Source organism: Stylophora pistillata, chromosome 12, assembly GCF_964205215.1.
Source record: "Stylophora pistillata chromosome 12, jaStyPist1.2, whole genome shotgun sequence".
Classification (NCBI taxonomy): Eukaryota; Metazoa; Cnidaria; class Anthozoa; order Scleractinia; family Pocilloporidae; genus Stylophora; species Stylophora pistillata.
The window spans coordinates 6,402,501-6,527,500 of NC_142530.1; the positions used below are offsets into that span (position 1 = coordinate 6,402,501).

At 38.3% G+C, this 125,000-nt stretch overlaps 5 protein-coding genes, 4 long non-coding RNA genes and 1 pseudogene across 22 annotated transcripts in view; 6 read left to right on the plus strand and 4 right to left on the minus strand.

Moving 5' to 3' along the window:
- Positions 1 to 1,230: 1,230 nt before the first annotated feature.
- On the plus strand, positions 1,231 to 8,453 carry LOC148718565 (uncharacterized; annotated as a pseudogene). Its single transcript, XR_015994033.1, has 2 exons — positions 1,231 to 4,189; positions 4,854 to 8,453. The product of XR_015994033.1 is annotated as an uncharacterized LOC148718565 (transcript).
- A 14,861-nt stretch (positions 8,454 to 23,314) lies between these two features.
- Positions 23,315 to 30,680, plus strand: LOC148718566 (uncharacterized). Its single transcript, XM_088741179.1, has 4 exons — positions 23,315 to 25,864; positions 26,057 to 26,294; positions 26,752 to 26,828; positions 28,582 to 30,680. Exon 1 carries the CDS (start codon positions 23,453 to 23,455, stop codon positions 24,740 to 24,742), a length of 1,290 nt encoding a protein of 429 aa, XP_088597305.1. The 5' UTR covers positions 23,315 to 23,452; the 3' UTR covers positions 24,743 to 25,864; positions 26,057 to 26,294; positions 26,752 to 26,828; positions 28,582 to 30,680.
- A 9,987-nt stretch (positions 30,681 to 40,667) lies between these two features.
- LOC111332618 (uncharacterized) lies at positions 40,668 to 66,277 on the minus strand. 4 transcript variants are annotated; one of them, XM_022937997.2, is made up of 19 exons: positions 66,092 to 66,277; positions 64,040 to 64,205; positions 55,551 to 55,645; positions 54,443 to 54,634; positions 53,409 to 53,495; positions 52,385 to 52,502; positions 51,005 to 51,080; positions 50,607 to 50,666; positions 49,817 to 49,957; positions 48,740 to 48,860; positions 48,531 to 48,638; positions 47,513 to 47,583; positions 46,716 to 46,846; positions 46,301 to 46,612; positions 45,707 to 45,775; positions 45,050 to 45,351; positions 42,306 to 43,246; positions 41,523 to 41,718; positions 40,668 to 40,717 (listed from the first exon to the last, which is right to left on the minus strand). In XM_022937997.2, exons 3-18 carry the CDS (start codon positions 55,626 to 55,628, stop codon positions 41,559 to 41,561), a joined length of 2,967 nt encoding a protein of 988 aa, XP_022793732.2. In that variant the 5' UTR covers positions 55,629 to 55,645; positions 64,040 to 64,205; positions 66,092 to 66,277; the 3' UTR covers positions 40,668 to 40,717; positions 41,523 to 41,558. The 4 variants fall into 4 exon arrangements, with proteins under 4 accessions (XP_022793732.2, XP_022793727.2, XP_088598035.1 ...); XM_022937992.2 differs by lacking the exon at positions 66,092 to 66,277 and adding an exon at positions 64,916 to 65,231; XM_088741909.1 differs by lacking the exon at positions 66,092 to 66,277 and adding an exon at positions 64,916 to 65,230 and having other exon boundaries at positions 53,402 to 53,495.
- Positions 66,278 to 66,427: 150 nt separating this feature from the next.
- On the plus strand, positions 66,428 to 81,368 carry LOC148718567 (uncharacterized). Its single transcript, XR_015994280.1, has 5 exons — positions 66,428 to 66,958; positions 71,583 to 71,662; positions 74,790 to 75,001; positions 76,229 to 76,381; positions 77,157 to 81,368. It is a non-coding gene; the product is annotated as an uncharacterized LOC148718567 (long non-coding RNA).
- A 4,450-nt stretch (positions 81,369 to 85,818) lies between these two features.
- LOC111332639 (cyclin-dependent kinase 6) lies at positions 85,819 to 109,331 on the plus strand. Of its 7 annotated transcripts, XM_088741914.1 has the most exons (8): positions 85,842 to 85,977; positions 98,237 to 98,540; positions 98,780 to 99,204; positions 102,018 to 102,156; positions 104,867 to 105,034; positions 107,294 to 107,454; positions 108,077 to 108,212; positions 108,932 to 109,331. In XM_088741914.1, exons 3-8 carry the CDS (start codon positions 98,993 to 98,995, stop codon positions 109,082 to 109,084), a joined length of 969 nt encoding a protein of 322 aa, XP_088598040.1. In that variant the 5' UTR covers positions 85,842 to 85,977; positions 98,237 to 98,540; positions 98,780 to 98,992; the 3' UTR covers positions 109,085 to 109,331. The 7 variants fall into 7 exon arrangements, with proteins under 7 accessions (XP_022793762.2, XP_022793787.2, XP_088598040.1 ...); XM_022938027.2 differs by lacking the exon at positions 98,237 to 98,540 and having other exon boundaries at positions 85,819 to 85,977; XM_022938052.2 differs by lacking the exon at positions 98,237 to 98,540 and having other exon boundaries at positions 85,831 to 85,977; positions 98,756 to 99,204.
- On the minus strand, positions 100,658 to 104,868 carry LOC111332668 (uncharacterized). 2 transcript variants are annotated; one of them, XR_015994282.1, is made up of 3 exons: positions 104,725 to 104,868; positions 102,739 to 104,357; positions 100,658 to 101,737 (listed from the first exon to the last, which is right to left on the minus strand). It is a non-coding gene; the product is annotated as an uncharacterized LOC111332668 (long non-coding RNA). The 2 variants fall into 2 exon arrangements; XR_015994281.1 differs by having other exon boundaries at positions 102,739 to 104,868.
- Positions 109,332 to 113,937: 4,606 nt separating the features above from the next.
- Positions 113,938 to 120,262, minus strand: LOC111333689 (THUMP domain-containing protein 1). 2 transcript variants are annotated; one of them, XM_088741912.1, is made up of 6 exons: positions 120,141 to 120,262; positions 119,493 to 119,597; positions 117,675 to 117,940; positions 117,079 to 117,199; positions 116,567 to 116,716; positions 113,938 to 115,098 (listed from the first exon to the last, which is right to left on the minus strand). In XM_088741912.1, the coding sequence occupies exons 1-6, from the start codon at positions 120,141 to 120,143 to the stop codon at positions 114,589 to 114,591; spliced, it is 1,155 nt and encodes a 384-aa protein (XP_088598038.1). In that variant the 5' UTR covers positions 120,144 to 120,262; the 3' UTR covers positions 113,938 to 114,588. The 2 variants fall into 2 exon arrangements, with proteins under 2 accessions (XP_088598038.1, XP_022795060.2); XM_022939325.2 differs by lacking the exon at positions 120,141 to 120,262 and adding an exon at positions 119,692 to 119,816.
- On the plus strand, positions 116,144 to 117,535 carry LOC148718568 (uncharacterized). The gene is made up of 2 exons (XR_015994284.1): positions 116,144 to 116,273; positions 116,753 to 117,535. It is a non-coding gene; the product is annotated as an uncharacterized LOC148718568 (long non-coding RNA).
- LOC111333643 (uncharacterized) overlaps positions 119,856 to 125,000 on the plus strand; it is a 5,314-nt gene continuing 169 nt past the window's right edge. The window contains exons 1-3 of one of the 2 annotated variants that reach the window (XM_088741916.1): positions 119,856 to 119,995; positions 120,363 to 120,452; positions 124,538 to 125,000. The exon at positions 124,538 to 125,000 is cut by the window's right edge and continues 169 nt beyond it. In XM_088741916.1, coding sequence (XP_088598042.1) covers positions 119,936 to 119,995; positions 120,363 to 120,452; positions 124,538 to 124,912 — 525 coding nt within the window. In that variant the 5' untranslated portion in view covers positions 119,856 to 119,935 and the 3' untranslated portion in view covers positions 124,913 to 125,000. Of the gene's footprint in view, positions 119,996 to 120,085; positions 120,453 to 124,537 lie in introns of those variants that run through there. The other variant, XM_022939269.2, reaches the window with a different exon arrangement.
- The window catches only part of LOC148718569 (uncharacterized), a 6,863-nt gene continuing 6,581 nt past the window's right edge, over positions 124,719 to 125,000 (minus strand). The window contains exon 3 of the long non-coding RNA XR_015994283.1: positions 124,719 to 124,853. This is a non-coding gene — a long non-coding RNA (uncharacterized LOC148718569). The remainder of the gene's footprint in view (positions 124,854 to 125,000) is intronic.

Here is a 125,000-nt window from a genome sequence, read left to right on the forward strand (position 1 = left end):
CTAACATTCCAGTTTTCGATTACGTTACTAAAAAATGCTGAAAAATTTAAATATCTATAAATCCCCTGGGCCAGACGGCATATCGCCACGGATTCTGAAAGAATGTAGTCAGGTGTGATCTTCTCCGTCAGCGTTTCTTTGGAATACATCTTTTTTGTTGGGTCAGCCACCACTGACAATGTGGAAAATTGCCAATATTACACCGGTCTACAAGAAAGGGAATAGGAATCTTAGAGAGAACTATCGTCAGATTTCACTAAAGAGTATTCTATGCAAAATTGCAGAGAAGGTGGTGAGGAAACGAGTCATTGATTTTTGGTCTGATCAAAATCTCTCTGGGAAATTTAGGTCGGTAGAGAACACTAAGGATCTCGGAGTAACCATCTCTTCTGACCTGTCCTGGGGCATGCATGCATCTGCAACGGTAAATAAGGCAAATATGGTACTATGTATCATCAAGCGGTCCATCGGAACTAATAGCCAGTACGTGTTTTCGCAGCTCTATAAGTCACTAGTCAGGCCCATACAGGTATACGGCTCCTGTTAAGAGTCCGTATTTCATTAGAGATATTACTGCTCTAGAAAAGGTTCAACGAAGAGCTTCGCGACTAGCCTTAAGGAAGCAACGTGGCGAAATGAGTTACGAACACCGTTATAGCTTACTAAAATGGCAAACACTAGAAAAGCGGAGAGAATTTCTATCCCTTGTTCAATGTTATAATATAGTTTTTGGTATTGATCACATCTCTTTCCCAGATTTCTTTGTATTTGCCAATAAGCGTACAAGAGCTAGCCAGTGACTATAAACTTTACCTGAAAAGAGCGGTTTGTAATTGTTACAAATATTCTTTCTTCATTCGCATAGTGGGGAAATGGAATGGCTTGCCAGGATACATTGTACACGCAGAATCATTGTCTGTTTTTAAGAGCAGACTTAAAATTCATATGAATATTTATTGAAACTTTATTGAATTTGTAGCCATTAAATTTTATCTTTTGTATTTTTTTGGATAGAGAAACTGTTTTTGCGATAAGTGGTTTACACATAAAGGAATCTTCGATGGAGTCCATGAAAGATCCCGTACTGGAGAGAAACCATACCAGTGCAAGTATTGTGACAAGTGGTTTACTGAAAAAGGAAATCTACAAAGACATGAAAGATCGAAGAGACATCTTCGAGTGGTTAAAAAGGTCCCCCACTGCAGAGAAGCCGTGCCAGAGCAAAACGTGTGAGAAGTGTTTTACTCGAAAGGGAACACTGCGAAAACATGAAAGATTACACTTTGAACAGCAACCATATTCTTCAGAATACGATGAAATATTTTCTTGCTGGATTTGCCAGGAGGAACTAAGCAGTGCTTCCCGGTTCCTTAGCCACTATGATGAACACATGAAGTTGTCTTCAGTTGATATTCTTGTTGACCAGTCCATCTGATTTGCTTTTGCATGATTCCAGCATATGTGTAAGTAGCTTTTGGTCGCTCTTGAGCACTGACAATTGTTTTACAGCGGAATCACGCGAGAGAGAAAGGATTTTGGCTTACATCTGTTACACTTCTGATCAGGGAATACCTTTTTTAGTTCCTTGTGTCTCCTGGTGACGGGTTACCCGGCAGTGTGGGGCCAAAGTATAAGAAACAAACGAGAAACACAAAACACACTTACGATAACTTAGACATAAGTTAGGTGAATCTTTTGATATCTCCATATGGATCCCTTTGAGTTTGAAAAAAGGCCCAAAGACAACTGTAAGGAATGTTTTTAACTCAAGAACGACTTCACACTTAGCCTCGTTCTCGCGCCTTAATTTTGTCACAGATCACTAAACCGCGAGAACTCGAAATTGGCCGATTGGAACCCTCAATCGCTGACTCAGAATCAATCGCGTCTTAAGCGCTGTAAAAACTCGGCTCAGCGCATATGATCAGAGGAAAAGCTACAATTTTATCACGTGTTTATCATATGATATTCTGTACACTAATACTATTATAGATTTATTATATGTCAGCCTGCTACGCCAACTTTTACTTCGTACCCAATGTCCTCTTTTCATCGAGAGGAGCCTTGAAACTAGGTTGTATCTGTACGGTGGTGGAAAAAGTGTCGGTAACGGTGCATGCCATGAATAGGAGCAAATCACTGTAGAACACATGAAAATCTAGCTAAGGTAAGAGAAGAAATTTTAAATTAAGCATGTTTCTTCAAGATGGCAGTAATGGTTCAGGAAATTGTTTTCTTTTTTAACTGTAGTTATTGCTCCAGGACTCGGGCTATTTTGCGCGATTGCAGCGCAAATCGAGGTGACACAGCTAGTATATATGTCATTTCAGATACAATTTAAACAGAAAAACTTGTTATCCTGTGACGTTTGATCGTTGATCATGAGGTAAACAGGACTCAAGGCCTATTCCACGTCTGAAGTTTGAGTCTTGGTGGAGGGAGAGTCGAAGTTTTAGGTGTTCATAAACAATAGCCCCAATTTGGCGCGAAAAATAAAAAGTCCAACTATTAACTCGAACCCTTGAGGGAAATCGAGAAAAGCTCGAGGTATCAAGAGTTGTAGTTAATTATATAGAAGTCGAGTGAAAATAGAAACCTAAATTACCGCAGAAACCAGAACGTAACGTAAATGTTATGGACTGCTTGACAGTCCCCTTGGTTTAATTTGTCACGTATTTGGTTCAATTTATGTAGTAGGGTAAAAATACCTCAATAAAGGAAATTAACAGTGCACCTTATTGGCGCGATTCAATGCAGCTTAATTATCCTTATGTCAATTAAAATCGCTCTGTAGTTTTACAGCACCTTTATTTTAATATATTACTTAAGATGCATCAAATTTTTGTTGGGGCTGCTCTTAGCCAAATTTTGGTTATGTTTTCAATATCATGCAGAGCAACAAGATTTTATAATGAATTTAATATTACTAGGGTAAAGTTTGAACTTGCACTGGAAGAACTTCCCTTCAACATAGAGGCCCAAATGTCTGGAACTTTATAAATACAAAAGTTAAACTATGTGATGTTAGCGAAGAAGGGTTTAAAGTAATACTTAGAAAACACTTGAAAGACATTTTAAATTTTTCATTCAATAAGGAAGCTGTTGTAATTTCAAACAAGAATGACGACTTTATTCATTATTAATTTTATTTATTCATCAAGTCCATTTTTAAGTTTATTTATTATTATTAGCTATTATCTATTTTAATCCATGCCTACCTACAGTAGTACTGTTATGAGGTATCTAATCCCTATGGCAGCTTTCTTGAAATTAGGCATATGGAGTAATTGTAATTGTGATTGTCTTAGTCTATATTTTATTTCATCTATTTTAAATACTCTTACATAGCAGGTCCACACCAGCTGATACCTGCCAATGCAACTATTACTTTAGTGATTTTTGTAATTTTAACCTGCTTTATCAAATAAACAATTCATTGATTGATGGATTGAATATTAAAAACCTCATCTGCTTAGAGCTCCGCCATCAATGCCTTGGTGTCACTATCTACCAATTTTTCTTTAAGAATTGAGTTTAAAGTATCTTTTGACTGTTCTTCATATTTAAAGTTTAGTGTCTCTTGTTGATTCATATATATATATACCCTATGAAGAGAATATCTAGCTCAAAAATAGATTGGAGAAGTGGTTTTCCACTTTTTGTTACCAGATGGTTGAATGGTGTTGCTATCTAATATGATTTTATACTAATGCTTGCAGTGCATCCCAGTGGAACTATTAGGTACAGAGGACCTTTGTTATATTCAGGGGCTAAGTTTTGGGAATTTTATCCATCTGGGTTTTCTTTTTTAATTTGATGGAGTTATCACCATCAATTTAAAATACTGTAGAAGTTTCTTTTGAATTTAAATTTACTTTGGAATTCCTTAATTTTTTAAGATAGGTATCGTCATCAATTAACAACTATTCAACAAAGAGGACTTTTCAATGAAAGCAGTGTCTCCAAAATCACATGTTGTTTTCAATAGTTGTTAAGTAAAGCAATAATGCAGGGATTTCAACCCATGCCTGCCAGATACTACTTGGGCACTGCTACCAACTGAACTACAAACTGTATGCAAACTTTTTGGGTGAAGGGACTTGCCAAAGTTTGGAGTAACCTTAAGGTGGCAAATCTTAGTTCCTTTGAGATGGCTCTCCCTTTTATCATCCAGTGCCGTATTAAATATGTAAGACGGCCAAAACGGTCGACGTAAGAACAAAAGATCCGAGGGAAGATTTACAAGTTTATTACACAGGAATCATAGCAACAATGAATTGGAAGCAGGTAAGCAAAATATTACAGCTGCTAAACGAAAACAATTGAAGTTCATATAGCAGAGAAAATAAATAAGATACAGTAGTAAGATAAAAAGAGTATGTGGCTAAACTAAGCAAATTCTAACCCGAAAATCACTACAAAAATACAATGGAAACAACTACATGCTAAGCTTTAAGGGCTCAAACAAACATAAAATACTGAAACATACCAAAAGCTAGTATAGCTTAGAATCCGCTTTAAAGACACTCTCAGGAAGGCAACAAATCAACTGAACTCACCGAGCAAACAGTTGTAACTTATAGTAAAATACAGGAAAAGGTAAAAATAACTTAAAACCAAATTTGGGCTAGGAGCGATTAATTAAACAGGAATTACCTAAGGGAAATCGGCAATTAAACAGGAATTACATAAGGGAAATCGGCAATTAAAGGAATAATACAGTTAACACATTACTAACACAATTAATACATTACTAACATTACTGACAAATCGCTAAAATTCCATAAAATAAAATAAACAGAACAAACATGTTTTAAGTAGGAAATAAGCCTAAGTGACTCTGTCACAAATAGTTTCCTTGCAACAGAAATGTAGCTAAATATAAGTTATTTGACCTATGTTATCAGTTTTTGTGATTATTATGTTGTGGAAAAAAACATCTAAAGGTGTTTTGAGAAAATAAGGATTTGTTTTCTTAATAAATGAAAGACAAAAAACTAACACAGAACAAGCTGGAAAAATTATACAATACATACCCCACTGATGGGATTTGATGTGTGAGTGTAGGTGAACTCTTTAACTCTCATCAGTGACCAAGACAGAAGTTTTCCTTGCAATATCAATACAATATCAAGTAGACAAGTGATGAGTATAAAGAAAAATATCAATTAGGGGATTATTAGATGATCTGACACCAAATTCTCCAAACCAGCATTCTACGAATCATGTAGCAGACAGTAAGGAGATTCTAAGTGAAATCTTGGGAGTGAGAGAGTAAAGGGTCTGCCTGCACTAGTAATAGAGCTGTTTATGTAGACATGAAACTTTCTGTCATAACAACACTTTGAAAGTAAGGATGGTTTGCTGCACCACCGACAATATTTTCGATATGAAAACTGGACTAAATTAATCAAATGAACAGAATTGTGTCAAACTTGTAGATCAGTCATCATGTCACCCTGATACTGAACTCAGTTGAGTTTACCGGGAAGGCATTAATTGTCTTAATTAAGTTGATGGATTTTAAAGCTGATGGATTTTAAAACTTTAAAACAACTTGAGATGAATCATGGCAATTGGAGTTTAGATCCATTGGCAAACTGTGCTGGCCAGTTTATGAGCACATCTGGTAGTTGATGGTATTACAACAGACGAGACGAAAATTTCTCAGGACAAAATCTGTCCGTTAATCATGTGGATACAATTATAGCTTTGTCTGCTTGTAGGGAGAAGCCCTTAGTTAATACTAAGCATTTATATTTTAGATTTTTATTGAAATTTTCATCATGATTCCTTTTTACCGCGTAGGCAGGTTCTTTTTAGTATGGTCTATTGGAAATCTCTTTAGTCCATTGTTTATAATTTTTGTTGCTACACTTGGTGGTTAAATTTGGAGTGACTTATCCTTGCCACAGGTCTTTTGACCAAACCTTTTCACAGTCACAACTAAAGCTTAAAATAAAAAATCTTAGGAACTAAAACTTTGTCTTTGTTTGTGCTGACTAAATGTAAAGTGTTTTGCTGGCTAGTAATTTGCACCTTCTTGTGAATCCCTTTGTAAGTGGCAATTGTTATGATAATACTTCCTTTCTATAAAAGTACTGCAGCTGTTTTAAGTACATTTCAACTCAAAATGCTATCCTATTGATCTGCCCATTCAAGCTTAATCTAAGGCTACCAAAATTGAAAAGTAAATTGCTGTCAAATAATTTTATGCCCCACTGAATGTATTTCTTTTCTTCAGGCATTCTAGATTACTTTGAAGGAGTGTCTCCCAATTGATGCTTACATGACAAAAACAGAAATATCCAGTGCTAACAAGGTACACAGCAACTGCAAAATCAAATCAAGGGTTAAAGAATCTGATAAACCTGAAGGCAACTGGTGTGTGGAAAAGGTATTTAAATGCAAAACTTGTGACAATTGTTTTACACAAAAAGGACACCTTCAAATACATGAAAGATCCCACACAGGAGAGGGTCATACCAGTGCAAATTTTGTGACAAGTGGTTTGCTTCAACAGGAAATCTAAAATCACATGAACAATCTCACACAGGAGAGAAACCATACCAGAGCAAATCTTGTGAGAAGTGTTTTGAACATAAAAAAGATCTTAAGAGTACATGAAAGATCCCATACTGGAGAGATGCCGTATCAGTGCAAAACTTGTGATAAGTGCTTTACTGCAAAGGGAAGTCTTAGAATACATGAAAGATCCCATACTGGAGAGAAGCCATACCAGTGCATATCTTGTGATAAGTGTTTTAAACATAAAAAAAGTCTTAGAGTACATGAAAGATCCCACACTGGAGAGAAGCCATATCAGTGCAAAACTTATGATAAGTGTTTTAAACATAAAAACGATCTTAGAGTACATGAAACATCTCACACTGGAGAGAAACCATACCAGTGCAAATCTTGTGATAAGTGTTTTAAACATAAAAAAGATCTTAAAAGACATGAAAGATCCCACACTGGAGAGAGGCCATATCAATGCAAAACTTGTGATAAGTGTTTTACTCGAAAGGACTGTCTACAAGTACATGAAAGATCCCACACTGGAGAGAAACCATACCAGTGCAAATCTTGTGATAAGTGGTTTAAACAGAAAAAAAATCTTAGAGTACATGAGAGATCCCACACTGGAGAGAGGCCATATCAGTGCAAAACTTGTAATAAGTGTTTTACTACAAAGGGAATTCTTAGAATACATGAAAGATCCCACACCGGAGAAAAGCCATATCAGTGCAAAACTTGTGAAAAGTGTTTTACTCGAAAGGGACATCTACAAGTGCATGAAAGATCCCATACTGTAGAGAAGCCATACCGGTGCAAAACTTGTGAAAAGTGTTTTACTCGAAAGGGATATCTACAAATACACGAAAGATCCCACACCGGAGAAAAGTCATATCAGTGCAAAACTTGTGAAAAGTGTTTTACTCGAAAGGGACATCTACAAGTGCATGAAAGATCCCATACTGGAGAGAAGCCATACCAGTGCAAAACTTGTGAAAAGTGTTTTACTCGAAAGGGATATCTACAAATACACGAAAGATCCCACACCGGAGAAAAGTCATATCAGTGCAAAACTTGTGAAAAGTGTTTTACTCGAAAGGACTGTCTACAAGTATATGAAAGATCCCACACTGGAGAGAAACCATACCAGTGCAAATCTTGCGATAAGTGGTTTAAACATAAAAAAGATCTTAGAGTACATGAAAGATCCCACACTGGAGAGAGGCCATATCAGTGCAAAACTTGTAATAAGTGTTTTACTACAAAGGGAATTCTTAGAATACATGAAAGATCCCACACCGGAGAAAAGCCATACCAGTGCAAAACTTGTGAAAAGTGTTTTGCTCGAAAGGGACATCTACAAGTGCATGAAAGATCCCACACCGGAGAGAAGCCATACCAGTGCAAACCTTGTGACAAGTGGTTTACTGAAAAAGGAAGTCTACAAAAACATGAAAGATCGAAGATACATTTTCGAGTGGTTGGAAGATCCCACACTGAAGAGAAGCTGTACCAGTACAAAACGTGTGAGAAGTGTTTTACTCGAAAGGGAACACTGCGAAAACATGAAAGATTGCACTTTGAACTGCAGCCATATTCTTCAGACCACGATGAAACATTTACTTGCTGGATTTGCCAGGAGGAACTGAGCAGTGCTTCCCAACTTCTTAGCCACTACGATGAACACATGAAGTTGCCTTCAGTCGATATTCTTGTTGACCAGTCTATCTGATTTGCTTTCGGCTGATTCGCACATATCAATATAGACTGAAATCTAATATTTCGGAATTAAGAAAAGTTGTTAGTGAACAAAAAATTAATACGCATAGCTGTTACAGTTTTTTGTTGCGTTTTTGCGACATTTAATTAAGAAATTAAAGTTGTTCCATTTGTTCTAATATTATTGTTTTACAATAAAATCTCTTCAATTTTTTAAACTGTTTGAACGAGACACGTTTTGCAACTACATATAACACAATACCAAAGAAAAGTCATAGCGTTTTGGACGTATTTTGATAGTGTATGACCTGTTTTGACTGTAGTACTCGTACCTGATGTCTCGGGCCATCTTTTGGAATGTCACTGATCGGTTCCAGCTGGAAAAGCTTCTTGCCGGGAGAAGGTGGGGTGGGGGCACATTGCGTGGCATTGCTAGGAACGATAGGCTACGTAATGAAGAATCTTGTATTTCTGCGATAGTGCTATTTCACTCTCGCGTGAAAGTGTTAGGCGTTGTGGAAGTCTGAAAGTTACGACCTTGTACTTTGGGAGCTTACCGTCAGACTTTTCTCATTACTCCCACTTGTAGCAGTAATGAGAGCCGGCGAGCAGCGTCTGGTGGACGAGGTAATTTACGATAGTTTCTCTAACACCCCATTGTCGCATTTATTGTGGACATCAGTAGAGGAGATAATAAAAATGAAGAGTTGTTGCGTCTTGACTTTCTTCCTTTGTAGTTTCGTTATGTTTTGTAATGTTTCTTTTTTATGTAGGTTTTTTTTTGTTTGTGGGTTTTTTCGTTTTTTCTTCTTTTTTTTTTTGGTTTATTCTCTTGTTTTGTTGTTTTTTTCTCCCTCTTGTCAACGTTAAATTTTTTTTTGTTTTGTTCTTGTTTTGTTTTCTGATTTGGTTTTTGGATTATTGTATATTTGTCTTAGAGTATTTTCTTCCGTGATCGTCGTCTTTTTACACTAACACCGTGTAGATTGAAGTAATGTGGAACACCGCAAACACTGAATTTGTTGGGTTCACAGGTGGAGATCATGGATCATGGGTTAATGGAGAATGACTGAGAAACGCTTTTGAAAGGAAATCTGTAAGTTTTTTACATGTACCTCATTTGCGGTGAGTTTCAGTTCATCACATCGCTATTTCAGCCCCCTTACGAATTTACTTTACTAAGTCTGAAAACAGTCTATGGCTAATTTTGCATTTATTCTCATCTCACAACTGAACGAAACTGACTGAAGAGCTTGCTGGTTCACCAAAGGTGTCAGGTAACTAATTTGAATTACAAATTATATTTGAATTTTTTATTCATATTATTTGTGGCCAGTCTTGCAGGTGGAAATATTTCAGTTGTGGACACTGGGAACACTGCGAAAACCGATGAAGGATTACACTTTGAACAGCAACCATATTCTTCAGAATACGATGAAACATTTACTTGCTGGATTTCCTAGGAGGAACTAAGCAGTGCTTCCCGGCTCCTTAGCCACTATGATGAACACATGAAGTTGCCTTCAGTTGATATTCTTGTGAAGGTGTAGTCTGATCGTCCGGGTGAGTGTAGTCCTGAGAAGGACTGTTGTCGGTGGCAGTGACTGACGTTTCGACAACCTGTGCGGAAGTCATCATCAGAGTCAAGTGAATGATTGTTGTCAGTAGAATGTTCTTATTCCAGTTCGTGTGAAATGATCGGTTGGTTTTGCCGTGATGTTATTGGCTGTAAGACTCAAGTGACGTAAGTCGGTCGTGATTGGTCTGTTTCGGTCTGTCGGTAAAGCTAGGTTGTTCTTTTTCGGTCGTTTGTGATGTTTATGTCGTGAATGAGTCGTTTGTATGGGGCGGGTAGTTGTTGACATCTGTTTAGGGGAGTCTGTTCTAAGTTAGTAAACCAGCTTTCCAGAGTCAGTCGTTGAAAATAGTCAGTGCTGTAGGTTAGGCATTGCGCAGAGTCCCAGTCAATGTTGTGGTTGGTAAGTCGATGGTGTTCAGCAATGTGATTGCTGACATCACCTTTCCTCGTCGCCCGTCTGTGTTCAGTCAGTCTTGTTGTGAGGTTTCTGCCAGTCTCACCGATGTAGGAGGCTTGGCAGTCGGAACAATTGATCTTATAAATCGTTCTCTGTCTGTTCCTCGGTTCGTCTTTGTCTTTAACGTTGGTTAGTAACTGACGTAGTGTGGTGATGGGTTTGTGGGCGACGCGGATATTGAAGGGTAGTAAGATCTCCATGATGTCGTCTTTCGGTAGCGGTAGTGGGTCGGTAGATTTTCGGATTGCAGTCTCAGTGCATTGTAATGCTAATTGAAGTGGAATACTTGTGAACAGTAATTTCACATCAAATGACACTAGTTTGTAGTCGTCAGGTATCTGAACAGTCTTGGTAGCAACAACAAACATATGAAACATATGTGTGAACTGCGGTTATGAGACGTATATGAAGGATCGTTCTCATATAAGTCTTGGTAGCGTTAATGAAGTCTTCAGTGGATTGTAGTTTATGTCTGGATTTGTCGGTTAGAGGTTGTAGTATTGTCGTCAAGTACTTGGATAGTTGGTATGTACTTGCTAAACATTTGCCTAACGTCTACTTACTTTCATTACAACGGTAAACACTACAAACAGTTACACGGCACTGCCATGGGGTCTCCAGTTTCTGTTGTTATAGCAGAAATTGTGATGCAGAACATCGAGGAACGCGCCCTTTCGACTTGCCGACAAACGACCGCTTTGGTTACGTTACGTTGACGACACATTCACGGCCGTTCGACACGACGAAATTGACGCATTCCACAACCACCTACAGTTTACCAGAGAAGTCGAAGAAAATGGCAAACTTCCTTTTCTAGACTGCCTGGTAAGTCACAACGACAACTCATTACGAACGACAGTTTACAGGAAACCGACACACACCGACAGATTACTAGACGAGTCATCCTACAACCCTACATCACACAAAGCCACAACTATCAGAACTCTAACACGACGCGCACAACTAGTATGTGACTCGACAGACAGCTTATCCGACGAGAACAAATACCTTCACCGTGTTTTTACGAAGAACAACTACAACAACGACTTCATCCGACGAAACACTCACCGACCCACTACCACTACCGAAACAAACGACACCGCAACCCCTACGACTACAGCAACCATACCGTACATAAAAGGCATGTCTGAAAACATCTCGCGCATCTTAGTACCCTTCAATATCCGCGTCGCCCACAAACCCATCACCACACTACGTCAGTTACTAACCAACGTTAAAGACAAAGACGAACCGAGGAACAGACAGAGAACGATTTATAAGATCAATTGTTCCGACTGCCAAGCCTCCTACATCGGTGAGACTGGCAGAAACCTCACAACAAGACTGACTGAACACAGACGGGCGACGAGGAAAGGTGATGTCAGCAATCACATTGCTGAACACCATCGACTTACCAACCACAACATTGACTGGGACTCTGCGCAATGCCTAACCTACAGCACTGACTATTTTCAACGACTGACTCTGGAAAGCTGGTTTACTAACTTAGAACAGACTCCCCTAAACAGATGTCAACAACTACCCGCCCCATACAAACGACTCATTCACGACATAAACATCACAAACGACCGAAAAAGAACAACCTAGCTTTACCGACAGACCGAAACAGACCAATCACGACCGACTTACGTCACTTGAGTCTTACAGCCAATAACATCACGGCAAAACCAACCGATCATTTCACACGAACTGGAATAAGAACATTCTATTGACAACAATCATTCACTTGACTCTGATGATGACTTCCGCACAGGTTTTCGAAACGTCAGTCACTGCCACCGACAACAGTCCTTCTCAGGACTACACTCACCCGGACGATCAGACTACACCTTCACATGTTACCCCCGGGTTCAAACCATTTACTGCAGTTGATATTCTTGTTGATCAGTCTATCTGATTTCCTTTTGGATGATTCGAGCATATGTGTATGTACCTTTTGGTCGCTTATGAGCACTGACAATTGTTTTATGGCGGAAACAAGTGAGAAAAAAAAAACTTTGCCTTACATCTGTTACACTTCTGATCAGGTAGTGAACACTTTTTGTAGTTCGTCATGTCTCCTGGTGACGGGTTACCCTGCAGTGTGAGGCCAAAGTATAGGAAACAAACTAAAAACACAAAACACACTTACGATAAATTAGACCATAGTTAGTATGGTCTAATTTAAGTTAGGTGAATCTTTTGTAATAACCCACCCATTAATTTTGGCGCGATTTTACTGGTAGCTTTACGCCACGTGGTGCAAAATCACAGCACAGTTATCACGCACTAAACCCCGTCCGCGTCAATATTTGTCCTCCGATTTTTTCCGTGAAAAAGAAACATAGTCAACGCAAGAGTTTCAAAGGAAACCAAACTCGTTTTTTTTTTTTTTCTTGCTTGCGTCAATCACGCGCATTCACCATCAGACCATCACTGGCTTTTTTACTGTGTTTCCGCGCAGTTTAATTGCGATGTGAGAATTAATGGGAGGGTTATAAAATAAATAAACCCCGCTCTGGCTTGCTGGTATGTCGGCTGATAATGTCCTTGGCTGAGAGATTGTCCTCAAAATTTCATATTTGCCCTCGAAGCTTCGCTTCTCGGCCAAATATTCATTTTTCGGACGATCTCTCAGCCGCGGACATTATCAGCCGACATACCAGCCGACCGAAGGGGTTTATTTACTAAATATCTCCATATGGACTCCTTTGAGTTTGAAAAAAGGCCCAAAGACAACCGTAAGGAATGTTTTTCAATTAAGGTGGCTCTAATAGTTTCCTCGCGCGGGGAACAGAGAACTCTTGCGTCACGCGCGAGAGAAACGTGCGAAAGAAGCGCGAGATCAAAAGATGAAAATTCAAAACAAAGATGGCGGCGCGTGGAGTTTTTTCTACTTTTGTGAGAAGTTCATCTAAGAACGTGTATTTGATGTGTTAAGCGGCCACTGTGAATACAGGAGATAGAGACTAAGATAAAGAAGACGATTTTCGGAGAAGTAAAGGTTTCTTTTTTTCACATCTAAATGAAATATTCAACCGTTATGAAACCTTGCGATGGCGAAAAACGAAGACCTCAAGTGAAGGATAATCTACCTGAAGTGGAGAAAGACTTTGAAACTTAAAGGAAAATAATATGATATGGCCAGACGTCGTGTGTAGGATTTTTAAGATAAGCCCGGGAGGCTGTCTTTGACAGCTGTTTAAAGATTTTGGTTCTGTCCTGGTGTACCGGTTCACAAGGGAATTACCATTGTTCTTTCTTTGTTTAGGAGTTATCGGTTAGCTATTGTGTATTGTTTGGTCTTTTGTATTGGCTCTTGTGAACCGGTACACGAGGACAGAACCAAGATTTTCTTAGCAGTAAACGATTGTAAACATCAGATTGTAGGCGCTCGCGTGAGCACACGCAATTGTCAGCGGTAGCTATAACAGATCATGAGCAAATGTCGATCTAAAAGAATCCAGATTTTTAAATGTGCGAGAACGCGCGTGGAAATTGCTAAACTCACGAAAGCTATTGCATCAAAACAAGTCCGATGACACCCTTTTTTTATTGTTCCAATATGATAATAACGTCGAAAGGAATCATCAGAAAAAAAAAATAGAAAATTCTACGGAAGGAAATTTGCGATGTGTGAGAATTGCCTTTTTTCTAGATTATCTAAAATTCCGCTCCGTATAATTTTTTTTAAAATCTTTGCGCATTTTCCTTTTCGAGTGCCAAAAGCAATCATTGAAAAAATCACAGGGTCACCCGGTTAGTTTTCGAATTATTTAAGCCACAAGCTAAAAAATGCGTCTGAATAAGCCTCTAAAACCGTTGCCATGGAAACTGCTAGTGACGAAATGACGCCTATTTTTAGATAACCAATAATTATATAATTCAACCCCGTAAAAGGGTTCAACTGGCCTTGGTCAGTGTTTCTGTTGTATTCTTTCAAAGTTACAAACCATCAAAAAGATGAAAAGCGGAACCAGCCACCTTAACTCAAGAACGACTTCACACGTACCCTCGTTCTCGCGCCTTAATTTTGTCATAAGATCACTAAATCGTGAGAACTCGAAAGTGGCCTATTGGAAACCTTAACCGCTGACTCAGAATCAATCGCGTCTTTAGCGCTGTAAAAACTCGGCTCAGTTCATATGATCGGAGGAAAAGCTAAAATTTTATCACAATACTGCACACTACTACAATAATAGATTAATCATGTCAGCCTGATATGCCAATTTCGTACCCAGTGTACTCTTTCCATCTTTCACGTGAGATCGAGAGGGGCCCTGCATCTGCAAAGCGGCGGTAACTGTGCGCATACCATGAATCGGGTGATGCTATATCGAAGGCGTTCGTCGAGGGTAAGAGTAAACGGTAAGTTTGGTCAGCGGGGAAATTATGAAACCCGCGAATATTTGCGAAAGCCCGCGAAAGGATGTCATTTAAAACTGAAAACAGTTTTTAATTTAATTTAATTATTCCATTTCACTGCAATTACATGGGAAAATAAAACAAAAGAACACACAATAATAACAAATTAGGTTACATAACAAGGCAGTGGGGAAGACTAGAAGGGAACTGACGAACCATACGTGCTAGTCAACCCATTATGAAGAAAATATACGGATATATAAAAAACTTAATCAAGGTATGTAACTGGCTAGCTGCTAACTACCTGAGTAATCTAACTAACTTACTAACTAACAACCTTACTAACTAAGTGCTGGTTTAGCCCAGGTGGTACATGGGTGCTCAGGTCGAAAACCCTATCGTTATAAAAATTAGTGCATAGTCTCTTAAAAGAAGAAACACTACAGCTAGCCGTCCTCAACGCATCAGGCAGATTGTTCCATAGATACGGAATCCTATTAAAAAATGTTCCCTTAAAAAGTTCCGTCTTGAATCTATTAATTCTTAGTTTATTACTTGCATGCGATCTTAATCTCTCATCTGAACAAAATTGAAAATACGACTTAAGTGAAGAGTTAAAATGCCCGCACTTCAGTTTATAAAAAGTTGAAAGATCCTTGACTTCTCTGCGGTAAACCAGTGGTAGCAGGTTGAGACGTTTTAGGCGTTCATTATAGCTAAAATCGGGTAACATAAGCCGAGTCGCACGTCGTTGCACCCCTTCTATTCTTTTTATCATAGTAATTGATTTTGGGCTCCAGATTTCAGAGGCGTACTCAAGGTGAGAACGTACGAGAGCCACATAAAGGGATCTCAGAGTTGGTAATAAAATTTTGCTTCCGCTTATAGTGCGACGAATAAAACCCAGCATTTTGTTAGCCTTGTTTACCTGGGCTTGGATGTGATCATTGAAGCTAGCTGTATCTGACATAAGTACCCCGAGATCGCGCTGGGCTCTCACCCTGCTAAGAGCCTTCTCTCCCATTCTGTAGTTGCAAATTATGGGGCTGCGTTTCCGTGTTACTGTGCAAAGTGAGCATTTGTCAACATTGAAGGCCAGCGTCCAGTTGTTACTCCAGTCAACCAGCTTGTCAATTTCGTCTTGTAGCAAAGCACAGTCAGCATAAGATCTTATGGTGCGGAAGCACTTAGCGTCATCAGCAAACAGAGCCAATGTGCTTGAGTGAGATAACGCACTCGGCATATCATTAACAAACAACACAAATAAAGCAGGTCCAAGTAGAGAACCCTGTGGGACTCCTGAGGTGACAGGTAACCAATTTGAGCTTTTACCATCAATTACTACTCGCTGTAGCCTATTGCCAAGGTAGCTTATGAACCAGTGCAACAATGGTCCCTTAATTCCAGACTGATCCAGCTTACTGATTAGATGTGCATGAGATACTGAATCAAATGCCTTGGAGAAATCCAAGAAGGCGACATCCGTTTGTTCGCCATGGTCGATTGTTCTGACCATCCGGTGTACTGTGTCGAGGAGCTGAGTGATAGTAGAGCGTCCTTTGACGAAACCATGTTGCATGGGATAGATTTTATCGGCAATAAAGTTGGAGAAACGATCAAGAACAATGCGCTCAGTAATCTTGGAAATAAGGCTTAACAGTGAGATTGCTCTATAGCTACAGACATCTTCGTTGTCACCTTTTTTATAAACAGGAACAACGTTTGCACGCTTCCAATCCTGTGGGACACAGCCAACTCTTAAAGAAATATTAATTAAACGTGTTAGAGAAGGTGCAATTTCAGATGAACATTCCCGTAATATTCTGCTCGGTATTTGATCAGGGCCACACGCCTTGGATGGGTCAATGTTTTTCAGCGCTTTCAACACTTCCTGGATTGTTGCTTGAATAGAATACAATTCATTATCTTGTGCAGTAAAAGTGGTTGTTGTTTCTACTGTATGCAAATCGGGCTTCAAAAACACGGAGGCAAAAAAGTGATTAAATAGATTTTTGAGTGAGACACTAAAATGCGTAATGATGGCGGCGACTATTCAATCGTCTTTAAACAAATCGGAGATTGAGTTCCTTGAGGAAAACCTTGAAAATAGTTAGAGACCTGAGTCAATAAAGAAGAAGCGATCATTTAAATGAATGATAATGAAATATACGTTCCATCCGCTGTAGGAGAAATATCAACGTTTGCAAAGTGTGCCATGACGACGATGGAGAGGATTGGCTGGGATGCGACAGTCGTGGCCAGTACTTCCACGCAAGTTGCGTCAAAGTAGATTTCTCAGAGACTCTCTCTAACTTCTTTGTCTGCCCTTGTTAGGAGTAATTTTATTTAGCAATAATTTCCATAAAATCCTCTACAATACAAAATAGTAACAGCGTAAAAAACGATCCAAAATAACTCACTTTCGGCTCACATCTACTTTTTTTTTTGTCAAAGCGTCTGGAAAACTATAAATAACCGAGTCCAATCTGAACAGATTCAAAGTCTAATAATCTGATAAGTAAAAGCATATCTAAAACTATACAGAAAAGAGAAAGGTGAATGGAAAATCTAGAACCCTAATTCTACATTTTAGTTAATTTTACAAAATCGTTGCAGATTAGTGACGTAAATTGATATTGGAGAAGATTCTTCCTAGTGTGGGACTGACTTAAGACTAGGCTAGGCTGTGTACAATTCCTGAAGCTCTTGTTCGTTATTTTACAAATCATTTGATGTTTCAGTGTTGACAAGTTTTTCGTATTACATTACTAAAAAAATTGACTTAACGCTCCAAGGAGAATCTCTCTCAAACTTTACTTTTTAAGAGATGAAGCTACCGTCTAAAATTCAAACGTTTCTGTTAGGTTTATTAGCGCATTGATAACGCTGTAAATTAGCTCAAACACACTGAAAACATTTGTATTAGTTTTTGTATATCTTTATACTTTGTTCAGTGCGATCTTACACATTTCGAGTTTGAACTTTTCGTTGGGAATAAGTGGTACAGCTTACATGACATATTTTAGATTTAACCGCTGTACTATAAATTTGTATGTTCGACCCTCGACGAGCGCCTTCTCGGCAAGTAATTCATGGCATTCACCCTGTGTACCCTGTGCACCCTGTGTACCCTGTGTACCCTGTGTACCCTGTGTACCCGTGTGTACCCTGTGTACCCGTGTGTAACCGTGTGTACCCGGTGTACCCTGTCTACCCTGTGTACCCATCTGTACCCTGTGTACCCTGTGTATCCTGTGCAACCTGTGTACCCGTATGTGCCCGTGTATACCCTGTGTACCCTGTATACACTGTGAACCCTCTGTACCCTCTGTACCCGTGTGTACCCGTGTGTACCCTTTGTACCCTGTGTACCCTGTGTACCCTGTGTACCATGTGTACCCTGTATACCCTGTGTACCCTTGTGTACCCTGTGTACCCATGTGTAACCGTGTGTAACCGTGTGTACCCTATGTACCCTGTCTACCCTGTGTACCCGTGTGTACCCGTGTGTACCCTGTGTACCCTCTGTACCCGTGTGTACCCGTGTGTACCCTGTGTACCCTCTGTACCCTGTGTACCCTGTGTACCCTGTGTATCCTGTGCACCCTGTGTACCCGTATGTACCCGTGTATACCCTGTGTACCCTGTGTACACTGTGTACCCTCTGTACCCTCTGTACCCGTGTGTACCCGTGTGTACCCTTTGCACCCTGTGTACCATGTGTACCATGTGTACCCTGTGTACCCTGTGTACCCTATGTACCCTGTATACCCTGTGTACCCGTGTGTACCCTGTGTACCCTGTGTACACTGTGTACCCTGTGTACCCGTGTCTACCCTGTGTACCCGGTGTACCCGTGTCTACCCTGTGTACCCTCTGTACCCGTGTGTACCCGTGTGTACCCGTGTGTACCTTGTGTACCCTGTGTTCCCTGTGTACCCTGTGTACCCTATGTACCCTATGTACCATGTGTACCCGTGTGTACCCTGTGTACCCTGTGTACCCATGTGTACCCTGTGTACCCGTGTGTACCCTGTGTACCCTGTGTACCCTGTGTACCCTGTGTACCCTGTGTACCCTGTGTACCCGTGTGTACCCGTGTGTACCCATGTGTACCCTGTGTACCCGTGTGCACCCTGTGTGCCCTGTGTACACGTGTGTACCCTGTGTACTCTGTGTATCCTGTGTACCTTGTGTACCCGTGTGTACCCGTGTGTACCCTGTGTACCCTGTGTACCCTGTGTACCCGTGTGTACCCGTGTGTACCCTGTATACCCTGTGTACCCTGTGTACCCTGTGTACCCTGTGTACCGTGTGTACCCTGTGTACCCGTGTGTACCCGTGTGTACCCTGTATACCCTGTGTACCCTGTGTAGCCTGTGTACCCTGTGTACCCGTGTGTACCCTTTGCACCCTGTGTACCATGTGTACCATGTGTACCCTGTGTACCCTGTGTACCCTGTGTACCCTGTATACCCTGTGTACCCGTGTGTACCCTGTGTACCCTGTGTACACTGTGTACCCTGTGTACCCGTGTCTACCCTGTGTACCCGGTGTACCCGTGTGTACCCGTGTGTACCCGTGTGTACCCTTTGCACCCTGTGTACCATGTGTACCATGTGTACCCTGTGTACCCTGTGTACCCTGTGTACCCTGTATACCCTGTGTACCCGTGTGTACCCTGTGTACCCTGTGTACACTGTGTACCCTGTGTACCCGTGTCTACCCTGTGTACCCTCTGTACCCGTGTGTACCCGTGTGTACCCGTGTGTACCTTGTGTACCCTGTGTTCCCTGTGTACCCTGTGTACCCTGTGTACCCTATGTACCATGTGTACCCGTGTGTACCCTGTGTACCCTGTGTACCCATGTGTACCCTGTGTACCCGTGTGTACCCTGTGTACCCTGTGTACCCTGTGTACCCTGTGTACCCTGTGTACCCTGTGTACCCTGTGTACCCGTGTGTACCCGTGTGTACCCATGTGTACCCTGTGTACCCGTGTGCACCCTGTGTGCCCTGTGTACACGTGTGTACCCTGTGTACTCTGTGTATCCTGTGTACCTTGTGTACCCGTGTGTACCCGTGTGTACCCTGTGTACCCTGTGTACCCTGTGTACCCGTGTGTACCCGTGTGTACCCTGTATACCCTGTGTACCCTGTGTACCCTGTGTACCCTGTGTACCGTGTGTACCCTGTGTACCCGTGTGTACCCGTGTGTACCCTGTATACCCTGTGTACCCTGTGTAGCCTGTGTACCCTGTGTACCGTGTGTACCCTGTGTACCCGTGTGTACCCGTGTGTACCCTGTATACCCTGTGTACCCTGTGTACCCTGTGTACCCTGTGTACCGTGTGTACCCTGTGTACCCGTGTGTACCCGTGTGTACCCATGTGCACCCTGTCTACCCTGTCTACCCTGTGCAGCCTGTGTACCCTGTGCAAAAGAATGGGTAACAGGGAGTCTATATGGAGACTGCCATGAATTACTTGCCGCCTTCGATATGGCGTCATCCCCATGAATCGAAGCAAATCACATGAAGATCTAGCTAAGGTAAGAGAACAAATTTTAAATTAAGCATAATACTTCAAGATGGCAGTAATGGTTCAGGAGATTGTTTGTTTTTTCAACTGTAGTTATTGCTTCAGGACTCGGGCTATTTTGCGCGATTGCAGCGCAAATCGAGGTGACTCAGCTAGTATGAGTGTCATTTCAGGTACAATTTAAACAGAAAAACTTGTTATCCTGTGACGTTTGATCGTTGATCATGAGGTAAACAGGACTCAAGGCCTATTCCACGTCTGAAGTTTGAGTCTTCGTGGAGGGAGAGTCGAAGTTTTAGGTGTTCATAAACAATAGCCCCATTTTGGCGCTAAAAATTAAAAGTCCAACCATTAACTCGAGCCTTTGTGGGAAATCGAGAAAGGCTCGAGGTATTAGGAGTTGTAGTTAATTATATAGAAGTCGAGTGAAAACAGAAGCCTAAATTACCGCAGAAACCAGAACGTAACGTAAATATTTTGAGATGCAGTACACTGCTTGGTTTGATTTGTCACGTATTTGGTTCAATTTATCAAGGGTAAAAATACCTCAATACAGGAAATTAATGATGCACCTTATTGGCGCGATTTAATGCATCTTAATTATTCTTTTGTCAATTAAAATCACTCTAATTTTTGTATGTAGTTTTACAGCACCTTTATTCCAATATTAAAAACCTCATCTGCTTAGAGCTCCACTATGAATGCCTTGGGGTCACTATCTGCCAATTTTTCTTTAACAACTGAGTTCAAAGTATCTTTTGACTGGACTTCTTATCTAAAGTTTAATGTCTCTTGTTGATTCATATATATACCCAATGCAGAGAATTAATAATTTTCGCTCCGATGAAGGGCTAACGCTTGAAACATCAGCTTTTGTAACCGTTACGGTGGCCAATTTACCATTTCGGCTAAAAAATAGATTGGAGAAGTGGTTTTCCACTTTTTGTTACCAGATGGCTGAATGGTGTTGCTATCTAATATGATTTTATACTAATGCTTGCAGTGCATCCCAGTCGAACCATTGGGTACAGAGGACCTTTGTTATATTCAGCAGTTAAGGTTTGGGAGTTTTATCCATCTGGATTTTCTTTTTTAATTTGATGGAGTTATCACCATCAATTTAAACTACTGTAGAAGTTTGTTTTGATTTTAAATTTACTTTGAAATTCCTCCATTTATAAGGTAGGCATTTCCATTGTCATCAACAACTCTTGAATAAAGAGGACTTTTCAATGAAAGCAGTGTTTCCAAAATCACATGTCATTTTCAATAGTTGTTAAGTAAAGCAATAATGCAGGGATTTCAACCCATGCCTGCCAGATACTACTTGGGCATCGTACCAACTGAACTACAAACTGTAGGCAAACTTTTTGGGTGAAGGGACCTGCTAAGGTTTGGAGTAACCTTAAGGTGGCAAATCTTAGTTCCTTTGAGATGGCTCTCCCTTTTATCATCCAGTGCCGTATAAAATAGTTTTTTTGAAAAAGAAATGTTGCTAGATATAAGTTATTTGACCTGTGATATCAGTTTCTATGGTTATGTTGTGGAAAAAAACATCTAAAGGTGTTTTGAGAAAATTAAGGATTTGTTTTCTTAAATTAAAGACAAAAAACTTGCAGAGAACAAGCTGGAAAAATTATACAATCCATACCCCATTGATGGGATTTGATGTGTGAGTGCAGGCAAACTCTTTAACTCTTGTCAGTGACCAAGACAGACATTGTCCTCGCAATATCAATACATTATCAAGCAGACAAGTGATAAGCATAATTAACAATTATTCGCTGAAGGAAAAGTGAATATTGGTGAATATTCCCCGAGATGAAGTCAAGAGGAATATTCACCAATATTCACAAGCCTGAGGCGAATAATTGTTTTAGTATAATTACTCAGGTGATTATAGAAATGAGCAAAGGAATGTTTAATTTCATTTGTCATTGTCACACATCAGTGAACAACTGAGCGAGAGCTGCTCGCATGGACAACAGACTATTTCTCTCACAAAAAGTCCCATAGTTTTATGAGCAGATCTGGCTGTTGATGGTATTATAACAGACGAGACAAAAACTCCTAATGACAAAATCTATACTTTAATCATGTGGAGACAATTGTAGCTTTGTCTGCTCATAGGGAGAGGCCCTTAGGTTAATACATATATCTTATTAACCAAGTGCAAGGGCCATACTGGGAGAATATCGGCCCGAGGTCTTGACAGTACGGACTGAGCGTCACTCAGTCCGTACAAAAAAGACCGAGGGCTGATATTCTTCCAGTACGGTCCCAAGCAAGCTTGGTTAATAAGAGACTTATTATGACCGGCAATAGAGCATTTTCATTGGTTGATTTTAGTTATTGGCCCTCTGACTGCCCGAGTCGTGTAATAATACGCATTTATGTTTTAGATTTTTATTGAAATTTTCATCATGATTCCTTTTTATCTCATAAGCAGATTCTTTCTAGTATGGTCTATTGGAAATCTCTTTAGTCCATTGTTTATAATTTTTGTTGCTACACTTGGTGGTTAAATTTGGAGTGACTAATCCTTCCCACAGGTCTTTTGACCAAACCTTTTCACAGTCACAACTATAAATAAAAGCTTAAAATAAAAAATCTTAGGAACTAAAACTTTGTCTTTGTTTGTGCTGACTAAATGTAAAGTGTTCCTTTGTAGATGCTGGCTAGTAATTTGCACCTTCTTGTGAATCCCTTTGTAAGTGGCAATTGTTATAATAATACTTCCTTTCTATAAAAGTACTGCAGCTGTTTTAAGTACATTTCAACTCAAAATGCTATCCAATTGATCTGCCCATTCAAGCTTAATCTAAGGCTACCAAAATTGAAAAGTAAATTGCTGTCAAATAATTTTATGCCCCACTGAATGTATTTCTTTTCTTCAGGCATTCTAGATTACTTTGAAGGAGTGTCTCCCAATTGATGCTTACATGACAAAAACAGAAATATCCAGTGCTAACAAGGTACACAGCAACTGCAAAATCAAATCAAGGGTTAAAGAATCTGATAAACCTGAAGGCAACTGGTGTGTGGAAAAGGTATTTAAATGCAAAACTTGTGACAATTGTTTTACACAAAAAGGACACCTTCAAATACATGAAAGATCCCACACAGGAGAGGGTCATACCAGTGCAAATTTTGTGACAAGTGGTTTGCTTCAACAGGAAATCTAAAATCACATGAACAATCTCACACAGGAGAGAAACCATACCAGAGCAAATCTTGTGAGAAGTGTTTTGAACATAAAAAAGATCTTAAGAGTATATGAAAGATCCCATACTGGAGAGATGCCATATCAGTGCAAAACTTGTGATAAGTGCTTTACTGCAAAGGGAAGTCTTAGAATACATGAAAGATCCCATACTGGAGAGAAGCCATACCAGTGCATATCTTGTGATAAGTGTTTTAAACATAAAAAAAGTCTTAGAGTACATGAAAGATCCCACACTGGAGAGAAGCCATATCAGTGCAAAACTTATGATAAGTGTTTTAAACATAAAAACGATCTTAGAGTACATGAAAGATCTCACACTGGAGAGAAACCATACCAGTGCAAATCTTGTGATAAGTGTTTTAAACATAAAAAAGATCTTAAAAGACATGAAAGATCCCACACTGGAGAGAGGCCATATCAGTGCAAAACTTGTGATAAGTGTTTTACTCGAAAGGACTGTCTACAAGTACATGAAAGATCCCACACTGGAGAGAGGCCATATCAGTGCAAAACTTGTGAAAAGTGTTTTACTCGAAAGGGATATCTACAAATACACAAAAGATCCCACACCGGAGAAAAGTCATATCAGTGCAAAACTTGTGAAAAGTGTTTTACTCGAAAGGGACATCTACAAGTGCATGAAAGATCCCATACTGGAGAGAAGCCATACCAGTGCAAAACTTGTGAAAAGTGTTTTACTCGAAAGGGATATCTACAAATACACGAAAGATCCCACACCGGAGAAAAGTCATATCAGTGCAAAACTTGTGAAAAGTGTTTTACTCGAAAGGGACATCTACAAGTGCATGAAAGATCCCATACTGGAGAGAAGCCATACCAGTGCAAAACTTGTGAAAAGTGTTTTACTCGAAAGGGATATCTACAAATACACGAAAGATCCCACACCGGAGAAAAGTCATATCAGTGCAAAACTTGTGAAAAGTGTTTTGCTCAAAAGGGACATCTACAAGTGCATGAAAGATCCCACACCGGAGAGAAGCCATACCAGTGCAAAACTTGTGAAAAGTGTTTTGCTCGAAAGGGACATCTACAAGTGCATGAAAGATCCCACACCGGAGAGAAGCCATACCAGTGCAAACCTTGTGACAAGTGGTTTACTGAAAAAGGAAGTCTACAAAAACATGAAAGATCGAAGATACATTTTCGAGTGGTTGGAAGATCCCACACTGAAGAGAAGCTGTACCAGTGCAAAACGTGTGAGAAGTGTTTTACTCGAAAGGGAACACTGCGAAAACATGAAAGATTGCACTTTGAACTGCAGCCATATTCTTCAGACCACGATGAAACATTTACTTGCTGGATTTGCCAGGAGGAACTGAGCAGTGCTTCCCAACTCCTTAGCCACTACGATGAACACATGAAGTTGCCTTCAGTTGATATTCTTGTTGACCAGCCTATCTGATTTGCTTTCGGCTGATTCGCACATATCAATATAGACTGAAACCTAATATTTCGGAAATTAAGAAAAGTTGTTAGTGAACAAAAAATTGATATGCATAGCTGTTACAGTTTTTTGTTGCGTTTTTGCGACATTTAATTAAGAAATTAAAGTTCCATTTGTTCTAATATTATTGTTTTACAATAAAATCTCTTCAGTTCTTTAAACTGTTTGAACGAGACACGTTTTGCAACTACATATAACACAATACCAAAGAAAAGTCAGCGTTTTGGACGTGTTTTGATGGTGTATGACATGTTTGACTGTAGCACTCGTACCTGATGTCTCGGGCCATCTTTTGGAATGTCACTAATTGGTTCCAGCTGGAAAAGCTTCTTGCCGGGAGAAGGTGGGGGGGTTGGGGTGGAGTCACATTGCGTGCCATTGCTAGGAACGATAGGCCACATAATGAAGAATCTTGTATTTTTGCGATAGCGCTATTTCACTCTCGCGTGAAAGTGTTAGGTGTTGTGCAAGTCTGAAAGTTACCACCTTGCACTCTGAGAGCTTACATTCAGACTTTTCTTCTTACTCCCATTTGTATCAGTAATGAGAGCCGGCGAGCAGCCTCGGGTGGACGAGGTAATTTACGATAGTTTCTCTAACACCCATTCTAGCATTTATTGCGGACATCAGAAGAGTTGTTAAGTCTTAACTAATTCCTTCCTTTCTTGTTTCGTTTTGTTTTATAATGTTTCTTTTTTGTGTGGGTTTTTTTGTTTTTGTTTTGTTCTCTTATTTTGTTGTTGTTTTTTTTCTCTCTTGTTTGCATTATATTTGTTTTGTTTTGTTTTTGTTTTGTTTTCTGAGTTGGTTTTTGGATTTGTCTATTTGTCCTAGAGCTATTTCTTCCGTTATCGTGTAGATTGAAGTAATGTGAAACACCGCAAATACTCAATTTGTTGAGTTCACAGGTGGAGATCATGGATCATGCGCTGATCGAGAGTGACTGAGAAACGCTTTTGAAAGGAAATCTCAAATTTTTACACGTACTTCATCTGCGGTGAGTGACAGTTCATATTTCTTTAATCACATCGCTATTGCAGCCCTCTTACGAGCTTCTTTTACAGTATATGGCTAATTTCGCATTTATTCTCATCTCACGACTAAACGAAACTGACTGAAGATCTTGCTGGTCCACCAACAGAGTCAGGAAACTAATTTTAATTACAATTATGTTTCGATTTTTTGTCAGGCGAGTCTTGCAAGTGGAAATATTTCAGTTGTGAACTACAAGAAATCTTAATAGGGTCTTGTTTGACTTCTCTGGTGTAAATAAGCACATCATTTCATCGTTTTTCCCTTTGAAGTCAACAGTTACAAGCAGTGAAGGTCAACCCTCTAGGTGTGTTTCTTCGTGTCTGCTAAATGGATTTGTTCGAATTCGACGTGGAGGAGTGATGGATGTCATTTTGTCACGAATCTTCGTCAAGGTATATAACTCAGGTATTAATAATTTTCGATAGAAATACGGTTTTCATGTTTTTGTCCTTTCCCTTAAATACTGAATGAATGAGAAGAATGTAAAAATGTAAAAAGAAAGCATGACAGTTGTTCGTAAACCGGATGACTTTCATAGCAACAGAGCGAAATGTTGCTTTACTGTTCGCGTATTAATCGCTTATGTTATCAAGATCCTCTTTACTTTTGAACCTACAATCAGCGACAAAATTGTTGACACAGTGACCTTTTCAAATCCTTATTACTTCAATTTCATCTCTTTTGCCCTCGTTAAGTTTGACCCATTCGCCCCCGCTTTAGGGGTTAGGGTTTAACTTCGCCCTAACATGGGCATTTATTATGGAAATATTTATAATATTTCTTCCTCCATTCGACAAAAATTATCGTTATTAGACGCGAGTGCTCCAACTAAGTCTGTTTTTCTTACAGCGTAAAGCCTGGGATGGAATGGTCTGGAAATGAAGAAATACATGGGAGGAAAGCAGAATGGGATAGCATCTTAAAAGGTTTGCTATTTAGTTTTTTCAGAGCCCATTTTAAAGCAATGATTATGTTTTGGTTTTTTCGTAATTTTATGAATGCCTTAGAGCCAAACTGTTAAATATCTAAATAATTTGAATATATCAACAAAGTTGAAATGGTAAATTGGCCACCGTTACGATTATAAAAGCTGACGTTTCGAGCGTTAGCCCTTCGTCGGAGCGAATAGGGGAATTGTGGGTTGTGTGTGCTTTTAAAGGCAGAAAAAGGAGCTACGTGATTGGTGGGAACATGGCAACGAGAAAAACACGAATAAATTAAAAAAGCGTTTGTTGATACCTGTGGGATTTAGACTGCTCGTTTGAAAGATGAGCTTTTGTTCAAGGGTTTTCCGGCTTTCCGTGTTACCTAAGTGTAAGGAAAGACCGCAGATTGCCATGTGTTGCTTAGAATGGTTAGGTAAATTAAAATTTCTAGTGACTGGTTTCGATGTGTCCTTGTCATTCCTCTCCACATCGCGAAGATGTTCTCGGAATCGGTCACCTAGTCTTCTGCCTGTTTCGCCGATGTAAATCTTTTTGCAATAAGTGCAAGTTATGCAATAGATGACATTGGCGGAGGTGCACGTTAAGTGATCGGTGATCTTAATGGATCGTTTGGGTCCCGATATTTTCTCAGTGTTGGAAAGGACACCTTTTGAATCGTGCACGAGCGCATTTAAAAGTGCATGGTTGGTCATTAGTATGAAAAGAACTTCTGACCAAAAAATTGCCTATGTTTTTGTCGCATTTGAATGAAATGATCGGAGGCTGCGAAAAGATAGTGCTTGTCTCTGGATCGTTTTGAAGTAATTTGAAGTTTTTAAGAATGATGGATTTATCTGAGTGGTTGTGAGGGTCAAACGTGAGAGTGAATGGAATGCGGTCGGAATCTTCCTTATGAGACGTTTGTAGTGCTGAATGTCGATCAATAAGTTGTGCGCGGTGGTAACCCGCTTGAACGACAGAATCAGGGTAACCACGTTTATCAAAAAACTGGCACATTGACTCTGATTTGTGGTGGAAATCAGAGTCATCATTATATAAACGACGAAGTCTTAGAAACTGAGAAAAAGGAATGGAATTCTTAACGTGAGATGGACGCGAAGTCGAAAACAGCAAGTAATTATGCGAGTCTGTAGGTTTGTGATACACACAAGTGCATAAACCGATACCTTCAATTGAAACTGACGTGGAAAGGAATGACAAGGACACATCAAAACCAGTCGCTAGGCATTTTAATTTACCTAACCATTCTAAGCAACACATCGCAATCTGCGGTCTTTCCTTACACTTAGGTAGCACGGAAAGCCGGAAAACTCTAGAACAAAAGCTCATCTTTCAAACCGGGAGTCTAAATCCCACAGGTATCAACGAACGCTTTTCATTCCACTAATTTATTCGTGTTTTTGTCGTTGCCATGTTCCCTTCAATCACGTAGCTCCATTTTCTGCCTTTAAGAGCACACACAACCCACAATTCCCCAATTCGCTCCGACGAAGGTCTAACGCTCGAAACGTCAGCTTTTATAATCGTAACGGTGTCCAATTTACCATTTCAACTTTGTTGATATTTTCAAATTATTTCGTTACCCTCACCGACGCAGCCCCAAACAGTTTCCTTAGAAACTAACAGCCTTTATTAAATATCTAAGCTCTTGAGCCCAAAACTAGGTCAGTACACTCCAAAAATTAAAGACAATGAATTAAGTTTTTGAATATATTCTTTTTATCCCTGATAGGTGAGATGGGTAAAAACGTTTTTTGGAAATTAGAGCTTTTTACTCGAGCCTTTTTTGCTCGAGCCTATGTATGCCAAGTAGTGTCGCTGAGTAGTTGTGTACGAGTTCTACCTCGCTCGATGAAAACTTTGGAGCCTAACTGTCAAATGGCGTAGCTTTTGAGGCAAAGAACAAGTTCACTGTGCTTTTTTAAAATTGATACCTTTCTTTTTTAAAGCACTAATTATGTTTTGCTGGAGCCAAATAGTCAAATGGCTTTTGAGGCTAGAACAAACTCTGCTCCAGAAATTTATATTTCTAATTTTTTTTTTCAAGAACTCTTGTTTACATCTCTGTAAAGCTTAACTCTCTGAGGATTTTTTTTAACTTAAAATTTATTCATAAAAGATTTGAAAGCTTAATTGAATGCCAAAATTCTCTAAGGCGAAACCATTTTCAAAAAGGAAACTCCGAAAATTTATATTCCTCAAACTGTTTGAAGGACTCATTTTTAAATCAGTGAAGGGTTTGATATTATTTGTAATGAGCATAACACCAACGATGGTTGTTGGTTGAAGAACTCAGCTTGAATCTTGAATAAATTGAATTCGTGTTTCTATGATATTTTCTGGTCCAGTCGTTACGTATGGTACTTTTAAAAAACATTTTAACTTGTTAAAAAGCATCACGAAAAGTTGTAGTCTAAAAAAACTGTTTGGATATAGAAATATGAACGTTGCAAACTTTATCCTGCTCGGTGTGAACCCAAATTTTTTGAAACCCCCTTTATCGTATTGCGTAAATATGCTGAAGAAATCGAGTTTTGAATGTGATAAAATCAAGAATTGCTTCAAAAATATTCACAAGGATCGAATTCTTCAAAGGAATGAATTTATTTATTTCACGTGAAGGACTGTTTAAAATATTCAGATTTTACTGCCTAAATGTCTTGGATCTAAAATTTTGAAAAACAGTTTACTAAGTAATTGACATCAAGCTGATTTAAATATACATGAATTTGAGTGAAGGATTTTAAGAAAGTCAGGAACGTAGCGAAGGAAAAGTTTCAACGAGCAGAACAGTAGCTCAGCACGTGCGTTTCAAGACTTCAAAAGACCTAATGACAGAATTTGAGAATTTCTCAGCTGTTCTATCAAAAACAACAACGTATAATTACTAAATACTAAGATACAACCATTTCAGGAATATCAATTTTGAGAGCGCAGGTTTCTTTAAAAACAGTAGTAAAAGCAAAGATCTATCACTCTTAATAAATAATTGTAAAACTGTGATATCTACCGCTAGGCCGCTTCGAATTTTGCATTTTTTTATATATTCGATATCTTCTAAGCTTATTTTACAAAGTTATTATACTTCATTCCCGTATTCATTTATCTATCTATTCTATACATTATGAATTAAAGTGTTAATAATTTTCACTTTGGGTAGCTTAGGTATATTGTAATACGTAAATAGCGTCCCCAATTAGTTTTCTTCAAGCTAAATACTATTGACACTTTGAAAAGTCCTTCATTCATTAATTTGAATTTTTTAGAACATTGATCAGTAATTACGATATTATCTTTTAATCTAGGTTGCGTTTACGTTTAGGTTCCTTGACATAGACGTGAGGCGTGAGTAGTCCAGTGGTCAGTGCGCTGGACTCTGGGTCAGATGGCCCGGGTTCAAGTCCTGGCTGGGGCTTGACGTTGGGTCCTTAAACAAGACGCTTCACTCACATTGCTTCGTCTTCTCGGATAGGACGTAAAGCCATAGGTCCCGTCTCCTGCACCTATCAATTAGTTAATTTCGGCAGGGGACGTTAAAGAACCCACATCACGAGATTATTGTGATGTGGTCTGGCCTTGTTACTGGGAATGGGGCATCTGTAAAATTTCTTCTTTATTTATTGTAAACTGCCGCCGGCAGTCTGGAAAAGTCGCCCGCACAGTGTTGTAAAGCGCATTAGGCATTTACATGGAAATGCGCTATAGAAATTGATCAATATTATTATTATTATTATTATTATAGACAAAGATCATTTCAGGATTTCTATACTGATCTCTTTCATTGCCAAATACATTGAACTCTGTCATCATTAAAATCATTTTTCCTCACCATCCGCCTTACAACTCTTATGATGTTAGTTGGGAAAATTTGCCGTTGGATCAACCGTTCAACCCCTAATTGACACTGTCCTTTATTCTCAGCACTTGTCTGCTAGATTTTGAACTTATATTGTAAGGAGAATTTCAGGCTTGGTCACAGGTAGGAGTTAAAGGGGTCCCCAGGGAGCTTCAACAGTAAGGATGGCAACGCCAAGGAAAACGTCCATTAAAAAATGTATTTCTACTTTTAATTAGAATTTCGAAAATGGCTGCATGTGTTTACTATCTCATACTGCGCCATAACTCAGCCCCAACATAACGTTCAACGGTAGCGTCGAGTTCCAAATGGAAATAAAAATAATTTGCCGTCGCGGTTTCGGTTCGCAGACGACGTAAATTTTGGTGATTTCACGTTGCAACTCCCCTTCGCTTGTTGATTAATTGCGCATTATCATTTTCTTGTAGATGGTCTGTAATCAAACCACAAGACGGACATTTCTCTCGAAATCAGTACAGCGAATCACAACCAGAAAAATTATGGAACTTGAGTCGGAACACATTTATTTCACAATATTGTGAGACATTCTAGTTGACATTGTCAAGAACTTTTCAACGAGTTAAATTTTCCCGCCAAAAAAATCAGAAAAAATACGGGAGCTTTTAATACGCATGCGCCAATTCATTTTAATTATGAAAGTAACATTTGTTCAAATGTAGCGAATTTTCCCGCCAAAAGACAGAAAAAATACGTATGCGCCGATTTTAATAATCTAATTATTTATATACATTCAATATGCCTCGCATATTTCATTCAAAAAAATTATTTCATTTACATTCTAATTCTTTTCAATGGCTAGTTAATTAGATAAGTGATTTTCTATCAAATCAATTAAAAGGTGTCTAGAAAAATTTTTCGTATACATACTAAGACTTTTGGCGGGAAAGTTTGAATCAATTTGCACAGTTTTCCCTGGCAACTTTTTCAGCAAAAATTTTAACGAGGCTTCCTTTTAAATTTCCCGCCACAAAAAAATTCCAGCATCATCTCGCGCAAAAAAGTGAAAACTGAGGGCCAATTCATTCTTGGCTTAAACAGAAGTAAACACGATTTTGCATCTACTCTGTCTTACTCTTTTGAAATATTTAAAAATTCAGTTTTTCGCACGAGACGAAGTTTAAGAGTTTTTAAGGAAAAGGCATCAAGGCAAGGTGTGGAGATTTTACTCCAAAATAATCGCCGAAATAGAATTAGTAAAAGTTGTTGCAGATGTTTTAACTTGTATATGGCCAAATTAGTTTTTTTAGGTTACAAGTTGCCATGATGCTTTTTCAAAATACAAGATCTAAAACGCAGCCAGTCTTCGAATGTAACACTGGAGAGAAGAAAGAAAAACATTCAAAAAACTATTTTCAAGATATTGAACTGAATTTGTGAAACAATTTTTTTAATGAAACAGTTCTACTTTGATCTCGGATATATCAACAAATTTGAAATGGTAAATTGGCCACCGTAACGATTACCAAAGCTGACGTTTTGAGCGTTAGCCCTTCGTCGGAGCGAAGGCCGTATCATTCTCTACATAATCAAGTCAACAAATTACAATTTTGAACTTGAGTTTTTCTGAAATCTATAATTCTATTGTAGAAAGGTTTTTGGAGAGGATGGTAGAATCATTCGAGATTGCTCTGCAAGAGCCAAGAAATTTCACGATGAGATTTCTAGGGATTTTACTGAGTTCACGACGCATGTCAAAAACCGAAATAGTTTCAATGTTGATTCCGTTTTGATTTCGGTTGCAAGAATTAACACGTCTTATAGTTTGGCTCCAGATCAATTAAACTCAAATGTTGCTAGAAAAAATTTTCAGGTATAATTTACTCGTTTTCTCGAAAGAAATGATAGAAATTTGAGTTTAGTGCCAAGGCTGAAAGAATGGTCAATAAAACTCCGCGTTCTTCATCAAACAATATCACAAATTTTCGATTCCGTTTCATAATTTGAAAAGCAAAAAAAAAAAAAAGATGAAAAGAAAGAGTTTAAAAACTTTTCTTAATTCCTATATTACACCCAAATGACAGCACCAAAGAACTTCCCTGTGCTACAGCTACGCTACGCAGGGGCGGATCTAGGACTTTTTTGAGGAGGGGATACACCACTAAAGAATGGCGTAACAGACTGGTGACCAGACGTAAACAAATTGTAATAGCGAATACGAAGAAGGCTTTAGCCTAGGCAATAACATAATATGAACTGCTGAGAATACATATCAAACGATACAGTAGTCAGGAATACCACTTGTTTTAGAAAGCCGCAGTTTATCTCAGGGGGGGGGGGGTCGCGCACCCCCTGCACCCTCCCCCTAGATCCGCCCCTTAAAATCAAACGCCTGGCCCTAATAGAAACGAAGGTATTAATTGTTGTGTCGAGTCCAACATAACTTTTAAGTTGCACTGTTAAAACCAATCATTCCAACAGAGACAGTGTTACATAAACCAGCGAGACGAAAACCTATGCAACATCACATCTTAGAACTGTCGAGTTTAAAACAGGAAAAACAATATCTAACTAATTGAAAATAAATTTTGCATCAACTTCTTAATTCAAGTCTGCGCGTTTCTTTTTAACGAATTACTAGCCACAAATACCAACTGAATACATAGTTCCTTACAATTCAAGGTCGAAGAAGATTTGAATATTGCCTAAATGTATTGTTTATTCTTGGGAGAGATTTCCTGAAACAAAGCCCTTTCTTTTGTCCAAGTGTTGTATGCATAATAAACTTTGGGATTACGAGGAAATCATGCCAGAATTTGCTGTAGGGTTTCTCTACAAGCACAACGCAATCCGAACACGCGTAAAAGCTGCATCGCAAAAAACCAAGAAAGTCTCAACTAAAATCTCAAAACTGAATAAAATCTCGAATTCTGATTGGTTTACCAAGCAAGGTATTAGCCGAGTTCAAAACGAGGCTAAGTGATATTGTTTCACCTCTCTTATTTCGCGCTCAGAGTAAAAAAAAAGCAATGTTATGATTGCTGTTTTCTTTTTTTCTTATTTTTATTCAGTTCTGCGATTCAAGGAAAATCCATTACCTGACTCGCGAATTCCGTGTTAAATTACACTTGAAAACCGGCAATATCGCACGAATCGCGAAGCGACGAGTGCGATATCAGTTTTCGCTTGCAATTTAAACGCGGAATTCCTCGTCAAGCAGTAAATTTTCCTATATGGAATCCGATGAAAAACACAAATTGGACTTGGTGGGCTGCTTTTGCATATGCTCGTATTGCATGTACGAACAAACACTTTGTTGCCTGAAGGAATTATTTCGAGACAATTACAAAATAAAAACCATTTTCTTAGCAAAAATGCCCTTAAAAAATAAAGGTCTTGATTTTTCTTTTAATTTTGTACCGGATTAATGACGACTGACATTTCGCAAAAGTGGTGTTTTAGTGACAGATGAACTTGCTTATTTTGAATAGCTCTTCGAACAATGTGATGTCTATTTTTCTTTGATTTGGGGGGAAAAAATCATTCAAATCACATCGGAAGATAAAATTTCCTTCTCGACACTGGTAACAGAATTCTGTCTCAGCTGGTTTGTGTAACAAACACAAGTTAACTTAATCTTTTTTATTTCAAAGCTATTGCGACCAGGCATTTGAATTTTAAATAAATCGTCAAGAAGCCCCAAGACTTCTTGCAACCTCTATCCTACCTTACTTGACAAGGCAAAGCAGTGATACAAATTTAAGATGGCACTGTAAGTTTTTTTTTTTTTTTTTTAATTTTGGTAAAGAAATGCCTCTTAGTCGAGCAAAACTCAGTTCGAGATTTAATTACAGTCTTGATCAATTCGGTTTACAGTTAATCATTTATTTTCCGAGGTTTCGAATTGATTCTCGCACCAAAAAAAGAGAAATAGTCTAACAAGAAGATAGTTGCTCTGTAAATCAACAATGAGTAAAGCTATAGTCAAAACCGTGTTTTTTTTGTTGAGGTGTGTAGCGATATGACCGTTGATTTGGAACAAAAAAAAAAAATAATCAAGTTCATTTCTCTTATGAATTTTAGAATTTTTTTTCCTCAACTGAGGCCTTCTGTTGCAGTGCCACCTTAACAAATATCCCCTATTTGCGACATCAACAAAAATGTCACTATGATACGAAATGTTAAGCAAACAAGAAATGAGCGATCATTTGAACGTGTTCATTTATGGAGTTCATCAATTCCCAATTTCCACCCGTGCACAATTGCAAGCAACTTTTTAAAAGTCTTCTGTGGTAAATTGCAGTAAATATGAATAAGAGCTTCTTTTTTCATAGACGAATGGATAATACGATCGCTCAAGGTCTGCAAAACAGTCCCTACCATGACAAATTAAATCGATCCAAAATGGTGCTAGATGTAAACTATTCACTTACCACGCACTTAAGTACATTTCCAGGCACAACACGACTAAAGTCCGTCACAGGGTGTCCAGTGAAGTCTCCTTATATAATTTAATTACTACAAGCCACCAGTTTTGTTTCTGATGTTATAGAACTTCAAAGATCTTATCTTTGTGGTACCGGTAATCTCATCGTTCACTATTTCAGTTTGTTATTGACAACAAACTCTTGTATCCCTCCATCTTCCTGCCGGCATCCTCCCAGTCTTCCTGAACATATGAATTATCTGTGTGGTTAGGGACCGTTTACTATTTTAAATTGTAACATGAAGAGCTTTGAATTAAAATTTTCATATTTTTTCTTTTTTTTTTTTTTTGTTCTCGATCTGAAAAGTTTGTAGGGACGGACCTAGTGGAGAAGTCTTCTAAAATTCATGTAGTCGTGTTTAACTAAAGGTCAACGTTCCCAATCGATCTAGCACTAATATCCGTACAAAAGACGAATTTCTATCACAATTTAAAACCACCACGATATATTGTGCTTCTGAATTAGTCTGTAGCGCGGGCGTCTTATTAAAGGTTAGTTAACGTTTTGATTTAGAGTTAGAGTAGACGGTGGGGGAGGGGGACGAAGAAAGATGAAAGTAGTGTTATTGGTCCACCCCCCTCTCCTTCATTCTGACCATTGCTCGCCCCATTTCCCTCAGTACAAATTTCTTCCTCTCCCCAGCCTTTATCAAGTGAAAAATTCAAAGACTCAAGAGGGCAGCTACGATTTTAACCGAGAAAATACCGAGCACTCGCTCGCCAAAATTACGCCTGCCCTGCCGGCTACTTATTCTGCATGGACAAACATCCACATGAAATAAAATTTCGAGTCGAGCAGTCGTTCAGTCCGAAGAAATGACACGTGTTGGCCCGGTGAACTCAGCTTTACGAAGGAGGTGAATGCATTATCGTCCAAAAAAAATGTCCACCTTATACTACTGTGACATAAAATTCTTTTGTAGCTCTTCTCCTTGCCGAGTTAGGCCTCTTTTTCCCTCCAGAGTGAAAAATTTCTCTTCAGAACTACGGACAGTGCGTTTCAACTCTTCGGCTGAAAGTGTGGTTTGCTGAAATTTCGATCCACTAGCAATTGCAATTTTTGATGAATATTGATTAACAATGCAAGCCGATTAATGGCTGATACATCACATACTTGGCGTCGAGTAAAGTTTGCACGCCCTGCATCTAATTAATAATCAAGAAGAGCGAGAGACAGTCAGTCAGTGGGACAAATTTGCATATGAAAAGTGGAAAAATTGAACAGTAATTGAAATGCAAAGTAGAACTTCCATTCAGGACACACCCTCTGGACAAGGGCAAGTGTCTTCTGAAAAGAGATTGAGTTGGGATTCGTCGATAACTCACTAACAATGAAAATAACACATTTTCTATCATCCTGACTTGGAATCTGCTGGAGTTGTTATTTTAAGAAGCTGGATCATACATACAAATCCACCATTGACAAATCTCTGCGACTAAGTCTTATTTGAACATTGCATAAAGGTTCGACTTTTAATAATAATAACAATCTTTTATTAGGAAGCTCCATCACAATAGTGACTTACATAGAGGTCCTAAATACTAGATGTGTATTATATAAAAATACAATTAAAGTATAGAAATTTCAGCTAAAATCGAAATATAAAAATGATTACAACATATACACTGCAAAAATTAATTTAAAAAAAACTACTTAATTATAAAAAGCAGAAAAAAGACACTTCTTAAAAATTGGCAAACTTACTGAGTTTCTTACAGTTCTCTCTAACTCATTAAAGTCTTTGAAACAGTGATACCGACTTTAATGAGTTAGAGAGAACTGTAAGAAACTCAGTAAGTTTGCCAATTTTTAAGAAGTGTCTTTTTTCTGCTTTTTATAATTAAGTGTTTTTTTTGAATTAATTTTTGCAGTGTATATGACTTTTCTCGCCTATTACCGGTACTATCGGTAAATAGTTTCACTGTTACCTTCGTCTCTCTCGCACACAAATGTCTGCGAATTGCAAATTGCAGTAATTAATTCACATTCGCCTAAAAACCAACTTATGCCTTAGGACAGGAGTCTGTGACTTGAATTAAGCGTTCAAATGACCTTTGTTTATGTCAAGGTTTTTTCCCAGACAAGTCTATTTTTAGTTTGAATTTATCGCGAAATGGGATTGCCCACAGAAGCCCTTCGGCCAATCTCGATTTGCACGTAGTTTATAACTTGACGGGAAAAGATGTCTAAAAATTAACAAATGGTGACACCACAGCGTACACTCAAGTCGCGCGAGACGTTAGCCGAAAGTGACTCTAGCTTCTTGAGTGCTTAGCGAACCTCCCAAGTGCGTCCGTAATTCAATAGTGTACACTGTGGCGTTTGACACTTGTTTCATAACATAACATTGATACATTGTTGCAAAAGAGTTTTCTTTTATTGAACAAATCTTACCTGACCACAAAAAACAACCGCGCGCGGAAAACTACATCTTTGCATTTGCTCACGTCAGCAGCGTACACCCATGGGCAAATGGTGGACGCTGAACTGACCAATCAGACCACGCGCTTTATTTTGGTTATATTATAATAAACCGTTCTGTGAAAATGCCGTGACATAGGCTTAGTATGGGAGTTGAACGCCCCAAGTAATAGGCTCCTGCTTATGATGGATAAATTATGGGCGAAAGACCTTTTGCATAAGGCGAAGGGTGATCTTAAAGAAGATTTGGCCAATGCCACTGAAGGGGAGGAGGGTGGGAACATTTGCAGACACTGTAGGGTCCGTAGACTTGCGAGAACAAAGATATTGCATTCAACGGCGTATAAAATGTCTTGAGAATTTCCCTGGGCACTTCTACGATCAATAGCATTTCTTCCACGAGAGTGTGGATTTATCCCATATGCTAATTCGACATGCAGCGGCTTTTACGCGAGTGGAAACAGAGCTTAGAGTTTTAAAGAACATATGTAATACGCTCGACTTGTAGGAAAGGCGGAGGTGCGGGGCCCGATGGTTAGCCCTCTCACTCCATTAAATCTCTTCGGCTGTTAAAATGCTGATTAAAAAAAAGATGAGCAAAATTTTCCTTTGTAGAAATATATAGTATTTGTCCCTGACACGAAACTCGCAATACACAGTAGAAACCCTCACTACGAACAACTCTTTGATACAGAACTTCGTTCGTTTTTTTCCCCTGGGTTTCCCTATTAGACAGGTTAGACAAAAAATTTAGCGGTCAAACGCAAAATGCATCACCCACTCTTCGAGCTTCAGAAAGGTACACCCTTTGGGTTTTTACCTTGTTTCAGGAAGGGGTGTCTATCTCTCTCGATCGGTTCTTCAGGGGAGCGGGAATATTTGCAATTTTGTGTTATCGCTAGTAGCGCGTTCCATTTGAAGGGGAAGGGAATACTCGCAGTAAACCATGTGAATCGTGCCAAGAAGAACGATTTATCCACCAGATCAAAGAAAAAATAGTTACATATAATTGAAAAGTTTATTGTCCCTGATCGTGATCGAAATTTCCACTAAATGAAACGTCTTGTCCGTGCTTTCACTATTTCCGTAGCTTCCCGTGACAGATCGAGACGTACAGTTTTTGCGAAGCAGAACACACGCATGTAGTGTGACTTTCCTGCACGTAATAGACGGCCGTGGATATTTTAGCAGTTTGTCATACATCTTGTATTCTTTACTTAGCCCATCGATGAGCATGATTGTATCAAAAAGATAAATTGGCGTAGTTTAGGGGAATTTGTTCGAGGTCAAAGAGGAAATAGGCGCCATATTTACTATTTCGGTGGTGAAAAGTAATCGCGGATTACACTGCTCAAAACAATTCGGATTAAAACGTCTTGGTACAGAAACTTGCTGCAAAGGAGAGATATAAAGCCAGAGTTGTTTCTTTATTGACAGAAAAATTCGAATCAATCAGAATCTTGCCTGAAAATAAGAAGACCTCTAAGAGGTCATAAATCATTTCGCGTCAAAACAAGGTGCCTTTCAGCCGTCGCATAGTTAACTATCCCGCACACGCATTATTTCCTAGGCGAACATTAACCAGAGAACCAAAAAACAATGTATGCGCATAACTTAGCTATTTCCTTGGACTTTGCGCGTATACTTTTTGTGACTTAGTTATAAGTGGGCTCTTTCTTGTTGAGCCGTTCAGCGTACATTTTCAGCGGTTTCAAATTGAAAATGTAAATCTGACATGCGCGAACTAAATTTCCACTGGCGGGCGTTTTGAAACAGCCGTGTCGATCTTCCTTCTAATTAAGTCAGAGACGCTCAGGGGAGGGGAGGGGAGAGTTGGAGGATAGGGGCCAGATCCAAATTCACTCAATTCTGTTGGGACGTACACTTGCCTAATCGTTTACCCAGATCCTACCGTGCAACTGTAACTGAAATGTAGGCCGTGGAAGGCCTGGGTACTAGACTAATACTTGCCTTAATGTACTCGGAATGCTGACGTTCGATCTCAACCTTACTATACTATTAAGCGACTGAATATATCCACATAGAATTCTGCACTATATAAATGTAAAATGCAAAATGATTACAGAGACGTTGATTCCTAAAAAAACAGACCCATGGACGGCTTTAAAGGAAATGTTTCGAACATTTGCGCAAAAAGCGAGTTACTTTTCTCACTATAGAGTGAAAATCTATTTTAAAGGTCATTCCTTTCTTTCTGGTTATCATGTACATGCAGGCCCATAAAACTATAGGGATCTCGTCTTTCGTTGTTGTGGCTTGTAAGGTGTCTAGCGTTTTAGCCATGATTCGCTGCTATTTTTGTTCTTTCAGATTAAACCCGCTTTGATCATAAAGATGCTAACCCTAATGAACTCAACTCCTTAGAAGTCTAGAATTGCACCGACTGAAAATTCTTATTTTCCCTTCCTTCTTTAATGAAGAATTTTCTACCGTACATATTAGGGTGATTTGACATAACCCGTGAAATTAAATTCTGCGTGGTTAGATAACGCTAATGGATACTATTAACTGTTTAGAACGAGTTAGCAAGTTAACAAAGTCACTCTTTTGAATCAAGTCACGTGACTCAGGGTCTCGTAAGAATGAATGGGTTACTCATAACAGAGGGCCAGTCGCGCAAAAGACTGCACACTGAAACGGTTTACTTTTCTAAATTACTTCAATTTAATTCTATACCATTTCTTACAACTAGAGCAATATTCGAGCCAGGCTAAAGCACATTAGGACTAGAGGCCTATTATTAGTAATACTTGGAAGTTTCCGCCGCGCAATTCATATAAAAAATCAAATATAAAATAAAAATAACGTTTTCGGGTAAAGCGGAACGTAAAAACATCTACGACGAGGACGAAATAGAAGCGTTCGAATCCGCATAAGCGTGACTGCTCGTTTTTTGAGAATGGCGAAGTTTAAATTTGAAGCGTGACATTGTATTAAGAGCATGTTCGAATGCTGTCGAGGGAGGGAAAATTGCGACGACCGGACTCTCTTGTGATCCGCTCGAAGCAGCGCACAATCCACTTGACCCGGGCCCCAGTCTTCACCAGATCGTCAAATAATCCATTTTTCACATAATTTGTTAATTCCCTTGGGTGAGTCATACGCCTCCAGAATAAGGCCGACTCCTGAAAGATAAAAATTGCATAAAAATGAGCTTAATTTTTTTTCATTTTCTCTAAAGAAGTTACGGGCGTACTAAACCCTGCCCCTGTCACCCTCCCTAACTGTAAAACGATATTCCCTTTCTAGCAAAAGCTGATATGAACCCTGATGATGGCAAACAGCCGAAAACGTTTGGTTTAAACATTTTAATAATTTTTTCCTAATCTTTTAGCCTTGTATATAGAATATCTTGATGTGCTGAGATTCCGAGTTTTCCTTTAGTTTAAAACATTTTTGGCTAGGTTCAATTTTCAATTTCTTGCTGTTAAAACGGTTGCATAGGAGCAGAAACGTTTACGTGAAACGTGAACGGCACGAGTGACCACGTGACTTCGTTTTTCCCGCCATTTTTTCACGTTGGCTGGTCAAGCTTTGCCGTTTCTTCGTGAAAGTAGCCTGTTTCGCATTTGTCGCGTACGTAGAATTTTCTTCACTTTTCTCACAGAGTACAAGCTAATAGCCGAAAAAAAAAAGAGCGCCAAAATGATTTCTCGTGTGTCATATAAGGGGGCCTTCAAATCCGCCATGACGCGAGCTTCCACGAAGCTAAAGCACCAAGGTTCACGCCATTTTTGCGTGAAACGTGAAAAAACGGCTGACGTTTGCCGTTTTACGTAAACGCGGTGCTAAATCTCTCTATTATTACGAAAATTTACACGAAGCGACATGTAGCTGCTTTGTGTCGCTTCAAGCGCGCACACCTCTGCGGATCTTAGAAAGCAGTCAAACACAACATTCCAAACCTGTCGTCTTAAAAAGAATACTCACACACTGAAACACGTGGCCATTAAAATCTCTTAGTCGTCACTGTTCACCAGCCGTCCTCTCAGTTTCTGGAGTTTTACGGCCGTGTTTTTTGCCCGTATCCTGATGTTGTACCCGTGGGCTTCCTCGCCTCTCTTTGAATTGTTTATTTTTCTGTTTGTTGTACGGTTGATTTGCAGACTGCCCCGAGGAACCGTATCTGAAAAAGGTGGAAAAAAATCACGTGACTTAGTCGGCCAATCACAAAAAAGAAACCAACAACAACACGGTCACGAGACTTTGCTCGGTCACGTGACTTTACTAGGCCAATCACAGCAAAGGAACTAATAACATCTCGGTCACGAGATCGTGTGGCCGCCCACAAGAATGCCTTATCACAGCGCTGTCAAACGTCTGAGCGAGTCAAAAGAGAACTCACGACCATAAACCATGGTAGAACCACGAGGAAAAAAAAGAGGGGCAGTGAGGTATCCTGCTGCGGTTCAGAGATACAGTCAAATCTTAAAAAAAAAACGGCGGCCACTCTCGTAAGTGGACAGTTCTGCTTAGGGCGATTCTTTCAATCCCCAGTTTTGCCTCCCAGTCAAACGCTATATCAACCCTTTCCCTACGGTGAAAACTGGAGTTTTCCTTTAATTACGGTCTCGCGTAAAAGGACACCACACGTATAAAAATTGACACTTGGCCATAAAATTTGTCTTGAATTTGCAAATCAACAAAAAGATGACCTTGAAAAATTGATAAAGAAACAAAACAATTAAACTCGGAAAGAAGAATTAATTTTACCTTTGATACGGATATTGATTGAATTGGCTCCTCTCTCCCTGAATCTCATAGCCAGTGGGTATTGATCCATCCCCATAAGACACTAAAGAGGGGGAGCCCTGCATGACAGCTTCAGAGCTGTACATCTCCCCTGCTTTAAAAGTGCGTCTTTCAATATTAAACACTCTCCTCTGATTGGAGGGATACTGGTTCTGAACATGCGGAGTCTGTTGGTACTGAGAAGGGACTGGACCCTGTTGCCCGACAGCAGGTGCCATGGCAACGCTACGACCTCCTTGAATGACTACAGGTACCATAGGTCGAAGGAGTTGCTGGGGGGTATGGGACGAGGTCGTTTGTTGCTGATATGGCGTGGTATGCGTCTGTTGCGGTGACTGCTGAGGAATTTGAGATGAATATGTCAGTTGCGCCTGAGCATGCTGCTGTTGTTGTTGCTGCAAATACTGGCTCGTATGAGCAGGCGACGCTGTCTGGGGAGGGGTGGGTGGTGTCTGGGATCGAGCGTGTTGTTGAATGACAGAGGAAGTAACATCTTTAGGAAGGGTTCCGTAAGGGAATTGTTGATAAGGTGTTTGAGTCGGTGAAACCACGTAACTTTGGTATTGCTGAGGGTTTGGAGTCTGGGGGACCGCTTGAGCACCGTAAGGTTGGCTTTGTATCAACGGCCTCATCTGCGACTGCATGCCTGATGGAGGTAACACAACATACTGCATTTGACCACCTTGCGTGACACTGTTTACGTACATTGGCGATGTTGTACGAGTGGAGCTCGGCACGCCTGACTCGGCGTACTGTTGTTGGTGGTGATATGAAGTTGTCTCCAGAGTGGCTTGTCCCGAAAGTGAAAGCGCGCCAAACTGAGCAGTCATGTCCTGATATCCCGGATTACCTGAGGTTGCCGGCTGAGCTGATGCTGACCAATGACTTCCCGTCTCTGCTCCCTAGAATTTCGGCATTTAAGAGCGAAATGAGTTAAGGCTCACTCGTCGTAGAATAAAAAAAATAAATAACCGGGAGCAAGAAAGGAAATGAGGCATGATAAAACTGTTTCTAGATACATGCAGGAAGTGCCACATGTCTATGCTGTCTATTTCGTTACTTAATAATGCAACATTCCTTTATGAATGGACCTTAAGAGCTCGTAACCAAAATAAAACTTTCTGAAATCATTCTCAGAATCACATAGAGTTTGACGCATTAGTCCCTTCCGTTTGCGATGTAGTGGACCTTCAACAAAAAGAACTCTGTTTATGCAGCGAATCCTTTTTCGCGGGAAGGAGAGGGTTACGCTTTCCATTTGCCAAAAGCTTCTTTTGCTTTCAAAGTTGTGAAACCAGGTATAATAACCGAAATATTTTCCGGTCACCACATTTTCAGTGTAAAGGAATAAGCTCAAAATTCCGCGACGGTGAAGGACAGAGCGAACACCATCTCGAATATCAATTCGTTATCTCGTTCAAATTCATCCCGTAGAGCAGCTTTCAATCGACTGTCGCAAGACCGAATCCAAAATAATCACTATGGCCAATCAAAATAAAGGATAACATCATCATTAGCCAATGAGAACTCACAGTTATATCGGACTACCAAAAGCGCGGGAAAACGCGGATGTTCGTTTTGCATTTGATTGGTTGAGAGGACGGAGCAAGTTTCCTGGACCAATCACAGAGCGAAGTAAAACAAAACGAAAACAAAGAAAGTCCTGATTACTTTCGACACGAAATTGAAAATTTCTCTATGTAACGCGTTATTTCGATCAGCAAAAACAGAATAAAACTTGCAAGTTATTTGTCCCGCTTGACAACAAAATAGTATCATAAGAGAGGAAAAAGACGTCAACCCTTGCTCATGTTGAACTGACTTCCTGGCTATCTGTCTACATATCAAAAACAGGTAACTACAACTCATCAAAGCAGTTAAACGATAAGGCGTTCCTTCCTCTTGTTCTTATTCAATACAAATAATCTACAAACTTTGCGAAGAACAAAACGCTTAAAAATTACCATCAAGCAAAAAAGGGGAACTTTCTTTGATCATCAAAAAACGTTTTAATGAATTAGAGTCGAATTGAGCGAGATATTTTCTCTTTCTTAGAACGTGGTTTTCAGTATAGAGAATTTATATAAATAAACTCAGGTATTTGAACCATCGTCCGAAGATTTTGGTCACATGGTTTGACCCTTAGTCACGTTTCATTGCTGCCAAAGAAGACTAAATAATTTAGGCGGACAGTTTTTAACATTCTTTTCTGTTCTCATTCGTTCCTCAGCAATTCAATCCTTGTCAGTTAACCAGTAACGAACCAATAAGTTCATCTTGAAAGATTTCATTATCAAATTACAATGCAAGAGGCGTAAAAAGGCAACTCTTTTATTGACACAATTTTTATTACAGCAATTGTAATTCTTCCTAAAATAATAATAATAAAAAAAAACAATTCTTTCCGGACGTTTTACCGTGTTGCTTTCAGCTTTATTAAAACCAATCGATGAACAGTGAGTAATCACTATAAAAGAGCTTGCGACGTAGTGAAAAATGAAATAAAAATGTACACAAAAAATGGAATATAATTTTCAACGTTATTACGATAGCTAACTAGTTAATCACCTTTCTGACTCAACTATTTGCACTGTCTATTTACCAAAACTAAGACACAATTACAGTTTTTTGAACGAAAGTGAACTGAAATCTCTAGACAAAGGGTATATGTGAGAAGAAGTTGAGAACTGATTGGGAAAACTTACAGCCTGTTGCTGTGCAAATGGGGGTCGACCGCTGGACGGTAAAACATACACCGGTGGCGGCATATTGACATACTGCGGCATCACAATCTGACCAGAATTCACCGCTGTCTGGGCCTGTTGCTGTTGTTGTTGCGACTGCTGCTGCTGTTGCGCAATGGCGGAAGGCTGTTGTGCAGCCTGCACAGGTGTGCGAACAGTCGATGGCTGAGTGTAGCCTGAGGTTGAGCCTGGTTTCATCATGACCTGCTGATAGGCTGGTTGCATTACCAATGGATTTCCGTCAGGTCCTAGCAAAGGTGTCCCTGGGTACCGAGAGAAAGTTGCACAAAGTTCAGAAAACAGGGGGGATTCACTTCGATAATACAAACTTCCTGAAAAAACGAAATCGGTTCCTACGACAGGGATGTCACTTCCTTGGAAAAGGTAAAAGGCCATTTTACAGTTATGTACTTGGTTGCCAAGCCTTTAATTTGGAGTGAGGCTGAAGGTGACCTTGTTGCGAAAGAGACCAGTATCAAGTTAGCATGATAAAGTAATTTACTTTTGAAAAGCAGCGACGTCTGTATCAGAACAAGGTCACCCTCAGCCTCACTCCTGCTTAAGGGCTTGCCAACCAAGCATGCCACGGTAAAATGGACTATTGTCAATTAAGGATACCTGTATTGGGATTTATAAGCATCACTCCCGGTTGTAAAGGCTCTTGCGGCACTGACCACATCACTCCACCTTATGAACAACGGAACACGACATAAGTTTAAGGGCCATTAAAAAAAAATATTGAAAACGGCAAAGCAAGGGGATCTATAATTTTTTATAAATTAAAGAAAAAAATCGCCAAGTTTTACATGCCAGCTAGAACTCTCATGAAATGAAAAAAAGATTGTGTTTGGATAAAATTGGTTGTCTTGGTTCAACATTCCTTCAGTTCATCTGAGTTTATAAAAAAGTGTCCTGTGTAAAAAATCAGTATTTGCCATGCGGCTATGATATTGCTTGGTGTGACAGTGACAGAAAACTGCTCTACCCAATTGAACAAGTGTGCCAGGAATGCATACTGTGGTGGATGCAGATCTTGAGCTAAAGGGGGGGATCCCAGTTTTTTTTTTTTTTTTTTTTTTTTCTCCTGTGTGCACACCTGCCGGCTTTTCTTCCTTCTGCGATTTTTTTTTAATCCAAAATAAGTAAGGGGGCGGGTCCCCCAGGCCCCTTCCCTAGATCCGCCATTGGCATACCATAACAAACTACAATTACCACTTTGTTGTGACGAAGGAGCCGGTGCAGCCATGACGGGTACAGGCATCCCTTGCATTCCAGGAGATTGCACCGGGAGCATCTGCATCTCCCCCGAGGGAACAACTAAGGGGGTACCCTCTGCCACCCAGTAAGGTAGCGGAGCTGATATGACAGACTGTGAGCTTGGTAGATGGCGCTGCCGCTGGTTTCCATCTGATGCTCGACGAACAGAATTGGAGACACGCTCCAAGGCGGGGGAACCGCTAATATGGCTTATTCCTGGGCTACTGCTGGACCTCGTAAATGCCTTGTTCGTCATTATTTTAATACCTGCAGTGACCAAAATTTAAATGATTACAACGCGTATCAGCGCATCCCATCAGACGATTTCTGGTACGAGTTATGTAAGCAAAAAAAATCCTAATTTTCTCACCCGACGTCCCAGTCGAGGACCTGTCTCCCGTGACATCCACTTCCTCTGATTTGGACTTACCAATTTTACTTATAGGTAGCCTCTCAAGTTTTTCATCATCAACCACATCACCAACATTCTCCATGTCCTCTCTGGAAAAATGTTGATGAGTCACGGTGAGCAAAAAAAAAAAAACAACAAAAAAACAAAAAAAAAGAACCTCCTGCAATATCTGGTAAAACCAGTATGTTTGATTGTACAGGCATTTCTACTTGATATCTTGTCATCCAGAGAGATTTAGTGTCATGCACTCTCTTTTGTTTCCAAAATAAAACAAATCTCCCCTATTCACATAAGTAACACACCAGAACTGACCGAAATTGTTGGTGTATAAGTAACTGTCTAAGTTTAGGGCAGTTTGCTCCAATGAAGAGCAATTTTAATTTTAACACCGTAAAACAACGATTTCTATTCGAGTTCTTTGCGATGTGATTGGTTTAGAAACTCCCGCTCCCACCTCTTAACAACCAATCAGACTCCTTCCCACAACTGTAACACGAACTTTTAATTGGTCACTCTTATTTTTCCCGCGCTCCGGGCAGGTTGAGATCTGAGTTCTCACTGGTTCTTGGTGTAATTTACATTTACTTTTGGTTGAACGTAGTGATTACGATTTCACTGGAGCTCTAGAAAAACACTTTTCCACATTTCTCTTTATGGTCTCAAAGTGTAATACCTTACGCTGTTAAAAAAAAAACCCTGGTCACAGTTTTTTTTTCCTACAAGGTCCTACCGGCCAACACAAAACATAAAGTTACCTTTGTAAAAGTTGAGGGACTATCATATCACTTTCGCCTTTCGAAGACTGTGATGACTGAGATGATATAGACTACAAAATTGGAAAAAAAAAATAACTCATATTAGTTCTTGAAGAAAACTATCTGTGCTCTACCTTTGTGCATATCATATTGAAACCAAGCACAGTAGTGCAGGCACTAAGGGGTCACCCCTGAAATAAAGACAAAAATGCCCCCAGTAGTACCCCGGATGCCAGAGGGCTTTTTTTTTTTTTAGCAACGAAACCGATTACAGTGGGCGGCAAAGCTTTTTTTTTCGCTCGCCAACGATCGCGGCTTTTCCGCTCGCCGTTAGCGGTTTCGCTGCTAAAAAAAGAAAAAACAAACCCTCTGGCACCCAGGATACCCCCCAATAGTGTTCCTTCGATGAACGCAACAGATACAACGGTTACAAGTGCAAGTGGTCGAAATTTGTTGCGGACTCACTCAGCTGCGTTGTCGATACAGACCATGCTAAACCACTATTGCTTTGTTAAACAAGCAGAGTTGTATCCCGCTTATAAATAATGGTAATTGAACTGAGAGGAGTGCAATTTGGGCTGAAGTCATGCGTGTGATTTCAAAATTGAACGAGCGCGCGGCGCGAGTTCGATTTGAAATCACAAGTATGATTTCAGACCAAAATTGCACGACAGGAGGTTCAATTACCACTTTATTACATCCATTTTGAAATTGCCCAAATACAGGACTTGATCAATTCAAATATTTTACTGATGCAGTATTGAGCTGGTTTTTAAATAAAAAGTGGAACCGGAAAACGCTTTTACATCTTATTTTGTATGCAAAACAGAAAGACTTTGACGTCATGTGTCAAAAACTCAGTCAAGCGTAAAATGATGCGATTTAGAGCAAAAAATGGTGCGATTTGTGAATAAATCACACCACTTAGAGCCAATCAGATTACAGGGACCACTAGTGATTTCAAAATGGATGTAATAAATAAAAAAACTGACCCTGTCGTCAAACCACAGAAACTTACGTCTTGGTTGAAGATCCTCTCCCTAGCTTTGTGGTACTCTTCTTCACGTTCTTCAATGGATTTGGAGCGCTTATCCTCCATAGAATGTATAAGAACAGGACTGTCAATCTACAAATGGAATAGAATCGACAGTATTTGAAATTGAAACAAAAAAAAAAAAATCAAGTTAAAGAATTGGAGAAATTTTTATCAGCAAAATTGCACAATACCTTTGGAGGAGTGGTTTCGTCTGACGGTGTATTTTGTCTTTTGAGAATTAATCGTGGCATTGAACTCTCGGAGTCCTCTGATTCCTCTCTGGGGATCAGTTCTAAAAATCTGCTTTCAGGTCTGCAAAGGAACAAAAAGGATAACTGTTTATTTTTACTTCCTTTTTTGGGGGGAGTTGGCAGGGGGGGAATTACGTCAGTATACACAAAACTGAATTGACTTGAGGCCAGTTTTAGTAGCCTGAAGTAAATGAACAGGGGCAAATCCCAGGACTTTTTTATATGGGGAAGCAGGGGCGGATCCAGGAATTTATTTTTGGGGGAGGTCCAAACTTTGGTACAGAAAAGACTATTGGACTCTTTTGAGGCAAATTACTTCTCCCCCACACCCCCTACACCCCCTCCCACCAGTCGCGGTTGCACGTTATAATTCCTTGGCCGCTTGCCGTTTACTTGGATTCATTAATTTAAAAAATCAGCCAGTTAAAAAGTGATATACGATCCTGCGGATGTAAGAATTTCAGTCTCAAAGTTGTAAGCGTCAGGTCTGTTAGGGGGGGGGATCCGGACCCCCCGGACCCTCCCCCTGGACCCGCCACAGGGAAGGGGGAGGGAAGAGATCCAAACTTCGATTAATAAACTCAAAATGTTTCTCTTAAACAAGAGCCTACATCAGCTGAGAAACATTTCTAGACAAGTTGACTTTATATCCCTCATAGTGAGTGGTGACATATGATCCTGTGTTACAGGCATTTTTGTGTGGACCGGACAAATGGTAAGATAGTCCACTGGTCTGATGGGAAGGGGGTTTGAACCCTTCTGATCATTTTTGCTTCTAATCTCTGTCATGTTTTAATATCCAAAATAACTCTTTCTGTTATCCTACTGCTACTTTTTACAGTGATAAAACACAAAAGTCACAAAATTATTAAGGGTCTGTTATGATGAGATTGGATACAAGGTTGACATCCTTTTTGCCCACCACTTTAGATCACAACTTGATTAACGCCGCTCCTAAATTTGTTAGATACGTGCCTCCAAAAATTACACACAGAACAAGTGAATCTGTATACTTACATTCTTGTATTCACTGTTTTGTTTATTATCACTGACTTTCCTGTTTGTTGATCAACATTGTGATCCATACCAAAGTAAGCTGCAACTCTGTGCACGATCATGCGGTGGTATGACGTCATTGGAGGATAGTGAAGGAAGAGACTGGACCAGAAAAGAGGGAGAGAGAGCAAAGAAAGAGAAATAAGATTTTAGATCTGATCCTACCATCACCACACCTGTTTGATAAACTGAACACTTCCAGACTGCATTAACGTTGAACTCCCATGAGTGACCAAGACAGAACTTTGCCTTACAATATCAATACATTATTTAAAAACTGGATCATTGGATAATGCAATTCAAGACTTTTTATTGGCTTAGCCATTATGGTATATGAGCCAATATACCATGATATAATATCTGTGCATTGTAACATCCGGTTTCTTCTTACAAAATAAAGGTGAGAAGATTTGTCTAATATTTTGGGGGCGTCTTTTTTTTTTATTAAAACAATTATTCCACACATGCTTGTTGGATATGAGATGATTATAGCCAACTCGGCGCTACGTGCCTCGTTGGCTACCTATCATCTCATATCCAATGCGCGCTAGTGGAATAATTGTTAAATATCAAACAAACAAATGAGAATAAAGAAAAATATCAATTAGGGGATTTTAGGTTGATCCAATACAAGATTCTCCAAACCAACATCATACGAACAGTATGGCAGACAGTAAGGAAAATCACCAATGAGATTGTAAGAGTGAAAGGATTCATTGGTTGTGCTTTGATGTAACTTTACAATACTTACGCTGGTTGCTGAATAAAATTAAGGAAATCTTGTTCAAGTCTCATGAGAAATTTTCTATCCCTGAGAAATGAGAAAAAAAGGTGACTGTCAATACAATAAACTTGTTCCTTTTGGCAGCTACTGCATGCATGCATGCATTCACCTTTAAAAACCCTAAGCTTGACCAGCATCTATTTGCTCCTTGCAGTTAAACTGCTGAAGCATTCATTAAGATCACGAGAATAAAGGTATTGATCACAAACCTAAGAAGCTTTGATTGTTTAACCAATTCTCCTTGCTAGTACTAAATAAAATGTATAGAAAAGAGTACAGAGAATACCAATACTGATTTAAGGGTGTACACTGTAGAGGGTTAAGAAAAGCCAAAAACTATGTTGGAAAGCAACATGACAGCTTACCTGGGATTGCGAAGAGTCTTTATAATAAAATCATGTAGGTCAGTTCCTGTAGAATCTGTGTATTCAAATGAACCATCTGCAAGAACAGTAGAAAAACAAACATACATGAGACCAGAATAAACAAGAAACGAAGAACAAGATGAAAATTAAGTAAAGATTGCATATTGTTCACTTGAAAACAAATCGTGGCTTGCTTTTATATGGGGTATAGCATATTAGTTTTAGTTTTAGTTTGTTTTTCGTTTTTTTTTTTCCATCAGAAAGGATTGTTAAAGGGGCAAGCTAGATGTATTACTAAATCAATTATTGTACACAATGACTTGACAACTAAGCCAAAAACATAGCTTTTTAACTCTTTATGGAGGCCAATTTACAATTTCAACTAGTTGATATACCAAATCACCTTGTTACCCCCACCAATGCAGCACAACAGTTTCTTTAGAAACTTACCCCCTTATTCATAAGCCAAAAACAATTGAGTTAATACCCAGCCAAAATTTTTGGTAGTCCACCATCTTTAGCCAGCCACTTTCATTGCATTTTACTGTAAGTGCTAATGAAAACTTACAAAATTTTTGAAATAACCCTGAAGTAATTTGTTCAGCAACCATCGATGGAATGTTGGGAGACCATTGACAGTTTATGTGGAAATGAATGAATCAGTTACAGGAAATTAATCATTAACCAGAGTGATGCAATTCCACAATCAGAATTTGCTTTAAGGTTCATGCAACGTCATGCTAGTTCCCAGTCTTACATTTTATTGGACACAACAACAAGGTGTCCATGACGACCAAGCCACCAAAAATTTGCCTTCTACTTTTAATCTCATCACCAGCCCTGATAAAATCTTAACCTTATAATTCCCAGAGGTGATTGACATGTAACTTCTCCCTATAGTAACCATACATCACACAGCAAATGGGTAATGAGAATACTCAAACTTATCAGATAAAAGTTGTCATCTCGGTCTTACATCAAATCCTTGTACAGTAACTAATTTACAAGGATAAAGGATGATAGTTTCTAAAGAAACTGTTTGGGGCTGCGTCGGTGGGGGTAACGAAATAATTTGAGTATATCAACAAAGTTGAAATGGTAAATTGGCCACCGTAATGATTATAAAAGCTGACGTTTCGAGCGTTAGCCCTTCGTCATTCACTCCGAAAAAGGGCTAACACTCAAAACGTCAGCTTTTATAATCGTAACAGTGGCCAATTTACCATTTCAACTTTGTTGATATACTCAAATTATTAATTTACAAGGAAATGTGTAGCTGCTAGAGGGGAGAATTAACAATCAGATCTTGGAAGTTACAAGGTTAAATCTTTTAAACATACCTACAAAAAAAATAATAATTATTAGTACATGCGTACTTGCCTCTGGAAAGTGAACTCTGTTTGGAGGCTCTTGCCAAGGCCTCAAGCCTGGGGGGTAACTCTCCTGCAATTCCACTGTCGCAGGATTCAATACTGGTATTTTTACTTAGCACTGCACCCTAATTGAATGAAATGAAACTCACATTAGACACTGAGGAAGTGACTTGATCAAAAAGGCCACTTCTCTTTCTCAACCAAGGGTGATCTTTTCTCTAAATGGATCTTCCAACAAATTTAAAGTACTAGCACAAATATGCATGTACTCTCCCCCATATTAAATTTGCATGCGAGCTTCCTTAGCTTGAACACAGTCTGTTACTCAAAGGATAATTGAGTTTGCCTTGATTTAAAACATAAATTCACCACTGATTTTCACTTAGCCAACTTCTACCCTCAAGAACTTACCCCTCCTGCTAACGTCAGGACACTCCATATAATTTTACACTCAATTACCCAAACCAAGTTTGACAGTACATGACCAATCAAAACAAGTAGAAAAAAGATCAAGTCGAATGGATGCTTGTTTCTGTCAACCTCTGAACATTTTAGCTCAGTTTCACCTGACACCAACCCCTGATACATGTAACTCACCCCTTTCCAATTTCTCTTGAAAATTCAAGTAACATGAAGCATAAGTTAGATTTAGAATGAATTAGACAATCATATCAAAACCAGCCCAGAAAATTCTTATCAATGGAAATGTAGGAGCTAACAATGCTTTAGACTACAAGCAATCCCTCCTTTTCAGTGAAGTCCGTTGCGCAAGTCAAAAAGTATCAGTGAAGACAAAATTGACATTAGCGTACTTTGGGAAACTCTTGAAATGACGCCGATGTGCCGCAGGAGCTCCATGAGTTAGGCACCTCACCCATGGAATGAGCTCCTGTGGTGCATTGGTGTCACTTTTTGTTACTTACGAAATGAACTTTGCTGAAAAGGAAGGAACTGCTCATGGTTCAAAAGTGTTACCAGAACACCTGAAAGTCCAAGTTTATTTATGAAGTTCTATTTTTCAAACCTCTGACCTCTTCTGGGTACTGAGAGGGTGGAGGTGAAGGAACACTTGTCACAGCAACGCTTCGCACAAGAGTTTTCCTTGACTGATAAGTTGGCTGTAAGTTGAACAAGTAAAATTTCAACATCAATCAGTACTCATTGTTGATGATGATCCTCTCATGTCACTCATAATCATTAGAATAGGTTGTTCCTAAGTCATGTAGGTTAGGTGAACATCAGGCTCAGAACAGTTTTATATTTCCTTAAAGTGCGCTCAATTTGACTCACTACAAACATAGTAAAATGTTTATTCAGCAGCCACATTCAGGAAATGAGCTCTAAATAGAGGTTGACCACTGAAAAGAAGTGGACTAAAATCTAAAGAGTACTATGGCAAAAAGTCATCTTTGAAAAAACAAAACAAAACCAAAAAAAAAACAAATTGGTCAGCCAATTAACATCTCACTGTCTAAAATGATTTTTTTTTTTTGCTACTTTTGTTAGCAACCTCGCATGTTGCAAAAGTTAGTGAGGCACTTGTCTTCCTCAACTTTATACAACTGTACATCATTCCATGTTAAAACTAAATAACTCTGCATTAAAAGACTGCAGTCAGGAGTTGTGAAGTTTGGTGAAGTACATATAAGTCGCTTAGTTTGCTTCAAGCTAACAAGAGTTAACCCAATCACTTTTATCCCAGTCACTTTTATCACAGTCATTTTTCTCCAGTGAACTTTCACAAGGCAACAGTGTAAAACAGGTGAATAACAATTAGATAGTTGTAAGAATCTAGCAAGTCCAAAAATAAAAAGGTAACCATTTATCTCTTTGATCTTTAGGAGTGATGAGAATCCCATTTCTCCACACAATATTACCTCTGAGTCACCCATTAAGGTCACAAAAATAAAGGAAACAGTCACCAACTAAATAAGCTCTTGATCGTTAAACATATTCTCATAATTAACACCTTTGGATAACGGTATGGAGAATAAGCAAACTAATGTAAGGGTATCAAAGGTTGACAGAGATCTAAGTTACAGGAAATACAGGAGGCAAATTTTACCTCAGAAGCTGAGTGAGTCAATACAGGTATGGATGAACGGATTCCATGAAAGCTCTGCTGTACATGAACAGTACTTAGAGAGGGCTTGGGTTGGGTTGCCATGGTGATAGCTTGTGGCTGTTCTGGGGAATCTGCTTTTGTGCTCTGGTCACTTGAAACTTCAGCAGTGGTAACCACAGGGGTTTTGGATTTCTGAAAGTGTTACATTTCATTTAGATCACTGTTAGTATTAACTGAGGTTCAAATGTCACAACTAATTTAACAACATTTCAGTCTTATAGTGCTTCTTGCAAGCCTCTTTAGAGGCACTTTACAATCTAAAAGAGAGAAACAAAGATTTCATAAAAACACAAAGTACTGGAAAATAAATCCCAACTGGCAGAAGGAGTTGAACTCTGGGTGACTGAGAACAAATCCGGAGAAGAGCAGGGCGGAGGACTTAACCTTGGGCCACCAACCACTCAGCCACACCACTGTACAAGAGTTTTGGCTAACCCCCACCCCTCTTTAATTCGTGACACTTGCAAGTACCACCACATAAGGTAATGAACACACAAGAGCAAAATCAGACAACCACACATGACAAAAATATCGAGTTTTTCAGAGAGTTTTCCAAGTTTATTGTGAGTTATAAGTCCCCTTAGTGAGTTATTGCATAGAGAATAAACAAGAACACAAAGAAGAATCCATGAGTTCTGTGTACTGTTGTGAAGAAAGACTCATCGCCTCCTATAGCACTATGATAGTTTTTGTTTGTTTGAATGTTCACTTGGTGACAGCAATATGCTTTTCACCATTTAGCTACCAAGGGTGATTAAGACAGAGTTTCTCAAATCAATATCATCAAGCAGACAAGTGATGAGAATAAAGGAAAAAAATTAAGTTGGGAATTATTAGTTGATCCGATCAATACCAATTTCCCTGAACTAACATCATGATGATAAAAATTGTCTACAGACAGTGGCTGGTGGTAAATACTGACTTCCCTACCTCAGAGCTTAGTAAAAATCCACCACTAGCCACCTCCACTTTGGTATAATTTATAGTCGTTAGGTATACATAAGAATATAGAATCACTAGAAAGGAATACTGCAGTGAAACAGCCTACCTCAGCAGGAGTGTGATTACAGTTTTCTTGGTGGTTTGTCATATCAGGAACATTGTCTGAAGGAAATCTGTCATCCATTATCTATAACAACAATGCTGTGAAGAAAAAAATTTAAGTGTCTAATATTGTTTTTTGATCAAAAGGAAGATTTACATCCGTGAATAAAATAGGAAAAAGAATTTTCCATTTATCAGTATTCTTAAATTTAGTTCCTTTGTCCTGATGAAGGACATTGTAAAATTAATGTGTCAACGAAAGGAATTTAGAGGGACAAGAAAACTGGTTGCAGAGGAGTTGTGCATGGGTTTAACATGAACAATTTAAAATTAAATTGCCTCAACCACTCAGCTGTGTCACTTGGAAAATCAAACACAAAAGAATCTGAAAATGTGCCAAAGATAAATATGGCTTGAACTTCCACCTGGAAAAACTATCAAATTTCTGAAGCAACATTGTTACCTTAACCACAGAGTGGATGTACATATGTTTTAAACCAAAGAACTATGGTGAGTTTGCCACATACATTTTGTATTCATTACAAGAATGGTTAGAGTCAGAAAGACTAGGACATGATTACCTGTAAACTGAGTCCACAAATCATAACAGAATAGTTTTAGCAATTTTGATCTTACAAGGCATTTACATGTTGCCCTCACCACAGAATTTCTCTCAAAGTCCCAGACGTTTACAATGTCATATGGAAGAAATTGTCTGGAGAATCAGCCCTGTTAAACCATTATTTCATCATTACCATAAAAAATTCAAGGTCTGACCGCAAACACAATGCATCTGGCCAATCAATCATAACAATACATTGTTAAGTCACATATCAAAATTTGACAAGGGTGACAGAGCTTACATAAATTAAACCTAATATGAATTCTTAATGACATAATATGAAAGTTCACTTCCTTAAATCAATATTCGGAAGATCAATTAATTGCATACATAAATTATAGAGAAAGGAACATAGCTAATGCATATATGAGGAAGGATCGAACTATCAAACTTACAAAAAGTATCTCATTCAACTTTGTTACGACTGAGAATCACAGGGTATAAACAGTAACTGGAACTCAAATTGTTCATGGCCTAAACATTTCACTTTGAAAATCAATAGCATAGGTTTGAAATTGAATTAAACAAACATCACATAGCTTGATATATAGGAAATTTAGACACTGCACTTTTAAACAGCTTTCAAATGAGCTAATATCTTACTATCTGCAAGGGCAGCTTCAAGACATATTATAAACAAGTTATATTGCATATGGGATATGTCAAAGGCTCTGTTGGGTCAGGCATTGAGGATAATTTTTTACGCTTGGGTAATTTCTAATGGTATGTATTTTTAAATTAAAAACATTGACAGATAAAATGGAAAAAATTACTGATCTTAAATCAAATTCCTAAATGTAAGTGCAATACACACTGCATTGTGCCATTTTGTCTCAGAATTAAACCATCACATCAAAGTAACAAATAGTTTGCTCCAGTTTATCTATCACACAATCAACTGTCATCCACAGGGAAAGAGACAAAGCATAACTGTTTACTTTGAGCAAAATATCAATGAAAGTCCTTAACTGTGCCTTGTGAGAGTAATAGTACAAAAAAATTATTTTTAACAATGTATTTACACTTCTTTCTTAGTAAATTTAAAAAAAATGTACAATGTACAAAGTACAAAGTACAGTGCTTTCTGTTTGTAAACACATGTTCAAGTTAATTGGATAACTGGGATATGATGCAACTTCAAGTTTTCCTTAAAATAATAAATATCAAATTTCTTTTATAGTTTGTTCAAGTTTTGATTAAAATAACTTGTAAATAAAATCTAGTAGGTGAAGACTTGAACAATGCTGTATTTAACTAGAAAGAACTTGTACTGGTGTCTCCCAGACCTCTAGATTGCAAATTTGTCATTTACATTTGAGACAAGTCACACTTCAAAAAACATTTGCTCTGTGAAAGTCTGAAATTTTCACACAGATGAATACAGTGACACCATAATATCTTTAGAATCATTGTCCAAATGAGTAAAACTACTGAATGAATCATTTCCAAAGAGTTACGGTCATTGAGAACAAGCCAACAATAACATGAATTTCTTACCTCGGAGACTAGTAAGAGCCATGTGCCAAAATCACAGATTCACAGCTCTGAATATTTTTATGTCCACCAGAGCTTAAATTAATATTTTTCTAGCAAGCCCTCCTGGCTTGTCAATTTCTGGAAACCTAAAAAAGCTTTCTTGAAGTTGCATTTAACCCAGATTTGTTTGCAGTAAGCAGGTCTGGGCTAAACTTAGGTGAATTAATGTCAAAATATTTTAAATAAATAATGAGTAACAAGACCTGCTTCAAATCTTATGGAATTTTCTAGACTAGGGTTGGCTTAGCTCAATATTATTGTGGCTAACCGAAATAGAATTCAACCCCCTAACAAAACAGCATTCTTAATTAAATCCATACAAATGGTTGGAGGAAGCCATTATCTTGATGCATTTGGAAGATTCTAGTGTCATTGCTGTTATAATAACATCACATACAAGGAGATTTGCATCACACATCTTGAACACAAGTGAACATGCTTATCTTATTGAGAAATGAATGCACAAACTGAACACAACTTTATTCTAGAAAACCAAACAGATATTGACAATCAATCACAAGAAATCTGTACCAATAGTGAAAGAGTCATGTAAAGATTATTGTTCAATTTTGGAATACATAATTCAAAATTTTTTACATAGTTACACATTACAACCCTCAAGCAAAATATTATAATAGCTATGAAAGTTATCCTTTCACATCATTAAAAATTCCCCTTCCTGGCACACGTATAGGGATATGTAGTTCAGAAAATTAAATGGTTTATCAAATAACATTCTTAAAGTAAAGATATCCACTTAAGTAATGTATAGTATAACTATTAGCAGGTCATAAGTTAAAAGGAGATTTAAAGGATTTTCCATACAAGATGGTTACAAAAACAGCACTGCTAGTTTTGAAATTGCTTTCCTGCTACAAACAATGGTTTGTGACTGGAACTTACAAGAAAACACCCTGCTTATTGTACACTGTACATTGCGAATACATCTTTCAGGAATGAGTGTCTGTTTTTGAAAACCAACAGAAATCTTGCTGACTCAAAGTTTGCTTTTTAAAATTGCTTTTCACCTAATAAATATTAGAACAGAACTGTTTGCATCAAGTCCAAAGCACAAAGCTGGTCAAGTAGAAATGCACACATGTAGATGTGTACATATATTAAATTGAGACTAAACTGCCCTAGCTAGCTGACTAAGCGATTGCTTTTCATTGGGGAATTCCAATATTCATCAGAATTGCCCCACCAAAACCATCAATTTGCAAGTTTTACCCAATCCTTTGAAGTAATTTTTATAAAAAAGGATGGTAACCTCTCAAACAAAGCCTATTAACTTGCAAACTTGACCTGTCTAGCTAGAAAACTCAGACCAATGGTGTGTGCCTTAAGGGTAAAGGAGACGTTTGCGGTTGTCCATGTCTGGTATGACAATATTTCTCAGAGTAAATTAATCGGGTGCCAAATCTGACCACACTTATGAAGTTTCTGCACAATTTCAATCATCAGGAATTAATAATGGTAATTGAACTGAGTTGAGTACAATTTGGGCTGAAATCATGCACACGATTTCAAAATCGAACAAATGCGTAGCATGAGTGCGATTTGAAATCACAAGTATGATTTCAGACCAAAATTGCATAATACGAGGTTCAATTACCACTTTATTACATTCATTTTGAAATTGCCCAAATACAGGACTTGGTCAATTCAAATATTTTATTGATGCAGTACTGAGCTGGTTTTTAAATAAAAAGCGGAACCAGAAACACTTTTACATCTTATTTTGATGCAAAATAGAAAGACTCTGACGTCATGTGTCAAAACCTCAGTCAAGCGTAAAATGATGCGATTTAGAGCAAAAAATGATGCCATTCATGAATAAATTGCACCAGTTAGAGCCAATCAGATTACAGGGACCACCAGTGATTTCAAAATGGATGTAACAATCCTTAAAATTGTTTGGGGATTTTTCAATATTCCTATTGGTTGCTTTGCAATTTCTCTGTCAAGTTTGCTGATCATAATTTTACTCCTAGACTTAATGCCAGAAGCAGGAAATAAAATGTGGAAAACCAAAATCTCTCACACAGTTTTTTGATTAATATTGTAAGAAATAGACAACTTTTTTGAGAGACATGTTTTGGCATGCTTATGCCATCTTCAATCAAAGAGTAACTGAACGTGAGTAATTATATAACAGACAAGTAGATGAATAAAATATTTGGGCCAAATTTCGAGGTGACTTGTGAGGTTTTCATATCCTTATTACAATTCAAAGAAGGTGGACGTGAAAATCAAGGTTTTTTTGAGATTCAAAAGTTTTTCAAATATTTTACACCTTAAATTAGTATGTGTAATCAAATGACGACGAGTGAAATTAAGAAATAATTTCACGCGCATTTTGTCAAAATTCTGATAATTTCCCTATCATGGGTGACAAATTACGTTCACAACAGTAATTGTTTTTACTGGTTTATTCTATCGAAAACCGAGAACATGAAGAACAATATTATAGTTTTCGTTTAAAGCATTATTGTTAAAGTTAGTTTGTAACTTTCCGAGTTTCTTCACAATTTCTTTCTAATTCTTCGTGCCTGTTAATAATTTTTGGCCGCTTTTAATTTTGCAACTTCTTCAAGGGTCACCATCTTAGATCTCAACACCATCTTGGCTCTGATCGAGATACAAGAGATGTTACCATGGCAATTTTGTAATTTCACATGTGAAATTTAAAATTAACGCTGGAATTTCGCTCCAAAATTAAGGAGTAATTTGTCACCTATGATATTATTTGCGTAACTACACGGCAAGTCATATTCAATACTCTAACTAATTGAAATTCTGACTGCCAATAGAAACACAGAGGGGCCCTGTGGCATCTCTGGAGACTCCCAGAAAAAACCGACTTTGCAAGAACCTCACTATCAGTTGCGTGTGACAGATCTTAGTTCAATTCTACTTGCTCCTAAATTTGATTTCAAGTTTTAATCAGTTTGAGCCTGCCTGAACAGAACTCATGATTGGTTGCTGGTCTAATGCAAGCAGTGAAGATTGCTTATAAACCATGAACCCTTTATTGTTTTGGTGAGATATTACTCCTCATCAAATCTCTCAGGCCTCTTCTCCTTTTTATCTTTCCCCACTCACAGCACTATATTGTTTCATATGCAAATAGATAGCCAAGATCACCATGTACAACTAACATTAGGAAATCAGGGCTCAATACTAACATTTCAACTTACTAGCCAAGTGATTAGTGACAACTTAGATGTTACAACTATTTCAGTTTGTTTACTATTTTATTTTATTAGCTTCGCCAACAGGCAGGGACACTGCAACAGCCTACGCCAATTACTGCAGGCTCAGAACGGTAAACAAGCCAGACCACATAATAAATAATAATAATAATAAATTTTATTTATATGGCACTCATATCCTGAGCTTTACAACACTGTGCGGGGGACTTTACCAGACTGCTAAGCAGTTTACAATCAATTAAAGGCGAATCTAACAGATGCCCCCTCCCCCCAATTCCCAGTAGATAGGCCAGACCACATCAGAGTAATATTGCGAGTGGGTTCTTTAACGTTCCCTGCCTAACCAAATTAACTAATAAATAGATGCAGGAGAGGGGACCTATGGTTTATTCGTCCTTATCCGAGAAGACTAGAATGTCTATCCATTTCTTGATGTTATAAAAAGGTAGCACATTCTCCTCAGTTATCTTAAGACCTTGAGTGTTGGTTCAGCTGGGTAATGTCAGTAATCTTGCGAGTGGGTTCTTTAACATGCCCTGCCTAACCAAATTAACTGATAAAATAGATGCAGGAGACAGGACCTACGGTTTATTCATCCTTATCTGAGAAGACTAAAATGTCTATCCATTTCTTGATATTATAGAAAGGTAGCACATCCTCCTTAGTTATTTTAAGACCTTGAGTGTTGGTCCAGCCGGGGCTCGAACCCTCGACTGCCCACACAACAGTCTAGTGCTCTGCCCAATTGCACTTACCAGGAGGCAGTTTACTTGCCAAACTGGCTGGTGGAAATAAATAACCCCTCGCTAAAACTGAATTTCTACTACTCTGTTGCTAGTTGGCTCCCGTTAGTGTTGAGTCCTGGATATGTTTACACAACTGTAAATCAAGAACAAGGATGTTTTACTAGGAAAAACATCTTGGGAGTCATTGATGTTCATGCGTCATATAATTGGCTATTCACACTCTGGTAGACTAGAGAATTCAGTTCAAAGGTACATTTTATGGACAGGTTTCAATATTTTAAAACATGTTTTCTTGGAAACTGCAGTGAAAATAACAATGCCTAGTTTAACCTGAAATTTTCTTTTTTCAAAAAAAAAATTGGCCCTAGAAGGTCTACTGTATCCTTAGGTCTATTACAAAGCTATAGAATACAGCACATGTAGCATTTATACTTGTATTAGTTGGTGATAGAATTAGCAGAATGTTGTAAATTTCCTGAGCACTCATTTTGTGATAACAGGAAGTAAGTTTTTGTTCTTCTATACAGTATATTTGCCAATTCATCAATTTAATTCTGCAAACAGGTCTTACAAGCAAATACTACACCACAACCATTAGAAAGATTTGTTGCTCTTTGACCCAATGGAAAAGGCCCGTTTTTTCATTGTTTTAACTGCTTGTTACAGTTAATGCCTCTGAGATCAGAGTATCCACTCATGGCTGGTATCCTGAAATTCATGCTCTTGTTCTCAAAAAATTCAGTTTTTTAGTGATGATAGTTTGCCTTGGGTGAAAAATAACTCGTTGCACTTTCTAGAGCTGGACAAGCGCGGGAAATATCTTGTACACCTCGCAACCTAATTCTGTTATCTAAGATGAATTCTGCTGAGTAACAACAACTGAGTTCCAACATTACAAGTTCAAACAGACCAGTTGCTAATGGGTTCAAAACCACCACAAACACAAAAACCTTTTCAATTTTTCAAATTTTCCATATAAAATCCTAAAAAAGTAATCACAATATTCTTAAAATATTTTAAATATAATTATGACACAGTCTTGTTTACTATGCACCTACTGACACCAAAAATAAAAGGGATAAAAGCTCTAATGACTTTCTGGTAATGCAAATAATTTGTATTTGCCCTTTTCTTTACACAATATCACACTTTGACATTGACAGATATGAGCAAAACTATTCAAATTCATCCTGGCCACATTTACAAATTCAAATCACACCCCTGCAAGCATCACAGCTTCAACCACAAAGTGATAAAAATAAATCAATGCTTCTCAGAACCAGGGCAAGAACTGACAAGGATTTAAAAAAAATCAAATGACTAATTCCACATAATATGGAAGAATTTTCCAAAGCCTCTTGTAGAGCTCATCTAAGAATATTCAAAGAGGATTAAATAAGTTGCTATCATATGGAATGCAATAAAGAAATCAAAGAAATGCTAATATCATTAAATATTGAATAAGAGGTGATCCAAGGTAAAGGTTACTTGCATTAAAATTGTCACAAATGACAACAGCAGAAATATCAAAAATTAAAACTGACAAGGAAGCAGACAGATTTCTGTGTGCTTTGCAATGTTCCAGGTTTAATCTACACAGTGCTTGTATAAAAATTTCATAACTTGCACTTTATTTGCTAGGTAGTGTATAAACAAAAGCGTGCAAATGGATTTTAAGCAGCGTTACAAAACTGAATAAATTAACACATACACTCGCACTTGCTAATCAACTAAGACAGCAGTTGCGTTGTGTTCTCCACATTTCCGTTTCTGCGAGGAAGGTTTAAATTGTGTCACAGCGGAGCGATGCTTGAAAACTAATAATTACCAATTATTTTCACCTGGGTACATTATGCCAGTGCAGACGAGTGTAACATTTCACATGCAACGAAGAATTCATTTGTTACCTCGAATCGAAATTCTGTGAAGCACAGTTTTGTCTATTCCAGATGGTTAAATTTCTAACTGATTGTAGAACCAAACTTCAAACAGATTCAAAGGCATATCAAAGATGAACACAATTATTCTCGGTTGAGACAATTATTCTCGGCCAGACATTAGAAAAAAAAAAACAGTTCGAATTTCTTCGCGAAATTAATCCGTTTCACAATGTCGTATCAAAGTCCTTTCGAAAAACCAAGGACAGCTTTTCAACCGGCTGCGATTATGAGCAGATCAAAGACCACAAGGTAATACTATCATTTCCATTTTACCAGGATTATACCGAATCAAAGTACGGTGCACTTACATAAGCTTACATCATAAGTTAAAATGCCACTGCTTACATTTGTGCTACCTATTGTTTGTAGTTGCTCGCCCTTTAACAAATTTAATCCGTACCAAATAAAAGTGCTTTTGCAGCTCTAAATCTTACCTCAAAAAGAAACCAGCTTACGTCCATTTTTAATCATCGTTGCAATGGAAGGTGAAGACTTGCCAACTATGGATCATAACGTTTGGAAAAATCTTGCGTTGTGAAATCGTAACAAACTTTTGCCCAAATTTGCAGAATCAGCCCCGGCGTATTTACGGCCTTAAATCTGAAATGGGAAGTAAAAATAAACGGAATGAGAAGATATGACGAAAACAAAATTGCACTTAAGAAGAGTAAAATACAAAATCCAACGAAATATAGCCCTTAAAATTCGCAAAACGGTACAAGTAACTTGCGCATTTACGATTTTTTTTCGACCAGGGAAGCACCTTTGCCAAGTAAGTTATATTTCCAAAATAAAAATAAGTTGTTCTTCCTAAATTGTCTTGAAAACATGCCCCTAAAGAGATATCTTTAACATTCTAAAATTTCCTCCATTATTCAGAGAGAGAATAACTACAACAACATTAGAAGACAGAGGAAGCGTGAACCATCCGCCGACGGAAAAATTTTGCTTGAAATCGACAACTTCTATACGCTTAATTAATAATTCACTCCACTCGACTACACTCCCTCCAAACATCTACCTAAACAAGATAAACCAAAAAAAAAATTATACGTTAGTTGAACAACGCCCTTTGTGAGAAAAAGCCACATTCAAAACTTACAAAAGACTGCCTCAATGTGACGCAAACCTCTTTAGAATCAACAAGAGTTTGCAGATGAAATCGACAACAGATTTCCCGACACTGTGAGGGGAAAGTTTTGGCTCGTCCACGCAGATATTTTCGTAACACATTTCTGAGCGTGGGCGAGCTTAATTTAACTCCAACTAACAAATCCCGGGAGTCTCACTCACCGGTCACTTCAGCTCACCTGAATATTTGCTAGACATGTTACTCTTTTCATCTGTATCAGCGATGGTAGGACAAGCAGCCGAATAAATGCACTAAAATTGCAGCAGGTTTTCAGAACTGCCGACAATTACGAGGCGAAGACGGTCGCGGCTTTTAGACACGAAATTACTACCGGAACCCGAAATGGGTAGCAACGTCTCCCGTTAGTCACAAAAAAGATAGCTCCCTAATTCGTTAGTTAAAGCAGATAACTTTCTCCCAAAAACAGTCGAATTGTCATTGCTTGAACACAGAGAGAATGTAACACCGGCCACACGAGCATCATCAATCGCTGGCCTAGAGACTTCTGGGTAACTGACGTCACAGGAAACGAAGAAATTGCCGGAAGTAAAAGTCCCTTTCATACAGACTTCCGTCAGTGCCGAAGGCAAATATAAATTCTCGTTTTCAAAATAAAAAAATGAAGCTAGAGAAACATTTCTAAATTGACAATTGAAAACGGGACCTACTTTTCAATCAGTTGAAGTTTCTCGGTAAATAGATTCCCTGGCGACACATTTTTCATGCAACACGGAACGTATTCATAGAAATGAGATCCGAAGGTCAATAAATTCAGATTAGTTTTAATCTAAAAATTATATATTGGTAATTTTTTTGCTTTTATTTTTCCAAACTCTGTCACACATAAAATATCGATTTCCCACAGGGGTTACAAAACCTCTAGTAATGTTATTAAGATATGGTAATAACTTATTTGTAGAAAAAATTATGAAAATTGCACGCCATATATGACTTGTCAGTGTAGAAGAAAAATCTATAAATGTAACTCGCTTAAACATGCAACTTAGATATACAAAGGATGTCAAATGCGTTACCCGGGTTTGATTCTGTCGTTGCTGCGTTGAATTAATCCAGAAGTAAAACATTCGAAATAATCTGCTGTAAACCGTTACAATTTTATAACATAACTAACAAAATTGGATGGTAAAATGTTTTTTTCTAACCAACTGACTTAATGTTTACAGTTTATGATCTGCATATTTAAAACTAGCAAGAAGCTATGAATACACATACGGTAAATGTGCCAGATAGTTTGGCAATCCACCACGCCCGAGTTGGAATAAAATCAAATCTTAAAAGAAGTCAAATTAACTTCTATCAAGTAAATCCACCGATTGAAGTGAAATTCACCCACCTTCTTTGAGCGATTTTAAGCCCCGTAAGCCGGCTGACACTAAACAACGAAATATTAAGGCGATCGGCGAGAACAAAAATTCAAACGCGTTTACTTGCGCTGCCCCTTCCGAATCAAAGCGTGAAATGAATCGTTCGAAAGATGTGAGTCCACTAAAACTTAGAAAAAACGATTTGACGTCATCGTTTCTAAACAAAACGCAAATGAACGCCTACGAGCGGAAGAAATGCATACGTCTTCTCGGGAGCCAAAAAAACTCAAATTAATTGGACTCGTAAATTATATTCAACGAACAGAAGTCGAACCGTTGGAGGCTTTGTGCTTCTCACAAGATAAGTCTCCTTTCTTACGTCACGCTGACGTCATTTGAAGTCTGTGTGTATAAATACACAATAAGACTGTCTAAAACGAGGTGATAGAAAAACATTGTTTTTGTCAAGAAAGTGTATGCAAATTTATAAAAAAAATACTTGTAATGAATAATTTCTTTTCCCTCCAGGGGTTGCGCTTTTTTCCATGTTTTTCAACGAACCATCGTGGTCGCGCAGGGCCAGACTTTACCCTGGCGAATATCCAGTAATTCTCTCGTGTCATTTTGTGAAACAAAATACTTTTCGATATGAGGTGGTTGATTGATCGCAAACGACATTTCAAAGAAATCAATCGGTAGGCGATCATAAATTATTCAGTAAGGTGTGATATTTCTGCATTAATTTGCGGGGAGAAAATCCATTTTAAATCCTTCATGGAGAATAGCTCGTTGTGTTTCTATTTTAGCCCTGGTTGGCCGTGCGTGGGTGGAATAATTTGGAGCACTGACTGAAGTGTGACCTACAATCTCGTTTTTTCCGGGAATTTCGAACGCTGGTAAGCGCTTCAACACAGTATAGTTAATATTTTTTGGCGTTTCGGCGTGATCCACGAATTTGAGGCAGGTGGAAAAAGTGCTATAGATTGCAAAAAGATGAAACCGCATACACCTTTTCAACTTAAAAGCAACAAAACTTGTTTTCTGAGCTCGCAATTTCAAAATTTTGGTACCACATCAGAGCTTTTTTAGTCCTTCAGCTTCATAAATAAAAATCTATCTTTGAAAGCTAAAAACTGTTTATAGTACGTGTTTTCGGCGAAACAAGGCAAAATGTTTGCAAAGAAAATTAATGTCGCCACTTAGAATATTCAGTGGTGTATTCTTTGCATGACAGAATAGGAGATGGGATCTCGAATCTCTCGTCTCAAATCTAATGGAACATTCGCACAATACAAACATCGGCCGCCCCAAGTTCACATGCAATTCTTTTTTCTCTGGTGTCAACGCTAACAAAATATCATGATGAATAAAAGTTCACTTTTCAAGCGCCGACACAACTAATTTTTTACAGCTATGCAAAACAGAGTGCAATTTTAGCTCGCAAACTGAAATGCCGGGGGCCAGAGAGGTGCAAGCATATTTTAAGAAAACATTTATCTTCAGACTAGACATTTCTGAAATTCATTGCAATCGGTTAAAAAAAGACTTAGAGCTAAAGTGTCACTTTTTTAGCACGAAATCTGTGAGATCGTTGGTTTATTTTTCATTTCTATTCGTTGTCTACAGACGTTTTTTTTATTTTTCTGAGTGATATTTGCAATTTGCATCTAGAGGCGGATTGTCGCTTAACTTGCATCTTGAGCTTTTTGTTTACCTCTTCTTTTTGCTCTATTACGCAATGCATCGCATAAACTCGTTCTAGAAGGTGATTAGCCTCGCTAAATATCGCAGAATGTCTGTTGTGGTTAGAAGTTCAAGTCATATTGATTTTGAAGTAAAAGTTTATTTTCTGGCTATATTTTTCCTTTTTTTTAATTTAAAATACCCCCTGACAAATATGCTACAGCTTACTGACGTATTTTACACCAACCTTATTTGTTTGGGGTCATTTTTTAATTCAAGACTAAAATCATGGCCAGAACAACCTAAAACTGAACAAGCTCAACACAAACACTCTCCGACTGCTTTCCACCATAAAGCAAGTACATCACCGCCCGGTTTTGCAAATGTGTTTCCGAATCTTGCCAAATGTTATTGACAAAGGGTTGTAATCCAACAAGGGTAATAAAATCAAGTGTGGGCCTTTTTGCCTCGATTGAAAAGAGAATGATGCCAAAGATTTCTTTCTCTTGTGCTCTGCTGTTGGAAAACCTCACCACAATTTCCTTATCGCGTGTTTATGTGTTCAAAGTTGGTTTCATTTTTAAAATATGCGATATTTCTGAAATGCAATTGCCAAACCCAACTGTCTTCAAGTTAATGCGTTAAGCACTGAGAAATATATCTGAGAGAAAAAGGTGCATTTGACAAGTATTTAGCTGGTGTTTTTGATGGTCCTAGTCAGTTATTTTCCGGTTTGATCATTGTTCCATGCGCTTCGTAGCATGAAATAAACTGAAACTTTTCCGGCTCTAAGCTGTCACTAGTTTGTCGAGGGACACGAGGCCGAGCCTGTTTTCGTCATGAAATCGTGTTCTGCAAACCTCGGGTTTCTATCACACTCTTCATGGAAACGTACCGGTACTTCTTAAAATCAGACACTGATGAGGGAAATTTGTCAGTTTTCGATATAACTAGAACACACTTTATTTGATTTAGATTTTTGAGACTCTCAATAAAAGTCTTCGTATGACGTGTTCGTCAAAGGGAAGAGTTCTGCTTGGTGTGATATACGCGGTTGCCTCCTAAGGTTTGTCTTCGACACCACTTAAGTCCTGCTATGGCTTCAGCGCAACTGGTGGAAACTTTCTATTATTTTCGTCTTCGTGTTCGAAGGATCACAAAAGAAACAGCACTTTGACTTAGTTAAAATTGAAACTTTTGTAAGAGTTTTCTAGGGGACAAGGAAAAACACTTGATGCCTACCTTTAATTGTTGAATAACAGAAGAAGCAATGTTCACAGCAGGTCTACGTAAAGCGTGTCACTGAAATAAATCGACTTGAAGATCCCACAGATCTTCGCCATAAGCTAATTCAGATGTTTAAGGTTGGGCCATACCTGGTTGTGTGAACGCGTAACAAGAGAAGATGAGTTGCTAACAGACGCTCCCAGCATTTTGGATGAAGTCACGAGAACCCGGTCTGCTTTGCTAAATGGCAGATGCAAGAAGCCTCCCGTCTCTAAGATGTTTTAGTCGATCGTTCGGGATGAACCGAGGTCTTTTGTTTAATGGTTTAATTTTGATATAACAAAACCCACCTTCTAAATAAAAACTGATCTCTTTTTTTTTACGAACTTAGGCGAATAAAAATTCAGATGTTCAAACAAAGAGGTTTTTGCAAGGTTCGACAATGCCAACCGGTGCCAGTAACACAAAATGGCGGTTCTTTACTTCCTTAAAGGTTTATATGTGTTTTGATATAAACCCACTTTTAAAGCTAAAGAGCTTGCCTTCCAAATTTTCCAAAATATTTTCTATAAGTTTACGCTGAGCACGATTGAAATTCGTAGCTCTGCATATTTCACTACACAACACCCAAGGCTCGAAAGTTGGTAACAGGTTCAACGACGTCCGGTAATCTTTTCCGGCCGCCATGATGACATCCCCACTATGGATGGTTCTTACACCGACAAAGCATTTCTTTGCAAAATTTTCTTTGCTTCATGTGACAACCGAGCTTTCTTTTAAGACAAAAGATAATATGCAGCAGTTAAGAATATTTCTTTATCATACGATAATCGTAAGACAAATTGTCTTGTTATTTCGTGTCAGTACGAAAGGGGCCCTTCCGTCACACACATCGTTAGAAATCGCTTAACTATAAAGGGCAAAATCAGGTGTGAGCGAAAAAGTTGTACATTTTCTAAACTAGTTTTATCTCAGATCTGTTATGACGTAAATTTCCAAACCTAGATGGAGCAAAATTGTTTCTCTTTCGAAATTCAGCCAAAGCAAAGTTCCATCTTCATATATAGCTTTTGCTTCCGGTCTTCCATGAGAATAAAAGATTGTCTAGTTTTACTCAGCTCGAGCTATTGATCTATGTCATTGAAATATCTTAACCTTTTTCAGCTGCTAAAACAAATTATGCTACTGGAAATCATCCTCTTTGGTTAAAAAATTTTTAGGAAGTGTTTAATTTGATGGCACAAATCTTGTCAGATGTTCTCCATCGATCGTCCAAGAGAATAACATGTTTTCTGATTTTACTCCAGTGACCCAGTGTTTAAGTTTCATGGCGCTTTTAATTTTTTTCTCGAGGATTCTAACCGTCAGCTTAAAATATTTTTATGATCCTCTTGGCTAGCTTTCTTAGGAAAAAAAAATATAGGCTAGCCTACTCGGAGTGCATGAATGGTCGCCGCCGATGACGCCAAATGGGCGCTTTCTTTACCATCATCTTCCGGGCACCTTTATCATTCTTCTGATCGACTTGTACGTTAATTTTGATAGAAAAAAGGTTCCAACTAGCTTTCCTAAGCTAAAGAATAATTTAGGACAAATGTAAATTTTATCACGGCAAAGCCAGTGAAGTCTTCATCGATTGCTAAAAGCCACGCTTGGTGGAGCCAAAATCTAAGAAAATGGACGCTACTCTTCCTTTTAGTTACACAAACAGGTTTTTCGCCTCTTTTCTGTTATTTTAAGCGAAGATACAAAAATTTCATCCCGTTTTCTTTGAATTGGAAAGTCATTCGAAGCTTATTTAGAGTTTGTTCCTACGGAGAAATCCTACGCTTAATGACTGCATCCAACCTGGTTTTGGTGGGCATTCGAGAAATTTTTCATCCAAGTTGCTCCGCCAAGTTTCTTGTGTTTGTTATACGATCTTCTTTCAGAACTCATGAAAAGAGTATCAGTTGTTCCTTTTAGTCAAGCAATCTCGTATGACTAATTTGATGTTTGTTTTCAATTGTGAAACATTCGTGGAAAACTTTAAACGTTGAATATCCATTAAAACATATTACACCATCCTAACACATAAGACTGTCTTCATTGAGAAACAACAATTCTTTCACAATGCCAGATTAGTCTGGTTTTAAGCCTAACATTGTCATATTCATTTTAGTAGAAACGCATGTTAAATTTGATCGACAAGTGAGTGTAGTCATTTTAAAACATTTGCCCGAGGACACGTTTATTAGTCGTGCGCTCGCGTTGCAAAAAAGAAACTTAGTGAAAACTGCTGAGAGTCCTTTCAGCTCAAATGGACCGAGTAGAAATGCTCTTCAAAAGAATTTCAGGATTGAAAAGAAAAGCAAAAGAGTTCTTATGGTGGCATTAACGAATGCATAAGATAACTCTGTCCCCATAAAGTGACCACATTTTACTGACCTATCAACGATGAGAATAAACGTTGAAGTGACTGAGTTGTCTCTCTGCAAAATCGTCGCTAATGAAACGTTTCCATATTCCCTGCAGATTCCGAGCATGAAGCCAGTATTTTTTAGTTTTGCGGATCACCTTTTTTTTTTTTTCTTGGATTGTACCTCACTCCGGTCTTTTTTGTTGTCCTAGATTCTGAACGATTGGTCATACACAGATCCATGGATACACCTCCATGTTGTCACCGGACACGGTTGGTTCACTGATGGCCGGTAATACATGTTTGCTGTTGCCTTTGAAAATTAGGACAGCGACGTTTCATGACTCGGAATTTTCATTTCTTAGCCAACACATTCTAAATCTGAAATTTACGGCATCAGTGTATCTGGAATGACTTCGGTAGCCTATCTTCAAGATAACTTCGGTGATGTCGTTGTTGCCAAATTTCGTTTCAACGTTGCGTGAAAATGATACTCGAATGGGTGGTTAAAGAGTCTTACTTAACGACTCTGTACGCATTAAAATCTGCAGTTTTGGTGCGCTGTTCATTGTGTAACGACTCATTAACTACTACTCTCTACAATTAAGGGAAAAATATTGTTTAAAATGTGCTCAAAGAGGGATTTATTGATCAGGTTACTGATGAACCTACCGTTTGGAAAAAAGCCTTCAAAGTCTTTCATGGTTGAAACCTCCTAGAGCTTCAGGAGAGAGTTCTAGTTTGATAGTCACCAAAAACTGATGACCGGACACGGACGACAGTTCTCTCTGATATTTAGTTTTCTAAATCATAGGACTAGGTTATACTTGGAAATATTGTCACGGAAACTTTTCGGGTGCGGAAGCAAGTGTGGTCCAGTTTAGCCGCGTGGGAAACGCATATGTTGCGGAAATGAATTTTTCAACTAGGAAACAAGAAAATGTTTTGGCCCCTAAGCTTATAGCCCCTTAACTTACAACCAATTTGGATAAGGTGTAAAATAGCAAAGACACGCCAACGTGCTCGCTTATCGCTGGTCAGTTCTTGCTGCGGATGCATCTCCGATTGAAGTAGTGTGTTCCTTCCAAATAGCTCGCTTCCTGTCGTTGAGGGCGATTGAATTCGAAGTTCCTGCTCGAAGGAATTTTGTGACTTCTAGAATTTCCCGTGCATTTTTGATACCTTTGAAAGCCTTTTCCCCTTTTTTGATAGCATTCACTGAGTTTTTTGATACTTTTGATAGCTTTTACTTATCAATCAGGGGTATCACAAAGATGTCTTGTTAATTCAACATTGCATGAGCTTGAAAATTGGAAACGTCTTCTTGATTGTCTATGTCCGCTTAATATCATTTCCCGGGAAGTCACCTTATATTATACAACGGGCAGAAAATTATTGAGATTTCAGAATAATTTTAAAGTGATATATTTTAAAACGAAATGTTTGTTTTAATCAATAAAGCTTTCTTTTCTTTGGAGCCTAATAAAAGAACTCTAACGGGGTTTAGTTGGAATGCAAAAATGCGAATGATCTCTTCACGGTGTAACTCGGTGCTGAAGAAGATTAAACAAAAATTGAATTAAAGGACACTTTGGAAGATTGTCTGCCTGTTTGCTACTGCAAATTACGCCTGCTGTAATTTTCCTTTATCTAGAGGTTATTTTTCAAGGATACAGTACCAGAGCTCTAGTTTAAACTGAGTTTGTTAGTAGAGCATACACAACGCCCGATCGGCGTGGAAGACACGGGTTTACTGAGTTTCGTTTACAATGACAAATAGCGCTGAAAAAAAAAATCTAAAAATACTGAGAGCATCTTTGATAAAGGAAGACTTGCCGCACATGCAGTGTTACAAGGATTGGATGTTTCTGCCAATTTAATCGCAAGCCTATAGACAAACAAAAAGCGTCGCCGCGTTCGCTGTATAACTCAAGTCTGTGCTGTTGGGTGTGAAGGAGCGCATTAATTCTACACTTAAGGAAAAGTTACGTAATACTATCATTGCTTTTTCCTTCGGAAAAGTTTATAGTTTTGAAGTTTATAGTAGAAACAGCATGGCTTTGTATGAGTCTGTATACTTGCGTGGTAGTAGATGAATACGAATTGAAGGCGGCCTGCAATATGCCACTGCACTCGTTATGAACACAATTTCATTTTTTTTATAGTCTTGACATGATTGTGTTTTGGTATTTTCTTGTAAAAACTAAAAGCTTTTGAATCGCTTTCTTACCTTTGAAGTGAATGGAAGGTATTCTCTTGGTATAACAGGTCGATGCAGTTGAATGGAATATTCCGTAAGGCCGGATGTTATAAATACAAAGTTGTGTGGGTGGCTTATGTTAGAGCGGAGCACATTAGCAAGTTTCTTCCTTCTTCCCATTGAAAACCACATCAGTTTCCACTGATGTAACCCGGAAGAAAAACTCCAAACTCCGTAACTTCCGAAAATAGCAATTCCCTAACACTCGGCTGCCCAATTTTGGTATTATCAGACTATCTTAAGGGTGGTGAACAAGTCGCTCAAAGTTGCCACAAGAAAAATAATTTAGCTTTTACATTAGTAAGAATTAAATGGCAGACATCAGATATATAACCAGCTTTCCGTCTCTGAACAGCTAAATACCCAACTTGAATACACGTTCCTAATAGAGGATAGTATGTGTATGTTTTCATGTTGTCACGATGTGACAAAACGCAACAGCTAATGCATATAATGCGCGCATACTCTTCAGTTTGCGACCAGAGCGATAGGTTACAAAATGACGGGAAGTGATGGGCGCTGTTGATTTTGGCACTGAACTATTTTTCAGTTAAAAAGTTTAATATCTCTTTCAGTATTCAATTAAAGTCAATGTCTTTTTCGTGCGTGTGTGTTTTTCTTATCGTCAAGACAATCTAAATAAGCGACAATCTGCGAGATTTAAATCATGGTGATCTTGATGGATATTTCGTACATGTCAGTATCTTCTTTTCATCAATTTCAAGTTAAAGGTAGGCTGTTATCCCTATATAACAGTGAGAATCACAAAGAATATGTTTTTGGTTCGGAACAAAATATATCTTTAGTTTTTTTTGTAATGTTTCCCTCAAATCGATTCCAAAAATTATTTATTTTGTGATCCACGCTTCATTAGCAAATGCTGATTCATGGTTTGTACTCCGCCACTAATTATTCATTTTAAATTCTGATTTGACATCTTTCACGAGGAAGAATAATTTCTTGTTAAAAGTATCAGCCGCCCTGGAAAATAATTTAGGCAAAAATCGGTGGGTTGTAAATATCTTGGGTTGTACGTCCAAAGATGTGTGGGGGGTTCGTGTGCTATCGGTTAAGAGTTGCTTTCAAAAAATGTTAAAATGACAGACCATTTTAAGTTAAGCGACAACAAGCGCCTTCACTTCTGTCGGTCTTTTCACAGGGCTTGGGAAAGGAGGAGGGTTTAGACCGGAGAGGAGAAGAAAAGGTTTGCTATACACCGAATGGACTGACTAGCCTCTCACACATGTAATAATCCTTTTGTATTTCCACGTGAAGACGAGGCTAGGGAGTACAGAACAATGGCAATTCAAATTGGACGCCATATTTGCATTCGGTGTATTGACATCACAGTACTGAGGAAATGGGTCAAGAGTAACTACATTTGATTGACGACGATATTGTTTAACTGATAAATGTAAAAGGCAAGTCATGAATTGCCGTTCAAGTATTTGCGTTTTCCCTGGAAATGGAATAAATTCGGGTCATGTGTATCAGTGAGAGTACAGCCTTTCGGTGAGTCTGTGAGAAATCGTGCCCCGTCGTTAATTTTCGTGAAACCATACTCGCTCGCGGCTACGAATCCTTTCGCCCACCGTCGCGAAAAACTGAGATGTAAGGACTTCAGGACTTAGCCCATGTAACATTCCACTGTTCTCTCTAGGCTCTTCATTCACGGTTTGTCTGTCTTAAAGGGTATTACGATCGATTAGCGTTATTCTTAGGTTTAAATATTGCTGTTGTTTATTATAGGGATGTATAGGAAATTAAAATTAATAGTTATTATCATTATGTCAGAGGAAGTCCCACAGGGCCGACTATTTCTAACCAAAAACTGTGTTCCGCAGAGAAGAGGCGACAAAACTCTTACTTGCCAAAAGTTAATTTGGAGAGCTCAAATTCCTTCCTCTAAAGTTTCCACTACCGTCTGTCGGCGTTAGCGTTTTCTTTGCTGCTGTGCGCTAATCAATCCTCAGTTTAAACCACTCACTTCGCCAACGGTAAATCGTTTGTATTTGAAAGAGGAACTTGGTTAAACCTTCAATGATTCACTTTTTTTTGCTGTAATAGAATCAGCTGATGCCTTGGCATGTGATATGTTTATTACGAATAAGAAAAGATGATGTCGTTACCAAGTGTAACAAACTTTTTTAAATTCCCCTGATAATTCTCGAGTCAACTCCACCTTCTTATGGTTGGTGTTAGCGTTTGGTCGAGGGCGGCATTCAAAGGTAATTTTGCCCCCGTCTGATCGAGGGCGGCATTAATTGTTAATTTTGCTTCTATCCGCACCGTTTGCTCGAAGGCGGCGTTTAATCGTGTGATTACGTTGACCTAGCTGTTCTCTCTGGCACCCTCTCCCCCACAGACTTTGGTGGTGGAGAGGAGGGGGGGGGAGAGGAGGAAAAAGCGCTTTCTGTGACGAGACAAAACAACGGCTGTGATGGAGACGATAACAACGGAAAACGAATCATTTGCAATACAAGAAAAATGCCCAAATTCAGCGCAAATTTTAGAGTCTACCAAAACTTACAGTTGAAAACTGAGCAACAGGAAGAGTTGAATAACAATTTTAAATGCTTAAAAGCTTTGTTTATAAAGGGTCATGCAGTTCAGATTTTCGAAGACAGTGGGGAACTGGAACCAAGTCTAACCTTCACCTCACAGAATACAATACCACCCGTTACGCTCTAAAGAAATATTTAGGGAAAAACAAATTCTACAAGGGACACAGCTGCCTTTATTGGACCTCAGGTAATTTTAGTGTATTGGTAAATAACGGAAGAAACAAAATTTGTGCATTTTTTAGACATAATCTATTTTCTCTCGAAAAAGTTTGTTCGCATATGTATGTAACTTTTTTTTATGTTTAGGTAAAAAAATCTCAGTACATGATTTCCATTTGTGGTTCTTTATGGGTCAAAAGTTACTCTGCCCCACAACAGATTTTGTTTTGGTGCTATAATTGAAAAAAATCGGTGAATGTGTCATTTTTATTCTCATTGAATCAGTTTTGACAAGAGATTCCCTTGATAGTAACAAAAGCGTTCCAGGTCTGCCAAAGCAACATCTGATAAATTTAGCGCAATTCTATTTCTGTTACAATCAATGGATGCACGGGCTTAGAGCTCGAGCTAAACATGTTATTGATTAAAATGTGGAGGAAATCAGTCCTCTAGATAATTCTTATTTTAATTTGTTCATAGCAGATATAGGCAGTTTATACGTGGCTGCAATTTTGATGAATATGTTGTCGTGGAAACCGGCCAACAAAAACTGTATTTGTAGGCACAGAAAAAATGCAGTAAAGCATAAAACGCTAAGAAAAAGAAAAAAAGTGCCCTTCCCAAAAGGGATTTGTTCGCTTACAGTTATTCTTCGAACAGAGAAAACAGGAAAATTGCAGCAGTGTAAACTTAGCAGAAGGTTCGTTATTCTAGAAAATACTATTTCTGCATAACCCAAAGAAATGCTTTCAACTAATGAGAAAAATCAAACAGCCTGCAGCCTTTGTCACTTTTTCCCACAGTTCCTCGCAAAATGTTGGCCTTGCGATAAATGAGAGCTTTGTAACAAGTGCTAGCATTTCACAAGAGGTCGTATCTCTAAAGGTGGGTGATCTATTTTAAGACCAAAATGCTGTAGTACAAAGTTGAAGAGGGATTCATCACAAGATAAGTTTTGAAATATGATTTTTGAAATAATTAGACATAAACAAAAACCGGCTGAGTTATTCTAAAATATGAAACCTCTTCGAGATTTGTGGGGTCAAAAAATTACTGATTCAAAACAGAAAACTATGATATTACAACTTAATTTTGTCGCAAAGAATATCGGCACAAAAAATTATGGAGTGCATCCGTTAATCTGATCTCAGATCTATTACTTGATGATCAAAAAAATGATACCTACCTTAAATCTTTTAATTTTTCTGCTGAACTGGCTACATTGTTGCTCCCAAATGACACATCTTGCAACAAAAAATAGACATTTTATGCTATTTCAGGCTTTTACTGTAGGTTATATTTAGAGTAGTATCCAAATAACTCGATAATAGGCAAAGCATTCAATCTTTTCCGGTTTATTTTATTCAACGCATCAGCGTTCAATTATGAAATCATTTTGTCCGCTGAGATTACAAAAGTATTATTTTTTCTTTATTTAGCTTAGACAGTATTTAGTCAATGTGCCCTGCGGTTGATAGCATAAGGCATTTCCCATGGTACCTTTGGGGCATGGCGAGAGACGCAGCAGGAAAGGGAGGGGAGGAGGTAGTTATCTCAGTTATAATCACACCAAGACAGAATCTTTAGCAGGGTGTAAAGTTTACGGCAACAACTATGTGATGGTAAGATGGTGAAAAGTATAATTGATGTATCAATTAATCTTTGCCATTTATCCTTACTACAATGGATCTCTATTCTCCTTGAGAAAGAGAATGCAACATCAAATAAGAGGTCAAATTTCTTCTCGCTAGCCCTTTTAGAAAACACTTTTTTTCCCCAGAATTATCATGAATTAAACGAAAGTACGAAGGAAATTAAAATCGCTCGCAGATTTTCAGCTGTTCAATTTTTGTCCATCTTTTTTCATTTCATTTCATTTGTAGTTAGACAATACTGAACTCATATGAAAAAAATTACGATCTTGGGGGTCAAGAAATTTGTTTTAGAGACAATGTAACCAGAGAGCATTATATTCCATTTCGACGCTCAGGTACTGTAAGCTGGTCTTTCCTCCGTTAAAGGGAAAGAATCTGTTGAGTGGATAATCTGTCGAAGATTATTCTGGGTTCCCCGTATGTTTAACAAAAATAATTTAACACCAAGTTATTGCAGTAGCAAATCAGAGATAATTCTATATTTCGACGCAGTGCGCGCTGCGCTGTGCCGATAGTGGTGTAATCTGCGTAGCCTCCAAAATCGTTTTAGATCGTCAGCCCAAGGAATTGATACTTATTCAGAAATCCAGAGTTTTATATCTTCGATTAGAGAGCACTCAGTTCTTTGGTCTTGATTGTTGAAATCTCGTTCTCGTAAAAGACTCACACAATATCAGAAAGTAACAAGAGATAACTGAAGAATTAAAAAAGGTTACAAAATCTCCGTTGAAAAGAGTGTCGCGAGCACACAGAGTTCAATATGCATGACTGACTGGAATAAGGCGATAGAGGACGATTTTGTGACGCTTAATGTAAATTGTATCGCTCATCGACTCAGTTACGTAACATAGGTGTAAAGATTTAAGTTAGGGAAGATCTTGGAACAAGTTTTAATCATCGGTGCATTTAGGGGGCGATTTTAAGAAGTCTCACACCTCAACATTACAAACAGTCCATTATTTCAAGCGATAAAATTTGAGTTTTTTTGGGCAAACTGATTAAGGGAAAAAAAATCGGTCTGATTACATTTTTTCGTTCCAAAAATGATTTATCCCCAAGCACAGGAAAAAACTCTATGTCAGTTAGGCCTGTTCCAAACGTCGTGCTACTGTCGTGCCGAACTAAGATGAAATAGTCATTTCGATTTAAGCACGGCAGTAGCACGCCGTTTGAAACCATTAAGCGCGGCACGGCTGAATTAGGTTCGGCACGACTACTTAGTGCGGCAAGCCTTGCCGTGCCGCACGGCAGTAGCACGACTTGGTTTCAAACCATAGTTAATCGAGGTGAATTCCCCTCGATTAACTATGTTCAAACGGTGTGCTACTGTCGCGCCGAACTCAATGCATAAATTAATTTAACGTATTTTATATATTTGTATACTATTACGCACGCGCAATAATCAAAAACAGAAAGACATGGCGTCGTGGGGCAAGAATTTACCCGAATGCCCGAAAGCTTGAGAGAAGAGGAATCCGACGGTGACGATAGCTCCACCGACGTTTCCCGAACTGTTTCAAAGAGATCTTCACCTGCATCGTTTGACAGCTACTCCCCAGATAAGGACAAAGAGACTGATTCAAACCAATATGACACTGGCGTCAGTGAACAGAGTGAAGTGTGCAGCTCGAGGAAAATGAAGCGAAAGGGACGAAGAAGCGTATGGGAAGAGCGACATGTCAATGATTTAGTAGATGTGATATGCAGTAGCGAGTACTATAAGAAGTTGATTTTCACGAATACGAAAAACTCGAAGAAGGCAGAAATATATGCTAATGTGCTCAAAGATTTGGGCCAGAGATATGAAGATGATAGCCTTCCGTTCAGCGTAGATCAGCGCAGGAACAAGTTCAAGAAATTCTTCTGAATTTGGCGCGACTTCATTAGGTTCGACGTTTGAAACCGCTGCCGTGCTATCGTCGTGCCAATGCCGAGCCAAATTCATTTGAGTTCGGCACGGCAGTAGCACGACGTTTGGAATAGGCCTTAGTGATAAAATACTCCATTCTCTCAAGGAACTATGAGAGTAAGGCTTTTTATTCCGCAAATTGGATGATATATATATATATATATATATATATATATATATATATATATATATATATTTACTACTGTCAGTAATGTAGCTAACATACTGGTTCTTCCTGGAACAGGAGAATTTTTGCATTAGAGTCTCGTTGATTGACATAAAAGAATAAATATTCCATCGATCAAACCGGATCACAACACTGATATTGTTATGTAATTTACTGATGGAGTGAAAGCAACGAGGCGTGCATTAAAATTGTATTTTACGTGCTAGAGTTTTTTTTACGGCTATGTACACGCAATGAGTGAACATCCTAGCTTGCTACAGAGTTCATACGGCCGATTTTGTGCAAAAATACCACCGTTCATAATCAAGTTTTTGCTTCGATTACCGGTGCAGAAAAGAAAAGTAAATAAAATGTGCGAGTTGACCACTTTCCACGAAGTTTTAAAGCTATACCTTGTGATTTTTCGTTCGACGAATTATCTGTATTTCGCAATACCTGAACAAATTGTACAATTTGTCAGAGTTCAACCGATTGAAACTTGATTCGGATGTCATTTCAAAACGCAATCAGCGGATGAGTTAGGTGATGCCGAAAGTAAGTTGAATCAGAATCACCATCATTTTTTTATTCCACGATCAAAATAAGGTTTTGGCAAGATATGCAAGATCCCTTAGCAACTAAGCTCTCACACGATTGTGAATACGTGATGTTATCATACGTCATTCACTACCGAACATATGTTTCAATTCCAGAATCAAATTACAATTTGGTAGTATGACCGCAAAACCCTGTATCGCTGACGCCTACGTTCACAAAGTAATGCCATTGCATGAGGGTTTTCGTCAATCTCACCTCTTTTTACTTCTAGAAGCCCCACTGAGCACGGAGGGTTCAGTGTAATCTACAACTGAGGGGGAAAAAATCTCTTAAGTGACGTTATCATGAAATTTAATTCTTATGGGTTGCGAAATAGTTTGAACACAAAGGGTAATTTACTTTTGGAAGTCACGTTGTTTTCTTTTTCCGCGAAATCAAGACGGAAAAATGAATCTTCTTTATTCTAAGGTGACGTTTGGTTTTCTTTATTGCGAAACTACTACCGAAAAATGGTCAATTATATTATCACGTATTGTATCATATTCAGGCTTTCTACAGTCATCTTACAATGGAATGAGATGCGAATAGAATAAAGAAAGAAAATTAACATGTATGTCGGACTGCGGGAAATAAAATCAGGACTGAAATCTCTCGAAAAAAAAATTAAAAAAATTTTTTAAATAAACTTAGGGTGTTGGAATGAAATAAAATGAAGCAATTCCATGTATACGCAATGATTTTTTAAGTCCAACTTCAGAAAATAGGAAAAAAGGGAAGGTTCCTTCGAAATTCGAGAAGTGTAGCTACAAAAAAATATTTTTGTGCCGCCTCTCAGTAATCTCGCCGCGTACCTTTCCTGCTATTCTGAGAGGATCAATATGTTTATGGCTGCGGGCATGTGCTAAACAACCGACAATGTGGTCATTTTAAGTGACAGTAGAAAAGATGATTTTATTTTCCCAAAGATTATGTTTGTGCGGGTTTTGTTATTTCGTACAACTACTGTGAATGTTTTATTTTTTAAAACCCGAAAATACTTAACGTATGTACCCCTCGCTCGCTGCTACCTAAGCATGAAAATTTCACCCAGAATATGCTTCTTTAAAAGCTCTGTATAACCACAGACCAGACGGTATAGGTGAAAGCAATACAGTGTGTGTGCAAAAGAATATTCCCTTGATATGTGAATTTGTCTTTTGTCGGTTTGTGTGTTGTTTGTGGATTAAAAAAAAAGAAATACCATTTAATTACTTACGTGGTGAGGCGGCATCACGTAGACCATACAGGGCCACGGCACACGGACTGCTACGCGAGAAATCAGGTCCCGAAAGTAAGACGGTACTGAGAAGCAAGTCGACAGGCAAAGTGCATACGTGAGTGTGGGCAACTTTTGTGCTAAAATCGTTTCGATTAAAGAAAGCGTCATTAATTATTAAAAAAATTCAGACAGGCAACGATATATTTCTGAAGTAGATGGAATTTGATAAATAACCTGGAGTTTCCAACGAACTGTGAGCTTTACTAAATTATCCCAGATAAAGCACATGCAAGGCTTGCTCTTGCGACTGCGCGCGCTGGCGAGGGAAACTGATATGAACTGGAAATTTAATGTCAATGAATGGAATTATTTTATTATAGTTCGATCGCACAGGCTAATTTGTGTGTGAAAAGCGACCGTTTTTGGGTCGCACAAAATAATTTCTGTGATTTGTAAAGCCTAGATGAATCAGTAATTTGGAAATGTCATCATATTCCGAACTAGTTTTAGTAATTATTTGGAACACCTTGCACAAATCCGCTGTTCATTCTTCGCCCACTCTAGTTCAATCGCACAGGCTAATTTGTACGTGATAAGTCACCGTTTCTGAGTCGCACAAAATAATTTAGGTGATTCGCAGAGCTCACATAAATCGGTAATTTGGAAATGTCATCGTATTCTGAACTGGTTTTTATACATATTTGAAACACCCTGAACAAATGATCTGCAGCATGCCTCTAGCTTTTAGATGTCGGGAAAAAATTAAACGAGTTCCTCTAGATTCCTTGTAAACGCTGTGTAATTATCATTGTTTATTGACGATTTCCTCAATTAACCCTGTTAAGAAAAGATTTATCTTTTGAAGTCACGTTCAGAAATTGGAAAAAAACTTTGCGGTTTACTGCGGTAAAACACACTCTTGACCTTTCAATCGAACTTTTAGCAAAAACTTTGTGATTGTTTTCATTCCTTCCAACCTGATTTCATCCTTCCCAGAGTGCCCCGCATCTTCACCTTACTAACCTCGCTTTCAGGGCGCCCCTCTCTTCATAAAAGCGGCGAGGTTGCTATCACATAATTTTTACCCGTGAATAGTGGTTCAGGTCGCTTAAAACTTAAACCCTATCATAATTTATCTTCAAAGGGCTAGCGCCGATTTTTGATCAAACAATTAGGAAAAGCGACCTTTGTACCATTATTTTATCGTTTGTACTTCTTATGAAAAGTGTTCCCTTTCTCTTCCGGCTCTGTGGTGTTAAGTTCAAGAGACCTTTTCCGATAAGAATTAATGGTGAATAGTGGTTCAGGTCGCTTAAAACTTAAACCCTATCATAACCACTTATAGTACTTCTAGGTTATTGTCTTAAATTTGTCTTAGGAATAAAAGTCTGGCGTTTAAAACAAACCTCTCGTAAAATGCTTTAAGTTTCCCCCCAAGTTATCTACTAAGGAGCTTTTAGCAACAGTGAAAAGCGGATTTTTTTCTTTAAGGTTAAAGGAACTTTTTGAAACGTGAAAGAGCAGTGGAGAGTTTTGGAATTTTTCAGAGAGTAGGGAAACATTGGTTTCTACCTTAGCTTGGGAGAACATTCTCGGCAACACAAGTTGGAACATGGCTTTTCTCAGACCGAACAGTCGTTGGTCGACATATATCTCGCGTAGCTAGAGGCATTTTGATGCCAAAAGACCATGGTCTGGATTTAAAAAATGAGGGCTTTAAAGGAGGAAAATCCTCTTCCTCTGAGAAGATTTGGAGGATAAATGGCGGGAGGGGGGAGAATTTCTTAGGATGATCGGGGCCGGAAACTTAAAAAAAAAATCTCCGTGAACATTAAAAAGTTATTTGTAAGCGGGACAAAGGAGAGAATCTTGAAGTGTTGACGGGAACAAAATAGTTAATAGTACTAGCCGAAAATGAGCCAGAACTGTAACAAGAAAATACCGAAGGAAGAGGTTTACGTTTATTCTCCAAACCATCGAAAAATGCATCCTAGACTTACTGTAGACATGTTTCTAAAGACGTGGAATTTGTCTGACCAACCTTGCCAAAAGCTTATAAAGAGATTATTCACTTCCTACGATTTCTACCACCTTGGTAATAGGAGGATTTGTTACCTGATCCAGTAGTTTATTTTTATGAGGCTATTGTCTAAGAGGGAAATCACGTGTCGCGGAATGAATCTTAGATATCCTCAAATGAAATGACCTTTGGTCTATTAATGGCTATTGATATCCTCTGGTTTGCAAATTTTACATGCGAGTCAATACTGAATACGCAGCGGTTATCAAGGTTTTTTACGGGTTTACATCTTCAGTGAGGAAGTATTGGCTATCAAGAAACTAATGATCAGGTACTGATAACAGAAAAAAACAAGAAAAAAAATTACCCAGTAATGCATGACACCAATAACAAAACCCTGAATTTTAATCACAGTACAATTGAATGGAAGTTTCAGGTTATGTAATACGCCGGCAGAACACATTAAGGCATAGAAGTGTTTGCATTTGTTTCCAGTTGTAATTGTTTTGAAAGCAGCTCCGTGCGTTTGCGACTTAATTTGAACTAACGAAACATGCAAGTTTCTTTTTTTTCTTATAAGCTTCTATACCGAGAGTTTTGCCCACCCTCATTGAAAATGCATTGTATGTAGACAGACAAGGTTTACCAACAACATAAGCCGTCTCGGTCAGTTTAGTTTACAACTACGCAAAGCTATTGGTTCTGAAATAGCGTACCGTATATATGACCTTCTTTTCTCATAATCAAATCAGGAGCTCTTGATTCATACAATTATCTATTTAATTCATTTATTTTTTGAGTAAAATATGTATCTTACTCGACGATGCGTTGACCTGAAATTTTGTATGACTCCTTGATGTCGGGAAAAGATTATTATTATCCATCGCCCGATTTTTTTGGGGGGGGGGAGGGGGGGAGGGGGTGGCTGGGAGAATTTGGTTGTGTCATGTTAAAATTTTCCTGATCCCCGAGTAAGGCCCTCTAATATATTCTTACGATCCACCTCCCCCTTATCGGCAGTTAAGGAGCATTTAACTTTCTATAGCCCCCCCCCCCTTTATACTCTGTTGGCGAAGACTAACCCATCCGTTCTCCCTGAAACTACGTTACCCCTCCTCCCCCCCTCAAAAAAAATAATCCATTAAATGAAAAATAATCCAGTAAATAATGACTAGTTCCTTACTTCTAGGAGGAAGTTGGGAGAATGAACAATTTGGTCATCGGTCACCTTTCAAACAGTGCACGGAAATTTGACTTAATTACCTCTCGCGGTATTTACGAAAGATAAATACCTCCCATTTCAATTTTTTTTTCTTCTTCTATTTAATTCTTTTTTTATTGGATTATGACTATCCCAGGAACCGGGTTCAAGAATAAGTTGGTTAGAATTTAATTGACGATTGATTCACATGCTCTTAAATTTGACTGGAAAATTCAACTGAGTTCAGAATACCCCCTGTTTATTTCACGGGTCCTACCCGAGCTCCATTTTTTTCGTTCTGGCACAATGATTAACAAACCTCGCACGTGCAATTTTGCATGAGGCATCTTCCTAAACAACTAAGGAATATTTCTGGTGCGTTCTTTAACACAAAGGTCACTGGATCTAAAGAGGATTATCGCGAAAACCAATTTGTCCTAAGGATATTACTAAATGCATCGATTCTACCTGTCAGTATGGATGCGTGTTAGAACCGGAATGAGATAAAAAGCTGGCATTCAACCAATTAAACAATTTACTCAAAGATTTTGCGATTTAACTGGTTCAACTATCTAGTACGAAGCAATTTTTAAAGAGTTCGCGGAAACTGCGGTCGTTGCGGACTGGTGAACAGGCCGCGGTTCGCTGTTCTTGTGACGTAAATAGCGTATTTGCAACTAATTTACTCATAAACAACCCATATTATTATTCAATGTAATTAATACTCAAAGAGCTCATTAGAAAGCAAGCGCGGCGCAGTTAAGTCCGGGTTCTTTGATACCTCCGTGCGATCAGTCGCCAACATTCAGGACTTCGACGAAATTGTGTGAGTTCTCCTCCGAGTCACGCTGATTCAGGTATGTATGATCACGAAATGATAACCCTTTTCATTTCTCATTCAGTTAGGAAAACTTTAACCTAGGCGTTGATCATTTGTATGAGACAAATTCACGACTCCACTCGAGGAAAAATGAATGAAATAATCGAGTAAGGTTTCTTCACTGAAAATAGAAAGTACAGATTAAGAATTGCTTTAAATGGTTTTGTCTGCCTGATACGTGTGTGCCCACCAATATTACGAAATCACTCGCGGGGCGTCTTATCACCCTGGTCGAACTAAAACGGAAAAAAATATTATCAGCGATGAAACTTCGGTACAGGCTTACGGAAAATTATTGATGATGGTGCGTGCGTTATTTAACTGTGCAAAATCTCTTGCTTGGCCATCACCAACTATCTTGCTCGTTTCACGGCGAGACACGAAAAGCTATCATCAAGCGTGTCGGAGAATTTAATTCAGCTCAAAGTGAATGGAGGTTGATGATGTACACATTATTGTAAGTAGGTAGGAGGGCGACTTTCATCGACTATTGACAACACGCAATTGTATCCCAAAGACTTCTTATTACAAGTACGCAAACTTTGTTGCGGCATTGAAACGATTTAGTTCTATCTGAAGTATGTGCCGTTAATGAAATTCAAACATAACTGCAGTTTAAAATTATATCTGATCAAGAGATAGCGGAATTTAGGGATTAATTAGCTATAAATCATTTAGAGCGCAGGAGTAAATTAAAGCTTTACCGCCGGCTTCGTCAAGAGTTTGCAGGAGCTTAAAGGTGTTGGTTAGCCATTGATGACATGATAACTTCTCCCTTCTGACTGACAAACATTTCCCTGTAAATAAGGTAGAAGAATTCGCAATTACATCAAGGAAACTGTCAAGTTTTAGCCATCGAGTTTGGTTATTTCATCTGCTTTCTGAAAGAGCAGACATTTAAACTCACCTCTCAAAGTTGAAAGGCTAAAAAGTAAAAAAAGCGCTCTGAATCGAATCTAGTGGGTGATTCATTTACAATGACAACAGAAATTTAAGATGAAAGATATAACGACAGATTTGCATCTTGCATTTTTGTCAATAATGACTGATTAAGGTACGCCCTTGTACAATTTGTCCTCGAAGTCCTTTCCGATCAATTAACTTCGCGCTGATGAATTTTGGAAAGCGAAGGACCTCTTATCATTTATCGCCAAGGTGGGAGAAGTGATTGGCGGGCTTTCATTGTGTCCCGATAAGATTTACCAGATCCCAGATCCCCCAATAAGGCACCGTAATAGTCTTATCATCGCCCTCCTCATTAGCAGTTAATTGGCAACCAATTTTAAGAGCCTCCCCTCCCCCCTTCCTACGACGACTTGATACCACCTTCTCCCCCTGAAAAACCAAGCGATCTTCCAAAGGGTTAAAAGAAAATGATAGTGTTGATTTAATCATCCCAATGTTTTTTTTTTGTATGGTTTTCAAGGTCTTATTTCAGAAGAGGGTTCATCTGAAGTATCTGAGGAATATTTCTCTCGTTTATCGCTGTTTTCCTTGAAGTCAAGACTAGACTTGAATGTGTGATGCAAGGGGGGTGTTGTAAAGAGAAATTAGATGCTGGTCACTCTTGGGGTTAAAGAGTTTTTTCAACTAGATCATCCCTAAGTGCTACGTATATGCGTTTTCAAAGTATTTTCCGCCTGTTTTCGCCAGTCCCATGTAATGCAAGAGGTTCAATATTGCTAAGCCAATGATTCATGACATAATTAATCGGAAATATGTTTACCACAACATATTCACTTAGCTGAAGGTAAAACTCTAATTGACACACCGAGAACAACATACATGACTTTTTTTTAGCAAATTCGGCCCAGATTTGGCGGAGCATGCGCAAGTGGATAAGACTCTTAGCGCCTTGAAGGCGCTAAGATGAGAAACATTGATCATCTTTGAGAGAGCCGTCATCGTGATATGGCGCCACATGATTCTTTTAACTAACTTACAAGAGGATCTCAGTGTGGCGATGGCTTTTACAGCTAAAGTTTAAAACTTTGGCTGTTATCACTTTTTGAATGACACATCGCATATTGACAAAAATTTTACGATTTACTCTTTCTACTGCGACTAGCAGTTAAAATCCATAAATTTTTATGCCTAAAGCGGTTTGGTCTTTTTGCGGCTAACGGCGCCCCATTTTGACCCTCTTACAAGGAAATGCATCCACGAGTCAGGTCTTGGGAAGTAAATTCAGCTGATATCATTTTATACCCGCAACGCTGTCTTGGAGCAGCCGTCGAGAATCACTCTGGTCAGGGTAATGGGCTCCTGCTCCGGTCAAATCCCTCGAGGAAAAAGTTGTTTGTAGCTATAAGCCAGACACTTTTAAATAACTTCTCAAAAGCGCGAGATTGTTCGGGCTAAATTACGGTTCAGTACTAAATTAAAATGAAAATCTGGCGCAACATGAGAAAATCAAATATCTTTTATTCGTAAGCACTTTGACCTACTTTGTCTTAGCGCGTTTAAAATTTTTTCCGGTTTGAATTTTCTTCTAAGCTTCGCCTGAAATCCAGACATACCGTTATATACAATGTAAAAGACATCCCTGGACTTTGACCAAATCACCTGAACACTCTGTGGTTTTTCAGACATGTTACCATAGCAACCCGGTCTTTCGATTTTGGATACCATCGAGTTTAGAATTCCAACCGCTAGCTGTGGAGAAATTGCACTTCCAAGACTCACAACAACAGAGGCTTGGGTTGGTATGCTTCATCGATATTAGCTATATATAGCTTTCTTTCTATTTAACGGAGCTAGTTGTTCAGAAAAACTTGTCATCGCGGCCAAGGGTTCATCTTAAGCCGAGCCAAACAGAAGCTGAAAAATATTTTTCTAAGAATGGAAATATTTCAACAGCTTATGAGGAGATTTGGGCTTAGGTTCAAGAATTTTCCTCAGAAATTCTGGTTTCGTAGGATTTTCGCAAAATATTGATTTTTCTCATCACGTAGACAAAGGATTAAAAACGATTTTGAACAATGGGATCATGATAAAACCCTAGATGTTCATTAATTGTTGTGACATGAAACCGGGCACAAGTAGTTTTTCTCTCGCTTGGTTGCGTGCGGCAAGGCGTTCGATCGGCATTTGAATGTTATCTCATTTGTTGGAGCCACACTTATGAATCACGCCTACCATTGCAAGGACCCTCGGGGTGATTCATTTATCAGAAATGGGCGAATCGCAAAAGAAATAGGGGAGGAGAGGGTCTCTTTGACTGAGACGACCCAGCTATCCTTGAGCTTCGTTTTTTCTCTTGTAAGATATCAAGTCAGACATATGAATGAGAACTTCTTAGAAATGCCTGCTTGGAGCAATTTATAGCACAATTTACTTTCTACCTTTCCACTTGGGGGAGCCAGCCATGTTAAAGACAAAATTTCTTAGCCCTCTTGGGTTTCTCTCAAAATATCAGACGATCACCTCAGCTGTGCTTGTGCAAAGGTTCTCTTCTCTTCCATCAGCAAGCGTGCAGTTTACTTCTGTCGTTGGTTTTCTAGTTTAACCCGATGGAAATGTCTCAATTCTGATCAGTAGTGGAGCGCACATACTATATGATACTAGCAGTGATTGGATATTTTGACAGAATAGTTAAAATTACCGTGTGTAGACAAGAGACCTTGCTCCCACGAAGAGGGCAAAGACATTTAGCTTATCTGGTTTCTGTCTAGTAGATACTACTGAAGAATTGATAATTAATTTAAATTCAGTGTTTAATTCTAGCAACTGGATAAATAAAACCAGAGGAAGACAAACACTGAAACATGCCATAAATAATGTATTAAAAAATCTCATGTTATCTTTGGATGATCGTATGTGATGCTAGGCAAAGAATTGATCTTCTCATGATCTTCTCATTTGCGCTGAAAGTAAAGAAATTGTAGATCATGAGTACAGCTTTAAAAAAGAGAATTCAGGCTTTGACTGAGAATGAAACTATGTCCAGTTCGTTGACTAGTTAGGCACTATTACCAACGTAGCAACCACTTGAAGCTATCTTTTGGGAGCGAGGAAAGTTTTAGGGGTTTAATTCTTTGTTCCTCGTTACAAAGGACTTTGATCACGATACAGCACAACATGTGCAAAAAACGTTAGCAGCGGCACTTATGTCAGTAGCACTGCTTAGGAGAACATAATAAGGAGTTTACAGATGGAAGCAATGATATCAATACATCGATGGCGGTGAATGAAGATTTGGTCAATTTTTTTTGACATTGAAGAGCCTCTGGAAATGATCTTTGCATTCTTTCAACCAATGGCTCAACAACGAGTCCATGGAGTGAACGGGTTGATTCTTGTAAAAATCTCCGGAATGGGGCTGGGAATGGGGCTATCAGAAATATAGAAAACAAAAGAGACAGTCTCAATCTTGACAACAAAGTCCTAAAAAGGAATTCCTAGTTTATCTCTAGCTGGGTGATATCTTATTGATACAGTAAGTTGGTCTCGGTCTAATCAAAATTACACCGACACCGGCTAAGGTCAGGAAGAAGGAAAGAACGCCTGTTGAATAACTTCCGGTCCTTGAGCTTCTTGCAGACAAGCGCTACTTAGAAGCTAAATACAGACAGATATGGTATACCCTGTTCAGGTGAAAGGTCCTTGAATTACATTCAGTGCCGAGTCACTGAAGATTTGTGCATCATGAAATTTTACCGAGTTTCCATAGTCGGCTTTGGGAATCCTTGGCTCTCCTTTTTTTTCTTGTTTTATCAACCTTTTACACACTGACATCAGTATGCATATTCTCCATACTCTTCTCTATACACAACTTAAGTTGCTGACAAGGAGAATTTGTGTAAAAATCAAGAGCTTCTTCAGTTGCTGATTATTTCCTTTATTCTCGCGACCTCAATGTGTGATTCAGGGATGATATTGTTTGGAAAATTCAGACGCTGGTCACTCTTCGTCCTCAAAGGGAATAAAGGGTTAATGCTTCCTTTGTGTTTTCTTCTCTCACTGAACAAATATTTTGTAGCATTTTTCAAGTTACAGGTAGTGTTCAGTTTGTGACTGATAAAAATCGACGCGCGAGGCAATTTGAAGCCCGGGTAAAGAAAAGCTTATCGAGAACACGATCACAAAATCATCAAGAAAGATACATCTAACCATTAAACTCAAGGGTTTCTATCTTTCCTTTTGCGTTTTTAATTTTTCTTTTGACACCTGCTGATGGAGACTTCAGCTGATCTTTCAGAGTCACTGAAGAAAGTGGCTCGCGCAAACTTAAGTGCATGCTTCAAATCTGTCCTCATCTTCAGGAAGTCCTAATTTACACTCGCGTTTATACTAATTGGTTTTTTTGTTCGATGCCAATTCATAATTCTATACGACCAGTCCAGCACGTTCAAAGGTCAGATAATGCTACCTGATGATCAAAGAAGCAAATTCACAGCTCTTGCATCTTGAAAAGCATCCATTATTCGCTGATGTTTTTATTTATGTAATCTGGGCCAATCTTCTCCACTTCTGGTCATCTTTGGCCATCTTGGTCTATTATTGCCTCCATTGCGTTTCTCTTACTCTCCGAAGTGAAATCTTATAGTCTTTTTAACACACTGAGTTAACAATGACTCAACACGTAGACTATCGTAACACGGTAACAAAATTGAACCCTTTCCGACTCTCAGGACCAAGCGAAAAATAATTTTTCTTTTCATTTTCCAGCAATAAAAAAAAAAAAAAAAAAAAAAACACAGGTAGATCGGATAATCCGGCATAAAAAATTACGTATGAAGACCAAACCTTTTTAAATTTTGTGTTGGTTTGGCAGCGGCGGAATGCAGCATATCTTTTAAATCGAGGCAGGATCTCTTATTCTAAATCGAATTTCAACTGTATCCTGTATGACTGCATGCTTGAAATCTTTTCTTATCTTCAGGAAGCGCTAATTTTCGCCCACACTTGCACTAAGTGGTCAACTTTGCACAATGCCAATTCATGATATGAGACAACAAGCATCGGTTGTCCTTAAGTACTTTTGGTTCGCTCACCTTTAATGCATTTTTTCACGTAGCAACATACCATCCCTTAGGCAAGCTAACCATCGACGCCATAATTACCCGATAGCGTAAATTATCCTTTTAAACGCTATACCATTGGGTAAACTAGAGCAGTCACAGCGACTAATCAGAAAAAGGGAAAAATTCATGTGTAGCCAATGAGAATTCAGAATGCCGGAGAGCGCGGGAAAACGCGGGTAACCGTGACCAAGTGGCGATTGGCATCAGTATAACATCCTACTCTTGATTCCTTCGGAAATTCTCACCACTTGATTGCTGGAATAATGTAGTGCAACTGCAAGTAGAAGTTACACCTTAATCTTCAGTTCTCAAGGCCGGTAGTTCAAGCTGTATTTCTACATTTCATTTATCATATAGAATGCACGAATAACTCAATACATAAATAATTTTTTGTTGTTGTTGTCACTGACTAAAAAACTTTGTGTGAGAACGTTTCGGTTAAAATACTATAACCTTCTTCAGCAATAAATGGCTACGAAAGCAAATGGGTGCTTTAAAAAGAGCCGCAGAAACGTCACTTGGGATTGCCAAGGGCCTTGTAAATGTCAGGAATGTAAATGTGTTCATTAATGGCATTCGGTTCACAAATGTTGAATGCCAAGCTTCTAAAAATAATCTTTTCGACCATTGGGAACAACGGTCAATGATCTTGATATGTCAATGATGTTTCTTATCATGCCTGACTACAACTATAGTATTTTTAAACTCAATACATAGATAACAGAATTCCGAGAACAAAAAAAAGACATGGATCAAAAGCGTAACTGAAGAAAAAAAAGTCAGGGTCACGATAGAAACACCTTCTACCATTGAGGATCTCAACCGTTAGCTTTTTTCATTTTGGGAATATGTGGTCAGCGCGTGAAAAACCCAACCTCCAAATTAGTAAGGGATTTGTTCCCTGGCTAGACGGTTTTTGACACTTTAATAAAGTTTCTACTACTTCTACTACTACTACTACCTCCTCCGTGGTTAAATTTCAAATAAAAGAACATCTTAAGTAACGTTTCTTTGGCCGTTGGCAATTAACAGTACGGATAGCCCCTGGATAGGAAGCGGTGCATTGATCCCTACCGGTAAACCATAACTGAGCTAGTTCCCGGCAGTAAAGCCTGAACTGAGGATTTCATGCTTCCTTGGAACTTGTACCCCGTAGAGGTTCCCGGCAGATACTGTGTAGCGCCCCTACCAATTAATTTAGCTTCGAGGCCCTCACGTTAGGAGCGAGGCAAATTTTAGTGAATACTCTATTCGGTTGGAATTTGATCACCAATGATATATTAAATACCACATCGAAAGTTCCTTAATATCACAAATTTCCGTTTTTTCATTAGTTCAGTGACTCCAGTGGTACTTCGTGCGTGAGCGCTGAGATTCTTACTGATACTGTAAATGCATTGTTTATAAACGTGTGAGATTTTTTCCAGGTTTACACTCTCTGGCATAATTCTTATAACTGTCATCTTCATTACAAAATCTGCCAGTTTTTACTAATTTCTACAAAAAGAGGATGTTCCCCTTCAGGTTTATGGACGACATTCTAAGAATATATCTAATTTCCGAGAAAGTCCATAAAATAGCAAATGGTGGTATGTTTCATACAGACATATTGCTCAAATAGTGCTTTACTGCGAAGGATCGTTCTCATATACGAGACATAGTTATGTAACCTTGTCTTTTTCAAGACGCAAAAAAATGTTTTCAAGGAGTTGATTACATCTCTGTTGTTAGCCACGTTGAAAGATATTGGCAATACTTCACTTTCTTTTCTCTCTTCATACCAGCTGGACTCGATGTGCGTGAAATTTTGAGGCGTTTACACGAGGTCTCTCCACTGCCAACCATATCATGGCAATTTTGACAATTTTTTTTTGGCGTCATTAATATAATACCCACGTTTGTCTGAAAGACCTTGCTTATCGCGTGTTTATTATTTTTTTAGGGTAACTTTACGTCTTGGGTGTGTTTAGAATAGGAGGAGTTCTTTGAAATATTTCAGGCGGATATTATGACGGGTCGAAATTCCAAAAAAGTGATGAATTAGCAGGCTTCATCGCATCTTCGTTCTTAGTCATCTATGACCATAAAAACAAACGCATGTAGAGCGTTAGTGATACTCTATTTTGATGCAACTGTATATAATATATTTACAGGAATCGTGTCCCCACGTCTCTAAAACATAGCAGAAGCTCTACTGATCCTTGCGTGAGTGCCCTAGTGAACCGGAAACACGATTGCAATCTTTATTTTCCAAGACACTTAAAGTAATATATTGAATCAATATGCTGTTGTCAATCGAGGCTAAGAATATACAACGCTTCTCAAACTCAAACTGAAATGTTTATTGTTTAAGGCCAATCGAAGCAGGGCAAGAACTCAAACACGACTTCCTGAAACGTGTTTCGGCCTCTTTATGCTTTAGCTTGAAGTGTTTTCGTTTGATTTGGGTTACGTTGGTTTCCGATACGCGGGAATTAGTGATCGTGGAAGAAAGTTTAATGGAAAAATAGGCTTAAAATTAATACAATAAACGTAGGAAAGATTAATTAGCCATACATTGAATTTCAAGGTGTGCACTTTCGTTCCAAATAAACCATGATAGGAAAGAAGATTGCGGAAAAAACTTTAGATCGCAGGCTTTCTCTTTCCTATGAACTTAAAAGCTGAACATTCCAGAGGCAACATTCTTTATAAGTGATCAGTGCTAAATTGGCCCTGTCTCACTTTGTACGGCTAAGAATGGGCTCGTAAAAAATATCTAGTGAAAATATTGTACAGACGGAAGCCGGTTTTGTGATAGTCTGCTCGCGTAAATTAAAGCTTGATTATATCTTGTCGAAGAATTCCTATTAGTACTGACACGAGATGTCCAATCTTCTTTCTGCAAGCACAGTCTTGCCCTTACCCTTTTCATTCTGAAAATCGGAAAGCAGATTCTCCCATTTGATGACCAGATATCTTTGGTCGACTAGCCTAGCTAACACCAATGGCCGGGTCGGATAGTTGTCATGCAGAAAGGCGATTTAAAATGGAGTGGTATCTTTTATAAGACACCATTTTTCACTGAAAAAAAAAAAAATAAATAAAAAACAGATTGAGAACTAAACCCTTATTTGAACACGAACAACAGCTCATGTTAAGGATTGAATTAGTTCTTTACGACGATACGATCAGCGTAACTGACCCTGATGGTGAACTTTCGAAACCGATTGTGGATGTTTACTATTCGGAAACAGTAACGAAAGTCTTGGATCTGTTTTGTCCTCAATAGTCAAATTACCATAAAGCTGTAATTAGTGTGGTTTGCAACCAATCTCTAGAGACACAGGTAACAATAGTGAAAGGAACAAATGCTGGTGGACGAACAAAAGAAGCTTATGAGATAACCATTGTTTACGTCCACCAACATGACGGCCATGACGTAACGTGCAAACCACCTATAGACTATTTTTCATCTCTAAACGAGTTGCAATTTTAACATGGTGAGGGACCAAAACAGAATTTCATCTTACAATGACAATATACTGTATCAAGCAGACAAGTGATGAGAGCAAAGGAAACTACTGAGTGGGAGTTATTGATAGATTCAATGCCAAATTCTCCAAACTAACACAAGAAGAATCGTATGGCAGACAGTAAGAAGAATTACCCATGAGATCTTTCGAATCAAAGGGTTAATTTGTTACCAGCATGTTTGCCTGTTCAATGCGAAGCGAAACAGAGAAAATTTTGTCGCAGAAAGCCTTGTCGAGGGTCTCGATGGGGTGGTGGCCTCAGTTTACGGCAAACGGTTAAAATTTTGGCCATTTTACGGCTAACGGTTAACATCATTCCGTTGTGATTTAAAAGTAAAATTTTTGCAGGTAAATTTTTTTAATGGTCAAAAGTTAAAATTTTTACGCCCAACGGATAAAGTTTTTGACCACATGTTTTGTGGCTAACGTTTAACCTCATGGAGAAATTAATGGAAAGCTCTTTTCAGTAAAAACTCTTCTGGTGTTTCATCAAGTTAGAAAGTAGAGGTTTCATTAGAACACAAGTTTATTTACCAAGGTTGTTCTTAATATGCTTTGGGTACCTATATCACTTGCATACGTAAGCCATAAACAAACAGGAAACAACCAGACAACAAACAAACGACAAACAAACAAACAACCAAACAACAAACAAACAAGCCAACAAACAAAAAAGCCAACAAACAAACAAACAAGCCAACAAACAAACAAGCCATGAAACAAACAAGCCAACAAATAAACACGTAACCAAACAGAAAACTGCGAGATGAAAAAACATTGTTAGGAGGTAAGAAACAAACTGATAGCTCTTCTCTTTGGGAAACTACAATCTTTAACGCAACTATGAAACGGATTAACAATTAAACGCAACGCCTCCTATGATGTTAAAATAAAATGATACACGAATGGCAAAAAAGGAAAAAACTGTCCAGCTAGAAACAGAATGTAGAAAAAAAGAGGTCGTCACGGTGCCAAAACCGAAAACAGCAATACCCCCTGCTCAAATTCTAGCTTTCCTGCCTTTTTAAGCCTACTTCAGTGCAGTTTTTGCGTTGCGGCTGCTACAAGTTAAGCCCCTCAGTTATATTTTTCGATTTCATTTCCTTCACGAATATAACTTTCTGAAGGACTAACTTCTTGCCAATTAACAACGCATACGTGGGGCTGTTAGCAGAGTCAATAACCTTAAACACTACCACTACTCAAAATCAGCTGTCGCCCACGCACATCTCATGAACAACTCATGACCGCAACCGCAAAAGAATGACAGAATTGCGGAATATAGATGCGCACAATGCTGGTTCCGCCAGTGTCACTTTTGACAACAACAGAAATGGGCCAAAGAATCATAGCATTGCTCAAGGGCCTTGTATGAGTTTAATGATTAGTAAATTAAATTAGCATATGCCTCTGAGATAAATTCCTTTAGAGGTGCAAGGTATAAAAACTTAAGCATTTTTTGTTCAGTCTCATCTAAATGTTCTTTCGGGTATTTAACAAAGCCTATTTGCTCGTCCTTAAAGAGGTGAATTTTTATTGATCGTATTAATGATAGCTTTGGAAACTTATGACCTTGATTATCAGTAAAAAATCCAGCTGGGTTTTATAGGGTGGACATTTTTCCCTATCACGACCAGTTCAACATATCAACTGTCCTTAAACGTTGCCATAAGTCTCATTTCTAACAGTGTTTAGAATTTGTATGTACATTAGGATCAAGTCGAAATTAATTTTTCTCTGTTCTTCAGGAGCCATCTGCAGATGAACAGTGTTAAGTATTTTCGATTGCTCAGTTAAATAGAAAGAAGGAAAAAAACAAAACAAAACGTCTGCACAAGGACAAATTTTACGAAGAGAAAATATGTGCAGAACTCTTTGTAGACTGCGCTAACCTCGTGGGATCAGTGACGTACTCATACGGTGGGAAGTCACATAGAAATGTGCAAAACAATAACGAGATTTATCTATTCACATTTAATGAAGTAAACTCTGTTACGTAACTTCCAGAAAACACGAAATCATATTTCACTATCGGAAATTGTCGCGTGAACAATCAGATTTGCAGTAGTAATACAAAAGTCTATATCATCAGTGAGTCGCTGTGTTCCGTCGTCCACGAGGGAATTCCAAACAAGTTTCTAAATATATTTATGAAATCAATCAACTCCTTGTTACTTGATGTGAAAAAGCCTTAACCGTGACGACCAGGCAAGCTGTTCGTGGGAAATTATTGGACTATGCCACCTTGTCGCTCCTTTGTAAATTTTGAGTTAGTAAACAGTTTATTGCTTTTCTTAGCGTTGCATGAAGACCAGGTTTTCCGGCGACTGCGTGCATAAGACATCTGTCGCTCAATTTTCGATATTGTAGTTGATCGATCTGTTGCCTCGACAACGGACAAAGTCAATTATGATAATATCTAAGAAATGTGCTCGAGATCTCCACCTCTTGAGTAACGATGTTGATGGCTTTCGCGGCTGGAGCTCAAGTTTCACGTACAGTTGAACTCGAGAGGTTTCGAGATCGTGTCTTATTGTCAACGCAGGAATACACTTTGCATGTTGCATAATGATTATAGAAGTTTTGTGTGACTACACTTAAGGGAAAGTGAAATCTGAGTTGGCTCGCAGATGTGAAGCCATGTGCTTAAAAACAACATTTCATTTGTCAGCATTCTCTTTCCGTTTCTATCCAGTAGGTGGTCGCCGCGTTTCTTTTTTTCCAAGCAGAAAATTATATTTTGAGGGAGCTTTAATTGCCTCTATTGGCCGGGTCCGCAAAGGGCGTGACAAATGTGAGCCAATGAATAGGCCACATTCCGATACATCTAGCAGAGTCCCTCGGCAACCAATCAGAGCCTTGAAATTTCTAACCGGAAATAAATAGACGTAACCGCGCACACGTGGTCGGGGCAGCGGACCTTGCAACCTCAGGTTTATTTTGAAGGTTTGATCACACTTTTTCATTCATTCAAGCTCAGGGTTGTGTACTTGATCAAAGTAAGTTATGTTTAGGACTAGCGTGAAGATCGCGATTTGGCCGGCTGATTTAGGAAAAAATGTGATTATTCTTCTATTTAGGCATTGTTTGATCGAAATACCTGATTGAATTGAAACCGTATGCAGCCCCCAATTCCTCCGAGACTGGAGCAGAATTGAAGTTGAATATTTACTTTCCTTTTACGAAGCACTATCAAATCTCTTAACTCTTTTAGCGGACGATCCGATTCTGTCTTTAGCTCAGGTCTCTGCAACAGAAGGCTCACCTCCATGGAAGATTGAAGACCGGATTCTTAGGATTTGGTGGCAATCCTTACAGTTGGCCAACGCGATAAGACGGGAGAGAATCTTTTGTCAACCCCAGAGGCATCGCCATGTCACGCTAAAGTGAACAAAGCACATCAAAGAATATGAAAGCCTGATCCTCGCAGATTGCTTCGAAATTCTGAGCAATGGCCCAGAAGTATGAAGAGGTGGCGGAGATCGGCAACGGTGCATATGGTACTGTCTATAAAGCCCGCGATCTTCAAAACGAAGGCCGTTTCGTGGCTTTAAAAAGAGTGAGAATTGTAAACAACGGCGATGAAGGAATGCCACTATCCACCATTCGTGAAATAGCTCTTCTCAAGCAGATCGACAATTTCGCGCATGAAAACGTTGTAAGGTAGGATCAATAATTTCTCTTGCTTGTTTAAGCTGCAACTACTGAATTTTAAGTGATAATTGGGAGATCCAGAATTCTTGGTGTCTTGCTTTCCCATGCAAACCCCCCAAGAATCTTGCGAAACCCCAAGCCCTTCCCATGGTCAATAATGTCTGTTTAATTTTATTTTTCATTTTTCTGCGCTTCTATCATCGATGCGATCCTAATAAAGTCTAAACAATCTAACTTAACTCAAAGAAAAAATTTGAGAAGGGATTTATAGTCGTTAAATTTGGCCATCAGAAAAAAATACATGATTAAAATTCATCTTTTGTTTAATCGTTGCATTCCGAGAAGCTTGAAAACCTAGGGTTTCACGCTTTTATTTGCGCAACTTTAAGCTCAAAATATTCAGTAGAATATAGAGGCAAGATGTTATGTATAGTGTAGGATGCATCGGTATGTTGTAATTGTCTTTGAGGCAGCATGTCAGAAATTAATTTCGACTAAAAAACATGTTTGTACATCGCATAATTAAGGGCTTTAGCACTTTAATGAGGAGTAATTACGGTGCTTAATGGTGTAAATCACAGTCCTTTTACAATGTTCAGATGCCTTCTACTGTACGATGATCTTCACGAAATGTCGATTAGATTCCGAAGAGACCTGTGTGTTGCCCGGCGAGCTGAGGGCTTTTTAAAAAACGGAAGTTGTGTATGTTGTTGCTTTCACCGGAAGAGAACGTTACCAAACGAACGATACTCTGATTGGCTGAGCGACTTCCCGCGAGGTTGAAGGTGAATTTAAATCACCTTTCACTACTGGACTTGCCGATCGCTTCGATTTTGTCGCTGCAGAGCTCTGTTTTACACACTTTTGTTGACAAAATGGAACAGGTTTTCATAAGATCGCTGTTTTTCTGACATTTATGCTCGCTAATACTCGCAACAAATTGTTTCTGGAGGCGCTGTTTACATTATAATGACGTCTCATGTTTCTGAAACGGGATTGAGTGATGTTCATCTCGACCTTTCAACGCGGTGTTTTATCTCGATGTGAATACGAGCAAACACAGTAAGAAGAAGATTTGATGAAGGATTTTACATTCCTGTGGGATTACTAGAAGGCTTGTTTATAATTCAAAATAAATCGAAAACTGTCGGAGTTCAGTGACAGAAAGACGGCATAAGCGATAACGCTTGTCACTTAACGGGCATTCTTTCCCTGTTTTTTTTTTTTTTTTTTTTGGTTCTAGAGTTGACAGGTAAGAAATTTGATCAACGATTTGTTTAGACTAAACAAGACTTTTTCCTGTATCTCCTCGGGAAATCAATCGATGATTTACATGCCCACCGCGATCCCTTTTGATTCCACCATTTTAATCTTAAACATCTTAATTAAATTTTAGCCATCGTTCTGCCCGCAATCGTAGGAAAATGAGTATCACATTTTGTTAACGAAATAATTCAACAGAAACAGTAATTTTGTTTATTTTTAATTCTTCCCTCGAAATCCTTTATTGAATTTTAAACGAAATTGGGGCAATTGGTGATGACCTGATTGAACGTTCCCCAGGCCTTGAAAGTTTAGGATGTTTGAAGATCGAGTTTCAGCAATGAGATGAACGCCTTTAGTCAAAATACAGTTTGATTGAGTCGAGTGGTCGAGTGAATTCTTCAACAAATAAGTACCATAACTCAAACATCGTTGCATATTTCCATCTTCTCACTCTCTTTGAGGGTCTTGCTGGGATTTTGCCTACAGTAAATCCTCTTCTTGGTGTTCCGTGATGGAGAAGGGCAATTGCCATCTTTTATTGCGGGAGTGACTTCCTTATCTGTATTTCGTTTACTTTTGAGAACATATGCTTGCTAACACTGAATCTTCTCTAGATAATTGTCCATTGCGGTGTACGTGATTTCACACCTACGTCTTTGATTTTGTGGGACCCAAGAGCACGACCCTAAAATATTTCATTGTTCTGTCATTAGAGATAGAGATGATTAGCTTTTCTCACATTTCAAGATATACAATGGTGTCCATGTCGTGTTCTATAAAAAGATCAAGTTATGCAAAGTCACCAGGCTGTTTCAATTTCAACCATCAAAATTGCAATCTCGATTGTAAGGACTGACACGAGATATGTATCATAGCCCTTTCTTCATCATCATTCCACACACCCCACTGTCATTTTTGCGTGGAGTGGGGTAGGGGGGGGGTACAAGAAGGTAGACTTTCTTTGGAGTAGACTCTTTCTGAGTGAAACCTGTCTCTTCCAGTGATTCATTTTTTTTTTTTAATTAATACTAAGACCTTTAGCATAACTGACAGATGCAGTGACACTAGAAAACTCATACCATATTCCAAGGTTGCAACTCAAGCCCTGGCTGTGAAATAGGTTTGTGCCCGTGGGCATGGCACTCGGCTTTTACAGTTCTTTGCTCCATGCAGGACAGGATTTAGGTCTAGAAACATAATATGTTAGGGAACCTTGATCAAACACCAGAGGTAACCTGTAATATCATTCATGGGGAATGGCAACATCCAAGTCATTCTAGGATAAAGAACATTACATGGGATAAAATTCAACACTCAGAGAAGGTTGGGATCATTAAGTCTTCAACGGTCTGATTCTACAGATTGGAGATTCACTTACCTTCAGGAGTGCACTTATAAAATGTATTTGCCTTTGCCTCTGATATCAGCAATGCCATTATAGACTATCAGATGATGGCACTGATGCACGAGATCAGAGGCAAAGAGCATGATCTTGTGCCAATGATGTTAGGGTAAGTAAGGTGATTTATTGGGTTCCTCTACTTTTTTTTTTTTAGGCTTCTGGATGTTTTTCATACAACTTCACCATCAGGCCATGAGAAATACCTTTCCCTTGTGTTTGAGCACATTGAACAGGATCTCAGTGCATATCTCGACAACTGCCCTCAACCAGGATTGCCAGAATGGAAAATCAAGGTATTATTGTTTTTCCAAGGAGAAGTACAATACAAGGGGTAATGATTTGGGTTTGAAGATTGATTTGATCTTGAAGGAGACATAATTTTACATTTCCTCCAGGACACATAATAGGGATCTATTGCAAACTACAACAGGGACAGCAACGGGGATGTGGCCAAATAAAACATCTAATGGGAAGAACAATAGCCAGCACATGCATTTTAAAACTTTATATATTTCTCAGCTTTCATTCACAAAACAACAAAGTGAAATCACCAAAATCTACATTATCTGTGAAAGGAAACTACAATGGCAAATTTGGAACTCAAGGCTGCTTAATATATACATTAGGCCGAAGTTGAGGTGTAGCGCCGTAAGACACTGTAAACACATGCAGCCATTTTTGAAATTCTGACTACAAACAGAAATTCATATTTTCGCATTCATCTTCCTTGGTGTTGCCATCCTGACTGCTATAGGTCCCTAGTGACGTGAAGACATGTCCCTGCCCACCAGAGGTGATCTAGGGGTAGGCACTGAACCTCCCAGTAAATTAAAGACCAAAACTAGAGCCTACAAAAGCTAAAATACTTTGCTCACCTTCATCATCTATCAGAAAATGCTCTCTCCCTTGTCACAAGATCTTTCTCCCATCTGCCCTCCCCCTGGAGGGTATTTTAATTACATGTAAATCACTTCCACGAAAGCATAACTTTCCAATGGGATAAAGGAAAAACTCTTCAAAATGTCTGGTTATGAGCGATTTACACACTAAATAATGGATGACACATCTAAAACCACTTAATTTCCTCCATGTTGAAGTATTCTAACAACTCATTTATCCATTCCAAATCTCAACAATCATGATCCATAAGTACTTTGGACTTCAATTTTCATAACATTATCAGGTAGTCATTATTCTGATCAAAGACATGCAATTCTGTAATTATGTATGGTTAAGTAATGACAAGTATGAATGAAAATCCATGTTTTGCTGCCAAACTTTAAAATGGTTGATCCATTCCTTTGGATTTGTATGTATGTGCGGATAAAATGGATCATGCATATTAAAATACTGCTAATACCATTAACAAAATTATAATTCCTCATTCTTCAAAGCACAATTCCTGTAGATCACTTGAAAGGTCAAATTCTTTGGTATCTGTTATTAAAACTCCTTTTCTAATGTATATGCAAAACAGCTTTTATTTTCCAACACCCTCTTAATTATAAGACATCAAACAATAGCTAGTTGATTTAAAGAAAAGCTATTATATTGGTTGAGTTCAGAGTGTGCAGCATTCATTAAAGAGTGTATGTCAGTTTCCATTCAGCTTGGATTTGGCAATAATACTTTTGTCCAATTAAGCAGGAACACTGTTCATCTCACATAATATAAGTGTAGGACATTCCTTTGGAAGAAATTACATGTGAAGACTGGCCAGATTAAAGGATCACTGCAGTAACAGTTTTTTTTCACTGAGATGTTTTCTAATGCTAATTTTGGGCTGAATATGGGCAAACGATGTTTTACTCTAAGTAAATTACAATTTAAGGCATAGAAGATAAGAGCTTACTCCAACCATGTTATTGGAACATCTGCATGAAACACGTTTTTGACAAGGGAACACCATGTGGAGAAACTTTCACATTTAAGATACATGTGAAATAAAATAAATGAATTAACATACTGTATATAGATTTTTTCACATATCCTAGAGTGCTTTATGCATGGATATACAAAGCAATATATAGATTTTAAAGATGAGAGTTGTAACATGAGTTTCATGGAATAATGATCATCAGACTGTAGCTTAAAATGAAAGACAAAGTTTGTGCATGGTTATCAATTGAAATTTAAAGTTATGATGGGCAGTAGTGAAACATTAGCTCCCAGTAGGTTGTGATTGTCAGGCTACAGGCCTCACTAAGAATGTGTTTCTTGATAATAGTAGATTACCACACTCCATTTGGGCAAATTACAAAAAAAAAATTAAATCCATGGTTGCTTGATGAGTATTCCAATTCTACCCACATTTGATTGCTCTCAGCAACTCATTTATTAATTTATGTGAATTGAATCATTATTCTTAAGTGAACATCTTTCAAACTCCATATCAAATCTTAACATAACTTAACACAGAAACACATGTACAGCCACCTGGATGATAAGATTGCATTTGTATGGCCCAGTGATGCTTGTAAGCTGGCTCTTATGCCTGCAAGTCAAAAAATTGTTTAAAATTTAGTATGCTATCCTACACCTCTAAATGAACTTCCATCTTTTACAGCCTTGACTTACACATTGTCTAGCTAAATATTGAAAATGTGAAATAACCTTCAAGTGTCCATATTAAAATAATTGTTTTTCTCAACAACTCTGATTTTAGAGGAGAGAGTTTTAAAGAAGATGTTACTTGTGTATCATAAGCACTATTTTATCAAGGTTACCCCCAACACAAGAAAACAGATGAAAGCACAAAGCTGAACTCTGAAGGATACTGGTGCCTTTGAAAACTTTTGGAGCATCTTCAGAAATATTCTTTGTCTTGGATTTTATTGTGTCTTGCTTAAAAACACTCGCACCTTTGACTGAAAGATGTCGGCAGGTCCTATACAATGTTCATTGTCTTAACGATTGACGGAGTTTGGCTGAAATGAGAAATTATTTTTTAATAACTAAAAGTTGTTAAATGTTACAAACTCTTCAATAAAAAATTCTTTCCAGGACTTGACACATCAGCTGTTGAATGGGGTGGATTTCTTGCACTCTCACCGGATTGTCCACAGAGATCTGAAGCCCCAGAATATCCTTATCTCAGGAACTGGTAGAGTAAAGATTGCAGACTTTGGATTAGCCAGGATATACAGAGATGCTATGGCTTTGACGTCAGTGGTAAGTATTAAAGATAAGACTGCAATCATTCAGGTAACCAGTGGCTTAGTGTCAAGTTCATTTATTTGTTTTAGCAGGTTGATTAATTTGGCAGCTGTAAAAGCTGATGTGGACCTGCTGTTCTAACCCACCCATCCCACCCCAGGGGAGGACATCCATCACACAGTAATCTCGTGTGTGGGAAATTAACGTCTCCTGCCCCAACCCTGCAGGAGACGGGACCTCCATTCATTCATCCCTATCCGAGAAGACTAGAATATCTAACCATTTCTTGATGTTATAGAAAGGTAGCAAATTCTTCTCAATTATTTTAAGACCTTGAGTGTTGGTCCGGCCGGGGCTCGAACCCTCGACCTCCCGCACTACAGTCCAGCGCTCTATCCATTGAACTAACCGGGAGGCGGTTATATAATATAATTTGCAGCTGAGTACAGATCACCTGGTTAACTAATTTAAAGATACCTGATTTGTAAAACATGTGTTAGTGATAATGATGCTTTTATCTAATAGCTTTAACTGCACTTACATACCACTAATACTTTAGTAGCATGCACACAGCTCCATCTATTCAAACAATTGACTATTGGGAGGCATTTTATAAATACAGTTTGCACTTGTTAGTGACTAGAACTTTCTCTGATGCATAAAGAGGGTAAGTTTCTAAAGAAAACCGTGGCACTGCATTCAGTGTTCTATAAACTGAGTTTATAATGTTAATTGTCCATCATAAAGAGTTTATATGCAGACACCTTAAGAGCACTATAAAGTGTTCACCTTAAAGAGGTGCCTAGGGTTGACTGTTGAAAAACAACGAAAACTATATAGAATGGTGCCAATTTGTTTGATCGATATATGATCTCACTGTGATTTATCATTCAAATGTGGGTACAGGGTTCTTGCACTTTTTGAGGAACCCAATTCAAGGACTTTCAAGGACTTTTTAGGTCATTTTCAAGGACCTTGGTTCTCAATTCAAAGGCCTTTTGCATTAAATAGGAGTGGCCTTAAGTCCAGCGAACGTGACTTCAAGCATGCACATCAGAGGGATCACGTTCTGGTTAACCAAGGTTATTTTCAATACACCAATCAGATACAAAATATATAAAAACAGATTGATCTGTGAGCTAGGTTATTACAATTTAAACCTTTTTTGTAGTATTTTGACAAATACGCAAGGCTGAACAAATTTCCTACAAAATATATCTATTTCCATTCTCATAAAATCAGAGCTGTGGTCGAGCAGCACCCGGTGGCCCATAGTGCCTTACTTTTGCTCTTAGGCGACTCAGGAATCTTAGTTTTTTCAGGAAAAGGATCTGCTGCATGGGCACCCTGGATTTCACAGTTTCAGAGCACTGGGCTCCCTTCAATTTTTCTTAGAGCACAGCCTTGAAAATTTTCTGTTTTTGAAAACTAATTGACTGTCATTCAATTGACAGCCACCTCACTTGACTCTACATGTATTTATTATTATTATTTATTTAGTACATTTATTAATATATAATTATTTATATATGAATATAACTTATATAATAAACTTAATAAATATCAGTCATTGCTACATGTATTTACCAACAACAGTTGATCAGTTGCCATCAGACTGGCTAACCCTTTAATTCCCAAGATCTGATTGATAATTCTCCCCTCTTGCTGCAACACATTTTGTTGTAACTTAGTTAAAAAGAATTTTGTGTTAAATCAAGATAAAATCTTCTACCTGATAAGTTTGGGAATTCCCATTACCTGTTCGCTGGATGATGTATGAATATTACAAGGAGAACTTACATGGTAATAATTTTGAATGTTTCTCCAGGTTGTTATCATTTTACTTGACAACTTAATAGTTACTGTACTAGTATTGCAGTAAATGGTTTGAACCCGGGGGTAACATGTGAAGGTGTAGTCTGATCATCCGGGTGAGTGTAGTCCTGAGAAGGACCGTTGTCGGTGGTAGTGACTGACGTTTCGACAACCTGTGTGGAAGTCATCATCAGAGTCAAGTGAATGATTGTTGTCAGTAGAAGATTGTTGTCAGTTCTACTGACAACAATCATTCGCTTGACTCTGATGATGACTTCTGCACAGGTTGTCGAAACGTCAGTCACTACCACCGACAACAGTCCTTCTCAGGACTACACACACCCGGACGATCAGACTACACCTTCACATGTACTAGTATTACTACAACTGTGTTGAGCTGATTATAATTTCTGCCACAGATTTCAATTTTCATTTTCATAATTATTTTTCCTGTCTCAGGTTGTAACCCTGTGGTATCGGGCTCCAGAAGTTCTCCTTCACTCCAGTTATGCCACAGCTGTGGACATTTGGAGTGTTGGATGCATTATGGCTGAACTTTATAACAGAAAACCCCTCTTTGAAGGAAAATCAGATGTAGATCAACTTAACAAAATATTTAGGTGAGCCATAAGTATAGAAAAATATCGTGCCACTGCATTAGTTTTCTGTGTGTAACCCATGCTTTGGTTGGTGTATTGGTTTACAGACAAGTTGGCTTATCCTCTCCTGTGAATTTTTTTTTGTGTGAAAAGGTATCATTGTCATGCATATGTTTGTTGAGAGAAGAATTTTTAAGTACTTCAGAATAGAAGGCTTTAAAAAACAAGTTTGTTAAATATTATTTAAAATCAAATATCCCAACACCACCTGAAACATGTTAAAATTACATGTTTGTGAACAATACAATCTGCTCTGTCCAGGGATTTTACATTTTAAGAAATTTACCATAAATTTGTACTCTGCTTTTGTGGTCTCTATCCTTAGCTTTCTTTCTTCCACTTTTGTCTGTGGGTCTCAACTTGGATGTTCTTGTTTTGCTTCAGCCTAATATATTAATTTCAGTTACAATGTGCCGTAGTCTCCCCACAGTTCATGACAGATTGAGCCTATTTAAAATACTACGCGGCAACCCCTTTTAAGTGGTGTGTGTCTGCTCTAGCAAACTGCAGTTGCAAGGAAGCTGTTTCATTCAAACTCCACCCTCTCATTCACTTTCTTTCATGATCTTTGATGAATTTGCAGTGTGATAGGAACTCCATCACAGAATGACTGGCCATCAAGTGTTTCTCTTCCACAGTCATCATTCCCAAGATATGTTCCATTTTCACTTGCTGAGTTAATACCAGAGATGTGCGAGAGTGGAACCAACTTACTCAAGGTGAGGTACATGGGTATACCAATCACTACATTACTCTAACTAGGTAATTCATGTACTGAATAAGAAGAGCTATTGAAGATTTGCTGGCTTTGTGGTTACCATTCTGGACTCTGTATCTGTATTGTGGCCTGTGCGGATATTTGTGTGGTGTTCGTATGCAGGACACTTCACTATTGCAGTGCCTCTCCCCACCCACTCAGGGTAGAGCTCGACAAATTTCTGTGGTTTAGCTGCAATGGACCACAGAAGGATTCCATCCAGGTGGAGTAGATCTACTCTTTTTCTCCTCATGCTGAAGAAACTGAGAATAAGAAGGAACAGCAAAGGGCTACTTAAACTCTTTGACTTGCATCCTTGATATTAGCTGTAGAGATGAAGTTCCTATTGGTTGGAACACAAAGATCCACTATAGGCATTCCAGAGTTATGCAGTGTTATCGGATCACAATACACAGCAGCTATTCTGAACAAAGGGAAATATCACAAGAAGACCGGCTGCAGTGACAACTCGAAGTAAATACAAACAAACCATTCAAAGTCCACAGTGCAAGTTAACATGTGACCACGTCATGGTTTCAGTTGAGCATCTGATTAGTCAAGAGGATGTGTAAGTTCTTGATCAATCAGAAAACAAAGTAACAAAAGGAGAACCGGTGCAATCACAGATTAATTTTTACATTCAGTTGAGAACTACTCTTGACATATATATATTTTTTTCAGAAAATACTGGTCTTTGGTCCACAAAAGAGAGTTGGAGCTTTAGATGCTCTACAACATGAATACTTCAGTGAATTTCATGATGGCAACAAGGAAAACACACAAGGTAGTTATCAAAATATGGCCAAAAAAAAGGAAAACATGCCTGCTCTCTGACAAGTTTTTCAAGTGAGGCTAAAAAAGGTTCTCACAGGAAGAAATTGCAACCAAGTGACATGTAACCTTGTGTGTTTTAAAATGGTCAAGTTTGCCATACACTGCGTTCCTCAAAAATAAATATGAAAGACAGAAAATCTAAATTAACGGGTTAAAGATTTGTTCTGGTTCAAAAGAATTAGCTATTATTGTTGAAAAGTACATGTAATATATTTACAAGTTCTAAATAAAGTAGCCCTATAAGTGATGTATTAGTATTGAGTGTGTGCCAACTTTGGTTGGTTGTGTGTTTGTTTGATTTTTATTTTTCGGAGTGAGGTGCGTTTACAATTTATAATTATTTTAATTATACTGAGAAAAAAATAATTACAAATAATTTAGTCAGGTTGCACTGTTATTTCAGTAACAAAACTACCCTATAATTACTAAATCTCACATGGCTTTTAAAATTACTTCTAGAATTTCAAAATTTGAGAAAAAGAGTTGCAAAGATTTGGGTGCAGCTCAAATCAACTGTGTATGCAGTTTGGCACAGCTATTGGAACATTGCATTTAGATGAAAAAAAAAAAGGTTCTGCTATTAATTTTGGTATCTATACATTCTATCCAAATATTATTGTGAAAAAAGTGACTGATTTCACAAGATGTACAGTGAGTCTTCACTGCGATGAAATATGAATTCCTTCCATGCAATTTCCAGCCAAAGCCCAAAATCTTTGTAACTTTTTTTTTAGAAAAAGTGAATGTGAAAACTAGTAACAATAAGGTAGCTATAGCCATTTTTGAAAAGGCCCTCTTGGTATTTTTTGAACAAGGGTTCAGTGGTTTTAGTACACAACTTACTAGAACTAGAATACTGTTTAAAAAGTCAAGCAAAGCGATGCAACACTGTAATTTAATTTATACTAGGAAAGTACTATATCGTCAATTTTAAAACTTAGATTACTCTTGACGAGTAAAATGTTTCAGATTATGGAGTCACTGTGATTATTTATTAAGGACACCAAAAGAGCTATCAAGAAGTGTCTTTTGTGTTATCAAATGTAGCAACAAGTAGTTAGTCAGTGTGTACTGGTAGTTAGAATTTGTCACGGCGTAGAGTTAGCTGTAGGTGGCAGTTGAAGTGAATAGATTTACGCTTTGCACCCTTACATCAGTTTTTATATTCTCCATACTGTTCTCTAAATATCTTCTAAGGTACTGACGGGAGAATTTGTTTTGCAATCAAGAGCTTCTTTAGTTCATGATCATGATTATTCTCATGGACCTCATAAATGCGTGATTCAAGGGTTGATATTGTCTTTTTCTACGGTAGGTAATTTCCCAAGTAGGGTAATTGGGAGAAAACTGATTATTAATTGGTCCAGAGAAATATGGTGTGAGTTGTCACTGCACAGTTAACCATAATATTTAAATATTAAATCAATACACCATATCCACTTTCTTTTATGTTACACACTGTCAGTTTTTAAGTTACTCATTATGCAGTATTTGAATTTTCATATTGTCTGTGTGATCAATCATGTAAGAGTTTTCTCTGTTTTCTCAAAAACTTCATCTTTTGTATCAAAAGGTTCTTGTAACCTGTATTTTGGTGTGATGGTAAAAAATATATTACAAAGTTTGTCGAGTAGGCTATTTGAACTATGGCCTGCAGTGTTTGCATACATGGAAGGTCCTCTGATATTTGTCAAAAGCATTTAAGAATCCAGTGAATGCTGGAGTTAGCTTATACTGAGTGATCTCATCACCAATAAAGGTGGAAAGAAAAAAAAAGTTATTAGCCATGGTGCAGTACTTTCTTAGTGGTGGACTTGATTTTTCATACGTGAAACATGTTATGCCTTGTCTTTTAAATGATCACTTGGTAGGAAATGCAAGATTAAGATGCGATTAATGTGAGTAATGGTCTCTTCTCAGTAAGAGGTAACTAGTCTCATTTTTTTTTTTTTACTTTTTACACCCTAACATCAGTATGCATGTTCTCCATACAGTTCTCTACACATTTCCCATGTTATTAACAAGGAGAATTGTATTTTATAGGAATATTCATTACTTGACAAGGGAATTCTGGACTAAACTGCACATGAAAACTGATGTAGCACAAATTGCGAAGCACTAAGTGTGATACCGGTTTTCAAGTGCAACGTAACGCAGAATTCATGAGTCAAGTGATGGATTTTCCTTGAATTACATAATTGAATAAAAATAAGAAAAAAAAAAAGAAAACAGCATTATTTGTAGTTGTTATGTATAATTATGTAGATGTAAAACAATATCACGAAGCCTTGTTTTCCACTTTCAATACCATGCTAAATACCTTGCTTCGTTAGCCAATCAGAATGCGAGATTTTATTCAGTGATGCGATTCTATTTTGTACTGTATTTTAATTGATTACTGAGATTCATTCTAAGAGTTTAAAGGGTTCCATTTAACTTGAATTCATTTTGAATTTGTGGTGTGATTGCCCAGGGGAGGGTAGTTTTGAATAGACCATTAACTGTGACTAATGTTCTGACAACCTGAGTGGAACTGAAAGTTTTGACTTTGATGATGGCTTCCACAACAAATTTCAGTACTTCAGTCAAACCTCCATTATACCCGCTCACTGGGACCTGACGAAAGTCCTGACAATCGAGAATAAGAATATTAATGAAGAACAAAAAGTGATTAAATTGAGACAGCAACCTTTGATCATGAAACATTACAATTCATTTTTAAAAAAATATGGTCTACATCTTTACTCTGTTTTGAATACCTCTACACATGTATACAAACTTGCTTTTCCTTCTCTTTTCAACATTTTAAAAAGAACTGGACTACAGATCTTAATCATGACTAACAAATATTCATGACCAAATTGGGACAAGAGAAAAAGTCTGGATAATCAAGGTCCAGATAATGGCGCTTTGACTGTACTGTTCTCTCTCTTGGATGATTACACATCATGATTAATTCTTTCTACCAAGTGGATCAACAGCAGCAGGGTTTCTGAATGGAAAAAGTGCCACTTGGTAATGATTTTGTTTCTGTGTGAGGAAGTCTCGGATGCATGTGGGGTGTATGTGTTTGATGACTGTTAAAATTATTATCTAAGGATAATGATGTCAAGTAGTGAATGTTCCATCAACTCTCACTACATTTTATACTCAAAGGAATGTTGTGTTCTAAAGAGAAATAATTAAAAAGAAAAGGAAAAAAATGTGCCAGTGACAATATTTTGACTCTGTATGCATGTGCTGAGACTTAACAGTCAAGTATGCGGTTTGATAAATTGTGCTTGAAAATTTGGCTTTTGAGTATAGCCCCTGAAAATATGGCACTTTTCCAAAACTTAAGCTCAAAATTTTTATTACGTTCAATTTAAATGGATCAAAATAATAGCTTTTAAGAGGCCTCTCAACTTTCCACGCCCCATTCCTAATACCAACAGGAAAAAGAATAAAAGGCTCATGGAAGTTCAGAACACAATATTTACTACCAGGATCAAATTCCTAAAGTGCAAGTAAGTAAAGTAGGTTCACTGTTGACAGTACTTGGGCTACAGAATTTATCTTTTGTTGAATGATACTACAGAGGGAATTTTTAAGAAGTTGAGTCATTATGCCAGCATTATGCTTGAGACTCAGGCTATAGCATAATGCCCAAAATTATGCCAACTTACTGACCCTAATCACGTGCCATCACTAGTATCAATTTTCTCTTAGTTCCAATTTCTACTTCCTTTGTGGCTTGAGCAGCTCATTATGGCTGACTTTCTAATGTTTAAAGTGCAGTTTGCTGACTCAACCATGATAATGGTAGTGTGTATCTATGTGTTCTGTAGTAAATAGATGCCTGAGTAAGCTTAAAAGGTAGCAAAGGAAGAGTCCCAATCCTGCTCCTGTTTCATGTACTAATTTTAGTGAAATTTAATATCCATCATTTATTACACAACTCAGGAAGTAAGAGGGCCAATAACTAAAATCAACCAATCAAAAATGCTCTATTGCTGGTCAATATTCTCTCAGTATTGGACCCGGCACTGTCTCGAATAGTCTCGAATGATACCGCACTTGTGTCCCTTTGAACTTCAGTTGTGTAATAAATCTCTTATTAGGGACTTTAAGCAGTCAGGACAGCAACGCCAAGGAAGACTTCGATTAAAAAATGAATTTCTACTCTTAGTTAGAATTTCAAAAATGGCTGCATGAGCTTACTGTCTCATACAGCACCACAGCTCAACTTCAGCATGACATATAGAAGTAGCATTGAGTTCCAAATGGAAATTAAATCAATTTGCCGTTGCGGTTTCGGTTCGCAGACGATGCAAATTTTGGCGATTTCACGTTTTGCATAGGATGGCTAAGAAATGTACAAAGTTTCAAAATGCACATGCTGAGCTATTGTTCTGCCAATTAGATCTCTTGTTTTTCCATGTCCTCGTCGCCGTCGTGGTTGCTTAAGGTCCCTATTAACCAAGCTTGCTCGGGACCATACTGGAAGAATATCGGCCCTCTGTCTTTTTTGTACGGACCAAGCACAGCTAGGTCCGCACTGTCAAGACCTCGGGCCAATATTCTCCCAGTATGGCCCTTGTGCTTGGTTAAGACATATATATAAAGGGGAAACTTAATTTCTCTCTTCTTCTGTGTGAGGTTTCAAGGAAATCTTGAGGTTTTCACAAAATGAAGCAAATCATGCCTTCAATAATGGGTGCAATTTGGTCTACAATCATATGCATGATTTCAAAATTGACAGGGTGCCCAGCATGAGTTTGATTTGATTTTTGGCTACCCTCATTTGATGTACAAAAGTTTAAATATTTCTATTTTGAAATCCCAAGTATGATTTCAGACCAACATTACACGACTTGAAGTTCAACCACCACTTTATTAAATCCATTTTTAAATTCCAAAATTCAGTTGCTCAGGTACAGGATTTTTTAGTCTGTACAAATGTTTTGTTGATCTAGTAGTGAGCTGGTTTGTAGAAAGTTGCAAAAGTTGTCTTTCATTTCCATGCAATTTGAATGATTTCTTTAAACAAGCAATTGGTTTTAGTCAAGCTTCCTCATTGGCTGGGAAAATGATACAATTTAGATAAAAAAATGGTGCAATTCATTGAATAAATAGAACCAATGAGAGCCAATCAGATTATAGGAATCACCTGTGATTTCAAAATGGATGTAATAAATTTATAAATCATGCTCACCTTTCTGTAAAATTCATGCATCACAGATCAATTTTCAACTTAATCACATATAAACCCTTTGCCATCCTCTTAGAAGTGCATTTGACTTTTTCCTGTGACACAAAACATAAATCCCACTGTCATCACAGTGTATCTTTGATTTGTTTTGAATATCAGCACAGTTTGGAAGATCCCAAAGTGAATCCCGACGCAAGGGCTGGTAAATTATGCTCCAAATTCAGTGGGCAGAATTTTTAACCTTTCCCAGACCTAATCCAATCTTGCCATAATAAGTGTTACCTTCAGCTGACATAGTTACTTTGACATCATTTCAGGTATCTGTATTTCCAGAGGTTGAATCATCAACTGTAGCACTATCAGCATTCTTGCCATTACTTTTCGTATCACAATCAGCATTACTACCATCATTTTTAGTACCACTACCAGCATCATTGCAATCACTTTTTGCACCACTACCAGCATCATTGCCATCACTTTTTGCACCACTACCCGCATCACTGCAATCACTTTTTGCACCACTACCAGCATCATTGCAATCACTTTTTGCACCACTACCCGCATCATTGCAATCACTTTTTGCACCACTACCAGCATCATTGCAATCACTTTTAGCACCACAATCAGCATCATGGCCATCACTTTTTGCACCACAATCAGCATCATTTCCATCACTTTTCACAATGGTTTGGTTAATGTCTTTCACCTTTTCAGTGTCCTTGTTATCTGTCTTTTGAGACTGGAAGATTTTCTCATTCACCTCATGAATGTTGTATTTTCTCAACTTCATAAAATCTTTAACCACACTCATGCAGCAGACATTCTAGAGGAAATTAAAACGGCAATATTTTTAATCACCTAACTCTGTCAAGAGAAAAAAGTCAAAAGTAATTCAAAGTGAATACTGAGTCTTCTTGCAATATTCCATTTACTTTGTACGTAACTCTTAACTCCCAAGATCTGATTGCTAATTCTCCCCTCTAACTGCTAGACATTTCCTTGTGAACTAGTTAAGAGAATTTGGTGTTAGATCAACACAACATTTTTTTCCCAGATAGTTTGAATATTTTCATTACTTGTCTGCTGGATAAATATATCTAATTAACCAAGCACGAGGGCCGTACTGGGAGAATATCGGCCCAAGGTCTTGACAGTACTGACCGAGCACAGGGAGGTCCATACAAAAAAGACAGAGGGCCGATATTCTTCCAGTACGGTCCCGAACAAGCTTGGTTAATAAGAGATTTATCATCTGACTGAAGTTCAAAGGGACACAAGTGCAGTATCATTTGGGACCATTCGGGACAGTGCCCGGTCCAATACTGCGAGAATATTGACCGGCAATAGAGCATTTTGATTGGTTGATTTTAGTTATTGGCCCTCTGACTGCCCAAGTCATGTAATAATGAGTGGATATTGTAGAGAGAAGTTACATGTTAATCCCCAGTGGGAGTTTAACCCTTTAATCCTCATAAGTGACCAAGACAGAATTTCTCCTCACCTTAGCAAGCAGACAAGTGATGAGAATAAAGAAAAATACCAATTAGGGGACTATTAGTTGATCCAATATCAAATTCCCCAAACCAACATCACAAGAATTGTATGGCTGACAGTAAAGAGAATTACGAATGAGATCTTGGGAAAGAAATAGTTAAGGGTTAAAAGACACTAAAAAAATACACATAAATTGCAATTATAACAAAAAATATTATATTACTAGAAAATTCCTCATTGGAAAATGTGCCCCCCCATCCTGCCCCCCCATCCTGCCCCCCCAAAAATAAAATGAGAAAAAAAACACAGGGCTATGTTTTCTCTTAGTAGAGAGAAGTGCCACATCCAGTGTGAGCTTATATCCCAGTTTCAAAGCAAGAGGCAACTAGAAGTATTAGTGCTCTATCGTCGATGTTTTGTACAATTACAAGCAACACAGAGAGGCAATGATTACTTATGGTCCTGTTTTTCCACAATCAAAGCAACAAGGGTCCTACCATTGAGGTAGGATTACAAACAAACCCATGCAATTCCAGCCATGGTCTCGTTGGCGCTTGAACTAAAAATTATTACAAGACTGGGGAAAATTTTAGAAATTCTAAAAAGCAACTTTCTGGAAACCCAAATATTGTTGGGAAGTAAATTTTCAAGCACAGTTTTCAAAAGTGGAGAACAATGGTTTCTAGAGTATTCTTCTCCCCTCATAAAGTACAACATTCCTTAGGGATAGTTTGGGACATTTCAGCTGTCAATGTGTTCAAAAATCCACAAAAATATTTAGTATGTATGTATTTTACCTTCATGATCTCCACACAGATTGCCAAGTCTGGATTATTCAGGTTCACAGTGTGTCCCTTCCCAGCATTCATTACAATACTTGCTAATGCAGAGATGGTATCATCTCTGTGAATACTACTGTTGTTTCTGGATTTGTACATCACTCTGAACTGCAATTCAATACAATGAAATTTAACCCTCTATAGGGCAGAGAATCTTGCATGAGGTGACTGTGAGGATTTCAGGATTTCTTCAACATATGATGTATTTTCAAACTGCTAACATGTGATAGATATCTTCAAAACATTGGTTGGAAGGAGGCAAGTAATATTTTTCCAAAAAACTGAAAAAAATTGTTGGATAACTTTGGTAAATATTTCAGTTCTGGGTTTCCATGAAATAGCCAGTAACATTTACTTGAACAACTGCTAAAAATAACCAGTTACTGGCTCTTAACAGGGATGCAGGATTTTTTTACTTAAAGCAACAGGCATCAATTTTGATCTCATGGTACCCTTATTTTCCTTCATACCGTGGATGGTTTTGCATCTTCAGCAAAGAATGTTGATTGGAACAGTTGCTCAGCAAGTTTCTTCATTTCTTCCTTATTAGCATGACAGGACCCAGATATTGGCAAAAACCTTTGACAATGCCTGAACAGATCAAAATGACAACAGCAATAAAATATAACAACATTGACAACGGCAATAAAACTATTAACTCCTTAAACCCAAAGAGTAATCAGGATCTCATTTCTTGTCACAGAAATACTGCTGAATCATTCATGAAGATCATGAGAATACTCAAGAAATGATCGCCAACGGAAGAAGCTTTGATTGTTAAACAAATTCTCCATTGAGTACCAGAGGGAATATATGGAGAAGAGTTTGGAGAATATGGACATTGATGTTAGAGTGAAAAGGGTTCATAATGATTGTGAAAAATCACTTTGACAACTGAATTTATGTTATGATAACCAGAACCAACAATGTTTGAAAGTGGTTTACTGAAAAGCCCTTTGAAAATAATCCTCCAAAAACCTCAACAAACAGTAAGTCAGTATATAATAATCTTTAAAATGCCCCTCTACAAAAAATAACACTGCCAATCGCAAATGTCAATCAATACCTGGTTTTCTTGCATCCCTTTTCTAGCATGTCATTTAAAACTGTATGAACTAAATCTGTGGGGTCCTTACAATCAGGAAGATTTGTTTTGATAAAGATAACATTCACAGCTCCAGTCAAAACAGCCTGGAATCTTTTTTCTGTTTTGGTTTCCTGAAGTTGCTTTACTTCTTTGGCAAGAGCATCTTCAATATCTTCAGAATCACTGTCATTAACAGAGTCATCTTCTTGCAAGCTGTGCTCAGGGCCATAGAGCTTGTCTGCATACTTAACCCCAGAGAGAGACAACAACAATAGATCAGTCCATTTTGATGAACTTAAAGTTCAATTAAGGTTAAAATTAATGATGACTGTATTGAAATCATAGTGTGGAGTAAACAGGTAAATAGAAACATGAGCAATAAAAATCATCATCTTGATCACATAGGCATTACCTCCATGTAAAAGCTACTGGCAGCAAAAATAATTAATATGTAGCAGCAATTATATCGCCTCACCAATTATATCGCCTCACGAGTATAGAGCTGACTCAGAGACTCAAAGATAGGGTTTTTAAAGTGCACCTAAACCCCAAAATTTTTTTCACTTAACGAAATAAGCGTATTTTTTGGAGCATTTTCTGTGCAAAATATTTTTTATTTGCTCATATCTTCAATTTTCTGTGCCCAGTCAAAGTACAGAAAATCGGCCCCCATCTTGGCTCACAACTGAGTTTAAAGAGGAATGGTTCTAGCAGGTAATGTGACATCAAATCGAGAACACGAAAGTCTGCATTTCACACATTTTCACTTGTTTGAGAATGTTGTAGTTGATATTGTCTGAAAATATGCCGACTAAGTGTGTTGTGGGAGGATGTAGCAATGTGCAAAATTTGCAAGAGGGTATCGTACTTCAAACATTCCTCATACAACGCACCTAGTCGGCATAATTATTTCGGACAATATTAACGACAACCTTCCCAAACAAGTGAAAATGTGTGAAATGCAGACTTTCATGTTCTCGATTTGACGTCACATTACCTGCTAGAACCATTCCTCTTTAAACTCGGTTGTGAGCTAAGATGGAGGCCGATTTTGCATATTTTGACTGGGCACAGAAAATTGAAGATTTGAGAAAATAAAAAAAAATTTGCACAGAAATACTCCAAAAAATACGATTATTTTGTTAAGCCAGAAAAAAATTTGGGGTTTAGGTGCACTTTCAGTATTTGTACATATAGATATATATATTTACTGTCATTTGCAGGTAGATCTTCCCATCAGATCTTAGGTGTAAAAAATTTAAACTAACACGTGAAAATGAAAAAAACAAGGGGAAAACAGTCACTGGTGTGAAGGAAGATAAAACCTCAGAGGAAGAATGACGAAAGCTGTACCAGATATTCAGCACCAGGCTCTAATACTGGACTGTTCCAAGAATGTATTTTGGAATATTTAGCCCTATATATAGACTTGACCATAACTCTGATCAAATCTTTCATGAATTGTCACTTGTGAACAAGAACGCTTGGATATAATTTATAGCACAAACAGGGTACAAGCGCAACAACTTTCAACATAGGGGGAGAGGTTGGGGAGGATGGCAAGACGGCTGTCTTAGTCCTTGGAAATTGCAAATAGAAAAGGTTCAGTTATATAGTTTAATAATAACGGGAAACATGGAAATTTAGTGATGGAGATATGATTCCACGAGGTTGCTCTTCTTGTCCCCTGTTTCCAGGTCGAATAGGAATTTGGAATGTTGATATCAACGATTAAATAAGTCTTTATTATTATTGTTGGTTAAGTAAAACCTTAGCAGCCGAAAGTTAAGTTCTTACTTCATTAAGGACGTTGTAAGCTTCTCGTACACACAAATTCTCTCTTTCGTTACACGTGACAAGGACACCTTTCATTCCGGGAACTAGCAGCTCTTGTCCTCTTTTCTAGCAAAATATGCAGAGAAAATCAGTTTACGACATAATTAATCAACTAAAAATGTAAAAGGTTACAAAAAAAAAAACAAACAAAAAAACAAACCTTCTTCTTATTTCCGACATAAAACGCTTTAGAATGCTTTCGTTTCAAACTTGTGTTCGCGTCCGCCATTTTGAATTCGCACCATTGACCCTAGTATCACTCTTTTCTGGTGTGTGAGTACTCTTTGGCGGTCAATGGGGATTGGGGAGAGAAGATGGCCGACTTCAGACTTGACTCGACGAAATACAATATCGATCTTTGTGACCTTTTCTCTACATTTTAGCGGTAAGTTATCTCATGCTTTATGCAGAAGAGGAAAGAGAAGGCTTTAAATACAATTTTAATGCGAGATCTCCTAATAAAGGTATGGACAAAGAGTTTAATTTTCAGATACTTGCTTATCTTGTAGAGCCGTAATGCCACAATTAGAGGTTTGTTTTGTCTAATTAAACCGCAGTGACTAACGTAGACAATCCAAAAATAACTGTAAAATCAGTTCACTTGTTTACCATAACCAGTAGATGTTGGAAATGTCTTTTAATGATGAATCAAGAGACGAAGTCGTACAGTTCGTGCGTTTTAAGACTGCTGATCATATTCCGGTAGATTTGTTTCAGCAATCTTGGATTGCAGCAGCTGAAGAGTTTTACGCTCGTGGCGTTAGTAAAGTGATCTTCTCGGAGAAGCAAGCGCTAAATGGAGATTTGAACCCTTATAAATTTATTTCAAAGAATTTCTGGCCATCACCGGAGGCAGTCAAGTGTTCGTTTCCCGGAGGGTTGCCATCCCCAAGCAGCAGAGGACACGTAACGGTGTCACAGGTCTGTATATATTTCCTTTCAATGATTACTCTTGACTATTGCCAGTACTGCGATTGGTTTCCATGCGATTTCTGAGTACATACATTCGTCATCCTAATTGATGTGATTGGAAAAATAATTTAGCTGCTATCCACTTTCCCTGACTGTCCTGTGCATGTGCCTTCATTACGGCATCAATGAACCCTTTCACTCCCGAGATCTCATTAGTTATTTTCCTTACTGTTTGTTATACAATTCTCATGATGTAAGTTCAGACAAATTGGTATTGTATCAACTAACTATCCCCTAACCAATATTTTCCTAACTCTCTTCACTTGTCTACTTGATATTGCATTATTACTCTGTCTTGATCGCTCATGAGGGGTATCGAATGGTCTTTGCGAGCATGCGAGCAGTATATTTATCTTTGCGAGCACGAGCAGTTGTCAAATTTTTCTTGTGAGCAGCGAGCACTTTGACTTCATAAATTTTCCGCTAGCTGGAATCTCTCGTTTATTAATAGGATGCGTTGTTTTGCGCCAAGTAATAGATAATAATCTGGCTGACACTTCCAAAACAGAACAATAAGTGTAAAGCTAGGGCAGTTCGTAAACCAATTGTGCCCTGCTTGATGCCAAATTACGTCAAGTAGCTTCACGTGAGTCAGTCGGGGTGGACGCTCAAGAACTTCAAGAGCTCTCAAGGAGTTGTACTAGATCCAAAGCACCCGATCTAAAGTTTTCCATCTCTTTCTAACCTGACGCTAAAATGGAAGGTATGTTTTTTGGGGGGGTTGTTATTAGTACTGTTTTGTTTAATCGGGTTTCATATGCCACCGTTTGACAGCAGATTATTATAGCTATGATACATTGTAGTCACCATCTGTCTTCTCATTGGCTAAACGCCCACAGTTAATTCTGGGAAACAACGCAACCTGCAGATTATTCACTAATCTGTAGGTTGCGTTGTTTCCCAGAATTATTCACTACTACAGATTAGTGAATAATCTGTAGGTTGCGCACGCAATGCATGATTTCCGGTGGAGCAATGTCAAGTTCACGGACAGCGAAGTAAGAATGGCTTCTCGATAATGCGTTTGGCGTTATTTTCTTTAAAACAATGTATAATAAAACAATTATTGAATGAGGTTTTTGTGATATCCGGTATAATCAAGGTCTCGGTTAGTGCCTCAGCCTTCGGCTTCGGCTTCGGCTGATAACACTTACCTCGACCTTGATTATTCCGGATATCACGAAAACCGAATCCAATAATAGGTGGTTTGCAACCAATCTCTTGAGACACAGGTAAAAATAGTGAAAGGAACAAAGGCAGGTGGACGAACAAAAGGAGCTAATGAGATATCTATTGTTTACGTCCACCAACATGGCGGCAATGACATAACGTCAAACCACCTATAGTTTATTATTCTACTAGTGGCTAGGAAGCTTCCAAGGTTGGAAAAACCGCTACAAAATGCGATCCGAGTACACTGTTTCAAAATACTATGACTCCGTCCATTTTGTTCCCCGTTGCCCACTGGAAAATCCTTCATTTCCACAAACCCAGATATTACTACAATAATTAAGAATTTAGATCAACAAAGGTTCGCAAGTAATTTTGTCTTCTCAGGAGATTATGTCACCTCCCGTCATGTCGAGCTCCCTCCTAACCATATCAGAATTTCCTGGTAAATGGATCGTGTTACAGTCACGTTTTCTTGTTCAAGCGAAAGAAGGTTTAAGTTACTGGGTAAATTACCAAGGAAACCGGTCAAAGAAACAACGATTATAAGACTAGCTTCAAGCAATGAAAGCAAATCTACAGAGGGAAAAAGCAAACCTAGCTTAAAACATCAAGCAGATTAAATTAAAGGAGCTCTACAAACTGACTCTGCTTCTATGAACACGATTGATTATTGCAGTTATAATCACAACTTAAGAAGTTGTGAAATTAAAGCCTGAAAAAAATTCAGGATATCAGAACCTATGGCCTGGACGGGATCAGAACCTATGACCTGTGCGACACCGTTGCAGTAATCTTCTAACTAAGCTATCAAGCCAACTGGGAGCTGCGGGTCACGTTGTGAGTTCGTAATATACTCGTAGATGGTGGAGAAACAAGTGGATAGATGAAAGATCACATATTTGAACTGCGGAACTGTACCCCTCTCAAGCAGAAAGCCTGCGACGATGAAATATGATAAAAATTAAACCAATAAACGAAATGCTCAGTTGTCATGAAGCTTCGTGCGTTTTCTCGATAATACATACAGCGCCTCCAAAACAGTTACAGGCTGAACTGTTGTAAAAAGACTGAAGCCAGAGGAAAGGATGTTTCAACCTCTTTGCTTTAACCATATCATAACTGATTTATCGTTTATATATGTATAAAAAAAACTACAAAGCAGAATTAACGAAATTTCGAGCAATCGAGCACATGTTAAGGAGAATGCGAGCATGCGAGCAGTTGCGAAAACTTTGCGAGCACGAGCCAGCGAGCACCCATATAATTTTTGCGAGCAATTCGAGCAAACGCCAAATTTTGCGATCACTTTTAAACACGAAGGCGCGCTATATAAAGAAGTGTTCCCTGGGAAGACCTAGGCTCATTTGTCACTCGTCGTTGACGTGTGCGGGTCAAATGTAAATGCTGGTAGACGAACAAAAGGAGCTAATGAGATATCTATTGTTTACTTCCACCAGCATGGTGGCATGAGGTAACGTGCGAACCACCTACTTCGATCTCAAATTTACCGCCACAAATGAAGACAGTTTCCATTGGAGAAAGGAAATACAACTCTCAAAAATTCTTGTATTGTGATGAAGACATAAAACAATTTTGAGGAATGCGCCTGTTGCTCACTGCTTTGGAGTAGCTGTAGCTCAAGCTGACTTGACTCTAAGAGTTCTACATCACACAACGGTTGATTGACAAATGGTCCAGTGGGACCTAGGCTCTTTTTATAGCGCGCCTTCGTGTTTAAATTGAATGGGACCATTCGATACCCCTCTCATGGGAGGTACAGGGTTTAGGAGTGGGCAAGAGACTCAAGAGCATAACACCAATCAGGGGTCTTTCTATAGAGGGCTCAGTCAGAATGCACTCTCATGGGAGGTACAGGGTTTAGGAGTGGGCAAGAGAGTCAAGAGCATAACACCAATCAGGGGTCTTTCTATAGAGGGCTCAGGCAGAATGCACTCATGGGAGGTACAGGGTTTAGGAGTGGGCAAGAGAGTCAAGAGCATAACACCAATCAGGGGTCTTTCTATAGAGGGCTCAGTCAGAATGCACTCTCATGGGAGGTACAGGGTTTAGGAGTGGGCAAGAGAGTCAAGAGCATAACACCAATCAGGGGTCTTTCTATAGAGGGCTCAGGCAGAATGCACGGACATCATTAATTATTCATAACTGATAAAGTGGTAAATTTGAAGGTGGAGAGCCCTTGGTCCACTAGGCTTCGTAAAACTCACTTTCCTGAGTTTTAGAAGTGTTTGCTTCTAAATCAACGCACAGCTCTTTGAAGATTAAAGATGTATCTACAATTTGCATGAAAGATTTTTAAAGGGTAGAAGTATTATCATTTTGGACTTGAAAATACACAAAATTCTAGCATTTTTAGTATGAAAGTCATTTTCAAGAGTGATTTTCTGAAAACCATTACTACCTTCAGGGGAAGGGGGAAAAGCACAGGCAGCCCAAGCTCTCTTTGAGAACCACACAAGGAACACAATTTGCATATCGATTTATAAAGATTTGTATGGGATTTTCTACAAGATAGCCATAGAGATAGTTAAAAGTGAAAATATTAAATAAAAATGGCGTACCTTATTCCATACGTGTGTTGCTTTCTGCTGGTGTCATTATTTTACCGATTTCACTTGATTTAAGCGGTTTTTTGAAATCCTGGTTTTCTCTTAGAAAATCCCATACAAATCCTTATAAATCGATATGCAAATTGTGTTCCCTGTGTGGTTCTCAAAGAGAGCCTGGGCTGCCTGTGGGAAAAATCATAACCAAGATCCTAGGATTGGGTCAAAACTGTGGAGAACTGAGAAATAGAAAGTTCAATGAAAACCACCTTTTGTAATTGTTTTTTGATGCTACAGGCTGGAGTATTCAAGCTGGAACATATGGTTGTTGCAGATGGTTCCAAAGTTTTACATAATTCCATTTACAAAGCTGGTTTTAAAGCTTTGACCATGATTCCTCTCTGTGACAAATCTTTTCCAAAGGAAACTGTTCTAGAATATGCTGACTATCTTGTCAGCTTGAAAGGTTTTCAGACTCTAGGTGTCTATGGGCTTCACATAAGTTCTGGTCCACACAAGGAATGGCTCTATGAATGGATTATTGAAGCCCTTTTCAATTCTATCAACACTTCTCCAGAGTCAGTCCTTAAGGAGTTGAAAAACTGTCCAAACGCTGTGGAAAAATGGGAGATAAGCATTCATAGGGACTACATGCAAATGGTTGCATCATGAACACACATAAATTGCCTGTTTAAATAGTAATAGTAACTCTCCTTACTTTCTGCCATACAGCTCTTCTGATGTTAGATTGCAGAATTTG

Excerpts from the sequence above, each read along its gene's own strand:
- LOC148718566 (XM_088741179.1), top strand. The coding sequence starts at position 23,453 with ATGAAAGATCCCATACTGGAGAGATGCCATATCAGTGCAAAACTTGTG.
- LOC111332618 (XM_022937997.2), bottom strand. The coding sequence starts at position 55,628 with ATGGATGACAGATTTCCTTCAGACAATGTTCCTGATATGACAAACCAC. Across the intron at positions 48,861-49,816 it reads AAAACAGTGAATACAAGAAT|ACCTGAAAGCAGATTTTTAG; the intron begins GTAAGTATACAG and ends GTTCCTTTGCAG. Across the intron at positions 48,639-48,739 it reads ACGAAACCACTCCTCCAAAG|ATTGACAGTCCTGTTCTTAT; the intron begins GTATTGTGCAAT and ends TTCCATTTGTAG.
- LOC111332639 (XM_022938027.2), top strand. The coding sequence starts at position 98,993 with ATGGCCCAGAAGTATGAAGAGGTGGCGGAGATCGGCAACGGTGCATAT. Across the intron at positions 102,157-104,866 it reads TGCCAGAATGGAAAATCAAG|GACTTGACACATCAGCTGTT; the intron begins GTATTATTGTTT and ends AATTCTTTCCAG. Across the intron at positions 107,455-108,076 it reads CAACTTAACAAAATATTTAG|TGTGATAGGAACTCCATCAC; the intron begins GTGAGCCATAAG and ends ATGAATTTGCAG.
- LOC111333689 (XM_022939325.2), bottom strand. The coding sequence starts at position 119,760 with ATGGCGGACGCGAACACAAGTTTGAAACGAAAGCATTCTAAAGCGTTT. Across the intron at positions 117,941-119,492 it reads CTTACAACGTCCTTAATGAA|TATGCAGACAAGCTCTATGG; the intron begins GTAAGAACTTAA and ends TCTGGGGTTAAG. Across the intron at positions 115,099-116,566 it reads TCTGTGTGGAGATCATGAAG|AATGTCTGCTGCATGAGTGT; the intron begins GTAAAATACATA and ends AATTTCCTCTAG.